The 121,896-nt window shown below is 40.7% G+C and overlaps 1 protein-coding gene across 1 annotated transcript; it reads left to right on the top strand.

Annotated features, from left to right (window-relative positions):
* The first annotated feature begins 419 nt into the window (after window positions 1–419).
* On the top strand, window positions 420–68,766 carry nxph1 (neurexophilin 1). The gene is made up of 2 exons (XM_085445624.1): window positions 420–889; window positions 66,762–68,766. Exons 1-2 carry the CDS (start codon window positions 836–838, stop codon window positions 67,515–67,517), a joined length of 810 nt encoding a protein of 269 aa, XP_085301750.1. The 5' UTR covers window positions 420–835; the 3' UTR covers window positions 67,518–68,766.
* The last annotated feature ends 53,130 nt before the right edge of the window (window positions 68,767–121,896 follow it).

Raw genomic sequence — 121,896 nt, 5'->3', positions numbered from 1 at the left:
CATGTTGATTTTTGTGTTGTTGCCATGCTTGAATTTAAATTGCATTTAAATAAACAGGATGGGTGTTGAACAGTGGTTGAAAATCTTTTTAAAGAAGACTGCTAACAGCAAATATACAGGAAAAGGGGAAATTATAAACAACAGCTACAGTGCTCTGTTTGTTTAGGTTTGAGGCTCCCTTGTTGAAGGGGGGCTGCCTAAAGTTATTGGCATCATAGTTCAGAATGTCAGCTCATTCATCTATATCAGACGCACAAACCACAACCAAGGTAACCAGCATTTTCTCCACAAGCCTCTGTTACAAAACACGAGAGAGGGAAACTTAATGTTTCCTCACTACATCTTGGAATTTACTCCCGTTATTTTCCCCCCTGCCTTTTTTGCTCCCCCTCATCTCGTCCCTCCCCCCTAGAGCGAGAGTCTCCCTGGTTGTGTTGTAGCAGCGCGTTATAAAGCAGAAAGCCTCGCCATTCCTTTCAGATCGGAACGCTCCAACCGCTGAGCGTGCTGTCCATTAGACAGTCAAGACCTGAACGTGCTCACAACTATGACCCTCCTGCTCCCTCTACCTGGATTAACTCTTAAGTAAGCGCTGGTTGTCGCTACCTGGTCCCTCTAACGTCAAGCCGCGGCAGCAGCCTCACCGGCCGATCGATCCTGTTCCCAATCTGCAACTCTCTGCTTTGTTCTCTTGCCATGGGGTTCGTTGTTTCCTTGTTGCCTGGGCAGCTGATGGGCTTGATTGTGCTGTGAAGTGGATACAAGGTGGATTTATGGTCGTCAAAGCCGAAACTACCATCCGAGGGAAATTAGTGGAAGTTTGAGCTCCGGGAGGATGCAGGTGACGTGTTGGTGCGCCGTGTTCCTTCTGACGCCTGCGCTTTACCTGGTGAGTTAGATTTTTCTTCTAGTTCAACTTTTCTGCACTTCGGTTTTATTCTGCCAGGAAGAAGAAAAGCCGTGTTTGTTGTTGTTTCCACACTGTGTGAGGTCTGTTACCCTTTCAAGCGTGCGTACTCCAAATGCATTTACATTGGCGGTGAGACTGGCGACTGTTCGGGGGATTCCACCTTATATTGCACTGCTTAAAGTATAGAAGTGGAATTCAAAGTTTAGATACACACTTTATTATAACTATGGAACAGTAGGACTTGTGACGGGTGTGCCTTACGCTCAAATTCGCTGTGCGTAATATGCGCAAAGGAAATTCCCTCAAATATATTACATGGTATGTTTTAAAATTATACTTTTCATTTTGAACAGGTACAAATTGTAACACCTACATGTTCGATTGCAGACAGACACAGCAGTAGAAATGTCTCATGAGGGCGCCCTAACAAACCAAAACTCCCGATCAGTCGGGTCGTCTTACGCAAACTGTGGAGCCTCTTAGGCTGGAAAGCAACGAGAGACGGAAGTTGGAGTTTGGGATCGGTTTTGAGAAATGTGACAAATGAGCTTTTCTGCATACTTTAGAATGATTTCTTTAGCTACTTAATAAATAAATAAATAAATAAATAAATCCTGTGAGCAGATTAAACAACTGAAACGTATTTCGCAAAAAACTAACAACGTGTTAGCTTGAAAAGACGCAATTCAGCTTCGGGTTAATATAATACAAGTCTAGTCATAAGTGGGGTTTTTATTTTGAGATAGCAAGAAAACAAAACAAAACAACAAACAATAAACAAACAAACAAACAAACAAACAAAACCAATACTGATTTAGGCTCATCTGGCCGCACAAACGTGATTTAACAAACTGTTGATGATTGTCTACTTGGAAAAGAGCGAGATATAAGCTTTATTCTCGGGCCTGATATTTCGTATAATTTGAGAAAACAAAAAGTAGAAACATAAATTTGATTCTATTTCATTTTTTTCTTCGTCTTCTATAACTCTTTAATTTAGCCGAGCAAATGCCATAACAGTGGAGTTACATATATATATTGCAGACAATATTCCGTTTCATTGAAGCAGAGCATTCACGGGGTAATTTCAGGTTCTCTGAAAACAGCTGTAGTCATTAAGAAATCATAATTCTTTTTGGTTTGTTTGTTTTAAATAAACAATGACCAACTAACTAAACACACAGCCGTATTTAAGTAACTTTCCCTTTCTTTGTCCCGGATAATATCTGTGTATCAGTTTTGCGGCGGTATTATGGGTCGTATCCACACACCCCCCTTCCCCCCCTTCCCCAAAATACACGACTCATTTATTTAAAATAAAATAAAATATAGGGGAAACATGTTTCGGAGGGGAGCTGGCCAAGGTGCTGAAATCATTGAGCGCACACTCTGAAGCATACACAGAAACACGGAGACTTCACAGGAAATATAACAGGCCTAAACACAAGATTATTTTAAAATTCAAATTGAAATGTTCACTGTGAACTAAACTTAGAAGCCTGTGTTGTGTGACCACTTTTTGACACCATTCTCTTCTTGACATTAATTTGCAAGTGGACTCCAATCTTTGGGGAGTACTCTCTGAAATCCCCCCTTAATATTTCCTTGTCCTGTTTCTGTTTCAAATTTTGAGGCATGGTATCAGTTATAGTAATTAAAAAAGATTGTGAATTTATTGTAGAATTGTCACACATTCCACAATATCCATTTTTAAATATTGTGGAATGGTAATGTCAATTCACAGTACAATAAATCCTGTTTGGCATGTTGAATTGAGTATGGAATGAACACACACACACACACACACACACACACACACACACACACACACACCGACAACTCGGCTAGGATAAGCAGAGCTTATAATAGAGCCCGTTAACTATCAGCCTTATCCACCGCAACGAGGATTAGAGCTGAACTTTGATGGTTTTATTTTGTGTTAAAGGCTCTTGTCTCTGCTTAAGCCTCTTGTCTGAGAGCTGTGCCTTGACCCTGATAACAACACAGTCTAGGTAAACCGCTGCACATATAAGACACAGCAGAACTTTTACTTAAAATGACCACTATTTAATTTTCACGCGTCTTATTTCCATCTTATTATTACAATTATTTATGTAAGTGTAGTGTTCACATTGATTTATTTAAACAGTTGTTATGGATAATATTTTGAAGCTTCATTCTGTCTTTCTTTGACACCTTATGAAACGGTAATCTAAAACTATATTTAATTACAGTGCATTCATTTCATTAAAGTGTCATAGTTTCTTCATTACTGTTTAAATATGTCTACACACCCATCCTTATTGTCCACTTATGCAATTCAGGGACCTCACCTATGCCCGTTATTATATTATATTATATTATATTATATTATATTATATTATATTATATTATATTATATTATATTATATTATATTATATTAATTACACAACCTTTCCTCTTGTGGTAATGATCTTATTATCTTGCCGGAACATTCTATTTATTTTAATTTTGTCTCATGTTGTATTATTATTTGATGCTGTAGTGACTCTTTTTTGTGGTTGGATGATCTCATCAGTTTGTCTTGTACTTATTTTTATAGTTAATAGATAGAAATTCTGACAACATGAGAGATTTAAGGATTTGAGTCACTGACAACAGCTTAAATACCAAACTGGCCTCGAGACAGGATACTGTCAGACAGTGAGGTCTTTCGGGTCTGTAACTCCCACTGTCACCACTGCTACTGCCCCCCAATCCCCTGCTCCCTTCCCTCTCACCCTTGGGACTAAAGGATGCAGTGGTCCCATTGGCACCAGTCGTCGTAGTCCTATTAAAGTGTTATTATAAACCAGTGCATTGGATCCTACAATGTCAAACTGTCTGTATGGGAGGCAGGAAAGAAAGTCCCACTGTGATGACTACAGCACACCTTACACAGTGTGACCAGCCTTTTATCACTACCTCCACCGTTCTCCTGACCCCCTTCTCAGCACAAACTTCACATCTACATTCCTCTATAATCCCCCCCCCCAAAAAAAACAAAAAAAAAACAAAACAACAACAACAACAAAAAACCCCAATATACTTTCGTTGAGCTGTTTGAAGCTTAAATCAAGAGCGGGCCAGCATTAATTGAATTATATAGCAAATGGATTCTTGTAAATGCCCACATGCTGTGCAACTGAAGATAAATACACACATACACACAAGTGGACAAGTGCATTGTGTGGTCATCAAGTAAGAGCTGCTGAATGTGTGAAGCTTTCCTTTTTCAGTCCAGATGTCGACTAAGTGAACATTTCTCTCAGTTCCTTCTTCAACCTTTGTGCTACTTAGCTTTTAAAGCAGCATGGAGGCGTCACTTTAGAGCTATGAGAGCTTGGCTGCTGGAAAGAGCCAAGTACAAAAGGGCTCAGAGTTCAGTCTCAGATAACAACAATGCAATTCCCCCACTGCTGCTGTTCCTGCCGCTGCCTTAGTGGTCTCAGCTCAGCCCAGCTACCCAGCTCTGTTACACTCACTGGTTTTCATTTAGTGACTCCACTGAGTCTTTAGTGACTAGTCACCAGCTGCTGTGAATTATTTCATCTACATCAGGGGTTTGCAATGTGAAGATTCACGAGGAGGTTTGGATTGTTCGGAAAAACGTTCCATTTGTTTTCGGAGAGGTTGAAGAGTGCTTCTGTAGGTTTTGTGGGAATTTAATCCTTTATTATTTAGTCCATTATAGTCCTTTTGTATTCTTACTGACCACTTGAAGGGCTTTAGTACAAGCCACATTCATGTAGCATTAATATACATCTATGGTCAGTTTAGAATCCTCAACAAGCCAACATGCAGGTCTTATTGGAGAGAACCCACGCGAGCACAGGGTGAGCACGCAAACTTCATACAAAAGAGGTCCCTGCTTGGATTTGAACCCAGGACTTTCTTTCTGTGAGTATTCATCCTATCACCATGCTGCCCCTAACCTTTTATTTTAAATGACAGAAATAAAACCTCGTGTTTTTCATGGCACCAGTCTCAAAGCACACACGTTTTGATAAGCCTTTGATATTTTGATCTTTAGCAGACAGGAAAATTTGATCAGTTTATCACAGTCGGTTTCATTCTTGTTTATAGTGTCTGTCCTTCCAACAATAACACAAATCAGAGATGATTAAAATAAAAATCAGCACTATTTCTTTTTGCTTAATAAATAACTGATTTGAGGAATTTTAAAACCTTTTCCCCACTCCCCACGTTGTTATTTAGAATTTCAATTGGCATCAAGAAAGATAATTATTATGGTAAAACTGTATTCATTAGAGAAGGTTTAAAAGAATTAGTAAAACTAGATATATCTACCCATTAAAATTTTGAAGTAATCTATGAGAAAAGCAAACAATAAAAATATTCTTCTGGGAAAAAGATAATCGAAGGATAGAATCAAACTGTGATTCAAATCCAGACTTTTTCTCTGTTGTTTAAAAATGAAAATAGAAATAAATAATACATAAAGAAAGCTCGCAAATAAATGACTCACTTTTTCATAATTATTTTCAAGCCTAAATATATCAAATTCTTTATGAATTACTTCATGAAATTTATGAATGACCAATCTAATACTTTTGCCTTACAAGTTTATTTTATTCTACGTTTGAGATATTAGGCTGCATCGGTTTATTAGTCAAACAGGACAGTATTTTCATTTTTATGTCTATCAACCATTAAAATGACATTCAGCAGTGGTAATGAAATGGTTATTGGAGAATTTAGTCTATTTTATATATTGGAGCCAGTTTTACATCTTTAAATGAATATCATACAAATCACAAGATCTTGTGATAAATCATTGTTGTTATATACATATATATATATATATATATATATATATATATATATATATATATATATATATATATACATATATATATATATATATATATATATATATATATATATATATATATATATATATATATATATATATATATATGTATGTATATGTAAGGCCCATGCTAAAACAACTAGAAAATAATCTTGGAACCTCATGTGTGGAGTTCACCTTTGACCTTCAATCAGGACACTGCTGTGCGTCTGGGCAGGCAGACTGATTGTGTAGAACTTTAAATTGATGCATCAAGGAGACTCAGTTTTCACACTGCATGAACTGTAACCTCTGTGATCCTGCCTGTGAGTTCCGGATTGTCTGAGCTCAGACAGTTTTCTCCCACAAACAGTCAAAACAGCACTTGACCTTGGTGTTTTACCATAAAGTCAGTGGTAATCGCACCTACTGTGGTGCGTGGAATCGGCACTTAAGTCCGTTGCTTATTTCTTTTCTCTGCATGCACCATCCAGGGATGATTATTCACATCCAGATGAGGGCAAATGAGGGATATGTGCCTTAGATTTGCATCTCTGTTGATGTTAAAGGAGAGAGGAATCAACCTTAAATATTCCCACAACAGCCCCGCAGACTTTGCAGCCATAGAAAATGGTAGTATTGTCAATGTGTGTGTGTGTGTGTGTTGCTAGTGCATTATGTTTGAAATGGTAAGAGTGTGTGATTAATGACTACAGCCTCTATTCTCTGCTCCTTGCATTGCTCCAGATTTTCAATCGTGTTCGCAGTTCAAAGGTTAAAGCTGGAGCTGATCGTTGAAGGGTGTTGTTCTGAAAAATCCAGCCCTGCTTACGACCTGGGTTTGATCCTGAGGGAAGCCTCAACCCACCCCCCACCCAGCACTTGCTCCCCTCTCCACATAGAGCAATCCTTTTATGGCGAAGTGTGTGACACCTTGATAGCAGCACTTTGAAGCAGCCCATGAAGCAAAGTGTTTCTAAAGGAAAGAAGGGACTAGATAACCTCATTCCACCTGCTTTACATTTCCAGGTATTCATGTAACTCTGGAGTCTGCCATGTGTTTGGTTCATTGCAGCTAAAGAGATAGCACAAACCTACAGCACTCAAACTGAAAACTGTTTCACTTGGGTTGATTCAGATTTGTTGATGGTTTTTTGGGCCCAGCATCCAGGAGCTCATGTCACAGAGCTATAAATGGTGAATACAGCATCATACCTGTTTGTTAGAGGCATCTCTTCTGCTGCCAGGTCATTCACAGTAGAAAAACAACAAAACAAGCTGTTAATGGTTTAATAAAATCAATGCGAAAACAAACAGCAGCCATGATGACCAGTGAAAGATCTGCATGTACAGAACTATCAATTATTTAAAATAAATGTTTCAGTTTCAATTTCAGTAGCAAACTGAAGTCAACATTATTCGTTACTTGTGTTATATATATGTATATATATACACATACATCCTTGAGCACAGGTCTTCTGCCAGAGGCCTGGCAGCTTGAGGGTCCTTGCTCTTCCAAGGACAGTGTTCTTCTAGACAGAAATCTCGGATGAAAGCAGGAGAATATGCAATTTGGTGTGTCATTTTTACTATTATTATTATTTATTATATTATTATAATAGATTAACTTTATCTATACAAATGATTTATAATGATTTATTTTATTATAATAAACACATTTCAAAGTATTCCAAGTTTAAAATGTATTAAGAGTTTAAAGTTTTATAGATTAGTTTTATAGTTTATAGTTTTATATATATATATATATATATATATTATAGTTATTATAGTTATTATAGTTTTATAGTTTAAAGTTTTATAAAGAGTTTTAAGTTTAAAATGTATTAAGACACTATTGAGACATCATGATCACAACATGTGACCTGATCACAGGTGGATATGGTACACACACCCACACACCCACACACGCACACACACACACACCACAATTTTGTCCATATATACTTTATTAAAGATATATATATATATATATATATATATATCTTTAATATATAGAAAATAAAAGGATAAAAGCAGAAGGAAGAGGAGAAGTGGTGGAATGACTGCGTGTGTGTGTTTGTGCTGGGGGGGGATGCTTCCCTCCACTGCCTCGGCAGTGATGGATCTGCCATCTGAGCTCTTGTCTGCTGCACAGTCGAGCAGTCACAGCATCCACTGATGGGAATTACGAGCCATGTCCGTTATCTTCTACTTTAGATCTTTCCATCCTGTTGGGATACAGTGCTCGAGTATGTGGGTGCTGTCACTTCACTGCAGACACATGTATAGATGACTTGTGAAAAAAGTGAGTGAGTGATGAATACCTATGTGTGCTCTCAAAACTTGGGATTAGCCCCATATATTGCTTGACATTATTGCACTATTTGTGTGAAATCATTACAGCAAAATCAGGGAGGATTTTACTTAACAGTGTAAAATCTAAGGAGCTGTTAAAGAATTGTGTTCATCTCAAAGTCAGTAGAGATTTTTATTTTTAAGCTGTTTTCTATATTACAACTTATTAAACCTCTAAGACACTCCTAAACTTATTAGAAAAACAGCAAAACAAATGTGTTAAGCAACCTTTGACACAACCACATTGTGAGTAAACCATTTGAATCAATTAACCCTTAATAATCCTAACTCACTCTTCTTCACAAAATAGTCCAATCAAATGGAAGTCTTCAAATTAAAAAAGTTGTTTTCCCATTTTTAAGTCTCCCATTTATCCAGTACAAAGCTCCACTGTCCACAGGGTACTCATCCACTGAACTATCAGATTAACTGGTCTCATAATGACAACTCGTACTTAACTTTGATATCATCGGTAATCAGTTATGGAAATCAAAACACCATGGTGTGCTAATTGTTTATATTTAGAGGTAAGTCCTTTAACCATATCAAGCTTCCAATTCTGCCAGCAACAAAGAGAAATAGATATAGATGCAGGCAGATATAATGTGATATAATGTGAATGTGTGAGTATCATATAAATTAATGAGCTAGCCAGTTTCCGTCAAAAGATGATATACCATGCTCTGACTGAAGGATAAATAAACAGCAAATAAAGAATACATAGATCTCTCAAATCACTTTGGATGTAAATAATGACAGAAACAACAGCAGGTTTCTTTTTAGGGTTATTGAAGTTGAGCTAGTTTATACATAATGGTGTGCTACCTGGTGGGTAGAAAGGGAAATGTAGTGGGAGTCACATAGCACAGACAGATTAATGAACAGTCAGCAAGCAAGAAAAAAGAGAAGAAGAGAAAAAAATTGAACATATAATACACAATATGTAAAACATGATATAATACTCAAGGGTTTTAATTACAACATATTTCATTTCTTAAGCTTAGATACTCTTTTCTGAACTTTGCCATTAAGGCTGCACACAGGGCAGCTGTGGCTACAATGTAGCTGCCATCACCAGTGTGTGAATGTGTGGATGACTGAATGTAGTGTAAAGCGCTTTGGGGTCCATAGGGACTAAGTAAAGCGCTATACAAATACAGGCCATTTACCATTTAGGAGGTGTTAAATTTAGTATTTTGGAGTGAGAATTTGCTGGTGTGGATAAGAACCTTTCCAAGAATTATAAATTAATTAGCAACAACTATCACTGTCCTTAAGAATACTTTTATCTATACCCAATAGTAGGGCTGCAACCAAAGATCATTTTGGTAGCTGACTAATCTGCCAATTTCTTGTTTTGATTAGATGATTATTTCAGTAACTCTTATCTCCGCTTCCGGAGTTTTTCCTGCAAAGAGGCTCATGCACCTCTCAAATGGCTGAAGTCATGACAGAGAGCATCTTTAGTGTGGTTATCAGCGGCTGGGAACATCATCTGGAAGATCAGAGCAAGCCTCACTCCTGAGCATGTCTACTGCAATCGTGAATTCATGAACCGAATCATCTGTAAACTTTGGAAACTTTACAACTTTGGAGCCAGCCTTCCACTGGTGGTTCGGAAACCACTTACTGCTAAAGAGACAGAGTGAAAGTGGACAGCATATCGTTGATTATTGGTTCTGTTATTAGTTAGCTAACATAAATTAATATATGCCTATTGACCGCAACCAACCAACCAACCAACCAACCAACCAACCAACGAGGTGTTGTAATGTTCCGTACTGACAGAAGATGGCACTAAACATGTTTTTAAACTTGAAGCACTCAAATGTAGCTTCACAGACAGAGTTACATCTGTGTCAGTTTCTGAGAGCTGTCGTGTAAATGGTGTAAATTAACCTTTATATGTGTAGTGTTTCAAGTCCTGTTCAAGGATATTTTAATCAATCACACTTAATCATCACAATTATTAAGAGGAGAAAAATCAAAAGTTCTTAAGGTTCAGTTAATGATTCTAAACGAGACTGCTTTTCATGGGATATTATATCTATATCTATTATTCTTCTCCAGTATTTATATTGAATCAAAGCAAAACCCTGGCATTTAATCTCCAATCACAACAGAACTGCTTTTGAAACCCTTGGTTCAGTTTCTGTAGTGTACAGATGAAACAAGAGAAATGTGAGTTATGGAGAAGAAGAGGAAAAGGATAAAGGGAAGAGGCTGCTTCATGAGTACATTATTCCAATTTGTCCTCAATACCACATGTCTATCAGAATGGACTGTTTGTGCTGTCACTGTCACTCTCAGCAAACAGGTTGAAATAATATGCATCTGAGGAAAAGCACACTACACAATTGTCAACAGATGACATAGATTTATTTATTTCTTTAGATGGAACAATAAATTATCAGTCTTTGTGTAAGGCACAAGAGAAAATGTTTTATTTATTGGTTTATTTTTTTTGTTTTGTAACAATATATTTAACAATATAACTCTGATTACTATGATGCTTAAAGGCTTCTTTTTATTCCTGAGAAAACCTGAGAAAGTTTAACTTTGATTTCAATTTGATTTATTATTTTCTGTCAAAAGTTAACCATAGAAAATGTGCTGTCAAATTATCATTGCTATATTCTATGTTATCTTTTATCTATAGTTTACATTTCATAGGTATGTATGATAAATGTAAATCCTTATTTTTAACATTTGAAAAACAGAAGTGTTATAGAAGAACACACAGAAAATGAAAAACTGAACTTATCTGGTCAGTTCCAAATAAATAATTTACATTAAAAATTTAGTAAATTAAAAACAAATTCTCTCTCTCTAAGTCTTCAACAAAATGCCGAACATACACTATATCATTTCTTCTGTATAGGTTCAACTACATTAAATCCTTGTGTAACAACCACACAAATAAACTGACAACAAATAAACATTCTGTATTCAAAAAAAATTCAAGAAACTTTTAAATGGAAACAAAAGAGAAGAAAAACAAAACTGACATATCAATTCAACTGTGGCCGGCTTCAAGGGAAGCAATAAATAAACTTTTTTTTTTAAAAGGCACAAGAAGTGTAGCACTGTCTCAATGAAGTGTGCAGAGAGGCTCATATATGGCTGGGTTGTGCAACTTGAACACAAATCCAATATGGCAGTGAAATATGACACAGCTGTCTCTCTACACTATTGTAGCTGGGAGGTGCCATCTGAAGGTAATGTTTACGGCCCACGAGGTAATTATGTTAATCATGCTCTCAAACTTGACATTTTTAACTGTGCTTTTACTGACATCATGGATTCCAGGATGTGCGTCTGGGTGAAATCACTGTGCCCTCTAGGCTGAATTTTATTGACACACTATTTCACCTATAAGTTACATTAGTTCAGTTTGGTAATGAAGAATTTAAACACCCATATCATTGACAAGTTTTTGCAGTGCAAACTCAGTTTAATCATTCAATTAACTGTAATTTAGTGTTTCTGGTAACCAGCATGACTGACGAGTACACTGAACAGATGAGCGTATGCAAGTCAGACTTTGGGAAGTAGCCCTCAATGTGTCTTTGAAACTAAAACGAGGTCATTCACCAGCTTGTGCAGCTAGTTTTAAAACATGATGCTACTTGTGAATTTCAAAACAAATGTAAATGTGTCGATAACATTCTGTGTCAGCAATCATTTATCTGCTTCTGTAACCAGAGAAAAGCTCTCTCCTGTTCGTCCAAGATTAAGTTTTAAAACATTTACATTTCTTCATGTACTACGCATGAGGGCTTGCAATTGCATGTTTGTGCCATAAAAGATATATATATATATATATATATATATATATATGTGTGTGTGTGTGTGTGTGTGTGTGTGTGTGTGCGTGTGTGTGTGTACCATCTCATCTATCTATCTATCATCCATGCAGGATCTCAAGATGCAAGATGTCCACCGTCACCAAGAATACAATTTGTAAAACAACACCAAATTGGATTGAAATCTTGCGGTGCCTACAAGTGTCCTGTGTTCAAAAAGGCGTATGTGCAGGCTCATTTTGCCAGTGAATATTGAAATGATTCAGAGAAGGCTTGGGAGAAAGCACTGTGGTCAGATGAAACCAAAATCAAACTTTATTGTATCAGCTCGACCCACCTGGTTTGGAGGAAGAATGCTGAATATAACCCAAAGAACACCATCCCCACATTAAGCACAGAGGAGGAAACATTATGCTTTGGGTTTGTTTTTCTGCTGAGGGTACATGACAACTTCGTCACATTGACGGGCCAATGAACCAGGCCGTGTACTATGAAAACTAGGATAAGAATCCGTCAATCAGAACACTGAAAATGGGTTTTCAAGTACAACGATGACTCAAAACATACCACTAAGGTAACAAAGGAGTGACAAAAAAGATGCATGTCAAGGTCATGCAGTTGCCTAGCTAGTGTGCAAAATACTAAGGGAAATCTGTGGAGGGAGCCAAAGCTTTGAGTTGCCAAGTGGCAGCCCAAAATCCTAATCCCTTTATGGAATTTCTGTAATGAGGAGTGCACCGAAATCCCCTCCTGAGATCTGTGCAAGTGGTGGATATCCTGTCTCTCTCCATTAATATGAAACTACACACACACACACACACACACACACACACACACACACACACACACACACACACACCCCAGGGTGGCACTGTTGCACAGTATAAAAAAATTATTCAGTGCAATGGAATGATAAAATCAATGTCACTGCACACTTAAAAGTTGTTTATACTGCTTCATTAATCAATACATTACAGGCAAAGACATTTGTGTCCCTTTTGCTATGTGGGGCAAAGGGCTGTTGTGATGGAATAGGCCAATGATTGTCCTTATCAGGTCCCCATTGCAGCAAATGACAGTGCTTCATTACTTACTGCAGCCCTGAAGATTGTGGCCATATTGATTTTTAGATTTGATTGCCTCTGAATGGCTTCCAGTCACAGCAGAGGGGAGAAAAAACAGGTATGAGGAGTGTTTTTCTGTGGCTGACAGCTGTCAGTCAGCACAATGATATTCATCCTTTAAAGGAAGTAGAGCAGGGGACCTTCTGTTCCTTGCTTATCTCTATTCCTTATTTATCGACTCTCAGACTCCTTGTCTTGTTATCTCCTCTTCTGACTTTCTATTCGCCACACTCTCAGAGCCACATGAATAACTTCTTATCAAGATGACCCCTGACTTCAAATATTCCTTTCCTGCAATCAGATGTATTTCCCCTCATTGTTTGCCATATAGCACAAAAACGCGACAAAATGTTTCACTCACTGAAAACGTTACATCCAGATGACTAGAATGTAACTAGAAACTAGAAACTTTCAAGAAAGTGGATCGAACATTGCTGGACTCGGACATGCTGTCAGCTGCCCAGACATGAGAAGGCCACGGTGAGGAAGATAAGGACGACGTGGAATGGTGGAAGAGAGGGACATGAAATGCAGAATGCAAGATGAAATGTTGATGTCCATCTTGGTCACTATTCAAGACGGCTTCCTCATCGGCTTTTATTGAGTTTCTTCAAAGTCGGCTTGTGTGCTGGACCTAATCACATGCTGTGTCACGTGCCTATGCTGGCCACAGAGGGGCTACATGGGCTGGTTCCTGGAAAAGTCACGGGCTGCTGTGTTAGCACGTGTGTTAGTATGAGTATGTGTGTATGTGTAATTTGTGTATTTTGTGCTTAAAGGAGATTCAAACTTAAAGTATAGTACACTAAAAATAATAAATACATCAAAAATAATGTTACACTCAGCAAAATAGTTTGATTACACTGCAATTACATCTTCCAACAAATTAGTTCATTCTCATAAATTTTCATTTCATTTCCTTTTCAATTCTCTTAGAATTCATCCATTAAAAATATGTAGGAATGGGTGGTTTGTGGAAGCTACCATGTGACCCCACCACATTGAACACAGTGGCCGAGACAGACATTGGCATTTTGCCTAATTGTGTTTTGTTGTGAGATACCAGCTACTGTTGTCGTATGTCTTATATGTTACTTTACTGTAAAGCTAAAAAAAAGCTCTTTCAAACCACACTGCTCACAATAAAATAAAAATATAATGAATTAAAGGAAGGTTGGACATCAGACTGGTCATAAGTGATATGATGATCCAGCTCTGGAAGGAGGGGCACTATTCATCATCTCATTTGGAGCATGCCCTGAGGTTGTTAGGTATGCAAACAAGCGCATGGGGGGCATACAAAATACTGAGTGCCATTTTAAATTTCTGCTATAAAATTTCAGCCAAATGGATTAGCCTGCCATGACAGTTTTTCACTTTGATTTTTGGGGTGTCTTTGAATTCAGCCCTTTGCAGCTTAATAATTTTCATTTCCATCAAAAAAGGGGCATTCCAACACATGCCCCCGTCGATACAAATATCCATTATCATTTTTTCACATGGAGAGCTACTTTTTTCCAGGGTTACTTAGTTGTTTTAGCAGCAACTTGAGAATATTCATTTGATTGATGCATTTTCGAAATCCATAATCAAAATATTTCAGTTAGCAATAGCAACAAACATAATACAAAGTAGAAAAAAACGTCTTAAAGTGTTGAACTAAAGATAAGCAAGTCCTCTTTAGCACATGTTCCTTGTATTGTAATGTTTCTCTGTAAGGTTTGGGAAACTTTACAGAGCAAAAAAGGGCAGTTTCTGGCACACAGCATTGTGCCGCTACCTTTATCTCTCATTCTGTGTATGCTACAGCATTTATAAAATCAATTACTGCTGATGGGAGTTCCTCTGAACAGGTAGTGAGGTGTCTCTGCACTAATTCATCCTGTCGCTTTGATGGATTTGCTCACCTCTCTAAGCGGTGTGTCCGAAGCGCCGAGAGAGCACGGCCGATCTGTCAGGCTTCACAAGTCATTACTTAAAACATGAACAGCTCAGGACGCAGAGAGCAGCCCCACCATGATGATCTGCTAAAGACATGTATGTTCTTGTCTGTGAGAGTGGACAGCAAGCAGACTGGTGCAGTAGTTGTGATGCGTTGGGAATATGTATGAACTGGGAGATTTGGGTTGGACCCTTAGGAATACATTCAGTTTTCCCAGTGGTAGTGAGAAACCTTTGTTGAAGCTGCATCAAATTAGAATGTCACAGCTGTTAGAACAGCCATGCTTATGAGCCAAGGAAAGCAGGAAAGTAAGCCATATAACTGTGTTTAAACATTAGTTTAAAACCAAACATTTTGACCTGATTCAGTATTTGCTCTTAAACTGATCATTTTGCTCTTTGAATTCCTCTGTCTGTGTATCAGTGTTGCAAGTCTGTTAATTTAATCCTTATATAAGGTTTTCTACAAACATTGGTACATATTAACAAAATACTACTAATACTCATAAATCTATTAGGGATAGTCCGATCCAACTTTTGGGATTCTGACCTAAAACTTTGGCTATGAGTATCTTCCAATACAAAGTATAGATCTAATATCAGTGTTAATAATAATCAATTAATTATCGGTTTCCTCACTGTGGGGAAGTGTTTATGTGTAAAGAAACCTTGAACTTGACTTAAACAGCTTTCCTTATACTTTTTAATATTTATTAAAGATTTAACAAATAAAAAGAGTCCTGTGATACATAATGAAAAAATAAATGAAGTCACAGTAGCTTCTCCTGTTACACATGCAGGTGTGGAGCTGACAGGGTCAGTATTGGACCAATATCAGATAGATATCCTGGACATACAAACACAGATAGATAGATGTGCAAAGCAGCCAGTTTTTGTATTTGTTGAGGGGGGAAAAGTATTTGTATTTGAGTAAAATTCAAAATAGGTGTAAAAATCCAGTTTTTTTGCGTTACACTTCTAATTAACATTACAGTGTGAGTATTCTTTAGTAGTGGTGCTGGTGGGTACCAGGATTACGATGCTTTAAGTGCATGTGATTATGCATAACAGATGTTGACAGATGTTTGATATAACATGTTTGATGTGGGGGGGCTGTAGCTTAGGTGGCAGAGCAGGTCAGCCACTAATCAGAAGGTCGGTGGTTCGATCCCAGGCTGCCTCCTGGCTGCATGCCAAATATCCTTGGGCAAGATACTAACCCCGTGTTTGCCTACTGGTGGTGGTCAGAGGGCCCGGTGGCGCCAGTGTCCGGCAGCCTCGCCTCTGTCAGTGTGCCCCAGGGCAGCTGTGGCTACAATGTAGCTTGCCATCGCCAGTGTGTGAATGTGTGTGTGAATGGGTGAATGACTGAATGTAGTGTGAAGCGCTTTGGGGTCCTTAGGGACTAGAAAAGCGCTATACAAATGCAGGCCATTTACCATAACTGCCTCTGCTTTTGCACACATTACATACCAGTTTGGTTTCATGTGCAGCACTGAGTGTAAAATGCTTCCACACAGAACTTGATCAAGTTGTTTGGGCTGGTGCAGGACCAAGAGGTGGCTCAGCAGCAGCAACACTCTTTTCTGTTTGGCCAAATCCATGTGGGAAGTTTCAGCTAAGTTAATGAGTGACGGGAAGCTATGCTAAGGTTAACTAGCCTGTAGCCTATATCTTGCTGTCTGCAAAAGACAGAGTAACTTAAATGTACCATATAACTCCCACAAGTGCATACAATTTGACACAACTACAGAAGCATTGTTTTATCCTTTTAAACTGAACTTTAACGTTACTCTGTCAACATCCTATTGTCCAATTACCAAGCTAACAGAGCTACGTAAACAGAGCGAACATGAGAGCACCCGACTGCAGACGTCATTAATGCAGCGTAATTGATTAATCTCCTGATCCTCGCTAAAGTTATAAACTGCCTCTGGAACCCAGTTAAGGTACAAAAAAATCTATTTAACAAAAATAGTGATGTAGTTCAGTCTTTTACCGCTCAGCCGAGTCTTCTCTGTTGCTGTGTGGAGCAGCCTGTGTCATTCACCTTTTACACGTCACTCACTCATCTGGGCATGCACTGCGGTCTAATAAAGAAACTCAGCTTTTTGATATAAAGTTTTTCTTGTAATTATTTGTTTGAAATAAGTATTCGTAAAAAAAAAACACGATATTCGTGCCTATCTGAATAATGTATTCGGGTTCAGCTCCACCCCTAATCGATAGATCAATGAAGTACATTTTTAATAGATTTACAAACCACTCCAAAGCCTTTATTTTCTTGTTTTGCGTACAGAAAATAGCTGTGTAACACAATGTCAAAGCATGAAAAAGTATTTTTAATTCAATTCAATTCAATTCAATTTTATTTATATAGCGCCAAATCACAACAAAAGTCGCCTCAAGGCGCTTCATAATAAATAATACAACCAATAACTAATGTACAAATATGCACAAAAGTGAGTGAAATCATATATTTATTATGTTTTACACAGTCTTTTAGCAGCTGGTATAAAGGACCTCCTGAGGTGCTCAGACTTGCACTTAGGCTACGTCCACACGTACACGGGTATTTTTGAAAATGCAGATTTTTCTATGCGTTTGAACCTTTCGTCCACACGTAAACTGCATTTTCGGTCACTGAAAATGGAGATTTCTGAAAACGCCTGCCAGGGTGGATATTTTCGAAAACTCCGTTTTTGCATTTATGTGTGGACGAGAAAAATGGAGAAAACGCAGCGTCAAAGGTGTGCGCCTTTTTTGACGTCATACTGTGCGCCACGTTATTGTTTCGGTGAAATGAAGTTCTACAATGCTGTTACTGTTACTCTCTGCAGTGTTTAAATGCTTACATATACACACAGTTACTGTCCCTCCACACATACGACTCGGTTCTGCTTCTATGCCCCATCATTGTTTACTATTTCCCACCGGGGCTTCTAGACTTCTGATTGGCCAACATTTCTACACGGTTAGGAATATATCGCCACCTGTTGCTTTGGCATGTTCATAGCAGCGTTTTTCTTCATTTCTGCGTTTACGTGTGGACGGGATTATTTTTAAAAACGAAAACGGAAAATCTCCGTTTTCAAAAATACCCGTGTACGTGTGGACGCAGCCTTAGGTGCAGCCAGTCTTTAACTGAAGGTGGTGCAGTTGATAACCTTCAGCTTTGAGAGCATTCTTTTCTCTGCAGCCTGCTGGGCTGTCTCAAGTTCAGACCTGACCACAGAGCTGGCTTTCTTAAAGTGTTTGTCTGCTCTATCCCAGTATGCTGCTGGGACATCTTCTCCACAGCAGATTGCTGTAAAAAAGAAAGCACTGGCCACCACCATGTAGAAGACACTGCATATGTTAGAATGTCCCTCTATACCTACAATGCTGTGAAGAAATATTTATCATCCTGATTCTAGTGTCATTGTTAAATTATGATTTCATTTATTATGGGAAAAAAAACTATCCAGAGCAACAGAATAATGGAATGCAGTGAAGTTCTCCTGGACAGTAAACTGTAGTAAAATTGCTTTCTGAGCGATGACCCAAACACTAAATAAAGCTGGGCTCTACTGAGTGTCTCCTGCAGTTTCACATTACCCAGTAAAACCTAATTTATTAACCTTAACCCAGCTAAAATTTAAAAAACCAACAACAACAAAAAACTATCTGGCTTAAAGTTTTAAGTTATTGGCGCATGCAATAAAGTTGTAACTTTCCCCCACTACAGAAAAAAAGGGTTGTGACATTATCTGAATGTGTTGGAGTTAGCAGACTTCTTTTAGGTGCTCTCGCTGGTTTTATAGGTTGAGTCCAATGTCTTTTTTCTTCCTCATCTTTTCTTTCAGGTTTAGGTGGCAGTAGAGCAAAAGGAGAGGATAGGATTGGAAATAATATTTTGATGCTTCTGTAATCATGAGAGGAGACCGATTTCCTTACAGTCCAACAATGTCCAATAATGAATGATGTTCTATCATTATTAAGACACGAGCAGACATTTTAAAAATTCTATACCCTGAAGGAGAATTTCTGTACTTGGCTGATATATATCCGTTATGGTTTCAGTTATCCCTCTCTCGCTCATCTCCGAGGTAGGCTTGGTTAGCTCGGACGTCGCCAGGATTAACAAGGTCCGCATCAGGTGTTGAGGAACTGGGACACACTGATGAAACAAGAAGGCAAAAGTGGGCAAGGAATGAGAAAAAGGCACTGTGGGAAAGCTAATACGCAAGTAACCCCAGTGAACGGTGTTATGCAAACAAGACTAGAGGCCAATAGCACAAATCATCATCATCATCAAGTGTGAGATTTACCAAGGAGATGTCCTGTCCCCACTGCTATTCTGCATAGGCCTGAAACCCCTCATTGAGATCATTGACAAGAGATGCCACGGACAAATAGAGCGATTGTAGCCCACCTCTTCACCATTAGCACATCGGAATGTCATTCGGACTGGAGAAGTGTAGTCGGATGGTATATAAGAGAGGGAAGGTAGTCAGAATACCTGCAGAGGGTCAGGCAAGTCCTGAAAAGTCAGTAGAATGGAAAGAACAAGTTCTCCTAAGAACATAATTCCTAACTCTCAAACCCACACCCTAAGGCAGATAACTCGAAAGCAGGAGTGGAATGGCATGTCACTAATTTAAAAGATCAATATTTAGCCTGAAAAGCCATTTCCTGCTCTATAAAAAAAAGCCCAATGTAAAGCTAGAACATCTTACTATTGAACATCTTACATTTTTGTAAGATATCCTACAAAAATGTAGGATATGTAGGACTGCTTCCATCTTCCATCTGTACAATATCTCCAAAACAATTAAAAACATCCTGTCTCAGAGCAACATTAAAAAGCTAGTTCAGTTCGTGCATTTATTACTTCTAGGCTGGACTAGATCTACTTTCGCTATTGTCAGGATGTCCTAAAGACTCCATCAAAAGTCTTCAGTTGATCCACAATGCTGGAGCATATTTCTCTTATATCATATTGCCAATATTCATTGGCAATTTAAATCCAGAGTTCAGAGTCAAAATTAAAATCCTACTTCAAATCCAGGCCCCATCTTATCGTAATGGCCTTATAGTACCATATTACCCCATTAGAGCTCTTTGCTCTCAGACTGTGGGCTTAGTTGTTTTTCCTAGAGTTTTTAAAAGTAGAATTGGAGGCAGAACGCTCAGATTTCAGGCCCCTCTTCTTCAGCTTGCAGTTTTCATCTCTAAATCCTCTGTTCTGTCTTCAACCACTCACCCCCAACCATTCGCGACAGATGGCTGCCCCTCCCTGATCCTGGTTCTGTTGGAGGTTTCTTTTTCTTAAAAGGGATTTTTTTTCTTTCCACTGTCGCCATATAATTGTTGGGATTTTCTCTGTTTTCCTTGCATTATTGTAGGGTTTTTACCTTACAATATAAGGTGACTTGAGGCAAATGTTCTTGTGATTTGGCGCTATGTAAATAAAACTGAATTGAATATTTATTTATAAAATTCTTGTGCAGGTATATGTAATATATACATGTCATATGCATATCTTGTAAAAAGCATCAGATACTTGTTTGAAAGGTTGTATTACAAATAAAGGAAATATCGGAAGCCCTTTTGTTGTTTTTGTTGACTAATAAGGGTATTTAACACATTTATTGTAAAAGCCTTCTGTTAAACCACTGCATTTGTCTCATTGTTGTGCTATTTTGTTTCACTTTCTGTGAGACATCCTGTCACAGGGTTAGCCTGTTTATGCTGTTGCAACTATTACATTCTTCCAGACACATCTACCAATCTGAAATGGATGGGTGACTTTTCTCAGGTATGGTACATGCCTTACCTCAATAGAGTGCTTTGATACAATGACATTACGTGACCATTCTGCCATTTTAAAGCCACTGAAGTGCTCTAAAATGACATGGAATTATAGAACCAATTAGCTGTCAGGTAATGGATAACAGTTCAGTTTTCTCTGCTGCTTGGCTTTGATGAGGTGGAGAGAGAAAAGCAGATGTGGAAGCATCCCTCACTTAACAGCCTACACCCTCTGGGTTCAAATGCAACACTCGCCTTTGATTTTCCCATTAGCAGCCAGAAAAGAGGAGCCATCACCTAAACCAACCTGGCTTGTGCTGTTGAAAAAAATGAGCAGTGGAAACAGCATTGACATAACCCTGCCTCCCTTCCTCCTTGCCGCTCACACAGGGGCTTCAGTTAGGGTGATAAGAGCTAATCGTAGCTAGCTGTTGTTCATTTACAGCTAAAGTCCACAAGAATTCAAATAATTGTTGTATGGCAGTGTCTTAGTCACTCATTTTATCCTCTGATGATGCTGCAGCTCTGAGAAGAAGACCAGCACTTATTTGGATACACTTAGTTGAAAATGAACTCTCAGTACAGTAGTGTGTTTTAAGCAGAGGTAGGAAGTAACGAACTACAAATAGTTTGTTACTGTACTTAAGTCGAATTTTCAGTTATCTGTACTTTACTTAAATAGCCATTTTTCTGACAACTTTTTAGTTTTTCTTCCTATGCGTTTAAACAAATATATGTACTTTCTAGTTTTTATATTTTCAAAATGCCCTTGTCACTTTTGGTTTAATGGATTTGAGCAGTGTTATTATTCGTCACTGCGGGCCTTCAAACATCAGAATGATTAGAGCCTAAACAGTAAAACATGACTATTTGTTAATTACCAGGGGATGTTCCATAAAAAGAGATGAAAGAGGCAAAACCATATGCTATAGTCAGGGTTTAAAGTGGGCCATTTTTGAAGAAGGCACTGCTCTCACAGCTAGAGATTGGTGAGGTACAACATAAATGCTACGGCAAGGGGGAGCCAGGACTCCAGGTCAGCCACCCGAGATTGGGTACCAAGCTCCAAGTGCGATTGAAGAAGGATCATTGAGTGTGAGAGGAACTGACCTGAAAGATATAATCACGGCATGTGAATGCAGCACTACGATACCTATCGCCACCATTACTGAAACTAACAATCTATACTACTACTCAGTGAGATGCTTGGCTATAAGTTGAACCTCCATGAAGAAGAAGGCTAGAGGGCAAGATCAAAGTAGCAAGGAGGGAGGTTAGCCAACTATCGGAGTTGCAGAAAGGTGCGACAAAGAAGGTGCATAACAAATACAGCAAGCTGTCCATACATGAGGCCGTGGAAACTGCCAAGCAAAGACTCACAGCCTTGGCCAACCGCTTGAGGAGAAATAGAAGACAGAAGAATAAACCAGCTGTTCTCCACAGAACCAGCCAAGGTGTACTCTCAGTGGCAAGGGAACAATACAAGAACGGCACCACCAAGGCTGGAGAGCAATACTGGAAGAGCATATGGGAGAAGGATGCAACCCATAACTGCAATGCTCAGTGGCTAGCGGATCTGAGGCACAAAACACCAGCTACTGGTAGACAGAACAGTCAGCCGAGACTGCAAGACCAGGCTGACCAACCTGTGCTCTGCCGGGATTGATTACAAGGAGGCCTATGACTCAATGCCCCACAGCTGGATACTGGAATGCCTAGAATTGTACAAGAACAACAGGACCTTATGAGCCTTCATCAGGAACTAAATGGGGATGTGGCGTACAACACTAGAGGCCAACTTCAAGCCCATAGCACAAGTCACCATCAAGTGCGGGATCTACCAAGGAGATGCTCTGTCCCCACTGCTGTTCTGCATAGGCCTGAACCCCCTCAGTGAGATCATTAACAAGACTGGCTACGGATACCGACTACGGAACAGAGCAGTTGTCAGCCACCTCCTGTACATGGATGACATCAAGTTGTATGCCAAGAGTGAACGAGACATCGATTCACTGATTCAAACTACCAGGATATACAGCAATGACATCGGGATGTCATTCGGACTGGAGAAGTGTAGTCGGATGGTAACAAAGAGAGGGAAGGTAGTCAGAACTGAGGGGATTGAACTACCAGAAGGCAACATTGCAGACATAGAGGACAGTTACAAGTACCTGGGGATCCCGCAGGCGAATGGGAACCATGAAGAGGCCGCTAGAAAAGCTGCAACCACCAAGTACCTGCAGAGGGTCAGGCAAGTCCTGAGGAGTCAGCTGAATGGTAAGAACAAGATCCGGGCCATCAACACGTACGCCCTACCCGTGATCAGGTACCCTGCTGGGATAATAAGCTGGCCAAAGGAGGAGATAGAAGCCACTGACATAAAGACAAGAAAGCTCCTTACCATGCATGGAGGGTTTCACCCCAAGTCCAGCACCCTGAGGCTGTACGCTAAGCGGAAGGAAGGGGGCCGGGGACTGGTGAGTGTTAGCACCACAGTCCAGGATGAGACAAGGAACATCCAAGAATACATTGGGAAGATGGCCCCAACTGACCGAATGCTCAGTGAATACCTCAGGCAGCAGAAACCCAAGAAAGAGGAGGGAGACGAGGAACCATCATGGAAGGACAGGCCCCTGCACGGTATGTACCACCGGCAGATAGAGGAGGTGGCTGATATCCAGAAATCCTACCAGTGGCTGGACAAAGCTGGACTGAAAGGCAGCACAGAGGCACTAATCATGGCAGCACAAGAACAAGCTCTGAGTACAAGATCCATAGAGGCTGGGGTCTATCACACCAGGCAAGACCCCAGGTACAGGCTGTGTAAAGATGCCCCAGAGACAATCCAGCACATAACAGCAGGGTGCAAGATGCTAGCAGGCAGGGCATACATGAAACGCCATAACCAAGTGGCCGGCATAGTATACAGAAACATCTGTGCCGAGTATAACCTGGAAGTTCCGAGGTCAAAATGGGAGACGCCCTCAAGGGTGGTGGAGAATGACCGAGCTTAGATCCTGTGGGACTTCCAGATACAAATGGTGGTGGCTAACCAACCAGACATAGTGGTGGTAGACAAACAGATGAAGACAGCTGTAGTGATAGACGTAGCGGTTCCGAATGACAGCAACATCAGAAAGAAGGAACACGAGAAGCTGGAGAAATACCAAGGGCTCAGCGAAGAGCTCGAGAGGATGTAGAGGGTGAAGGTAACGGTGGTAATTGGAGCACTAGGTGCGGTGACTCCCAAGCTAGGCGAGTGGCTCCAGCAGATCCCAGGAACAACATCGGAGATCTCTGTCCAGAAGAGTGCAGTCCTGGGAACAGCTAAGATACTGCACAGGACCCTCAAGCTCCCAGGCCTCTGGTAAAGGACCCGTGCTTGAAGGACAAACTGCTCGCAGGGGCGAGCTGGGTGTTTGTTGTTTAAATATATATATATATATATATATATATATATGATTAATTCGTGAGATTAGGGACAAAACTGGTTTTAATTTTTCGAAAAAATATTTTGTGATTTTTCAAAAACGTTTGTAGGGTTGCTGAAGTTGGGCTAGCTGGTATATAATGATGTGTTATGTGACCGCTAGCGACACAGATGTGTTAGCATAACATAAACACAGTGAAGCTGGAGGATGAACGCTAACTTTTTTCTACTTGATAAAAGTTAACACGAGGGTTTCTGATTGTTAGGCCAACAGTGATCACTGACTGTTTTTAGGGGCTTGTTAAGATTAAATAGAGCAAGATACAAAGCATTAAAACATGTTAAAAACACAACAGCTTTAATAAACACAGAGTAGTTTGGGCCCAAAAGCAGGATTTCACTTAAAAGACCAGATCTCAGGGCAGAGATAGCTCAGTAGATAGAGTGTTCACCCCATGATCAGAAGGTTGGGGGTTCAAATCCACCGAACAGCAGCTATCCTGATGTACCCTTGAGCAAGGTAGTGTCTCTATACCTCCCCAGGTGCTGGATTGGTAGCTGCCCACTGCATCACTGAGTGAATGGGTCAAATGCAGAGGACTAAGCAACAGGAAGTTGTAAAGGGGTCCTCAGAGTGTAAGCTACCCACAATAATTCCTGAATTTTTTGTACTTTTAAAAAAAATCTGATGGTGTTGACAAAAACTTTAATCACTTTAACTTTAATCACAATTTTAATCACTTAAAAAATATGTACAAATAAATTTTCAATTGCATATTTTGGTATATTATATAATATATTTTTCTGTATTTTAATATTATCACACCTACTTCTGGACAATGGACTTTTAAGGACATTTAAAATAAATCTATATCTATATAAAATGCAAAATCATACTTTTGTTGTATAAACATTGCCTTGGTTTGTCTTTTAGTCAGTTGGGTTAGTACTTGTATGCATATTTTTAACCCCCAAATTGGGTTTTATCTGGCGGACATGTTTTGTCCCTTATCTCAAGAATCACTGATATACATATATACTGAAATAAAATGAACTATAAATAAGTGCAATAGTATTGTATTTGAATAAAAATACAATAAGAAATAGAAAAGAATACATAGATACAATAGTACACAGAATAAATACAACAGTACACAGAGTGGAATACTGTAATACGGAATAGTGCTAGTATTGGAAGTGAGAGGAGAGGGTTATGTACAGTGTAGTCCAAAGAAGTGTGTGGAGAAGAGAGTCCAGTGTGGAGGAGGGCCGAATAGTGTTCAGGAGCCGGACTGCTTGAGGGAAAAAACTATTACACAGTCTCGCCGACTTGTTTCGTGGGTCTTTCAGGTCTTTCAGTGAGGAAGTCCAGGATACATTCCCAGGTGGAGGTGTTCTTGTGCTTTATGTAACTCAGGACTAGCCACTCAAAGCACTTCATGATGATTGGAGTAAGTAGTACTGGGTGCTAGTCATTGAGCTCCGAGGCTGTAGCTGTCTTTGGTACAATTGGTGGTTCAATTTAATTTTCAACAATTCAGAAATGCCGGTACCTGTGAGTGGTAACACTTAATGACAAGGGTATGAGTAACTGTTGTAGTGCAATATTATGCTTGTTTCTTTAGATTTGTTTTGTTTGATTTGTTTCTTTGTTTTTTGTAATGGCTATGAAGGTAATACACTGGTGTAACTGTCACTCAAGATCCCTGTTTTATTCTCTGAGTATATCCACCCTGTATCTTCACTGACTATTAACATTCATTAATAGATGTTAATTAGGAATTCCTGATTTAATGAAAGTATCTTAATTGGTTATGCATATGTATATCTGCATATGTTCATATGGATAGTAACAAACTGAAAAGCATTTTCAAATAAATGAAAACATCAGAATGACCCTCATACAGTGTGTGTTGGACTCAGCTAAGTTATTCATGCCTTCAGCTCCTATATCATATTGATTACACCCAGTCATAGGTTTGAGAAGGGGTCCTCTGGGGTCATGGAAGTATAAATGGTGGTTTATTGGATTATGGGATTAATTTCACTGAAGGATACAACTCTGCATAGTAATAAGATATGGCTGTGTTTGTGTGGCTTTTCTTTGCCTGACCGCTGCTTCCACCCAATCTTAAGACAGACTCCAGGTCAGCTCCAGCCACTAAATCCAGCTCTCTAAAACTCTGTACTTGAAAGAAAAACAAACAAATTGATGTTCATAAGAAAGGGTCAAATAAAACATTAGACTGGATCCTGTTGGTGAAGATCTCATTTGCAGATTGTGAAAGCAGGACGTACGAACAGAAGTTTGAGGTTTGACATGGACAATATACCGGGGCATTTTTTCAGTGCTGTAGTGCTGATGGAATCTACTTGATTTTTCTTTTGATAAATAAAAGACATTTTAAATTTGCAGTTCAGTTATGCTGTGGGTGATGCAGAACTTTGTCTTATAGAATACAATACAGCTTTATTTATATAGCACATTTAAAACCAAAAGTACACCAAAGTGGTTTATATCAAGACAACAGGTTAAAACATAACAGATATAAGACCATAACAGAGTACAAATAAACTAACATTAAGAAACACTATTAAGGCAAACAATAGAGGTAAAATACGAAATAAAACATCTGAGCGTAATAAGAAGAAAAAATCACTGAGTATTCATACGTATAAGGTGGGTGGGATTTATACAGTGTTACATCAATAGAAGGTAAATAACACAGAGATAAAATGTAGGAAATATGCACTAACTAACTGAAAATGCTCGGTCAAATAGGTAAGTTTTTAATCGTGATTTAAATGAATGAATCAGAGGCGCGAATAGCAGCAGGAAGATTGTTCCAGAGGTTAGGGGCTGCCAGGACAAAAGCACGATCACCTCTGGTCTTTAGCTGAGATCTAGGCTGCACTAAGAGTGATTGTCCTGGTGATCTTAGGGCTCTCCTCGGGATACACGGACTAAGGAGTTCAATGAGATAGCAAGGCGTAGTATTATTATGATTTTAAAGGTAAGCAACAAAATTCAATGCGGTATTTGATAGGGAGCCAGTGCAGGTCAGCAAGGACTGGGTTGATGGAGGCAAACCTTCTGGTTCCAGTCAAAAGGCGTGCCGCAGCATTCTGGACAAGCTGCAATCTATGAAGAAGGGCAGAGTGGAGACCAAAGTAAAGGGAATTACATTAGTCTAGCCCTCCTGCTGTGTGCACCCCCACCCCTTCCTTTAGTGTTCCAGTCACAATTGACCGGTCTGTTTTAACAGCTCATAAATTAACGTAAGAAACATTTTTCACCACCAAATTCAGTTCAGTGGGTGGTTTAGTAGGTCGTAAAGTGGGTCTTCATTTCATTCGGCGGGCCATTCAGTTGGTCAAAGACTGCGGGGGGGTTCTGACCAGGTACGCCACAGATGTAACAAAGTTGATTAAAACACTCAGGATTCTACTAAAGAGGTGCTCATCACTTTTATATGTTCAAGTGCATAATGTGAAGGATGTCATAAGGCCTCGAGGCAATCGCATGTAAAACACAATATTTATGAGTTTTTTTAATTTGTAAAACGGAACATGACAGGAAGCCTGGTGTCGAGGTCACAGAGGGATGGATAAGTATCTTGATTATATTCTTACTCTTTTCTCAAAAATATTGTAAGCTAGTCTTCAACACTATTAATTTATAGGTTTGCTGTGAAAGAAATGAGCAGTCTAATTTTTCTGGTAGTTTAATTTTAATGGAGAGAGACTGAATATGTCCAAAATAAATCCAGAAAAAAAACATCATATAAAAATTATAAATATATTTGCATGTCACTGAATGAAATAAGTATTTAATCACTAAGCAAAACATGACATTGTATTTGGTGGTGAAACCCTTGTTTGTGGTGATAAGAAGTTTATTGCAATTGGTCACTGGGTTTGCACATATCTCAGGAGTGGATTTTGGCCCACTCCTCTACTCAGAAATTCTTTAAATCCTTTCTTGGCTGCGATTTGACAACTCAAATCTTCAGCTCCATCCACAGATTTCTATGTGCTTGTGGTCTGGAGGCTGACAAGAACACTCCATGACCTTAATTTGCTACTTCTTTATTTATTGCTTATGTGGCTAAAGAGGATGTTCTGGTTGTTGCTTAGTAGTAACTGCCATGCTATAAGACCCATCTACAACCCAACTTCAGTTCAGAGTGAGGGAAGGAGATTCTCGGTCAGCATTTTACAGTATGTGGCCTGTATTGGGCCCTCACTGTCCTGTACCCTTAGCATACTCAGTCACCCTGTTGCAAAGAGCTCAATTTTGGTTTCATCTGACCACAGGATTTTCTCCCAAGGTTTCTCTGAATAATTTCAATGTTCACTGGTAAAATGAGCCTGTGCATGTGCCTTCATGAACAGAGGAACTTTATAGGCACTGCAAGGTTTCAGTCTATTACAGCATAGTGTGTTACCAGTGGTGTTCTTGGTGGCTGTGGACCCACCTGTCTTCAGATTATTAACGAGCTCCTCCTGTGTACTTAAGGGCTGATGCGCTACGTTTTTCATGAGGCAAGATCCAGCATTGAGCTCCAGACCAAGGGTGGCCAATGGTCATTTCATATTTCTTCCACTTCCAAATCACATCACCAGCGGTCATCTTCAATTTAATTTAATCTTATTTATATGGCGCCAAATCACAGTAACAGTCAACCCAAGGCCCTTCTCAGCATGCTTCTGTAATCTCATCCCTGATGTCCTTTTGAGGTCCTTGTTTTTGCCTATGGTGGTAGAGAAGTTGGAATGAAAGAAACTGATTCTATGGACAGGCTTATAGATATGATCAACTGTAATTAGAAGTATCTGTAATTGGCTGATTGATTGACTGTAATCTCCCAATCAGCCAATGTTTGGAAGCTAAAATTCAAATTCAAATTCAAATTTTATTTGTCACACACACAACCATACACAGTATGACATGGGGGTGAAATGCTTGTAGCTGTACAATGCCCGACCATTAAATGACAGAAGAAAAGTTTTACAATATTTACAATTTACAGTTTACTACAAAAATTTACAAATTAACTTAGGAATTTACAGTAAAGAATGTGCAAATAGCAGAAGAGATTATAAAGATAAGGATTATAAATTATAGGAATTTTAGGATTATAGGAAATGTGTGGTGGTGCGTGTGGTGACGTGTGTGAGAGTCCAGTCTTATAGTGACGTGTTTGGGAGAGTCCAGTCCTACACCTGGTTCAGGCCCCAAATAGCCTGGGCGAAGAAGCTCCTCCTCATTCTCTCTGTTTTGGCCTTAAGGGAGCGGAAGCGCTTCCCAGACCTCAACAGTGAGAAGAGTCCATTGTTGTGATGGGAGAGATCCATCATAATCTTCCTAGCTTTGGACTTGCACCGCTTGGTGTAGATGGACAGCAGGTCAGGGAGCTCTGATTGAATGATGCGTTCTGCCGAGCGCACCACCCTTTGCAGATCTCGTCTGTCCTGCTTGGTGCTGTTCCCAAACCAGGTGCAGATTTTTCCCTTCAGAACGCTCTCGATGGTGCAGGAGTAGAAGTTCTTGAGCACCTTCAGTGGCAGATGGAAGTCTCTAAGTCTTCTGAGGAAGAAGAGACGCTGATGGGCTTTCTTAACCAGGGTGTTGATGTGACAGGACTATGACAGGTCCTGAGTGATGTGGACACCCAGGTATCGGAAACTGTCCACTCTCTCCACTGGCGTGCCACTGATGATGAGGGGTTTGTAATTCCTCGCCTGCTTTGTAGTGAAGTCCACGATCAGCTCCTTAGTCTTGCTGATGTTTAGGAGGAGGTTATTCTCCTGGCACCAGGTCTCCAGGTTCCTAATCTCCTCCAGGTAGGCCGTCTCGATGTTGTCGGAGATCAGGCCCACAACAGCAGTGTCGTCAGCAAACTTGACAATGGAGGTGGTGTCGGATGTGGCTACACAGTCATAAGTGTACAGTGAGTACAGCAGGGGGCTTAAAACACAGCCCTGAGGCACTCCAGTGCTGAGTGAGATGGAGGGGGAGACTTGTTTTCCCACCCTCACTGATTGGGGTCTGTCTGTGATGAAGTTGAGGATCCACTGACACAGTGATGAGCTGAGTCCTAGATCCGTCAACTTGGTGAAAAGCTTAGAGGGAATTATTGTGTTGAATGCTGAACTGTAGTCCACGAACAGCATCCTAACATAATTCCCTCTGCCAGTGTCCAGGTGACTCAGGGATGTGTGGAGCAGGTGAGATATGGCATCGTCTGTGGAACAATTAGTCCGGTAAGCAAACTGAAGTGAGTCTATGGTGGCAGGAAGTGAAGAAGTGATGTGATCTCTCATCAGTCTTTCAAAGCACTTCATCACAATTGAAGTCAGTGCTACTGGACGGTAGTCATTGTGGCAAGCGGGCTGTTGTTTCTTTGGAACAGGGACAATAATGGACCGTTTGAAGCACGTGGGAACCACAGTTTGGGCCAGGGAGAGGTTGAAGATCTCCGTGAACACCGGTGCTAGTTGATCAGCGCAGGCTCTAAGGACCCGGCCAGGGATTGCATCTGGTCCTGCTGCCTTCCTGGTGTTCACCCTCCTGAAGGTGTTCCTCACGGCATGCTCTGTGATGACGAATGCATTTTCTTCACTGGTGCACTCCGAGCGCGCGCAGCCGTTTGTTGTTTTAATTGCTGCGGCGTCGAAGCGAGCATAAAACGTGTTCAGCTCATCAGCTAGTATTCTGGATGGGTTATGAGGGATTAAATACTTAAAGTATTTCACTCAGTGACATGCAAATCAATATATAACTTTTATGTAATGTGTTTTTTTCTGAATTTTTGGTTGGCACTCTTTAAATTTGTGAAATTACCACAAAAATTTTGAGATTAAGATTTAGATTGTCCCCAGAAATTGAGAAACCAGGTTGGCTGGTTGATAGTGAGGAAGAAGCATAGTCATAAACAGAAGCCCCCAGTACACTACCCAATTCACACTTCAAATAGTTTTCCCCCACTCATTAACATAACCTGCCGAGGAACAATTGACAATTCTGCAAACACATGAAGTTAGAGACAACAACGACTATACGTAATTGTCTTCCAGAGGCCAGAGCATGAGGTCACTAAAATTAATACTGATTTTTTTGTGTAACTTTGCCAAAATGATATTGTACTCTGTAGGTTTTTTTCTTTTTGGTCCCCTCATTTAACTATTTTATATAACCTATTCTTTAATAATTCACATTTAACTGTGTCTAGGTCCTCAGTCATCCACATCTTGGTAGTCTAAGGAGCTTAAGCAACTGGACCTCTGTAAGTTTTTTTGTTTTTTTTGAAGATGTTTGACATTTCATCTAAGAAAAGAAATGTCTTCAAAAACACTTGACTTACGTAGACTAAAGAAGTTGCTTTCTTTCCTTAAAAAAATACATCTCATCCTTAGGTAAATGATTTAGTAATTGATCAACAATTAGTTTAAATTAATTAACACCTTCAAGTCATATTAAATCTCAGAATCCTTGAAACACAGGCCATGGTTTATTAATCAACTTTAATAATCAAATCCATTCCAGTTAATGAAGTACAAATATGTTATTACTGTACTAAAGTAGAATTTTCAGGTATCTGTAGTTTACTTCAGTAGTTTTTTTCTGACAACATTTTGCTTTTAATCACTACATGTATAAAGAAATCTCTACTTGAGGGTCTCTACTTTCTAATCCTTAGCTTTTCAAAACAGGCTCATTACTTTTGTTTTGACACATTTGAGGGGCGTTATTATTTCATGTCACTGCGGGCCATCAAACATCAAACCGATTTGAGAATAAACAGAAACACATGAAATGAAATCCTACCATTTTCTTTCTCTTCTGTTTTTTGGTACAACACCGGATAGACTAAAGATGTCCATAAGTTGTGGTTGCAGTACAGGAAATTATTGTGCATTATGATTACTTTCCCCACGCAGAGCCATTTCAGTCGATTTTGGGTATCCCCCACGTGTTGAATCCCACTTAAACTCTTCTCTTCTCATTTTGTGGTTAGAGTCAAAGTCACCCTCTACGACATAAGCAACAGAAAACAGAGCTACATTTTCCTCCTTTTTCTCTGCTCATGTTCTGCTTATCTGATAACAATATTTATTAGAATTACAATTTAGACCAAAATAAAGTTTGTTTTCTCATCTACTAGTACTATTTATTATTACATTAATACAGCAAGGTTCAGTTAGGTTTGCATAAAAATAGCTGGTAGAAACGTCCACCAAAGAGCTTTCTTACTTTGAGTACATGTCAGAGTCTGTACTTTTTCACTTTTACTTGAGTTAAAAAGTTGAATCAGTACTTCAACTTTACTGGAGTACTTTTCAACACTAGTATCTACACTACGACTTAAGTACAGAACAACTACCTCAAGCTCTACTCCCACAGAGGTAGATTATCTTTTATAATGGCGTTGCACCTCTAAACAGCATCCTCATTGTGTACTACTCTGGATACTGTGGCTTCTATTGGAAAAAACCTCAAATCAGAAGTATTTGACTCCCTGGTATAACTCCCAAACATGTACCTAAAAGCACATGACCCATAAGTTGGAGAGGAAATGGCATCTTGCTATTAAAAGATGTTCAATTACTCTGGAAGAGTTTGTTGCTCTATAAAAAAAAAAGCACCTTGTGTAAAGCTCATTTCACAATTTTTTCACTGACTGAAAAAAAAAATAATATAAGAACAACCCCAAGTTTTTCTTCAGCCCTTTAGCCAGAAGGACAAAGAGTCAGAACTCTGTTGAGCCAAGGTTTCTTTTAACCTTAACTAGAAATGACTTCATGAATGTCTTCACAACTAAAATGAATGTAACCATTCATAAGTATCTCACCATTCCTATACAAAGGAATGGTTTATTTTCCGTTACGTTTCAGAACTCATCACAATATAGAAACAGTGTTATCCAGTGTTACAAATGATCTTGTTGTGGCCTGTGATAGTAGTCTCATCTTTAGACCTCACTGCAGCTTTGATAAAATTGACCATAATATTTTATTACAGAGATTAGAGCATGGCATAGGTTTAAAGGTACTGCACTGCAGTAGTTTGAATCATATCTATCTATCTATCTATCTATCTATCTATCTATCTATCTATCTATCTATCTATCTATCTATCTATCTATCTATCTATCTATCTATCTATCTATCTATCTATCTATCCTTAACCCTAACCTCTTTTTTCCTACTTTTAAATTTAGATAAAAATGTGGTTATTGTAAAATTCATCTAAAAATTCCAGTAACACTGTGAGGAATCTTGGAATTACTTTTAATGAGGGTATGTCCTTCAGTCGCACATCAAACTAATGCAGATGCACTGCATTTATATATCACTCTGCATTTAATCATTAGTTATTATTGATTTCTGGCTTTCTTCAACAGTGTTTCATGTTCTGTCTCCCTCCCCCTCAACTGCAGATGGCCCCGCCCCTCCCTGAGCCTGGTTCTGCTAGAGGTTTCTTCCTGTTAAAAGGGAGTTTTTCCTTCCCACTGTCAGCAGGTGCTTAGTCATAATGTGTTGTCTGATTGTTTTAGGATTATTTACCCCTATGTAAAAACAGTTACCTTTTAAATATTATATATGTAGCACCAAATCCTACTAACAATAATCTCTTACACTGCAATGCAGCCATTCACAAAATCAAAATTGCTGAACCCACTTAAAAAGCATAAGATCCAACCTAATCTTAAATCTTCACTTTACAAAGACGTAACTGTACACACTTTTTCAGATTGAATTTCTGTTATTACTACGGCCCACTAGTACCTTTTCAGCACACAAGGGGGCCCAGCCCCAGACTGAAAAGCACTGCTGTCAGATAAACGAGAGAAAGAGCAAGGTGAGGTTTTAGCAGTGCAGTGTTTTTGATCTCCTGCCTTCTTTATTTCACTTCAGTTCTGTCCTCAGTGCAGTTTCATGGTATGTTGTGCAAGTCACTTGATCAAATATCCCATGTTTAGCAGAGATTTAATTCACTAACATGAAAAATTTGAATAAATAAAATTTAATTTTTTAAATGTAATTATGAGACAGTGTTTTTCAGCTATTGAAACATGAAGGTAGTATAATGAATTACTTTCTCATTGGAGCAATTAAGTAATGTATTACTTTTAAGAAAAGTTTTCTGTGTAATGTGTGTAATAATTAGTTTGAGTACAGAAAAGAAGGAAAATACCTCCAACATGCAAAAAAATTTGACCCACTGCATGAACTTAATCTGCATGGATATAATGTCTTTGATATGCTGCTTAGCAATGGTGGAACCAAATGACAGTCGATAAGAGAATCGACAAGGAAACAAATCAATAAGTGATATTGAGAATGAAATTGAAATCACTATTACAATTTATTATCAATTCCTATCCCTAGCCATGATGTTAAGTAACTTTGAATATAACTTTTCACAAAACTTAGAACAAAAAGTACAGAGTGACAGAAACATACATGATACCTGTATGTTTCTGCTTGGCTCAGAAACATACAGGTATCAAGGCAGACTAGGAGATGTGCTAATAGCTTCCAAATTGCAAATTACCATGTTTATTCCATACAAAGGAACAGATTCAAAGCAATCTAAAAAAAACAGCATAAAATAACTTTAGACATTGTTGAAACTCGTTCGATTTGGGTAAGAGAAGAAAGCAGACTGAATCCAGGTAGGTGGCAAAAAATAGTGATCTTTATTTACACACTTGCGCAGAGTGTGGGAAGAAACTTTTCAACAACAATCTTCTTCGAGCAGACCGCTCCCCATCCTTATATTACCCTGATGACGTCACAGTTAGATCTTACTGGAAATGATAACGGTTCCCCACACTCAAAAAGTTCTCCTTATATAGACATCAGATGCCACTTTAGAGACAAACAAGTGTGTGATATGTTGTGCAGTTTTGTGAGACTGTGTGTCCAACAGAGAGACTGTCCTGAAACGACCTCCATGTCCTTAATAAGTGTGTGTGTGAACGTGCGTGTTTTACATAATTCTATGTGCATGTTGTTATAGGCCTGAATATGTGTGCAAGTGAATGTAGCAGGCCCTACTGGACCCACAGCTTCAAGAGGTGTGGATACAATGATGTGAATACCATTTGCAACAGCTTAAGCAGATAGAAAGAATGATACAGAACAACAATAGACTGATTAAAGTGATGATAATCTGTGTACATTAATATTTGCTCAGATTAACCTAGATATAATTCAAAGATTATTCTGTCAACTGATTCGACAATGATGAATGATTGATCAATGATAGTTCTGATTATAAACTGTCACCATAAGAATACAGAATAAAATATCTCTTGTCCACAACATGCATAAATTTAAAGAATTTGTTTATTTGCATTCTGTTGATATCGATATCAGAAATTAATTTTCTGGAGGCAGTTACAAATTAGTACCTTCAATTTTTTTTATACCTTTACCTGCCACACTCACCTTTAAGCAACATGAAGCCTCCGGTTTGTCTGGGCCTATGTCTGCGATGACAGACCTAAAGAGCACCAAAAAGACACAGAAAACCACACCAATACTCTTATAACCTCTCTGCAAATGTGATATTTACAGAATGGATCAGTCAGCAGACAACCACTAGGCCACGTCCCATCTAAAGTCCAAACATTACTACACTTTTGTTTCATGCTCTTACCAATGAGGCACTGATGACCTCCTAAGTCGATATGTTACTGTAATTACCTGAGAGGAAGAGAAGGTGAAATTCCACAGATGAAGGACTGGAAAACTATATTTTTGATCATAAGTTGTCATTTATGGTTGAGGAATGCTGGCATGAAAATTTCATGTAACAGCTGAGGAAAGCTTGCTAACAGGGTGCCGTCAGGACATCAAGATGTTACCATGTTAGCTTATGTAGCTGACTTTCCATCTTCTGTATCTTGTATTCTCAAATTACTGGCTTCAGGCAAAGTTCATGCTCTGTTGTCAAGAGACAATTAACAACTGAAAACTAACACACCTCAAATGATCTCCAAGCTACCTTATTGGTGCCTCCAGGATGGGGTTGCAAACAGAGAGAAAAAGCATCTGTGATGTTTCTTAAAAGCATTCAATGAGATGGTGAGGTAAATGATCTGATGTCTCACCAATGAGGAAACCACATAAACACTACTGAATCTACCTCTGGGTCATGTAGAGACCTGTGTAATGCAGGCAAAGCAGTAGACTAGGTTCCTCTGTAATGCTGATGCACAACGACAAAGGGTATTGTCTGGGTAGTTAAACTAAAAACTTTTGTGATCACGTAGTTCTTGTAATAAATTAAGTCTAAGGGTTACAGAGTGGGCACACTGATGTGCAATGTCAACAACAGTTAACTTGCAAAACAGCTCATGGAGAGGCCATTATGGGACAATGTTACAAGTGAACAGTGTGGAATTTTCAGTCTTTTGGAAGCAAAGGTTAAGACTTTTTGTTGTAAATAATCAGCAACAAGTCTCCAAAAGTTGATTCTGTTCATCTGGACGTAGCGTTTTGTGGGAGAAACGTTTCGTCACTCAAAATCAGCAACAAGGGAAAATTCCAGGGAGGCAAGTGTACCATTTATAGTTTGGACCAGAGATAAGATGGTAAATGGACCGTACAAGTTAACGTCTGGATAAGCGACACCCTGGACACAGGAAGTTGTTGTTGCAAAAACAATGCTAATTTTGTTGAAGGACAAAGGACCTTTCACAATCAGAAGGGGAAGAATGGAAAACACTGTATCTCCAAGGCAAGTATACTAAACTCAAGTTCATTAGCATTAGCATCCTAATATACGACACTGCCTTTGCTCCAGCACCAAATCTCTATGAATAGTTATAAAGTTAACAGAGGTGTCAGCTAACTATTATTAAACTATAAACCAACTCTTAGTGCTAGTGATTTTGAGAAGAAAATGGGATTGCTAGCAAAGCTAATTACTGAGGTGATGCTAGCATTTTTAGCTTTTCCACACTTGTTAGCATTCAGTACTTTTTTGGATTTAGTCTGATTTATCTATTCAAGTGTCCACTGCATTCCCAAAGGTTTGCTTTTCTTTCTTTCAGGGGATTCGTTATATGGGTTGTTGGTGTACAGGGGCGTTGTAAAAAGGTGGGTTTGCAGCATAAGCATTTTAAGGATGTTCAGAAATTACACTTGTCATAAATGTGGTTTTTCTGTGAAAACCCTAACAGGTTATCTATGTATCATAAAGTATGTGTGTTGTATAGCAGTTAACTTCAAAAGAACAATGCTTTCAAATGTCTTGTTGTCACTATCAGCTTTCATCTTCTGTGTCACAATGTGAGACTTTTCATGGGCACTTTATAGATACATATGAAAAGTTCTTCTCGTCGTGTTCCTTCTATGTGGCCCTTCAGTGTTAAGTATTGTGTAAACATCTCCATCGCTGTGACTTCCTGTCTCAAATGATTCATTTTCTGTTCTCCATATAGTCATCTGTCTCCTGTGTGTTGCATTTAGTTTTGCTCTGACTTGTTATATATAATATATACATTTCCCCTAACTCCCTTGTATGTTTTCATAGCTTTTCTTTTGTTCTTTTTCAGGTCATTCTTTAACTTCCTCTCGTGTGCTTGCTGTTCTCCAAAAACTTTATTTCCCCCCCTGTGGATTGCATACATACTAATTAAAGGTTAGTTTTTAGCTTAACCTGCTTGGTTCTAAATACTGCATTTTCATTTCTCTCATTCCACACCTCATGACAGATCATAAATGCATTTCTAAATGCAAGAAGCTTAACCTAACCTCTTTGGTGCCACACACTGCTCTGGTGCAGGAATAACATGCACTCACCACAAACATGCTCTTTGTAAACTCCCGCTGTTTTGCTGTTTTTATTGGTGATACATTAAAAATCTGTACATTACTAGGATCAGTCACTGATTACTAACTGTTTTGTTTTGAGGATTTTTGTATTTGATTTAACAGATTCCTCTTCGAGATAAATCCTAGCAAAAGATGATAAAGAGAAGAAGAATACTTTGAGCATTTGGCTGCTGGTGATCTTCTCTGAAAAATTATGCAAACCTGCTCTCATCTGTGAAGAGAAGAGGATGCCAGTGGCAGACCAGCCAGTTCCAGTATTCTCTGTGGAATGTCAGTTGATTTGCATGGTGCTGGGCTGTGAGCGCAAATCCCACTGAGGGACTGGTGGTGTTTGTTATGTTACTGCTTGCCCAAAGAAATATTGGTCCTGAGGCTCAGTTGATGCTTTTCTACGGCCCTGTCCGGTCCTGCTTTCCTAATGTAATAGGGCATCTCCTGGTATCTCTATCACACAATTGCGGACATACAACCGTGGTAGACTACCTGTGCAACCTGTATGGACTCTTTGGATCATCTTATCAGTATAAGGAAACACTTGACTCTTTTTTACATTTACTGGTGGGTGGGCAATTATTTCATTGTGTTTCACGACAAACCAAAAGTCTACCAGGTAAACTCAACATGTTCAGTGTGATTCCAAATTCAGAGTACACTTGGTTTAATCGGAAGATGTTTGTTATTTTAATTTTGTTTTGTTTTTATGGCTCATTAAAAACCATCAAATTGTTTTTACTTTTTTCATTACTGATTATTAGGAATGTTCTGTTGTATATTTGTTAATATAATTACATGTTGAGGCACAGTAAGTGAGTGTGTCCTAATTGTTTTCCAGTTGCGAAAGTAAAATCAAATCCCAGCATTGCTGATGAATGTCATTCAACCACAATGTAGTTTGGAGTAACTGGAAAAATTTACTAAGTAAGGAATTGGGCTTGCAGCAGCAATAGATCTATTTTTTTTTAAAGATGATTTAAGGACAAATATAGAAAAAGAAATGTAGTGATGTGATGTGGTAATATATGGTAAGGTATAAAGCAGTATTGTAGCATTACTGTACAAACCTAGTGTTTTATCATGTTAATATTAATATCAATCAGTAGGTACTCAAACTTCACAGCTTAATTGAATTATAATATATATTAGTAATGAGAAACAAAAAGTTATTATACTTTATCAGTATAAAACCACTTATTGAGGTGCACATGTCTCAAACTACAAACACAGTCAAGAAGATGGCCTTGTATTTATATACACATTCATACAGTAATCTGAAAAAGAAAGTTTGCACTGTCCCTGATTATTTTCCTGGCATGCAAGATACTGTATTTCTTTGGTCTCTTTCTGGTAAGCCTACGTGGATTTTGTCAAGTCATTTGGCAGAACAGAAACAAGACTTGATCAACCACCCTACAAGGAAAAAATATACATTTGTTTCAGAATCAAAGCTGGGACCGTATACAAGTACTAACGTTCTGTGGTGAAGTGCCTAAAGTTTACAATAACAGAAAAATAAATTTATTATATGTATTATTATTATTATTATTATTATTATAGGTGCCAGATTGACGATTGAGCTTATGTTTGGTTTATAATTCACAGATGAGCTACATAACTGATCTTTTCAGGATGAATAAATTTGAACATTAAGCTATGTTTACAGAAGGTAGTGATAGAATCTGAAAGAGCTGCCTACCACTTTAAGCATGTAAGTGCGATGGCAGCATAAAAACCTGTGTGGTTTAGGAAGAGGACGAGCACTGGCAAGGAAGTCTCATGGTTTTCTGCATAGGTTGTTCTGGAATTTTTTTTTCATTTTTTGGAATGTTCATGCTTATTTTGTAAGAATTTCATTGTTATGTTTTTAGTTTGTAAAAATAAACAATCTTCCAGTCATAATTAAACTGGAAACATTTCTGTTTGGAAACCAAGAACACCCATCAGCCATAGACTCCTTTTTTTTTTTTTAACTTGGTCTTTTGAAAATTTCCTTACAATTATTAACATCAGACTAAACAAAACAGTAATTACATGAAATAAAACACGCTTTGTTAATGGAAACAACTTTAACTGCATTTTTGTTATATTCTGCTCATGTTTATATGTATATTAATCTAATTTTCACTGTATTCTCCAGAACAAAGAGAAGCTGAAGAAATTACTCATTATAAAAAATGAAGTTAAAAAAAATGCTATCCATTCCACACAATCTGTGTCCAAGTATTTGGACAATGAATAATTCAATGTAATTTTTCATAAATAATAATCCTTCATAATGCATCCTTTAGTAAGAGGAGGAATAGAGAGAAAATGCAGAAGTAGTTGCTTAAAAGCATTCAAGGAGATGGTGGGAATGGTGATGCCAGTCTGGGCTGGGGGAGTTATTGCTCCACTTACTTTACAAACTGAAAATCTCATTAAGTGTGACACTGAAGATTAGTTGAGAGGGACCAAAGTGGAAAGAGAATGAACTCACACAGGGGCTGTGAGGAGGCTTTGGCTTTGTTTGCCATCATTAATTCAGCATTGAAACAGCTCTGGGGGAAGCTCAGAGCCACTGATCAGAAGAGCTCCAGATATGACAGGCGAACAGGTGCCCCTTTTCCTCTCCAAACACTTTTCCCTTTCAGCTTCCATTCTCAAGTCTTAATTGAGGTGAGCTGTGTATTTGAGCCATCTGTGTGCTGACAAAATAAAGCTGGCTTTGATTTATGGTACCACAGGACATATTAGCGTCTGCATTTCTCTAGGCAGAATCCCATCTCTGCCTGCAAACTTTCAGTAAGGAAGAGTAGCATTGTTATTGCTGAACTTCATCAATCGATGCTCATGTTATAATTTGTAAGACAAGTGAATGAAGGGAAAGGCTTAACATAAATCAAGAAAAATAGAAGGTTAGCAAATAACATTTGGACATGATATTTCCCATTTGTTAAATACCTTCATGTTGCACATGTGTCACGGTCCTGGGTCTGTTTTTCGTAGCTTCATTCGTTTTTGGACTTGGAATTGAATTATTTCAATATGAGATTCCTGGTTTGCTTTGTGTTAATGTTGTGTCTGATTTTTGGACTACTTAGTCTTGTTCTTAGTTCCCACTTTTAGTCCTCCCTTTGTGTTCCTCTTCCCCGGGTTTCTATATATATTGTGCCTTTGTCGTGTTTCCACTCTGCGTAGTTAATTTAGAGTTCCCAGTATTCCCAGATCATTTGTGTTGAGCAATAAAGCTGAAAGCGCAGACGACACACACTGTTAAAAAAACTAACCAAACAAATTAAAAGGTAGAACATTTTCTTCTTTTACAGTAAGAACGTATGGTTATTGTTGATGTTATGGTTAAAAATAGTGCTTGGGTCAATGTTTTACTGTAAACAAAAATGTTTTAACTTAAAAAATATGTTTTTCCCTTATATGAACATGAAAATAACCTATAAAATAAAGTTTGTGCCACAAAAAACATTTTTCCCTATAAAATTAACTGTCAAAATAATAAAATTCAATTTTATTCTGTAAAAATTACCATAATTTACTTGTGTTTAAAAATGTATTGCAATTAACTTTTTTAATGGTTAAAAAAATAATAGAAAGCTTCCCTGTAAATATTATAGTGAAATAATTGAATAAATTATTTTGCTATTTACAAACACCAATTTTACTTTATAAATTAACATGACATGACAAACTCTCATGAGCTTTATGAAAGGGTTTACCTCATGAAATATTCATAGTATGAATTATCAACTACTTCATTTCATGCATACAAATATTGTGTAAGTAAGTAAAATATTTAGCCAGCTGTTATTGGATGATAACCTTTTTTAGACTAGAGTGCTTTTAATCGTTCCACTCTGCAAGCTTAATAGACAAACTATGAATTTATTCAAATTCCTGAATGTAACACAAAAATGTCCACCTTAAATTTCCAAGACAGTATTTTATTTCACATATTTGATGTTGTAAACATCAAATGTTTACTTTTTTACTCAATAAATCGCAAATAGTAACATTGATGACAGCAAGAGTGTCATGTCTGTGTGTAGGCAGGCAGGAAGAGAGGACCCAAAATGCAGGACTCACTGAGGCAGAAGTAACTCAAAACACACAGCTTTATTGCTGGTAAGAAGCAGAACAGAAAAACACTAACTAAACTGGAAGAACAGAATAACTAGGCAGGTAGGCTGGCGGGCAAACGGAACACACAGAGGGTGAACAGACGTTAACGGCGCGACAGCAAGTAGGGGAAGACAGTGGCTGTGTCCCAATTCAGGGTCTGCACGCTTGAAGTATGCGCACTACGCATACTACGTACGGTGTGTACTATAAGTACAAGAAGTGCAGAAGTGAGAGGCTTGTGAAATGGGACGGTATACCCTTCGTCGCGCTGTTCAGGTTGCCTAGCAACCATGATACTAACCGCAAGAAATGTTTCATACAGCTTTGTGTGACAGAAATGAAGGAGAAAAAATGTTTTGTTGGTCATTCATTTTTGTCATGACATCACTTTGATTAGTTGAGTATCAACTAAGCAAAATTCTCCACACCCACCGCTGCGCTATGAATTGTGGGATATATGGGACCACGAAGCGTGCACCGAACCACGCTTGATATTTGGGGAAATCGACGGCGCATTTGGAGTACGCATTTGAAGTACACTTCGAATTGGGACAGCCATCGTAGCGTGGCGGTGACATAATCGCACTTAAAATGCGTACTTCAAGCGTGCAGACCCTGAGTTGGGACACAGCCACAGACACTAAATACAAGAGGTGAACGGAGCGAAGAGGAAACAGCTGGGAAACACGGCTGACGCTGATTACACTGACGAGACAGGGAGAGCACAAAGCTGAAACACTGACATCAGATAGGAACAAGAACTTCAAAGTAAAACAGGAAACAAAACACACATTACTTAGACAGAGAGAAAGACTTGACACTGACCAAAGCCTACTAAATAATAATCATAATCAAAACAGTATCACTGATTAATCAAATCATAAATCATAATCTAGAAAAACACTAAAGCATGAAAAACAGAAAGCTGGGTCAACATGACCCAGAACCGTGACAAAGAGTAAAGAATCACTGAATTTTTACAAGTTCTGTTCAAACTGTGTAAAACCAATGTTGTAAGTTCAGCATACATTATATTTTACACTACCTGGAGCAGACAAATCAGACACCTGTACCATAAATTTAAGTGTTACTGGTGCTGTTCTCACTACATAAATGTCAGTACACATAGAATGTTGTCTTTTCAAACTATCCAAATGCAGAGATAGAGAATGAAACATTTTTTTCTATAATTGAAAGAAAATCTGAATTTAAGAAATTCCACGAACAAGTTTACATCAACATATTTTACACACAGAACTCAGCAGTAACGCTGAAAATGTACATCTTAAAACTGCACCAGGTAATAAAACAAAAAAACTTCACACTTGTTTTGAGAACTTCATCTGCAATTTTTGGTTAACCACAAAATGTTAGCAATGTACATGCACCATACCTTTTTTATACCATTGGAATACAAATATTTTTAAAACTGTAGGAAAATTCAAATCCAAGTCACTCCTGGAACAAGCAGGTTTACCACATTTTCCAGATATAAAACAGTGATGCAAAAGTAGTACTTTTAGTTCTTTCTTAGTACTTTTACAAACTGCGCCTAGTAAAACTTCACATTGTTAAAAACTTCCCACTCAAAATCAGAAATGTAACAATTGTTTCATCAACAGAACATCTGTTGAGTATGTAACAGAGTATACCTTTATCACTTTGTCTCAAAAAAGAAGGGCAGAACTAGATCCACTCATGGTCAACAATGTCTGAGATGAGAATGAAGACTGGGATTGACCGAGAACACAGTTTTCTTCTTGGACTCAACCTTTGTGCGTTCTCAGGATTTATGGAAAACAAACACCTTTATGGAAAAAAAGGGCGAGAGAGAGATTGAGGAAATTAACAACCTGAGGCAGGATATTAAATGGCTAAGTTTGATAAACACAAAAATACAGTGGGGCAAAAAAGTATTTAGTCAGCCACCGATTGTGCAAGTTCCCCCACCTAAAATGATGACAGAGGTCAGTAATTTGCACCAGAGGTACACTTCAACTGTGAGAGACAGAATGTGAAAAAAAAAATCCATGAATCCACATCCACAAACAGCTTCTTCATTTCTTCTTTTTTTCAAGCAGACTCTCCACGGTCTCAGAGAGTGGCAAATGCATGGCTACCAGCTAATACAGTCATATGTGTCTTGAACACTTGCTTTTTCTTCAGAAGGCATTTCATCTGTGTCATTGCCATCATCTGATGCCGCTTTGCATTTTCTTACTTTTGGTGTGTCAGGTCGCTTGATGTTTTCAACTCCTGCCTGAAGCTGCTTTACCAGGGAATGATATCCAGGTCCAATAACATCACCATCAATCACGTCTTGAAGAGACTTGGGATACTTGGCCACCATCCTTTTTGCTATCTCTGTAGTGTTGCGTTTGGTTGGATTCTGACAAATCTTCATCATTTCAGAGACCACAATCCTTACCTTTTCTCATCTTTGTCTTGCACTTGGTCTTTTCTGTCTTTCCAAGTTCTGTACCAACTCCTTGGGGAGCCTTGGTATCTCAAATCTCTCTATCCAGTTTAGCATTAATGGTGTACAGATTCCTGAAGGTGATGAAAAAGTCATGGATGATGCTGGTGAAGAAGAAATTGAGGTCGGAGAGGGAAGGACATCCACAGGAGAGGAATGCACAGAGTTTGGTGTCAAAGCGCTTGAGATGAAATGATATGAAAGCATTAAACATTGAGCCATCCTATATTTGCAATGTTGGGGGAATCGCTGACCCAGCAGAAAGAAAGGCCTGAAACATCTGATGTCTCTCTGAAAGAGTCAAGCACATATTTTTGAAATTTTTCAAATGCCTTGTACATTTTTTGAAGTAACTATGTTTGCTCTCAAAGCACATTGTCCACAGCCTGAGGAGAGGGCCACATTTTAGGATCAGTCCTGGATGATGTCGTACGTAATGATGTATAGGTCTTAAGTTGATATTAGGTAACAGCTCCTCTCTGGTTTCCAAATACAATATAGCATCCAGATGAGTAACCTGAGCACAAGTTAGGTCAACGATCTTCTTGAGCTGCCAAGTTAACTTCCACACATTATCTTAAGGTTTCTGCATTCCGTCTCCAATTATGAGAGGTAAAGGTCTCGAGAAGTTGCAATTTTGAACAGCTTGTCCACTAAATTTCAATGTTTTTGGACTGACCTCACAAGGTTTGGATGAAGCATCTGGTTTTTTTTGCATTTAAGTACACTTGATGTACTCTTTTCGAACTGTGTTGATGAAGTACTTGAGGTAAAGAGCAAGATCGTATGAGCAGACACCCTTAAGATGACATGACCGAAACATGGGGGCATGCCAGGTGTGCAAACATCAAAGCTTTGTAAAGAATTAAATGCAAACCTAAATTTTATCCCCTGTACTTCTGACAGGTCTTCTCTTTCCAGTTGTTCAGTGGCAGATCTATACGTTTCTGGGGTCCATTGAGGTCCACAGACTGCTGGATCAGCACCCTGAAATTCAGTTCAAGTTAACAGACAATACCTTTTTTTCCATAAATAGCTTCTCTCCAAACGTAACTTAGAAACTGTAATTCATGCTTTTATTACATCATGCCTGGATTATTATAATTCCATTTTAATAGGGAGTGGGCTGGGCACTTTGTCACGCTTACAATTAGTGCAAAATGCTGCGGCTCAATTTTTAACTGGTAGAAGGAAATTCGACCACATCACTCCGGTTTTGGCCTCCCTACATTGGCTTCCAATCAAATTTAGGATCCATTTTTAAAGTTCTTTTATTGTTTTTTAAATATTTAAATGGTTTGGCACCCATTTATTTGTCCGATTTGTTGAAGCCTTATGTTCCCACTCGTTCCCTCTGGTCAGCTGAGCAACTGCTGCTTTCAGTCCCTAAGTTATGGCTGAAACTCAGGGGAGACCGGGCGTTCTCCCCTGTGGCCCCGTTGCTTTGGAGCAATCTTCCTCTTCATATTAGACAAGCTACATCAGTACCGGTTTTAAGTCCAGATTAAAAACCTATTTTTATTCTCTGGCTTTTTACTCTGTGGGTGACTGACATTTTTATACATTTTTATTAATTTTATTGTTTTGTTCAGTTCTTATATTATTATCATTTATAGTTGTATTGTTCAGCACTTTGGTCTACCAGGTGTGTTTTTAAAGTGCTATATAAATAAACAATGATGATGATGACTAATCTCGTATTGTGAATGGATTATCTGTTTACAGCATCCTGCCATGTGATTGCGTTTGTCCCTAACCTTCGGGAACCCTCACGTTAACTTTTACGGAGTGGAAAAAAGTTAGCGTTCATTTTCCAGCTTGTATAGTATGCTAACATAGCTGTGTAGCACATCATTGTATACCAGCTGGCCAAACTTCAGTAATCCTGAGCATTGTCCGACAGATGTTGAAGGACCTCAGCCACCTCAGAAAATACAGACAACTCTGGCATTTCCTGTAAAGTGCAGTGGTGTGTTTAACCCAGTCCAGTTGTCTATGTATACCAAGGCTGGACTGGGACAAAAAATCGGCCCGGGCATTTTGACTAGAGACCGGCCCACCAGGATAAATGTGACGTCATTCAGGGGTAAAACCGCAAAGGATTCTGGGAACTTGTGGCAAGAGGTACTAGCGCACGCAGGCTTTCAATTGAAATCAGTTACACAGCGATAAAAAGAAACACAAAAAATGGCAAGAAGCTGTTGTATTATTAACTGCAATAGCCGGTCGCATGACAGCCACGGGAAGCCGACGGGTAAAGAGATCGTTTTTTTTTTTATCGGATTACGTCGTTGAAGAGAAATGTTTTAAGCCATGTTTCCGAAGTAAGAGCCGACGGATGGTCTGGATATACCAAATATAACGTCTCAGAGCACTCCAGCTCACATGTTAGTCTGCTCCAAGCATTCCCACAAAGGTCGGTCTGCTGTTGTAGTTAATACGTCATTTTTCATAACATAATTGGTGATATAGGTTACAAGCAAGTCTGGCGCTGAACAGAAATTGTCGCGCTATGCTCCTTTATTTATTGTGCATAAATAGTGAATTGTCCTGACACAATATTGTGTTTCGCTTCTGTTATTACCATGGTACATTGACAAAAACATATACTTTTATTCACAGGATAAAACAGTTGTTTTGTATCACTAATTGCCCAGTACGATTACAGCATACAATATTATTGTCACTGCTACATTTCTGTGATGCTACCAGAAATTATTTCCACTACTAATTAATTACCGTTGAGCTCAAAGGTTATATTAATAAACGGTTAACGAATGTGTATTTATGATGACGATTTGTGAAACTGGTAAACTTACCTTTGTTCGTACGATGGTCTTTCGTTCTACGCGGTGCATTTCAAGGTCCTGTACCAATCCGTCGGTAAACTGTACCTGGGCTTGTTGCAGTGACCTGAAGTTACTAAACTTCATGAGTGTATGCACTCACTTCAAGAACCGTATAATTATAAATATGAGCGTGGTGAAAGTTGGGCAGCACGCTAACGTCTTTTGTCCACTCGTAAGGGTCTGACCCTTTCACTCCTTTGATTTTTTTCCTCGTATCTTTTCTTTGTCTTTTCGTCGAGTCTGTCTTTGTACGGACCGGCATTGTTCTCCTTTTGTTTTGTACATTCCTTTTTTGTGCGGCAAAGAAAAAACAAGAAGGTATTGGAACCGGAGAATGAACGTTTTGCGGTGCTGCAAATGCTTGCATTTGATGCGGTACTTGGATTGTTTTGCCACGAGTTCCCGGCATGCAATGCGCGAAAATCACGTGATTGCTAAACAAGGGGGAGGGTGCATCCGGCCTCCTCGGCTGTAATTGGTCCAGCCCAGAGTCGATCATGACCAATTGGCCAATCCAACACCTTTCATTATATATACCCTTCCTAAAAAAAAAAAAAAAAAATCCATCGGCCCATAAAAACAAAAAATCGCCAGCGGCCCACCGGGCAAATGCCCGGTACGCCCGATGGCCAGTCCAGCTATGATGTATACTCCAAGATATTTATAGTCCTCCACAATGTCCACGTTGACCTCCTGGATTGAAACAGTTTTCGTTTGAAAACGCATCTTTTTCTCTCCGTTTTGGCCTTCCGTCCACCTTGAGATGGCGTTTTCCTTCAAGGAAAATGCAGCGTTTTGAAAATGCTCTCCAAAGCGGAATCATTTGAAAACACCATTTTCGCATCGCAGTGTGGACAGTGAACCCGGAGCCTTTTCGAAAATGATGACAAATTTTAGTCATGTGATGCAGTCATGTGACCAATTAAACTAAGATAGTGGAGGGCATTACACAGCAGTTGTCAATTTTTTGACAGCCCTATTAAAACCCTTTAACGTTCTGGTCAACCAATTGCTAGAGCACATTTTCAGACCCTATATCTAACTGAGGCTTTCACTGAAATTGACCTACCTTGTTGAGTCTTTTCTACCAATTGGTTTACATCTGTAATGCCAAAAAAATCCACCAGAAGGCACTGTGAATGGAAACTGTTGGCTCTTCTTATCCTTCTCCCAACCAGGAACACGGAAACAAAAAACCATCCAACATATTTTGAGTGTTTTTGATTAAACTAAGACAGGAAGATATAATTTTTTGATATATGATAGTGTTAGAGGACTTACTGAACAGATGTATGTCACTTGACAGTAGGGGTGGGTTTTAATTATCGACTTATCAATTAAAACCGATTCTGGCTTGGATAATATGATATCAATTCATTAAAATTCATTTAAAAATAAATTTATTTTGAGATTCTGGCCGATTTTGCCCGAAACGCCAGAATCTCAGGTTAAACCTCACAAAATTTCTACAACCACCAAACAGCTAAAACAGTAAATGAGAGCAGGTACACTGATTCTGCACAAAGACATAAACACAAAACGTGGACCCAGCGCATCCGAATCAGTGAGATGTCACCTTTCTCACCCGACGGCACATACACGGACACGGACACGGCGTCTGAAAGCCGACAGCTCACTGATTTTGAAGCGTCGGCGGGCGCTTTGTGTTTACGTCCTTTTTGCACTAGATTCTGAAGCTGTGGTTGTATCTCTCTCCAAACAATTTTGACTGAACCAGCAGCCAAAGACGATCCAAACTATGCTTCACATTCGCTTCACATAAACATCGTCACGAATTTCCTTTTACTTTTGCTGTTTTGCTTCCACCAAGATAAAATCACACTTCATGTAGAGCTCTCTCTCTCTTTCTCTCTAAATAGGGTTAGGATAATCAAAACCCACCCCTACTTATTACCAGTGTTGCTCAAGTTACTTGAAAAAAGTAATCAGTAACTAATTACTGATTACTTCCCCAAAAAAGTAATCCCGTTACTTTACTGATTACTTATTTTCAAAAGTAAATAATTACTTAGTTACTTTTTAAAAACACGATTTACAACCCGAATAGGTGATAAAGCGATAGATCTTTCAGCCCAATTCTACTTTTTCTGCATAATCCATCATACAAAATGTAATCCAATGGAAAAGTATCTTTTTTAACTTGTTTTATCAGTTTTAATCTTTTAACTTTATGCATCAAGCAAAAATTTTATTATATGCAACATTCTCTGACTTGAATAAATTAGTTTAACATTTAAACCTATTTTCTACACATTCCAGCACATAAAATAAAATATTTTTTGTGTTTACACTCACTCTTTCAAATAGATGCAAGTAAAACACAGCAGAAAATAAATAAAGTCAAAGACTAGCGGTCCTGTTGCTCTATTTTCACCTGTAAAGCAGGACTGAGGTAGGCGGAGGTTTACCCTGCTCCATCTTCAATGGAAGAATCCGCGAGTTTCTCTGTGAATTTCCCATTACGTCGTAGCTACTCGGTGCTCGTTTGGAAGTTTAGGGGTTTTTTCGCTGTAAAAAGAAGTTTTTTTCCCACGCACGATGGACGCTAATTTTTTTGTTTTGCACATTCTGCAAATTCTGTGCGTCGATCTGGGTCATCCTCGTTGAGATGCTGCAGTAGCTGGAGTTTGTAAGGGTGCCATTTGTGAGTAGCTAATATCCGCCGAAGGGATGTTCAACTAATGCCACTCTCCAGTGACATGACTTTAATACCTGGTCTATAAGAGGGACAGTGCCCTACTGGACCAGAAACCGATGGCTCTCAAAAAGTTAACAAGCCAGCATCTAGAGTTGGACAACCATGATTCAGCTCTCCAAGACCACAGAATCAATGCTACACCATAAGACCCCAACGACCAAAACCACATGCAGATGTGCTTCATTTGCACTGTTTTTATTTATTTATTTTTTAAAAAGAAAAATGATTTTGCACAGTACCGTTCAATCAGAAGTGGCCTGAATGTGAGTATTTTGTGCTGTAGCACATTTTTCACATTTGCAGATTAAAAAACTATGTATTTTGTAGTTTGATATAATCCTGTCCTTTGATGGAATGAAAACAGCAATGTTCACTGGCATGCTACTAGAAATAAACTGTATCCAATGCGCTGGATAGTTTTTGTTATTAATTAAATTATAATTATAAATACAATTTCAACTGTATTATATAATGCACTTGTATTTGCATGACATTTCATACTTTTACCATTAAGTGACATCTCAACCATTTGGTAGAGATCAATATTTTAAAAACTACAGGGTCTATTGAAAAAAAATTATTGATTGTGGTTATTACTGGGAGGGATGTGAGGTGGGCAAATGAATTGAATCATTTCTTCAACAGATTTGATTCAGCCATGAGGCAGTCTGCAACATCGGCTGCAGACTCACCCACCCCCACTGCTGCTGTTCCACCTCAGACACTTCACACCTCCTCTATTCACCCTGCTCACTCCCCCCCACCCCCAACTGCAGCATCCAATACACACTCAACACAAGGCTCCAGCCTGTCTCTCTCAACCACCCAGGTTAGGAGGGAACTGAGGAGGATTAATGGCAAGAAGGCAGCGGGTCCAGATGGCATCAGCTCGAGGGTCGTCAGGTCCTGCGCGGACCAACTGTGTGGGGTGATGGAGCACCTCTTCAACCTGAGCCTGAGGTTGGGAAGAGTCCCACAGGTCTGGAAAACCTCCTGTGTTGTACCAGTGCCAAAGACTTCACGCCCCAAGGACCTCAACAGCTACAGGCCGGTGGCTCTGACATCCCACCTGATGAAGACCCTGGAGCGGTTGGTCCTGGCTCAGCTTCGGCACCTAATAAGCTCATCACTGGACCCACTTCAGTTTGCCTACCAGCCTGGCATTGGAGCGGATGATGCCGTCATTCACCTCCTCCATCGTTCCCTCGCTCACCTGGAGACCGCTGGAAGCACTGTGAGAATCATGTTCTTTGATTTCTCCAGTGCCTTCAACACCATTCTTCCCTCGGTTCTAAAGGACAAGCTGGTGAACTCTGGAGTGGACCATCACCTCACTACCTGGATCCTGGACTACCTCACCGACCGACCACAGTATGTGAGGACTCAGGGCTGTGTGTCGGACAGGGTCGTCTGCAGTACGGGGGCCCCACAGGGAACAGTTCTGGCTCCGTTCCTCTTCACCATCTACACTGCAGACTTCTCCCACAATTCCACCCAGTGCTTCCTGAAGAAGTTCTCTGATGACTCTGCAATAGTCGGCCTCATCACTGATGGGGACGACAAGGAGTACAGAGGTCTGACCCAAGACTTTGTGGACTGGTGCCAGCTGAACTACCTCCAGATCAACGCCAGTAAAACCAAGGAGCTGGTGGTAGACTTCCGCAGGCACAAGCATTCTCCACTGCAACCACTGAACATCCAAGGTATGGACATTGAGGCTGTGGACAGCTACAGGTACCTTGGTGTTCATCTGAACAATAGACTGGACTGGACTCATAACTCAGACGCCCTCTACAGGAAAGGGCAGAGCAGGTTGTACCTGCTGCGGAGACTCAGGTCGTTTGGAGTGGAGGGCCCACTCCTGAAGACCTTCTATGACTCTGTTGTGGCTTCTGCTATCTTTTATGGTGTGGTCTGCTGGGGCGGCAGCATCTCTGCTGGGGACAGGAAGAGACTGAACAGGGTGATCCGAAGGGCCAGCTCTGTTCTAGGATGCCCTCTGGACCCAGTGGAGGTGGTGAGTGACAGGAGAACGGCGGCTAAGCTGTCATCCCTGATGGACAACATCTCCCACCCCATGCAGCAGACTGTGACAGCACTGAGCAGCTCCTTCAGTGGGAGACTGCGGCACCCACGGTGTGGGATGGAGAGATTTCGCAGGTCTTTCCTCCCCACTGCTGTCAGACTCCATAATAAAGACTTTAACTGATCAAGCACACACATCCATACATATGCAATAATACTAAGTGCAATAATCCTTTCTGTCATCGTTGTATTTTTACTCAGTTGTATATAGTATTTGTATTTGTATTCTATTTTTATCTTATTGTATATTTATTTTATTTTATTCTACTGTATATAGTATTTTATTCTATTCTGTACAGTTGTGTACTGTATTTATTCTTATTGTATTCTAATTTTTGCCTCATAACTTTTGCACTGTCCACTTCCTGCTGTGACAAAACAAATTTCCCACGTGTGGGACTAATAAAGGTTATCTTATCTTATCTTATCTTACTCACCCAAATCAATAAGAAATGCAAACAAAAAATCTTTCCATTGTTTTTTTCTTGGTGTGGACCTCAAAGGGTTAAAGATTAATATCAGTTTGTACATGCTTTAGATAGCTTTTCTTCAAATTCTTTAATTCTCACTCGCTTTTACAACTTTGTACTTTTGTGTTACTCGCAGCAACAACTCCACCTCATTGTTAGTCCATTTAAAAAACTTTTCCTTGACACTTCAAAGAGCCGGAAAGTAAATAAACGGCAGACAGAAACGAGGCAGGTCGAATCGTCTTGCGTTTCACGCATGCGCAGTACTGGAAGGTAAGCGTTTTCGGCCGTTTCAATATGGACGCACAACTCTGTGAAAAAGACTGAAAATGATAGTGTGGACGCGGAGCATTTTGAGACGAAAACGCTGTTTTCAAATTTATTTGGGCTAGTGTGGACGTAGCCTCTGAAAGCCCTCTTCTTGTCACTGAGGAGGGCTTTGATGCCCTTAGTCACCCACAGCTTGGTATTTGGGAAACGATTGGACAGTCTGAGCTGGAACAATGGGGTTGGTGCAGAAAGTTATGTAGTCGGTGATACACTCAGTAAGCCCATTGATGTCCTAGGCGTAGTCTAATGGGGGACTTAAAGCGCATTATACAACATGTCTTATTAACCAGTACAAAAGATTCATACAAGCACTTTTTCTATATTTTTTCTTTTTTCTACATGTTTTCTAATTAGTGTTCAAACTGATGAAAATATTGGAAAAACAACTTGGGGTTCAATATCTTGCCCAAGAATACTTGCAAAATATTCCTGGCCAAGATACTGGTGCAAACAGGGCTTGAACCACCAACCTTCTGATTAGTACCTTAGACCTTGGGCTGCTGGTGATGTAATGTTGTGTGCATATTATCTTTACACACCATGAGCCCCTACTACTACCTGAGGATCATTTAATTTTTAATTCAATTCAATTTTTTTTATACAGTGGGTAAAATAAGTATTGAACATGTGACCAGTTTTCTAAATGTAAATGTATTTCTAAAAATGCTATTGACATGAAATTCTCAGCAGATGTCTGTAGCAACCCATTCAATCCACACATGCAAAGAAATTAAATCATAGATGTCCATAAATTAAGTTATGTGTAATCTAAATTTTAATTCAATTAAATGTAGTTGTTATAGCACCAAATCAAAGCAATAATTTCCTCAATGAGCTTTATATTGTAAGATAAAGACCCTAAAATATAATGAGAATTGACACGGAGAAAAAAGTGTTGAACACGCTTACAGAAAATTATTTAATAGTTTGTACAAAAGCGTTTGTTGGTGATGACAGCTTCGAGACGGCAACACAAGACAACCACAATTAATGAAGGAGAGGGACAACGGCTTGGTTACAGTCAGGCAGTTTTTATTGATGGTTTACTGTGCCTTGACAATCATAAACTCAAACAAATCAAAATTAAGAAATTAAATTAAGAAAACAAAAAGAGGCTGACTTCTTTCCTAAGGTCTAAATAAAACAATACACAAAACAAAAGGTCTGTCTAGCTGCTTGACAAAAAAAGGTCAGTCAAAACATACAAAAGTGGCATCAAGCGTATAACCTAGTGTTTTTAACAATAAATGCCCAGTTGCAAGTGTATGGGGTACCCCAATCTTACCTGTCCAGCCTCCCACCAAAACACTCACATACACATAAGCCTACAAACAAACGTTTAGAGAACATCAGAAGCTGGCCAGGAAGCTGCTCTTTTGTAATGATCCCTGGCAAGCGATTGGTCTGCAGCCGTCCCCAACCCCTGGGCCACGGACCGGTACTGGTCGTTTGGTACCAACAAGAGTTGAGGTTCGGGCGTGAAATGTGTAGTTTTCAAGGGTTTTATTGATTTTTATCATTATTTTTAATAGTTTTTATTGTTAACTCAGTTTCCCTGGGTCTTTTCCTGTGTGTTATGAATAAATCTTACTTTTTTTGGTACCTTTACAGGTTTTATTTGTTGTATTTTTCCGCGACAACTTAAAGGCCGGTCGTGAAAGTATTGTCGGACATAAACCGGTCCATGGCAAAAAAAGGTTGGGGACCGCTGGGCTACTGTGCCCAGATTAGCCAATAGGCATATGCCAATTATCTTTGAATGGGCCAATAGGTGGAGGCTTGACACCTGAAAGACAAGAGCAACAGAAAAACAAAGTGCTGTGTATCATGGCATGTGACAGTCTTGCTGAAACATCCATCCTAATTTCATCTTCATCATCCTGTTAGATGGCGGCAGGTTTTGAGACAGGAATGTCTCGATACATTTTTCCATACATTCTTCCTTATATGAAGTGTGCCATTTGCAGAAAAATCGCCTAATATGTGTGTGTTTAGTTAGTTTGTTTGTTTGCTTGTTTTAATCAATTTTAAATCATGCTTTTTATTTGTTTTTGTTTCTAATGTCTCTGTAAAGCACTTTGAATCACCTTGTTGTTGAATTGTGCTATACAAATAAATTTGCCTTGCCTTGCCTTGCCTAATACCATGATGTTTCCACCTCCAAACTTCACAGTTCTTATGGTGTTTTTGGGTTGATGTGCAGTGACTTTTAAAATCCAAACACGGTGTGTATTAAGGCATCAAAACAGTTCAATTCTGGCCTCATCTGAACAGACTATATTGTCCCAGTATTTCACAAGCTTGTCTAAATGTTGATCAGCCAGCTTTAAATGCACCCCCTTTTCACTTCATGTGTTCAATATTTTATTCCTTGCTCACGCCTTATTATTACTTATAATTTATGGACATCAGTGCTTTGACTTCTTGGCATGTGTGGGTTGGATGGGTTGTTACATCTAGTGAGAATTTTATCGCACCTTTAGAAATATATTTACTTATAAAATTGGTGACATGTTCTTTTAGTGATGTGTTCAATACCTATTTTTCCCGCAGTATAGCACTAAATCAATACAACTGTTGCCTTAAGGCTGTCATAATGCTGTCTAATACAGACCCAGGAAGCAGGCTCAGGCGAATGAATAAAGACTGAGTGTTTGGGGAGGTGGAGCCAAGTGGGGAGGAAGTGGTGACTTGTGGAGAAAATCATGAAAACTGTAGACTCCACATGACAAAGGTGCTTTAGATTGTAAGTTAAATCAATACATTTTCTCCTATGAGAAAATGCTTTAGCAAACTCGGGAAAGAAAAAATCCCTTTTAACAAAAACAGCTAGACTCAGGGAGGGGTGGTCATCTGCTGTGACTGGTTGGAGTAAGGGGGAGGAAGATATGACAAACAAAGGAAGAGTGGAAGAGAACTAGAGATTAATAATAACTAGTGATTAAATGCAGAGTGGCGTATAAACAGTGTGTGAAAAAAAAGGTGAATGAAGAAGAAATCATCATCATGGGAAGCCCCCAGCTACCTTGACCTATTACAGTGTAACTAAGGGGGAATTCAGTGACACCTGATCCAACCCTAACTATATTCTTTGTCAAAAAGGAAATTATGGGTAATTCACATTATACTGGGGCAACTTATTTTCAAAAGTAATTAGTTACTTAGTTACTTAGTCACTTTTCAAAAACATGATACACAACCTGAATCCGTCACAAACCAATAGACCTTTTGGCCCAATTCTATTTTTTTGCATAATCCAACATATAAAAGTGAATCAAATTGAAAAGTGTCTTTTTAAAAATTAGTTTATTACTTTTAATCTTAACTTAATAAACATTGCGTCCAAAAAAAAAAATTAAATTCAACAATCTTTGACTTTAATAAATTTGCTTAACATTTAAACATATTTCTGCACATTACACCATATTTTAAGAAAATAAAGGCTTAAACTGTATTTCTGCATATTCCAGTATATAACATAAAATTATTTTTTGTGTATACACACACATCCTTTCACATAAATACAACAAAATAAATAAATAAATAAAATAAATAAAATTAACAATAACATCTTTTAACAGTTGGTAAAGTGCAGAGAGGAGTAATAATGAGATTACCAAAACAGAAAATGCTATTGCATGCTACATATAGGCTGTTAATCCAGTCTCATTTTGTGGCAACCCTGAAAAAGACCGATGTTTTATTGTTTTCTTTTGGACTGAAACAGTGGTTATATCGCATCAGCAGAAGCTTCTCAAACCTTCTATCAGACAGTCTGTTCCTTTTGGGGAAAGCACCAATCCACCTAAACTGAACAGCCGTTCCACTGGTGCACTGGATGGAGTTGGCCTGTTGTATTTCATGTACATCTTTTTGAGATTTGGAAACTGATTCAGAATCTCAAGCTCATAGTCTGACCTTAAATAGTCGGTTACTTCTTTTTCTGCTGAGAAAAAGCATTTGGCTGGCTGGCATTTGGGACACATTAGTGTTGTCAGTTGCAGGAGCAGCTTTACGACACTCTGTTATCAGGAGCTCCTTCACATACTCTCCTACACTCATCTCTCAACCAACAAAGTTTAAACTTGGGACAAGTGGCCGCTGCGAGAAGTCCTTCTTGGCTGTCCAGAACAGCATCAAGTCTTGAGGGCCTGTAACATACACTATGATGCATCTAAGAATAAAATTATTTTACTATATAATTACCTATTGTCATTATTTTGTGGGCTTTACTGCCCTAAACCATCTATATTTTCTATTATCAATACTGTATGAGATTTAATTTTGGTTTTGTTGATATTATGATTAATATTCATAATCAATGATGATCAATATCCCTGATATTTAACAAGGGGTGAATACTTGGTCTTTTATTCTATCATTTTAATAATTGTACACGCTGCTTAAAGCTACGTATAACATCCACCCACTGTGAAGCGTATAATAAGTTTAACAAATCCACCCAAAGCAATTATCCAATAATAATCTTACCTTTACAGAGGTCTTTCTAGAGAGGTCATCTAGAGAGGTCATCTTTCAGGGCAAGCGTCTTTGACATCAGGCTTGTGAGTGTTGGTAGTAAAGCCCCATAGGTGCACTCATCCCTTTGTAAGATGTCCAGAGCCACTGTCAGGGGCTTCATCACAGCACAGTACTCTTTCAAGAACTGGTACTCCCTTTCATTAAGGCACTTGATTCCCAGTTTTACACAGAGGGGATTAAGTTCATTTAAGGGAATTGTGATGATTCTAGAAATGGCCTCATACAGGTAATTCCACCTTGTGGATGTCAGTACCATTAGGTTTCCTCTGGCTGACTTCCTCCACCTGTTCAGAGGCTAATGTTGATTGACTTCCTTTAGTCCAAAGAGCAGAACATTTTGCAATGCTACTCCTATATGCAGCCTTGGTGTCTGCACAGGAATTTAGATGTTTGTCAACATTGCTTGTTGAAATCAAGTTAATTGTGTGCGATGCACATCTGTAGTGTTGAGGGTGGCTAAACTGTGCATCACCAGATGTGGTTGAAAGAGCTTCTATGACATCAGTAAAGGTCGGTTCCTCGTCATCACCTTCTTCATTTTCAGATTCAGACTCCAAATGACAGGGCTGATATACTCTGAATGCTTTAGGAAAATTAGATGCATTATCCATTACAGTGGCAACAACTTTGTCTTGTAGTCCATATGATGAATGGATTTCTTCAATCTCTGCTCCGATTACATCATAGATATGGCTGCCTTTAATTCTCTTGCATGCTAGGGCGGCCTTGTTGCATTGTAATGTGGAATTAATCCAGTGAACTGTTACACCCATAAAGCTTTTATTATTTACCGTCCAGATGTCAGCAGTAGTGGAAACAAACTCTGCCTCTTCGAGTGTAGCCTTTAAGTTAGAGGCAAGGCAAGGCAAGGCAAGTTTATTTGTATAGCACAATTCAACAACAAGGTGATTCAAAGTGCTTTACAGAGACATTAGAAACAAGAACAAATAAAAAGCATGATTTAAAATTGAATAAAACAAGCAACTAAACTAACTAACTAATTAACAAACAAACAAACAAACAACAGTATATAAAATCAAAACAGATAAAATCAGAACAGTAGATAAAATCAGTAGTTAAATGTAAGTTTTGAAATTTAAGCTTAAAGTGTGGATTTGGTGCTTTATTCAAATGCAGCTGAGAACAGGTGAGTCTTCAACCTGGATTTAAATAAACTGAGTGTTTCAGCTGATCTGAGGCTTTCTGGGAGTTTGTTCCAGATATAAGGAGCATAAAAGCTGAATGCAGCTTCTCCGTGTCTGGTTCTGACTCTGGGAACTGATAAAAGACCGGATCCAGATGACCTGAGGGATCTGGATGGTTCATACTGGGTCAGGAGGTCACTGATGTATTTTGGTCCTAAACCATTCAGAGCTTTATAGGCCAGCATCAGAACTTTAAAGTCTATCCTCTGACGGACAGGCAGCCAGTGTAAAGACCTCAGAGCTGGACTGATGTGGTCCACTTTTTTGGTCTTAGTGAGGACTCGAGCAGCAGAGTTCTGAATGAGCTGTAGTTGTCTGACTGATTTTTTAGGTAGACCTGTAAAGATGCTGTTACAGTAATCAAGCCTACTAAAGATGAATGCATGGACTAGTTTTTCCAGGTCCTGTTGAGACATCAGATCTTTTATCCTAGATATATTCTTGAGGTGATAGTAAGCTGACTTTGTTATTGTCTTAATGTGTTTTTCTAAGTTTAGGTCTGCATCCATCACTACACCCAAATTTCTCGCCTGGTTTGTGGTTTTTAGATGTATAGATTGAAGTTCTCTGGTGACCTGTAATCGTTTTTCTTTGGCGCCAAAGACTATTACCTCAGTTTTGTTTTTGTTTAGCTGGAGAAAATTGTGGCACAACCAGTCATTGATTTCCTCAATGCATTTACCAAGAGCCTGTACAGGGCCTCGGTCTCCTGGTGACATTGTGATATATATTTGTGTGTCATCTGCATAGCTGTGATAGTTTATTTTGTTGTTGTTTATAATCTGTGCCAGTGGGAGCATGTAGATGTTAAACAGAAGGGGTCCCAAGATGGAACCTTGGGGAACTCCACATGTGATACTTGTCTGCTCAGATGTGAAGTTACCTATTGATACAAAGTATTTCCTGTTTTCTACATATGTTTTGAACCAGTTTAGTACAGTTCCTGAAAGACCTGTCCAGTTCTCCAGTCGTTTGAGTAATATGTTGCGGTCAACTGTATCAAATGCTGCACTGAGATCCAGTAAAACTAGGACTGACATTTTTCCACTGTCTGTATTCAGACATATGTCATTAAACACTTTGGTCAGAGCGGTTTCAGTGCTGTGGTTCTGTCTAAAACCTGACTGGAAGGCATCGTAGCAATTATTCTGTTTTAAGAAGTAACTGAGCTGTTGAGAAACTGCTTTTTCAATGATCTTACTTAAAAACGGGAGATTTGAGATCGGCTTGTAGAGTTCATTTTGTCATATTCTCTCTCAAGGTATCCTACAAATGACTTTCTCTGGGGCAGCTTGACACCACTTTTAGTTGGTATTTTTCCTACAATGCTTCGGAATGATTCAGAGTCTACAGTGGAAATAGGCAACATATTCTCGACGATATAGGCAGCGACGAGCTTCTTCAGTTCAGCGGCACTAAGTCCTGTCGCTCTTATGTCTAGTTTAATCTGTTTAGCAGGAGTGGGTCCATCTGAGCCACAGCGGTCATTTCAGTGGGGGGATCCTGGGGGTTTTCTGTCAATTTAACATTCTTGTGCTAGGTGCTTGCTCAAGTTTGAAGCGGAATTTTTTTATGTGGAAGTTTTCTTCCTATGCAGAGTGTACAACGTATGCTTATGTTTTTGTCGCTTTTGAAAAAGTCAAATTCAAAGTAATGTCGGTATTTCCAAGTATTAAATGATGCACGATCGTACTCCATCCCTCGCTCCATGTTTTCTATTGTTGATTTACATACGTGCTTCCACAGCCGTCGCACACGCTTGCGTCATTGTCATGAGACACTCTCTCAAACAAAATCACAGTTTAGTAACGCAGTAATGCAGCGTGCTTAAGGGGAAAGTAAGTGTAATCTAATTACTTTTTTTTGCAATCGTAATCCCTTAGTTTACTCGTTACTTGAAAAAAGTAATCAGATTACAGCAATACAGTAATTGTAACATGTTACTGCCCATCTCTGAATATTAATAAAATATGTTTGTTTGTTTGTTTGTTTTTGACAATTCTTGTAATCACACAACATCCACTTCACATACAAAATGTTACATATATTAAAAAAAATTCCCTCTTGCGCCCCTCTGTATCTGTAAGTCCAACAGGGTCTTAGCCTCAGTCATTCTCGACCGCCCTAGGGAGCTTTCCCTATTTTGCCCTCGGTATTTCCATACTCACACAGATGTTTCTGTATACTATGCCACTTGGTTCTGGCGTTCCATGTATGCCCTGCCTGCTAGCGTCTTGGGAATCTTTACACATCCTGTACCTGGGTTCTTGCCTGGTGTGATAGACCCCAGCCTCTATGGATCTTGTGCTCAGAGCTTGTTCCTGTGCTGCCATGATTAGTGCCTCTGTGCTGTCTTTCAGACCAACCTAGTCAAACCACTGGTAGGATTTCTAGATGTCAGCTGCTTCCTCTATCTACTGGATATATACACAGTACCGGGCCTGTCCTTTAGTGATGGTTCTTCCTCTTGCCCTCTTTCTTGGGCTTCTGCTACCTGAGGCATTCACTAAGTACACAATCAGTTCTGGCATTCTTCCTGATGTACTCGAGAGTGTTCATTGTGTCATCCTGGTCTGTGGTTCTGACACTCACCAGTCCCCAGCCTCCTTCCTTCCGCTTAGCGTACAGTCTCAGGGTGCTGGACTTGGGGTGAAACCCTCTATGTATAGTCAGGAGTTTCCTTGTCTTGATGTCAGAGGCTTCCATCTTCTCCTTTGGCCAGCTTATTATTATTATAATTATTATAATGCTCAAGGGTTTTAATTACAACATATTTAATTTCTTAAGCTTAGATACTCTTTTCTGAACTTTGCCATTAGGGTTAGGGTTAGGGTTAGCTGTGGCTACAATGTAGCTTGACATCACCAGTGTGTGAATGGGTGGATGACTGAATGTAGTGTAAAGCGCTTTGGGGTCCATATGACTAAAGCGCTATACAAATACAGGCCATTTACCATTTACCATCGCTCTGGCAGAAATGGCGCTAGAGCCAGAGTAGGGGAGAGGCGAGCTGGAACAAACCATTTTGGGAGGGGGGTATCTATGCTTTTGTTGTTAAAATGTTATGTCTCAATTAAGTACTGTATGTTTTTTATATTTTTAGTAGTGTTTACACAAACAGCAAATATTGTCAAAAAAGTGAGAACTCTTTGATTAATTTTGATTCATTGGGCTAAAATCGCCCCTGGTGAGATGGTATTTAGATTTGATTTGATATACCTTTATTAGTCCCACAAAGGGAAATTTCATAAGGCTGCCGACCTATTGTACGCAATGGCGGCGCCATCTTACCCTCCGACCATACATACATTACACAAAACATCACATGGGGAAGACAGGTCAGAGAGGTATAACAATGAAAAATTTGGAGGAAAGATAAGGAGAAAAAATAACTCCCCCCAGACTGAGCTCCAACAGGGAGATCAGTTTGAGAACAGAAAAAAACACCTCTGCACATGAAAAAACTCTTAATACACCAAAGAAACACATGACAAGCAACAGGGGTGGGTAAAGGGTGAGAGACAGCCGAATTAGACAGTACATCCGGGGCTGCGTGCACTGGTCTCCTTGATCCACCGTCAGGATCGGAAGGGAATAAGCGTCGAAGGCGTTTGGAAAGGGAGGGGGGATGAGTGTGTGCATATCAGTGTATATGTATGTGTGTGTGTGTCCAGAGTTCAGCTGAGACAGTGTCCTTCGCCCTGCTAGGCTAAGTAAACAGTTTTCCAGCCAACCCAGGTGGCCTTGCATGGAATGGGAAGGAACAGACTAAACACAGTCGTTATCAGGGTGTTGTTGTTCAGCTCCAGCCTTGAGACCGCAGCTGGCGCCGAAAGGGTATCCGCATGAAGTGATGGTGCTTTTTACTTTAGTGCGAACAGCTCATATGAATTTCAAAGCAGTTCTACAGTCCAACACTGGTCTCTCAATCTCCCGTTGGAGAGCCGTGAGCTTCGCCATACTAGCGTTCTGTGATGTTGTCATTTCTTGTGCTCGAGGAGCCGATTCTGAGAACTCACGGCAGTGTGCCTCCCCGAGATGTCATCCAATTTGCACCCAGCGATGTTATTCTGAGCGAGCCCTTCCGAGATGTAATCCAGTCTGCAGTCAGAGATCTTATTCTGAGTATTCACAGCAGCCGTAGCCTCTCCAAGATCTTATCCGTGCTGCACTCAATGAGCCCATTTTGAGAAGCTCACGCCTCTCCCATCGTTTCAATCCCAGTGGGCAGCCTTGTGGGGGTTTGAACAGCCGGTTCCGCTTTCTAAATTCTTCGATAAGTCAGGGCCAAGCCAGCTCCGATCAGCCAGAACCCTGTTATCATGGTTCCGAATAGGTAGATATCTTCAGCACTCAGGCTCACCCGAGCCCAAACTTCTCATTGAGAAAGGGGTGTCAATTGCATTTAGGGACCAGTTGATCCAATCCATAATTCCTCTTTTAGGTTTTAGAGAACAGACTGTGAGAGAGTGTTCCAGGGAAAAGTAATACAAAAAACACAAGACTAGACAAGGACATAAGAAGCTAAGGGAGAGGAGGAGAGGAGAAAAGTGTGACCGCCTTCGTCAAGAGCAAGAGCAGGATTTACTAAGTTAGATCTGGAAACAATGAATGTCTTTTCAAAGCTAGGACTTTTTGGGTCTCTTTTTATTCCAAGCTTTGCTTTTATCTTGATTATTTTCAATTTGGTATGATACGCAACAATTTTCATCTTGTAAGCAGGCAGAAAAAAACAAACAAAGAGAGGAGGACAATCTCTTCATGTTTTTAAGTTTGCATTAACTATTCATTTTTTGTTGGTAAAAATTAATTAATGACTATTATTTTTGTATCTTATAAGAATTCAATGATGATCATTGCTTTTTTTAACTGCCGTTAATTCAAGGTAACATTAGGGTTACAATTAAACAACATGCACATTTACACTAAGATACCTTTCTGTAAAAGTATCTAAACTCTTCAGGATATTTTCTGGGCACTTATTTATTTTTAATGTTTGCATATTTGTCAAACTTACATGTTTCAGATCATCAAACAAACCTGAAATCTGAAGTAAATACAAACCTCTGGTTTTTAATCATGATTTCACTAATTGAGTGGAAAAAACCTTCCAAACCTACCTGGCCCTATGTCAAATGTAACTGTTCCCTAAACTTAACCATTGGTTATCCAACACTTTGAAGCTAAAACTACAATCAACTGCTTGATGAAGAAGATGATTGTGATTGTGATCGTTGATAATGAAGCTTTTGCATTGCTGTGGAGGAATTTTGGCCAAATCGTTGCAGAATTGCTTTAATTCAGCCACATTGTAGGATTTTAAACAAACATTATTGGCATAACCATAACTTTCTTCAATAGCAAGGTCCTGAATATTATTTATTAATTACTTACTACTTATTTTGTGGGGTCTTTACCTTACAGCATAAAGCACCATGAAGTGACTGTTGCTTTGATTTGGCATTAATTAAATAAAATTCAATTAAATTGTTATTGCGTTAAAGAGAGTTGAATTGAATGAATACTATATCAACTTGTGAAATGTGTTCTACATTTTAAAATGTTTGATTTTCAACAAAGAATATAAGTTTAAAAAAATTAAATAAATACAGACTTCCTGTGTGCAACTTGCATATTATTTCTGTCCCCATAGGTTCACTGTGGGTACTCTAGCATTCTCCATGGTTCACATTTATGTTGGGGTAGCTGGATGAATCTAAACTTGCTATAGTGCAGATCTCCCTGTTCGCCGACAGCATGTTTGCAAAAGCCAACATCTCACAGATTCTGAAGCTGCAGTTTTCATCACCCTCTGACCAAAATTCACTGAACAAGCATAAATAAAATCTGTTCTCTGCATTATTTGCTTGCTTATTACGCACCAGTCTACCGTTGTGTGCAGTGTAATTTAAACTTTTACAAATTATACCAAATTACAAAAGCTATGTCTCTAATAAAACCTTTCTTCAGTTTTTGATCTACCGCAGGGTTCTAATGCAAAATCGAATCCAATCAAATCGGGATCTTGTGAATCGGAATCGAATCAGTTATAGGAATCAGTGACGATACCCAGCCCTAGCTGTCACCCTGTCCAGTCTTCCTGTGGCTTTAATTGGATATGTGGTCAAGAAAATGGATGGATGGAATAAAAGTTTCTTCCATTTGAAAAAAAGTGTCACTTTAATCATAAGCACACTTACATACACAAGTGGGTTCTAGTATGACAGCTCATTTTAAAGCAGAAGGGTTGAACAGTGTTTTCATTGTCAGTTTTTAATGAATTTGGTGTTACAATTTGGCAAATGTAACATCAGTACCACAATCTACAAAACAGTTTTAATAAAATATACAAATGTCAACCTCAAGTCATTAGAGAAGAGAGAGGATCACCACATTATTTACCCGGAGTGACTTGGCTGATTAAAGACAGACTTTGTACCTCAATTTCTCAGTGTAATTTATTTAGTACTATGTTAGATGTGATCTCTGTATATAGTACATGTCAGTCATGGAAAGGCTTGAAAGGGAAGAAAAATTACTCACATTTGTCAAAAACAAAAGATAAATCATATAAAAAAAGGATTGCTAGATGTTTACTTTAAAATTAATATATAATACAGATTTAAATCTCCATCCTTCTGGCAGTCGAGGACATCTTTACGGTGCAGATGCATTCTTATTTTAACAGTGTGTGTAAAACCTTCTAGATGGTTTTGTGTGATGATGAGAATACATATGCATGTAGCATCCACGCTTTATCTATAGGCTGTTGTGTCACGGGTGTAAAAAATGAAATGTGTAGCCTACTTTTAGGTTTGACAATTTAGGATTTTTTTGTTTGTTTATTTGTTTTTTAACAGTGCCAAGTTGTAAAAAGTTGCCTCAAGAAACATCATTTTGCATATTTTAAAAAACAGGAGGCATAGAAAGTATTTGCCAGTGGGACACAATCCTTGTGGTGAACTTTACACTGGGTTTTTGGGGAGTTTCAAATCTATAGAGACGCTGTGTTTAGAGAAACTGCATCTCAGCTGTTCTGATACACCAGACACATAAGCGATCAATAAAGGGTTTTGGCTGGGCAGCCGTTGACCTTCTCTCCTGGATCGCTTGGAGCACCCTTAGGTGTCTTACCAGTTTTGACAAATGTCCAGCTGGGATAACCACATTTACTCATAGCCTTTTTCATATGATGTTCTTCTGCTTCCCTGGTCTGTAAGGATCTTACAATGCTGTGACTGCAGCCATTCGCCAACTCTATGTGAATGGTATTCTTGGTCATTGATCAATAGCCATGACAATTTGCATATGATCATGAAACTGACCCCACAGTCCTCTGTTAATCAGTGGTGCCATTTTCAGTCATTAAGCAAATGTACAGTTTATCCAGGGGAACAGAAACAATTTTTTGGGGATTTCCTTACCCACATGATGGAGCATGCATCAAAACCTTCCATGTAAACACTGCATGTCATTCCATACAGTACCATGAAGATCGATCAGCCATAAAATTAAAACATCCTGCCAAATATTTTGTATATCCCCTGAGTACTGCCAGAACAGCTCGCTGACACATCAGGCATTACAAGCCAGGACCAAGGTGCAGGGACAGGGTGTTGTGTGGTAGAAGATCCTCTGGGTGTTGTGTTATGATGCGTATGGACTCTCTGGATGGTATGTGTCAAAGTAACATCCACATTAATACCAGGGTCCAAGGTTTTAATACAAAACATTAAATTTGAATATTTTCTTCACGTTTTCAATTTTCAAACTTTTAACGTTGTGACTAACTGGTGTAGATATGCACCTGGTGAAAGGAATGTTTTCTCATTTGCAATTTGCTCATTTCATAGATATCTAGATCCTAACGTAGCATCCTCATATTGATGTAAACTCTCAGCTAATAGATGTTTTTTACTCTCTTCCCCAGGTTACAAGTGCTCATCCTTCAAAGTCAGACATTGTCAAATCAGGAAATCTGAAATCCACACTTAAGCATATATGGACACAAAGTAATAAGGAAATGTCCATCAGTAGGCTGCTATCACAGACTCTACAAGGCAAGGAGAACAGCACAGCTTTGGATCTTCACTATGACACTCCAGAGCCCTATTTGGAGCAGGATCTTTGGGATTGGCTGAGAAATTCCACGGACCTGCAGGACTCACGACCACGGGCTAAACGGCGGCCTATGGTCAAGACAGGAAAGTTTAAGAAGATGTTTGGCTGGGGGGACTTCCATTCAAACATTAAGACAGTTAAACTTAACCTGCTAATCACTGGTAAGATTGTAGATCATGGAAATGGCACCTTCAGTGTCTACTTTCGCCACAACTCCACAGGGCAGGGCAATGTGTCTGTTAGCTTGGTCCCTCCAACAAAGATAGTTGAGTTTGATGTGGCAGCACAGCAGTCCGTCATTGATGCCAAGGACTCAAAGTCCTTCAACTGTCGCATAGAATATGAGAAGGTTGAGAAGGGTGCCAAGAACACACTCTGCAACTTTGACCCATCCAAGACATGCTACCAAGAGCAAACTCAGAGCCATGTCTCCTGGCTTTGCTCCAAACCATTCAAAGTCATCTGCATCTTCATTTCCTTCTACAGCACCGACTACAAACTGGTGCAGAAAGTGTGTCCAGACTACAACTACCACAGTGACACTCCCTACTTTCCCTCTGGCTGACATTTCCATACACTCACAAACTACATAGTGGTCGAGTGGAGAACAGACTAGGACTTCTATCCAGGCCAGAGACATTTGTATGTTAGCCCTTCTGTCCCTTAACATGTCCATATCAGAGTGTCAACTATGCCCAAATGATTCCCCAAATGATTCCCCTGTTCAATCTTCTGAAAGAGCAAAGAGCAACTTTCAATTCTTACAAAATGTGCTAATTGTAAACTGCTTAAAAGTAACCTTGGATTACCAGTTAGAATTTTATCCCTTAATTATGATTTATTCCAGCTGAATTTTGTCGAAAGCAATGGCCTTTGGGTCATCTTGGGTTAGTACTAGTATGAATTGTTCATTATTGAACTCTGCTCTTTCTTGTTGTTATTTTTACATCACACTTGTAGTCCAACTGAATGTTAATAACCTTGTTTTCTTTCAGCATATTTCAATATACAGTGTATTAACTCTTGATAGTATATGGACTGTTTGCCCCTGCTGTACCAGTTTCACTCTGCATTTTATTCTGAATAATGGAAAAAAAATTAGCTCCTTGTTTAAAAAGAATGAAAACTATCCTTCAAATGTTATTAGAAAAAGAGGCTGAGGATGACAACAAAGATTCAAATGTGAGTGTGATGCTGTTAGAAATGTGAGGTAGTTTAATAAGTGAGGTTACCAGGCTGGCTTCTTCTACAGTCAGTTGAGAAAACCTGTTAACAACAGACTTTCAGATAGTGTAAGATGATCAGTCCTCGGTCATCATCAGAGAGCTTTTTGCGATAACGAACTTAACCAGCTACTGAGTCAGTTAGATGACTGGCCTATATTTTGAACTGACAAAATTCCGGATTAACTGACTGATCAGTGGGTTCTTGGGGATAAGACTTGTTCATTGTCAATTAATATAGCAAATGTAATGTATTGAATTCTATATATTAGAGCTTAATTTGTATGAATGGTTTGTATTGTACATAGTTTATCCAAATTATGCTGCTTCTGTATATGCCCCATGAGCTGTGTTTTTGACCACCTCTGCTAAGTCCTCTTGAAAGTCCATTTATGCTTGTTCTTGGTTCCTCTAACACAGAAAATGATGTTGCAGCCCTAGGTGTGGATGTCATGAAAACAGAAATCATGTACAGAAGATTTAGAACTGACTAAATATAATAAAAGTATTGACTTAAATTTTCTTTACTGGGTTGGGGGAAGGTTTGGGGATGAAGATGGATTAAAGAAATCAGAAATTTTATCAATTGAATTCTGGTATGTGTGAGTTAATTAAATCAGTAATGATTTGTTCAAGGTTTGTGGCAAACCATCATACCCATCTTTGTAGGACAATGGGCTACAATGGCAAAGGAAAATTTATTATAATAAACTGAACTGCAACAAAGTACAGGAAAAGACTCAGGTTTCACTCAAAATTCAAGCTTTCACAACATTAAGGAGATGTTATATGTTTCTCCATTATCTTGGATATCTGTGTGATGAGTCCTACCCCATCTAACACAAGATTTGTTGCCTAAAACATGAGCAACAGTGAGAGGCACAAAAAATGTAATTTTAAATGAATTGGTGGTATCTCATAAATACATATGTGTGTGCTTATTGAGGTTTGGTCACACATATATTAAACACCTCTAGAATAACTAATAGGACTATGTCATGGCTGCTGCGTGAGTCCCAAATGCAGGACTCTGGAGATCAGCGGCACAGATGGTGCAACTCTGAAGGCCGACCGGGAGTCCATTGGTGCAAATCTCAAGGAAGCCTGTGAAGGTGAGGGAGCAGGTTCACAGGTTTGTGATCACTTGGTAGGTGGCCAGTGATGGCAACAGCAACCCTTTGTCAGAGGCCGTTGACGAAAGAACGTCGATGGAAGTGATGGAATACCTCTGGTAGCATGGCTGATGGCTGATCTTGATGGCAATTCCAGTTTTTCCTCTGGCTCAAGTGGAGCAAGACCCACTGTCACTGGATGCTCAGGTGCTGGTTCAGATCAGATGTGGGACCCACAGGCTCAGGCTCCGGTTAAACGCCCAATGGATTCATTGGGTGTTTTGGCCATTATCACTATACACCCTCATCCAAGGAGGCCTTGCCAGGGTTGATCAGGCCCCGGAGTGTGTCACTGGTTTATGTTAAATTATTATTTCTCTTTCTTCTGTTTAGTTTCTATAGTTTATTTTCTTCTATCTATTCACTGCAACTGAGAAATAATACTTACATCTTTAACATTTATGTAGCCTTATGATGCCTGGAGCCTTCTCTCTTATGATAGAGAGGAGTAAGACAAAAGGGACAAGATAGGAGAGAGCAGAGAGGAGAGCTGGAAGTGGGGCGCCCGATCTGGCTTCCCACACCGCCGCGCTGGGTTGTAAGCTCTACCCCCCACTGCCTCCCAGAAAAGGGCCTATTATCAGGCTTGGAAATTAAACAAGTAGTGGCCGGTTCAGAAACTGAAAACAAAGTCTGGCATGGAGACAGAAGAGAATGTGTTATAATCAGCCATCTCAGGAATAAAACTATCATTCTTAGTCTCTACAGATTTTGTGGCACAGCATAGTCTTTTTTTTCCCCCAGACTTGAAGAGAGCAGGAGGCAACAAGTCCTTCTCACTCAGCATTGGATTTTGCTTGGTTGGTGTAGAGTGATGGAGAGAACCTATGTTTATCTGGGCTGCGTTGCTGGGACAGCTGCTGTATCCAAGGGGACAGCCACAGAGACAGGGCACAAATGATAATTAAATATTCCAAAACCTTGATTAAGTTGAATATAAATTGACAACGAATAGAATATAATTTAAAGGAAACCTACAAAATGTTAATTTAAAAATGAAGAATCACAAAACCTTACAGAAATGCATTGTCCTGGTTCCAAGACCCAGAGACCCTGACAGACTGTAAATTATCGACATACATATGATACATATCTGTTATAATAGAGTTAGTTGGTGGATGTAGATCTGAAAACAGAAACCAGATTATACTGAATGACAGGTTATACTGACAGTTTTCTAGAATGTGTGACAAATGTGTCACAATCAGCGAATGCAGATAATTTGTTATGAATTTGACATTAAAATGGAAACTACAGAGATTATCATGTTAAAATGTAACAAGAAACTGCAGAGATTCTTATTACACTTTAGCGTGACACTCTGCAATAAGACAGTTTTTATGTATTATAATGCAATGAAGTAGTTAACGGTAATAATCTTTAGTAGCAATTAATTATCTTTATGGGTTTACTAATATTTTTTTGAGCAGTATACAATATTGTGTTTTTCCTGAGGCTAAAGAAATGACTGATTAAGCACTTAGTGTGCACTGTGCTAAATTAAACAGCTTTGGATTTTCACATTTGTGCAGTGTACAAACAGTGCATGTGTAAACAGTCTGTCTCGACATTTCCTTCACACTAACAGGGACAACATAAGAACACATAAGCAGCGTGCCTGACTATAATTAATCTAGTGCCATGTGTGATCAAGCAGATTTGAATGATCAGACATGGCAGAAATTTGGACACACAGAGGCAAGCTTGTAATTCAGTCCCCGGGAGATGTGGAGATTGGGATGCAAGACTGATAGCGTCTGTTGTGGGACTTCACAGTGGCACCTGCTATCAAATCCTCCAACTCGGCAGTTAGGATCAGTACTCAGCTTTAAACAGATTAGAGCCTCTAGGGAAGGGAAATCCATTGCCTTTTGCTGGCTCACAATTTATCAGTAATTAAAGTGGATGCCAGGTTTGTGTTTTCATTGGAGGTCTGTGGGGTACTTTTATAGCTGTCCTCATTAAGAAGCTGCCTCCCAAAACTTTACCCTCAATCCTCAGTTTTAACAAGCAAGGGAGAGTATAAACGAAATACCATCAGTGTAGAAGCAAATATATAAAAAAGCAGAACTTCTTAATTCCAACTGACACTAGACACTAATCAGTTTTTTAATGAAGCACAATTGCTTAAGGAAAAAAAACAAAAAACAGTATAAGCTGTTTAATACAATTGTTATAATTGTTCTCAGAATTAACAGGCATTATAATGATATGGAGGCCTTTAAAAAAATAAAACTAAAAACCCACCTAATGGCCTGATCTCTTACATACAAATGCACCTAAAGTGATCGTCATAAGTCACTCTTATATCTCACAAGTTTGCCACTACTTCAGTTTTGTCATGCAACACCTTGTTTTTCTTTTAAAATTATTTAAAAGAAAAATTACTAGCTGTGCTTCCATTTTTGTTGTTAGGTTGTTACGTCTTTCAGTTTCTGTGGTACTATGCTACTGTTACTTTATTGTAAATGTACAGGTACTTATATACAAATTCAAAGCTCTTTCTATCATAATCCTTATTCACCCACACATTCACATAACCATTTATTCTATGTCCGTTAAGCACTCTGTAACTATATCCTGGGGCAATTTAGGACACTATCTCGCTCACTGACATTTGACCTTTCCATAAACACACAATTCATGCTAATTCCTGAGCCCCAGCTTTCCTTTGAGAGCCATTTTCTACTCCGTTTTTCTTTGCATTTGATACCATAAAATATTTGTTAGTTGTTTTAAATTCTTTTATTACATTTTAGGTTATATATAATTTATTTTGACCCATGGTAAAAAGGAATTTTCCCTGTGGGGATTAGTTACATTTCCTGATTTTATTTTCATTAATTCTGACTATTAATAAAGCACATAAGCACATGTCATACCAACTGCGAAGCAGGAATCACAGTATATACAACCACAGTCTATGTACACAGAGCATTAGTATACCTGAATTACAAGAAGAAAGATTCTCAGAGCTAATAAATCTCTGGATTTGTATTGTTGAAAACAGTATAATCATTACCCTCTTACAGTTTCATAGCCAAGAACTCACCACACTCTTATGGCAAAGAATAGAACTGTACATGGTGTTGTTGGCACTGTTTACACATACATTGTGTATCTTATCAGATGCTTGAAATGAGAAATATGTTAGTGCAACAAAAGAAAGCAAATTTGTATGTCTGATCTTTTTTATTACACTGACATTTGGTAACTGCAGTTTAATGATGACATGAAAAGGCAGCCATGCAACATACAGAACAGTATCGTCATGTGCTTGCTTGTTTTGCTCTTTATTTTGTCAACATCTAAATTCTGTCTATTGGTTACATTTATTTGTCTTGGTTGGTTTTATTTGTCTGGATTGTCAGAGCCTTCCCTTCTCTCCAGTGTCAGCATTTTAAACTAGAAAACCAACCACTTCACTTTTGATCAGTTAGTTTAAGATAAGAAATGGACTCTTTAGTAAGAGGTCACCATTTTCAGTCTACTTAACAGCGTATTCAATTTTTTAAAATTACTTTTTTACTTGCCTCACAAGATAGAATGTTCAGTTAGTATAATTTTGTTGTAGTCAATTTAGGAATAAATTCAAACAATGCTTCTAAAGAAAACTTCCCCTTGTTAGAATCAGAATCAAAATACTTTATCAATCCCCAAGAAAATTATGTCTTTACAGTTGTTCCAAGACAATAAGAACAGTTGTGATAGTCTAAGAGTGATTATAACTCTTTCTAGGACTCTGGTTGATCACAAGCTTGGATATACTCCGCTATCCAAGGTATTGAGCTGCAGCCTTAGTTACCAACTCCTCAGCTCTGCCATTGTGTCCATATCTAATGAAAAAAAAGAAAGAAAGGAAAAAAAATGGTAACATTTGAAATTCCAGACTTGAGGCTTCACAGTGACACTCGCACATTTGCATTCCCTGGGGACCTTTTTCTCTAAATAAAAGATAAGGTGCCAATCTTTTTTGAGATAGTAGTGTACCAATTAATAACATTTACTCACTGTACCCCACAAGGCAAAAAGAAAATATCATCATTTATTGCAAAATACAATACATTTGACAGAAGCTTAATGTATGGATCTATTTTATACAATTGCGGTCCATCAAACACAATAAATTGAGTTCAGTTGCAGTTCTGATTGTGTTAAGGCTTTGTGATTATAATCCAGACAAAGTAAAAAAAAAGTATATGATTGATGTATTATAATAATATGAATGCTAAAATATATTGTTTTTTAACTATGCAGGTAGGTTGACTATGCTATGTCCCGTATTCTTTGATGTTGGGCTGAGAACAAACAACTAATACTTAGAGCAGGTCCAGTCAATCAACAATCATTTATTTAGCACATGCATGTGGAGATGTACATAATACCACCTTCCGTGTCTATCTCAAAGAGTAAGCACTTAGATACACAGTTTTATATGTCAGGGTTCACGCCCCTTCATGAGTAGGCAGATAACATAACATGCATCAGTTACACACACTTAGTGACAGTTAGATATAATTCCTTTTTTGGTAATCTTCTATAACCCTTAGAAAGCTATCTCAACTGTCTCTCACCCCAGCTGTTTCCTGTTGTTCTCACTATGGGGCCCATGATGTATATAGCACATCCTGAGCACATCCTGTTCTGTGCAGGCACGTATGCTGTTACAAGCAGATCACTTATAATAATAACCTATGATTGTGCACGTTTTATTAGCTGCTGGATTAATATGACATTTGCTAATATACTTTTACAGAATATATTTTCCACAGCTACTATATAATATCACTTGTGTAATATGCCTATTTATTTGCCTAATCTTTAAAACCAACAACTTTCACTTTTCTGGCTTTATAATCACAATTACAAAAAAAAAAAAATTACTGGTCTTTGGACTAAAAAAATCCTTACCGTTATGTATTTATCAATACATAACGTTATTTCATGTCAGTGTTTTTTTTTAGAACAGGTTGGGTCCTTTTCAGCTGTATGAAAAATGCTGGTAATAACTGCAGATCTGATATAAATCCTGGTATTGTGTCATGTTCGTGACAAGAGTTCTTCCCTTGAGAAGAAACACGTTTCTGTGAAATAGGGGCTTCAGAACAATGAATTTGGGTTCCTGCCCACATTAAGCCATCTTTGCCAATCCCATCCTGACCTAAACTGTGCTTTTCCCTGAAGAGAATTTCTGCTTTAATCAAAAGCGGAATGGAAAAGGACCTTGCGTGCCTCTGGGATATTTTTCCATTAACCATTTTGACACATGACTGACTGTAGGGGATTATTGGTTTTTGAAGAACTATTAACAGATGTACATTTGCATTTTAATACAGTTCTCCTCAACTTACTAATGCAGTTTGCTTCTCATCTTCTTTGCCACCTCATTCCTGGTGCAATTCAGACTAACAGCAAAAAACCTTCCAGCTTTAATCATTTTAATTGCCATAAAATATTACTTTTCATTAATCACTTTGAATCTCCATTCTTTAACAACAGCCATGATAATTCCTCTCCAAACTGTTGATTGTTGCTTCCCATAAGGTTTTGGTAAAGAAGACAGTAATGGAATTCTACATGACAAGAAAACCTTTATCTTAAGCCGGAAACAGTGATTACTGTGATGAAATATTTGTTTTCACTGTGTCTGTTTTTTTTTTTCAGAGAAATTCTGTAACAGGGATACTCTAAATGTAAGATTGATTTATAAACTCTTCTTCTGAGAATCAATTAAAATTCTACAATGTAAAAATAAACCTGAAATAACCAATATAATTACATGCATTTTAGAAAAATAATAGCTCGTATTTCCAATTTCTGTTTTTCATTCCTTGCTGGCCTTGCTGGATTGTGAAATGAAAAGGTTTCTGGAACCTGTTTGATAGATCTCCCTGAAATTGTGTATGCCACAAATAAGTAATGTGGGGATTAGAGAAATTTTTGCTGCTATTGTTAATAATCATCATCATTACCATTGCATTAATAATTAATATTGATATTGCATTCAGATGTTTAAGCATATTGGTACCCAATTAGCCTTTATTACAGGTGCAGTTACAACAATTTTAAACTGTTGAGTTAAATCAATAATCTTAAATGCTTTTGAATGCTTGTTATAATCTTAAATGTGTATGTGCTAATTCTGTTGGGTTATAAAAGAAGGGCCTAACTCTGAGTACACTCTGTGCAAAGTAGACACGAAACTGCAGGCTTTTGAGCGTGTTTGTGAAAGTGAAACTAAAGCACTAGTGTAAGTTACTTTGAGGAGCTGTTGGGAGGATGCTATTTGAATAACCAGGTTATTCATTATTGTCCTTTATTCATTTAAATCTTTTGATTAAGCTTTTAGTAGTGGTTCTTGATTAAAACATTTATTCAACATATTACAGATATAGTTTCAGTTAGGTTATTATACACATGAGAATTGGCCTCTCTTCTCATAAGACAAAATTCGTGTGAGGTCGAGCCACACACACACACACACATACACACACGTACACATACACACACTTACACAGCAGTTAGACTCAGGGGTAGGTGAAGGTTCAAATAATATTTTGTAAAAGCTTGCAACTGCAAAATTGTGCCTGCAAAAGAACAGTTTGTTGCAGAATGTGTGCCTGATGTTCCAGATGATAAGCGAGCGTCCGGGAGCGACAGGAAGACACCTGGCATGGAGGCGAGGCGATGTTGCTTTTTCAAACTGTGTTAAAAGTCATTGTGGTTTTGGTTTGACGTATGCATATATTGTATCTGCTTAACGCATGAGGGGGCGTTATAAATTTCCCTGATGGTATAAAAACAACTTATTGTCTATTGTTCGAGTGAGATCGATGCTGTCTGCGTACAGTGTTCATCTCCCACGCGTGTTCATTAAAATCAATTGTTTGACCAAGCTCTTCTGGACCATGGTTGTTTTTACTCTCATCCTCAATATTGAACCCTTAACATTTGGGGGCTCGTCCGGTGTTTGAGGAAGGAGAGAGTTGGAGGTGTAGACGGAGAAATTTGGTGGTCCGTGGTGGTCAGACGGGCAGGCGTGACCTGGCAATCGAACTGAGTGGACAGGCGCCTTTATAAAAGAGGTAGGCACAGGCCTGTTGATTTTATCCGAAGTGTGCTGAATTAAATGATAAAATTAAAAATCTTATCAGTAAAAATTGCTGGTAAATGTCTGTTTTGATTTTGGTGAAAATCTCATGAGGTTTGACAGTTGAAGTAATGATAATGGAAGTTTGTAAGTTACAGTACTGGGTTGGAGTCCCAAGGAAAAGGAAAACAGTGAAATTGGGTTGGAGTCCCAAGTAGGAAAGTTAGGGAATTGGTCATTTTGTGGGTTGAAGTCCCCATTGGTCATCAGGTCAGACCTGTGTTGTAAATATATACACACATTCATACATAAATACACAAATAAATAGATCATATCATTAAAATTCTTGCAGCTTTCAGCCTTCATGATAGAGACACAAACTGTACATCAGTACATCAGATGACACAAGTATTGCATGACATTTTTAAAGGGCAACAGTAAACTGAAAGTGTATTTTTATCACTACTTTTTGGCATTTTGTAAATTGTTAGAAAGAGACATTTTATCAAAAAAATAATTTCAGTTGAGAATCTCTGCAGAAGGGCAGTACAGTGATGTAGTGGTGAATCGTCACAGCAAAAACATTCTTGGTCTGAATCCAATGGCTGACTGGGCCTATTAATGTTGTCCTTGTGCCTCTCCATCCTGCGCTTTGCAGATGGGTTCTCTCCCCTGCCCGATAGCGCCACTTTTGTAGAGCACCATTTGGAGATCCGCCCTGGGGTGAGGTCACAGCCCAAAATATTGCCTGAACACAGGCAAGGAAGGAATTGGCTGATATGCTAGAGATGGTAGTAATAGATGAATCACACAGTGTTTGGTGTAGCCCCATAGTTCTTGTGGTAAACAAAGATGGGTCAGTATGGTTCTATGTGGACTATGGAAAAGTAACTGATGTGTCACAGTTTGACGCTCACCTCATACCTCAGGTCGACGAGCTCCTGGACTGGTTAGGCACTGCTAGTTTTTCCTGGACACTGTGTTTGACTAAGTGCTACTGGGAAATTCCCTTCTCTCCAGGGGAGGGATGAGCAGTGTTGGGGAGTAACAGAATACATGTACCTGTAGCTCCCGTCAACCACCATGTGGACAAGTTCTTGTTTACAGATGATTTATTCAACATTCAGCGACAAGATCACTCAGCGTTGTCATCATCATCATCGTGAGAACTACCCAAACAAAACAATTACAATCAGCAACATGTTTACAATAACACTCTTATCACAGTGAACCCAAACAAACAAAGGTATATGCCTATTTATGGCACTTTCATTGAAACTCAAATTAACAGAGGCACCCTGAACACACCTCATTGCCTGCTGTAGCCAAACAGGAGAAACTCCGAGGAATGATAGTCGAATCCAGTTACTTTGTTGAAATAAATTACATGGCAGTCTTTTTCTGTTTCATATGTTAGGCTATCCCCTCTCCCTCTACTCTGTAATTTTGGTAATTCCACGCATTGCTGGAAACCCAAACAAACATGGAATAAGAGGTTCTAATGTAAGCGTCCTGCTAATGCTGGTGGAGTTTGCTGCACAATGGACCCGAAGCCAGCACAACAGAGCCAGCAGGGCACGGGCAAGAATGCGTTTCTTACTTGGAAATTCCAACACCACTTCATATTTAAAGGGATGGGCGAAATCTAACTGTTCAATGCAAACTCTCTTTGCCAGCAACCAAGCTGCTCTCAGTCTCAAAAGATTCCAACCCTAAAGAAATATCTGGAAGTAATTTCTTTTTTAAAAACTAACGTTAGCCTACTGCAACTACCTTGTTTTAGTTGTGGTAGCTACCAGGGTTATATGTCACTTCAGTATCTTCAATGTTCTATTGTTGTGTGATTTATTGCTATTACTCACCACCGAGCTAACATTGTTAGCTGGCATTAGCTGAGGTTAGGTCATAGGCTGCAGACTTGATGGATAGCATTAGCAATCTGCTTGCTGCAAATAATCATGTGTAGTTCTGAAAGCAGTCAATGATAAATCACACAGCAATAGTACAAAAACTAAAATTGCAAAAAACTAAAAACAAAGACATCTATCACTACAACCATTTCCCTCTGCTTGCCCATCTCTACTATGTCCAGTTGGTTACCCATCACCAGTTTGTCCATCTGTATCTGGAAGTCCCACAGGATCTTAGCTTCTATTTCCTCCTTTGCTGCTTGACAGGAGTTTCTATGTTGTTCTGAGGCAGACTTTTTGTCCAGTAGTTGAACAAATCTCTTCTGGAGAGCCTTGGAGATCAGGATTGTCCCGTATTCGGCAAGCCATGCTGGGTGTGTCTCATCCATTAGTAGCTTAGTAGAAGCTAATTTGTGCTGCCAGATGCTTATGAAGTGTAGTTAGTTTCTTAAGCCCTGAGGTGTGAATAATGTCAGGGCCTGGCACTATCCAAGTCTTCATGCTTACAACTCTTCTTTTGGATGTTTGCAACTGTACTGATTACTGGATCCAGTATTTCTCCATCTCAAGCCTTGGTGGGGCTATTCTCACTGAGCATGCACCTTAAATGGTTCATATACACTACTGGTAAAATGTTTTAGAACACCCCAGTTTTTCCAGTTTTTTATTGAAAATTTTAAGTTTAATGTTTCATTGCGCTCTGAAATGAAAGCATAGTAGAAATAAGTAATTGGAGTTTAAAAAAGAAATCATGGAATCAGTTTATAGACCAAAACGTATTCTAAACTTTTGACTCATCAAAGGAGCCACCTTTGGCAGATATAACAACTGAACACATCCGTGGCATTACTTCTACAATAGAAATCAAAAAGTCTTCAGAAAGTTATTCCCATATCTCTTGCAGAAGTTCTCATAAATGTGGCACTTGTAGGTTGCTTTGCCTGCCTAAGTTCCACTTTCCAGTTCATCCCAAATCAGCTCGATGGGGTTTTAGTCTGGAGACTGTGCTGGCCGCTCATATTTTCATGTTTACCGTCTTGTTCTTTTTTCCTGAGGTAGTTCTGGCATAGCTTGGACCTTTGGGTCTTTGTCTTGCTGTGCTTGAAGCTGTTGTCCTTTGAGCTGTTTATCCTCCAAGCTATCCACTGATTCAGTTGTGGCTTTGGGTCTGCCAGACCTTTTCCTGTCAGTTTTTTTTTAAATGTACATTATTTTTCAGTTTTGGGTGGCCACATGGATGACATCAAGCTGTATGCCAAGACTGAATGAGACATTGATTCACTGACCTTCACCACCAGGATATACAGCAAGGACATTGGAATGTCGTTCATATTGGAGAAGTGTAGTCAGATGGTAACAAAGAGACATGAAGACAAGGAAGGAAGAATAAAGACCGCCCGTGTGTGTATATGTGAGAACCACAAGAAGGCAGTGAAAATATTCCACAGATTTTGCTGCAGATTTCTCAGCTGCTCATCCAAATTCCCCATTCAAGCACATCCCGTTGATGTTTTATTGGACTGAGATCTGCTTACTGTGGAGGCTAATGGAGTACAGTCTTTTTCTTCCATTGTCCATTTTTGGTGAGTCGTGAAATGTGAAATGTCGCCTCAGTTTCCTTACCTTCTTTCTTCACCTGAATTTTGAATGTGTGGGATTCAATTCTACTCGAGATTTTTTGGGTGTTATTTCTACCATTGTCTAAGATTAAATACAATTTCTCTAATACTCAGCATCTGATGCTGGTTAATGTAGATATAAGTTCTGGGAATTGGGATAAGTTAAAAAAAAAATTTTGTGATTCATATAATCTTACTGTCACATATGGTTCCCATATAAATGGTAAATGGCCTGCATTTGTATAGCGCTTTACTTAGTCCCTACGGACCCCAAAGCGCTTTACACTACATTCAGTCATTCACCCATTCACACACACATTCACACACTGGCAATGGCAAGCTACATTGTAGCCACAGCTGCACTGGGGCGCACTGACAGAGGACAGGGACACATAGGTATGAATAGAGCTGGGCGATAGAACGATAACGATATGTATTGCGAAATAACTTTTTCTCCATAGAAAAATTAAACTATTGCGATAGACCTCACCGCTCTTGTCCTCTTAAAAAACAAACAAACAGCCAATCCAAATTAAGTAGTGCAGAGCCGAAGCAATCACAGCCGCAGCGTCACGTCACATGACTTATTACGTACAGCACAAGTGCCAAGCTGCACATGTGTATTTGTTTTGGGAAGCAGCCAGCCACTTTGCCGCCTGGGTAACGGAGGAAATGAGTGTGCCGACTAGAGAAAAATCAACCGAGAGCGTGACCGAAGGTTACCGAAGAGAAAACAGATGATGGTTCCAATGCCGGAGAGATTGTCGAACGGAAGAGCCATAGAAGTTCCGTAGTGTGAAGGTATTTCGGCTATTTCAAGTCTGACAAAAAGAGTAGCGCGCACTGTAAATTGTGCCGAAAGCAAGTCTGGAAATGCAATAAACCGGTGCATGCTCAATCTCTGACTGGAAGCGCTAATTCATCATTCGGCTTTTGTCAGACTAAAGTAACTGTTAAAACTGTTTGAAAAGCTAAGCTATACAACAAGGAGAGATTGAGAATTTCCTTTTAGTTCTCAGTTTATTTGATATTGACAAAAGTTAGTCAATTTTTTCTGTTCTTCTGTAAAACAAACTAAGATTTATTTTTAGAATTAATATTTTGTTTCTAAGTGGAACTGACAATGTAGTAGTCTGTTTTGTTTGTTCTATTTTGAAACTTAAATGGTTTAGCGGCTGCCTTTTGTGTAGTTTGCAAAATTTGCCTTTATTTATCTGAAAAAGTCTCATGTTTCTTTAGTACATCTACCCTGTTGAACTTATTATGGGAAATAAATATTTAAATCAAAACAAACTGCTGATTATTTCACATTTTACTTGTGAGCAACGGCACATCTTACAAATATAGTTATTTGGCTTATATCGTGATATATATCGTTATCGCCTGAAATGAAAAAAACATATCGTGATATGAAAAAATCTCATATCGCCCAGCTCTAGATTTGAATCACGAGAATTAATGTCATTTTACTAACTTTATCAAAATTTTAACACTTACTCCTCCCATGCTCAAACTCCATTAGACCTATATCAGTGAATATGGACTGAACCAGAGATAAAGGCTTACTCTCATATTTAATTTCACACATTTCTCAAGGGACTGAGACAGCTATAAGGGCCTCTCAAAGGATGTTTGTTATCCTTGTAAAAAAGTTCAAGAACACTATGGAAAACAATTTAATTAATACTGAATGTGTCTAAACGAGCACTGCCCCAGGGCACTGGAAAATGTCTGATAAAACAGAGCGCTTTAATTTATGAGAATTAATTACCTGCTAAAGTACACACCCCTCTATCCATATCCCTTCCAGGCCTTGTCTTTGTAACCTCCAACACCTCTTCTTATATCTAAGTGCATATTTTGATTTAAGTTTATTAAATAGAAAGTTTTTTTAAAGAAAAGTTTAAAGCAGGTGACAATAAGGGAGGTATAAGACTACTGACTGGGTCAAATGCAGGTCACTTTCTCCACCTCTGGGGTCAAGCTAAAGTGTATGGTAATGTCCTACAGTGATAAATGCATTTCAGGCAATAACAAGTAACATTTCATTTTTGTTTTACTTGCATAGCAAATCTATTTTACTATGAGTTAAAACTAAGTTCATGATCTGATAGAGCCATAAAAAGATAAATGATGTCACAGCCTTCCTTCACACTCTCTATAAAATATTTGCCTTTAGACATACCTGCAGCTTAAGTCAAATTTAAACAACAACAACAACAAAAAATAAAGCATTTAAAAATAAACATATATTAATTTTAAACATCAACAGAATCTTTGCTAAATTAGGTTATACTTTAGTACAGTGACTGTAAATTAATTCTATTTTCACTAGAAGATAGCATTTTCACACTCTTTAACACACTGCAAATATAGGGCTAACACTAAATATACAACAGTGGACACTCATTGTTTAAAAACTGTGTTTAATATCAGTAGTTGCTTTTATATGATAAATCTGGCATAAATATAATTTTCTTATGTCAGAAAATGTCACATCTACTGCTTTATATTCTGCACATTTCTTCTCCTCAGTATGAGTAAATTTTTTCCCGTCAAGTTGTCCATTATGCACAGAATTCTGGAACTTCTGGAATGCCTGATGAGGTCTCTGATGAGCCAACTAAAGTAAGGGCAAGTGGGTGTTCATCTCTCTGATTAGACACTAGACATCCACTCAAGCAGATACTCAATCAAGTGAAGAGTAAGAAAGACTGAAAAAACTCAACTTCTCAGCTTCAACCTTATTTCTAAATATCATTTAATGTCAGAGGTTTCCATAAACTCAAGCTAAAAATGTATTGTTTCTGATAACTGGATCAATAGTAAATTTTATTTTATTCACGAGAAAACAAAATCTTAAAGTAAATCTTAAATAGACAACTAGATTTTCTAGACTGAAATCTATTTGTCACAATATATTGTGCAGAAATTTAAGTTTCCTGTAATTTTGTGAGACGAGAACAAATACTAGGGCAAATATACAATGTAGCAGGTGAGCTGGCTTCAGGGAGGGGGTACTTTGCCTCCCCCAATCCTTTCCTCCCCATCCCCAATTGCCTCCCTCCTCACGCTCCATCACACCCCTACACATGCAGGGCTTTGAGTTCTCGGGAGGGGCCGTGCTGACACCAGCTGCTATCTAGAAGAGAGTCGTTGGTACCATGACCCTCCCATGTTTTAAATGCAATTTAGAACAGCACATATGAGTGGGCAGAGTGAGGGATGGGGTCTTCACACCCCCATTCTCTGTTCGCCATCTGGGGCGGGGGGGGGGGGGGGGGGGCAGTAGGAGGGTCTGGGATGTTGGGCTTCCCTGATGCTGTAGGACCGCGGGCAGTCTGCTTGTCTCCACCCCAGGGCAAAGGGCAACATCTTCTGCGTCTGGGGGTGATGGTACCTGGACCTGGGAGTATAGAGTATGTTTGGGGAGTGTGAGTGTGTGTGATGTATTCATTTCTGTGTGTCTCCATGTTGGACGAGTGCTGAGTATTTGCATATGTGCACATGAGGTTGGGAATGCATGTTTGTTTCTTTGTGTGCCTGTTTGTCTATGTTTATGTGTCAGATTGCATCTTGGACTGCACCTCTCTTGGAACATCTCAGTGTAGGTGCTTTGGTGGTTCTCGCTGGCTGGACTCAGGTGTTCACACATCTTGGTTGGCTGCTGCCTCTAAACATATCTTTCCACACTCCAGTGTTATATATTGCTCCTCTGGACTAGTCTATACAGGGGTGCACATAGGTGGTCCGCAGGTGCGCATGCGCTGTCAAAATAAAAGACGCGCACCAGATAAGAAGTTGCAACACACATTTGCGTACATAAGATTTTCTGGAGGAGGACAGACATTTGTTTAGAAATCTTAAAGATGTCAAAGAAGCTCCTTTAAGCAGTTACTTTGGTTTTCCTCCACCTCCAAAGAAATGTCAGAAGGAGTCCGAACCGCAAAAGAAGCGCGTATTCTCGGAAAAGTGGTTGCAGGAGTTGAGCGGGCTTCAAACAAATGCCAGCTCACCTCCTGCAACTACTTATGTACGTGGTTGTGTACGCGCGTTTGGGTACAACTTAAACTCATGTACGCAAACGCGCGTTGCAACTTCTTATCTGGTGCGCACCTTTTACTTTGACAGCGCACGCGCACCTGCGGACCACTTGTGTGCGCCCCTGTATATATATATGTATGTGTGTTTATATATATATATATATATATATATAAAGAGACATTTCTCTGTAATAAACTCTCTTTTCCAAAGATGAGTGATTCCTCAATCAGATACAGGGCTTGCAAAATCGCTAGCCCGACATCCTGGGGCTAGCGATTTTTCCAGTCGGGCTACCAAAATCTATCTCTGCCCTGCCCGTCCGGCTATTGTAGGAAGGAAAAATATATGTCAATGCTTTTGCATTCTTTCGGAAATGTAGCTGGGTAATTATGTCATTGGCATCGGTGAGCCACTGTCAATATGTGACATATTGAAATCGCGTTTGAATTTGCGCTTGTTTTTTTGCTTTCACTTTGCAATCGTGTGAACTGTGTATAGAGAGCGACAGCACTGATCTGTGAGTGATGATAATTTGTGCACCAATTCCTCTGACATTGTCTTATTAATCGTTAGCTTACTACGCATACATGACAAGTGAAATCTCCCGCAGCTTAAGCATGTGAGAGGTTGATCGTGCAGAGAATCGCTGAGCTTATGTGAGTGCGTGTGTAAAAGCAGCAGGATATATATTTCAGTTCTGCTGAGCCAAATAAGACAGGTCAGGGTGAAGAAGTGACAGCCAAAGAAAAGCTTACCGCAAAACAGAAAAGTTATGACAAATCAGACTATAAGGCAAAAAGAAAGTGCAGCTTTATGGTTTCATGGACAAAATAATTTCTGTGGCTGCGATATGATGAGCTAAATAACCAGGGCTGCACATAAGTGGTCCGCAGGTGCGCATTCGCTGTCAAAATAAAAAACACGCACAAGGGTTAGGGTTAAATTTAAAAACTGTACTTTTGAGTTAAAATATATATTTATAATTTTAATAAATGACAAATTAAAAAGGCATGAACATTTTATTTTGTATCGAAAAAATATCGAACCGTGACACCAAAGTATCGAACCGAACCGAATCGTGAATTTTGTGTATCGTTGCACCCCTAATATATATATATATATATATATATATATATATATCACACCAGGCAAGACCCCAGGTGCAGGCTGTGTAAAGATGCCCCAGAGACAATCCAGCACATAACAGCAGGGTGCAAGATGCTAGCAGGCAAGGCATACATGGAACGCCATAACCAAGTGGCCGGCATAGTGTACAGGAACATCTGTGCCGAGTATAACCTGGAAGTCCCGAGGTCAAAATGGGAGATGCCCCCAAGGGTGGTGGAGAATGACCAAGCTAAGATCCTGTGGGACTTCCAGATACAGACGGACAAAATGGTGGTGGCTAACCAACCGGACATAGTGGTGGTAGACAAACAGAAGAAGACGGCCGTAGTGATCGATGTAGCGGTTCCGAATGACAGCAATATCAGGAAGAAGGAACACGAGAAGCTGGAGAAATACCAAGGGCTCAGAGAAGAGCTCGAGAGGATGTGGAGGGTGAAGGTAACGGTGGTCCCCGTGGTAATCGGAGCACTAGGTGCGGTGACTCCCAAGCTAGGCGAGTGGCTCCAGCAGATCCCGAGAACAACATCGGAGATCTCTGTCCAGAAGAGCGCAGTCCTGAGAACAGCTAAGATACTGCGCAGGACCCTCAAGCTCCCAGGCCTCTGGTAGAGGACCCGAGCTTGAAGGATAAACCGCCCGCAGGGGCATGCTGGGTGTTTTATATATATATATATATATATATATATATATATATATATATATATATATATATATATATATATATATATATACACATAAATACAGTGTAAATGGCAATTATAATTTATGCTATTATACATTATGGCAGACTTAGTGGGAAGTAAGTTCCTATTGCAGCTAAAAAAAAAAAAAAAGAGGCTTGTTTTATGTTCCTTTTGGTTCATTGATGGAGATATCAATTACAGACAATTGCAAGGGAGCAGATGGGTGGGGAGTGAGGTGACAACGGTAAAAGAGCTATTTGGATTTCTAGAGCCACACTCCAGTCTTTCAATAACAGGATTAATGTAGCCTCTGGTGCTGCTGTTCCGGTTGGAAAAGGATCAATTGGGAAAAGGCAAAAGTATATTAAAAAGATTATAGATTAGCAATTACATGTATTCTGACTGCATGTTAGAGTGCACTCTCACACAGCATTTAGGTCTGAAGGTGAGGTTTTTGATGACTGGTGCTGTGATCTGTTTCTCACACGTTTTCTGCTCTTCAGCATTCATAAGCCCACAGATCAGATCAGTATTTCTACATGTCTGTCTTTGTTTAACTCAGTCACATTTCTTCAATAAATGTATTTTAAAATTTCTTATAACTTATTTTATATGTGTTCACTTTGATTTCTCTGTGTGTATATAAATAATACATTTTAATAATATAATGAGAGATCTTTGCTAATCTTAATGGAGTCCTGAAGGCTAAAAAGAGAAGGAAGAAATCTTCTTTTTGCTTATGAGATCAGAGAATAGTCACCCAGTTAATAACAGTTACTGACAGTTAATGACAGTTACCATTAACTAATCCTTCAGTCTTTAAATATGATGAATCGATCTTTATTACTGGGCAACATACCACAAGCCTTTAAGCTGGCAGTAATTAATTACTTAAACCTCACTAGACCCAGCTGTCTTAACTAATTATAGCCTGATTGCCAACCTTCCATTTACCTGAAAAATTCTTGAAAGAGTAGTTGTGAAACCGTTAATTGATTAATTTAACGGTTCAGTTTAACCTTCATTTAGTTTTCAGAACTCCTAGTTCTGTATCCAGAGGTACCACCCCTGATCTCGACGCAACATGTCAACCAAGACACACCTGTATTATTGTAGGGTCTACGTTACAATATAAGGTGCCTTGTTTCGACTGTTATAAATAAAATTGAATTGATTTGAATTGAATTGAAGACAGCCCTACAACATCCAGAGCCTTCAAGAAGTCAGGGAAAACCTCATCCATCCCAGGGCCCTGCCAAAGAGTTGTTTAACTACCTCGGTGACCTCATCCCCAGAGATAGATGAGTTGTCCCCCTCATCCCCAGACTCTGCTTCCTCCACAGAAGATAAGCTAGTGGGATTAAGGAGGTCCTCGAAGTATTCCTTCCACAGCCCGACAATGTTCTCAGCTGACGTAAGCAGCTCTCCACAAGCAATATACACAGTGCAGGAAGAGCACTGCTTTCCCCTCCTGAGTCACCTGATGGTTTGCCACAATGTGTTTGAGGCAGTCTGAAAGTTTTTGCTTCCTCTCCTGCTTGAGCTGCATTCTGCTCGGCCTGTCGATACCTATTTGCTGCCTCCAAAGACCCACAGGCTAACCAAGCCTGATAGCAGTCCTTCTACAGCCTGTTGGCTCCCTTCACCTTGGTGTCCACCATTTGGTTCGGGGGTTATCACCACTGTGCTGTTTCAACAGAAGAACGGAGACGGGGCTTGGTTTATAATGGAACGTGTATTCAGCAATAGTTCGCCATCCAAAACATATCACAATACTCTTTTCTTCTTCTATCCTTCTATCACTATTAGTCACAGAGCCCCCTACTGGTAACTGAGTATATGTTCGTATTCAGTCCCCCCTGTAAAGCAACCCTTCACCATCTAAGCAGTGTATGTAAACATAACAACCACGACAGGCACCAACCACCTTGTGGCTGCAGCTCAGTGCAGCAACGGCAATGGAGGTGCTGAACATGGTCCATTCAGGTTCAGTGTCCCCCAGTCTCCTTGGAATGCTGTTGAAGCTCTGCCAGACGTGTAAGTTGAAGATCTTGTGGACCAGGGCCTCTGCCAGGTTTTCCCAGCGCAGGGGAAAAGTGTCACACAGTCACTTTTTCTAGTGCTCTTTTTCACAAGATTCTTCTTGTGATAGTGTGTCTTGAGGGAGGCTCATATATGCCGTAATGTTTTGCAATCCTTAAAACATTCCTCAGACCGACATCTTTGACATCTAAGTGGCTTGCAGTTTGTAACCATCCATTTTGCTATGGTGCCTTTTAAACTTTCTTGCTATGGTTTTTCTAAACTTCTGTCATGGTTCTGTGTCATTTTGACCCAGTATTTTGTGTTTCCATTTGTGTCCTCTGTGTGTGTCTGTGTTTATGTGAGTCCTTTTGTCTTGTTTCTCTCTACTATTCCCATGTTTCCCTCCCTATGTGTCATGTTCTCCTGAGTGCCGTGTCTTCCAAGTGGTGTCATTATTGTGTTGTGCTTCACGTGTTCTTTCTCATGTCCTCTCAGCTCCTGTGTCAAGTTATGCCATGCGTTAGTCTATGTCTCAGTGTTTCCCGTTTCATTGTGACAGTCTCGTGTTTCTTGTTCGGTGTATCTAGTTTTGCTTCCCCGGTGGCGTCTTGTTCATTTGTGTCAGCTGTGTTCCCTGCCTTCTGTGTATTTAAGTCCTCTGTCTCTTCAAGTATTTCTAAGTTTTGTGTATTTTAGGTTTTCCTGGTTCAGATGTTATGTTAGTCTCTCCTCTAGTTGTTTCCCTCATTTGGTTTACGTTTGTGTATCCACCGCAATAAAGGCTTACCTTTTGTTAATTTCAGTTCCACATCTTATTGTCTGCTTTTGGGTCGACACCTCATTCACTGCACGCAACCTGCCACTGCAGATCATGACAACTTCTCCCACATGCTGCATGCAGCGTAGTCTGCTGAAGGGTAGGTGATTTGGGCATCAATTGTGTGTGATGTATTTAAGTGAAACTTCAGACTTGAAATAGACAAAAAAACCTCTTTGCAGTGCTTACAAACAACTTTAGTTCAACACTGCCGTCTGGAACAGTTTTAAAATGAAAATATCTATGTTAATGACCTGCACCTTTCTCCATTTTTCTATCCTAGCCACTTTTTTCTTTTCAGGTTCATGTCAGCATTAATTAATTAATGTGTTAAAACAATAATAACGAAATCATACGGAGCACTTTTCATCAAATTAATTCTTGTTTTTATAAATTCAACAAAGTGCTGGAAACCTTCCTCAGAGACTTTGGTCCACATTGGCATTATAATACCACACAATAGCTGCAGGTTTATCAGCTGCTTATCCTAATTTTGCCTTCCACCACATCCAAAATGTGTTCTACTGATCTCAGATCTATGACTGTGGAAATTGTTGGGTTACAGCAATCCAATCTTGTATCGTCCAATTTTGATGAATTTGTGAGAAATCTAGCCTCAATTTCACATTCTTAGCTGAAAGGAGTGACCCCCTGGCATGGCCTTCTGCTGCTGTAACCCATAAGCTTCAAGGAGCATATGGGTTAGAGTGTTGGTTGTTCGTGAGAGCTGGATGTGTGGGAAAATACTAGTAGATCAGCAGTTTCTGAAATACAGAGACAAGCCTGTTTGGCATCAACAACCGCATGCATTTGTGCGTCTGAATCAGTTCAATCTTTTAAATCACGGTTTAAAACCCATTTATTCAATCTAGCCTTCCCTAGTTAGTGTCTGTATCCTGCAAATGTTCTTTTATGTAGTTTTAATCATTTTATTTTATTTTATTGTTGAATAATCTCCTAGTCGAGTTGTGTTTGTATTTTCTTTTACATATTTTCACTGTGCTGCAGCTAATTAGTACTCTCCACCTGTTGGTGTATTTATTCCCTGTTAATCTTTCTATAAATCATTGTATTACTGTAAAGCACTGCGGTGTACCGCTGGTTTTAAATGTGCTATGCAACCGTGGCGCAGGAGGTTGGGAAGCACAAACTCAAACTCAAAAACAAATTAAAATGAGACTTTCATAGTAAATCAAATATATCAACATGTCAAGCTGTAAGTCAGAAGTGAGTGAGATACTGACTCACTGATTTACCTCACCGGGATCTATAGGGAAGATACTTAGATGTTAGTCAGACTGTATAAGTGTAGATGAATTGTTGCAAAGAGAGTGTAGGGGGAACTGGACTGAAGGGGTGGAGCTAAAAACGTATAATAAAATAAAATTACAAATAACATTTAAATACATTTCATTTAATGTAACTGAATTACAGTATCTTGGAGCCTTATCAGCAATGGAAAGTGGGAGGGAGAAGATTAATGAGTGTGAGAGCCACAATCAAGGATGAAACACATCTGCCAATGCACCAAGAAGATGGCCTCCAGACATGAGCTGCTCCAAGAATTCCTTAGACACCTAAAGAGAGACGGTGATATGGAACAGCAAGAACTAATCGCAGGAACGAACTAGGTAAATCTAAACACATGGGAAAAAATGTACCAAAATAAAACAGTAAATAACTAAACTGGGGAACAACACAGACAGAGAGTTGATATTAGACAAACATGGAAACAGACACAAAAGCTTTAGAGGTCTCAGCTCAATAGGCTTTTTCTCCCAGCATGCTTTTCTGCCTAAAAGGAGAACTGAGGGTGAAACTGAACTGTGTCCAACCTTTATTGACTTTTTGGGTTATCTTGCCCACTGTTCTGGTATTAGTATGAGTGCACAGGGTGGAAATGTCTAGAAACAAATGGGCTCCTTCATTGGTTGTGACAGCTGCGTTTGATTTGATGGACAAGAACTAATTTTTCCATCATACGCAAATGAAAACAAAGGCAGAACAATGAGTAAGTGGCTTATTTGAGGCAGGTGTTGAGTACACCCTATAAATGCAAATATCAGTCAGTATTGATTTTTTCCATTTGAAAAGATTTTTTTTGATTATTCTGAATAAATCCTATATGCATTTTTTTAAAACTTTTTTTAATCAAACCACTTTGTTGTAGTTCCTAATTAAATCAACAAATGCTATAATTATTTAATTGTAAAATATGAATGATTGTCACTTTTCTGTATTAATAGGGAAGAACCAGAACCCTTCCTCAGGATAGAGACTTCAGGTCTCATGCATACTGCTTTTTCAAGGTTCGCCATGCTGTATAATCAACAACAGGAACAGAACATGTAATTGAGGAAGAGTTTATTTAGAAGCAGAAATGAGGTGATAGCAGTATGAAATTTCCATTTCCATAAAATCTCCATTTCATCAAAATAAGAAGCTCTAGGAATTCTATTAGAACAAGGTATTTTTTAAAAAAAACTTATACAGAACAATTTGTGGAGATATATATATATATATATATATTATATATATATATATATATATATATATATTTAAAAATCACCACTTACACTGCTGGCAGTCATTTTTCAGTATCTTTGCTGTTCCTAGGACTGCGCTCTTCTGGACAGAGATCTCGGATGTTGTTCCTGGGATCTTACGAAGCCACTCACCCAGTTTTGGGGTCACTGCCCTGAGTACTCTGATTAGCACAGGGACTACTGTTGCCTTCACTTGAGGCAACAGTAGTCTTCCTGAGCTTCTCTCTCAGCCCTTGGTATTTGTTGAACTTCTTACTTTCCTTCTTACTGATGTTCCTTGTCACTTTACATCACTCTACATCAGCGGTCCCCATCTTTTTTTGTGCCACGGACCGGTTTAATGTCAGACAATATTTTCACGGACCAGCCTTTAAAGTGTCGTGGATAAATACAACAAAATAAGTAATTACACAGTGAATTTGCCTTTATTATTATATTTTCAAAATACCACAGTTTTTTCTATCATTTTAACTTTATTACCTCCTGAAATGCGGCAACAACATTGAGAGTATTATCCTCCTCTCTCCCCCTTAATGCTCTCCGGTTGCTATGGTAACATGTAAATATTTCTTTCAAAATAAGACACACAACTACAACACGGGAAAAGACCCAGGAAAACCGAGTTAACGATAAAAACCCTAAAAACCATAAATTTCACACTCGAGCCTCAACTCACGGCCCGGTACCAAACGACTCACAGACCGGTACCTGTCCGTGGCCCGGGAGTTGGGGACCGCTGCTCTACATCTATCAAACAACCATCTTACTCTGCTTTTCCACCACTTCTATGTCTGGTTGGTTACCCATCTCCACCTTGTCAGTGGACATAGTCCTGGAGTCCCCGAGGCACACTGTAAAAAAAACAAAATGTAATATAAAAGTATTTTACTGTGTATTTTACAGTTTTTTCCTGCTTTTTTAGAATATCATTAAATTTACATAAATAGACTGTGATTTTACATGTCAACTGTAAAATAACATAAAATCACTGTGAATGTAATAAAATGTAATAAAAAAATTGATCATAATTTCACAAATATTCGTCTGTTATTTGAGAGATTGAACTGTTAAATACAAATTTAATACTATGAAAGAATATATAAAATGATCTAAAATTAATTAGAACAATTAATAATCAAAGGAGTATTTGGATTATAATTTTGCTGAAAATGTTATGTCATCTATGTCTGTGAAGATTCTCAGTCATCCAGGTCATAGTCTAAGGAGCTTGGAAAGAAAAGCGTCTGGAATTCTTTAAGTTGCTTGACGTTTCACCTCTCATCCGAGGAGCTTCTTCAGTTCTAGGGTCAAGTCTGGGACTCTCCACCATTTGACCCTAGAACTGAAGAAGCTTCTCGGATGAGAGGTGAAACGTCTTCAAGCAAATTAAAGAAGTCCAGACCCTTTTCTTTCCAAGCTCCTTAGACAGTTATGTCATCTAGGTCTGTTTCAATAATCCAGAAGTAAAGAGTGAAAATATAATTAATAGGAATAAAAACTAAAAAAAAACATATAAAGCATTGTATGGCCACGCTGTGCTAATTATATATTTTAAAAAAATAAATGCAGCTGTAGGAACTGCAATAAATATAAATCTCAAAGTATTCACAGCATTCCTGAACAGAAATAGGCCTAGTTTTATCAGGAGACATTTGGCTAAAACTCTCCGCACCTGGGGTGAGGGCGCGGTCATGAAAACAACGTGACACGCCATTGGATGTTGGGACACATAACAACATGACACTGACACATGACATCGGCCAATGAATTTTAACTAACAACCACTAGGTTGCGGGTATGGCTGTGGAAAGCGCGGTGGAAGAGAGAGGTTGATGAAAGATCATCCAAGCAGTGCTGCAAGGCAAGTGTATCAAACTCAGCTTAGTAGAATTAACTTGGTATTGCTTGACCACTATGGCTCGGAGTTTACTGAGACGGTAAGGCATGGAATCCCTAGCTAGGGAAGGCAAAGCACGTTGTCTGTCAGTATAAGGTGCAGTTAGTGTACAGCTAGCTTGCTGGCTAGCATTGTTGTTGTTCGCTAATTTGTTAGCTGCCAGCTTTCTGTGACCGTGTAAACACAGCAGCTGCTACGTGGATAGTTTCTACACCGCTAATACCCGTTACGGTGCGTACACACTGAACGCGATAGACGCGACCAGAGCATCAGGTTTACATGTAAAGTCAATAGAGGAGCGCGATGACGCACGACTGGGGGTCCTGCTAAAATTCAGAAGCAGATTTGCATGGCGAAAACGTGACTGACGCGTTTGAAGCGCAAATAAAAATACGTGCGGCAGTTTGTGTGGTGCATTTTGTGCATTCGCACGTATTGCATCTACCACTCGAGTTGGAAAAATCTGAACTCCAGCTTCAAGTCGCACCGCGACAACCAATCAGGAGCCTGGTGACGTGATGCTCTGACCTAGTTCAAAGGGGCAGGTCCAGCCAAAGCTCCTTCTCTTCCACTTTAAGCTGGGTCCTTTATATTCCTTTCTCTCTGTAAATAGTTATATTTTATATATTTAAGTGTAATGTTTTTCTGTTTGAGAATTTTTATATAATTTCAAATAAATTTTTGTAATGACTAATGTCTCAGTTCTACTACACAGCAAATATTGGCACACAACTTGACACATGAAGAATTTATTTCATATTATACTATTGAAAAAATATACTACTATATAGGAACATAGTGAAGACCAATTATTTAAGAGCTTCATTTATTAAGAAAATTTTAAAAAGGCAGGAGCGTTCTTTAGAGGTTTGTGGGTGGCTCTTAAAAGAGCCGTTGTGGGGAAGTCACTGGGACTTCAAATAGGCTATTCTTTTGTTTGCCAAGACACTGCTCCCTCCACCGAGAAGTGGGCCATGAACTTCTCCCTCACCAGGACAGCCTCTCTGGAGGAGCTGTTGGCTGCTACATGACCCAGGCCTCGCAACCGCCAGAATTAAACCAGGTCTAAATAAAACAAAATAAGGACTTTATAAGATAGACCTTCTGAGTATCAGTACAAAGATTACCAACAGTGGCCCTCATACCACAGTTTGATATCAGCAAACACCGAGAGCATACATTGATATGACACCACAGCCACGCTATCATTGCAAACACTGATAACAGCATAAATCGAATTAAATCAGGACTTGATGAGACCTTTATAATATTTCTAGTGATACTCGAAACAGTTGTCTCCATACCACAGTTTGCTATCAGTAAACACAGACGGCATTCACTGACAGCATACCACATCCATGTTATCAGTGTATAAATGGATAGTTTAGCATATATTAGCACAGGTATCAATAAAGGACTACTGTATTAAACACTTTTACTAACCGCAGGCAGACGGACAGGTGCTCTGCAGGTGGGATTGAGCACCTGTAGTTGGTGTCTAGGCGGGCAATGCTTGGACTGACGCACGACAGCAGCTCCTCAAACTGGGCGAAGGAAAGACAGTGGTACCGCTGAACGCGGCCATCATCCAGACACAGCTCCTGGAGCAAGTGGTGAAACTCACCAAACTGCTCGCGCTTCTGGAGGACCTGTTGGACCCAGGTACGGCGAGGACGTCCTTTACACCGCTGCTCTGCTCTCCACAGTAAATAGAGAAGGAAGACTTTCTCTTCAAACGCTAGCTCGACAGCTGCCATCTTGCAAACATACCGTCTGACACCACTTTCTCCCACATTTCCACTTCACGCGCGTGAAACGTGCATATTTTGAAGTATGACCAATGCGAGGTGCGAATGTGCAAGCGACCAGCTAGGGGCGTCTGGCGCCTTTTGGTCGCGTCTGTCGCGTTTGGTGTGAATGCACCGTTAGGCGGCCGCGATGACCAGCTGCCACTGATGCATTTGTCTTAATGTGATTTTAAGTATGGAACATAAGAACTGTTCCACTCTAGCAACACACCTGCACATCTTGGCGCAATCAGAGCTCATGTGCGCCAAGATGTGCTGCGTGATTAAGTGAGAGAAATAGGAAATAGAAGTAGCCCACTGTGCTAGCTTTGCCCTGTAAAATGTAATGGACATGTAAAGGATAAGCTAACTATTTTATTTTGTGGAGAGGAAGTAGGCTGAAGCAGCTGAGGTGAATTATTTGACAATATATAAACAGACATTAAGATGTACATTAAGATGGCGCCGGTGAGGTCGGCTGCCGTCACGACTGCTCCGACCACTTTTTCTTTGTCTTTGTTTTTTAAGTTAGTTTTCAGCGTTTCTAAATCGACAAAATCATCACCATTGGGTACATTAGGTATGACAGTGACACTCTTGTTTCTATTGGTTTACAATGTACTCACAATTCGAAGTTTTTAACTCCGGATCCGAGCTGGCCGAGTGAGATCTTGAGGGAGAACAAAGGGAAGCGGCGGCGGCCTAGAGGGAAGCGAGCCGGCGTCAAGAACAGGCTGAGAGCTCGTGCACACCGCACACCTCTGCCTAGCATCCTGCTCGCCAACGTCCAGTCACTGGAGAACAAGCTTGACGACCTCAGGGCCAGGGTAAAGTTCCAGAGAGACATTCGGGACTGCAATCTCCTCTGCTTCACCGAGACATGGCTGAACCCAGCGGTGCCGGACCACGCCATCCAACCGGCCGAGTTCTTCTCGGTTCACCGCATGGACAGGACACGGGACTCGGGGAAGTCAAGGGGAGGCGGTGTGTGTTTAATGGTGAACAACAACTGGTGCAACAGTGCGAATGTTGTTCCTCTCACACGCTCCTGCACACCAAATCTGGAACTACTGTCCATCATGTGTCGTCCTTTTTATCTACCTCGGGAATTTACATCGGTCATTATAAGTGCCGTTTATATTCCACCACAAGCGGACACGGTCACCGCCTTATGCGAGCTGCATGAGGCACTCACACAGCACCAGACACAACACCGGGACGCTGTGCTTATTGTGACGGGGGACTTTAATAGCGCCAACCTCAAACGCGCAGCGCCGAACTTTTATCAACACATCACCTGCCCCACCAGAGGTGAAAGGACACTGGACCACTGCTACACTACGGTCAAGGACGGCTACAAGGCACAATCCCGCCCTCCGTTTGGCAAATCTGATCACGCCGCCATCTTCCTCATGCCAAAATACAAACAAAGGCTGAAACAGGAAGTTCCGGTTCAGAGGAAGGTTGCGCGCTGGACGGATCAATCGGTGGCCGCGTTACAGGACGCACTCGATGACGCAGACTGGGGCATGTTCAGAAACAGCTCCGACGATGATGTCAACGTGTTTACGGAAGCGGTTGTGGGATTCATCGGGAAACTAGCGGATGATACCGTGGAGACAAAGACTATCACAACGTTTCCCAACCAGAAGCCGTGGGTGGATAAAACCATCCGCGACGCTCTGAGATCCCGCACCGCTGCCTACAACACGGGACTCACGACGGGGGACATGGACCCGTACAAAGCCGCGTCATATAACGTGCGGAGGGCGGTGAAAGAGGCGAAGCAGCGCTACGGGAGGAAACTAGAGTCACAACTCCAACAGAGTGACTCTAGGAGCCTGTGGCGGGGACTAAGGACAATAACGGACTATAAAGCACCAACAACCGGTATGACGAATGCGGCCGTGACTCTGGCAGACGAGCTGAACACTTTCTATGCTCGCTTCGAGGCTGCAGCTAAGGACTCCAACGATGCTAGTGCTAGCGGCGCTAACGGCTGCAGACAGGAAGATACTGCCAGCACCGGAAACGTGCTCGTCATCTCCGAGCATGAAGTAAGGAGAGCCTTCAAGAGAGTGAACACCAGGAAAGCAGCAGGACCAGACGGCATCCCAGGTCGTATCCTAAGAGACTGCGCATACCAGCTAGCTCCTGTGTTCACTGAGATATTCAACATCTCTTTATCTCAGTCGGTGATCCCCACATGCTTCAAAGAGTCCATCATTGTTCCTGTCCCGAAGAAACCCCACCCTGCTTCTCTCAATGACTATCGCCCTGTAGCCCTCACCTCAGTAGTGATGAAGTGCTTTGAACGCCTGGTCAGAGACTTCATCATTTCTTCACTACCAGACACACTGGACCCACTACAGTTCGCTTACCGTCCAAATCGTTCCACAGACGATGCCATCTCTCATCTCCTCCACACATCACTCACTCACTTGGACACTAGAAGGGGGAATTATGTTAAAATGCTCTTCATAGACTACAGCTCTGCATTTAACATCATAATTCCCTCCACACTCACCACCAAGCTGGAGCATCTGGGACTCAGCTCATCTATGTGTCAGTGGATCTCCAACTTCCTAACTGGCAGACCACAGGCAGTAAGGATGGGCGGACATGTCTCAGCCTCCACCACTCTCAGCACTGGAGCCCCCCAGGGGTGTGTTTTGAGCCCCCTGCTGTACTCTCTGTACACATATGACTGTGTGGCCACTACCAGCTCCACCACCATCATCAAGTTTGCTGACGACACCGTCGTGGTGGGCCTGATCTCTGATAACAACGAGACGGCCTACCTGAAGGAGATTAGGAATCTGGAGAACTGGTGCCAGAGGAACAACCTCCTTCTAAACGTCAGTAAGACAAAGGAGCTGATAGTGGACTTCAGCACTAAGCAGGAGAGGAACTACCGGACCCCTGTCATCAACGAGTGCCCAGTGGAGAGAGTGGACAGCTTCAAATACCTCGGAGTTCACATCACGCAGGACCTGTCATGGTCCTGTCACATCAACACCGTGGTGAAAAAGGCCTGTCAGTGTCTCTACCACCTCAGACGCTTGAGAGACTTCTAACTGCCCTCCAAGGTGCTCAGGAACTTTTACTCGTGCACCATAGAGAGCATCCTGACGGGAAACATCTTAACCTGGTTCGGGAACAGCACCATGCAGGACAGACGAGCTCTACAGAGGGTTGTGCGATCAGCTGAGCGCACCATCCGCTCCGAGCTCCCTGACCTGCACTCAATCTACAGCAGGCGGTGCTGGACCAAGGCCAGGAAGATCGTGAAGGACCTCAGCCATCCCAACAACAGACTGTTCTCTCTGTTGAGGTCAGGAAAGCGATTCCGCTCCCTGAAGACCAACACAGAGAGACTGAGGAGGAGCTTCTTCCCGCAGGCGATATGGTCTCTCAATCACACCACCACACAGTACTGACCCACACATATAGTTCTTACACACACACTGGACATTCTGGACTTTGTTTTCACTTCATCACTTAAATCACTTTAAGCATATTTGCACTGCACTAGACATAATGTGGATTGCACAACACTGGTCACTACATTCTTCACTTCCAGTTAATACATGTACAGCTGCTGTTATTGTGTATATATTTATTTATATTTCTTCATACATTCTTATATAGTTCTATATTGTGTATTTTGTTGTACAGTTATTTTATTTTCAACTTTAACTTATATATTTTATCTTATTCTTTCCCAGTTAAATTTACCCTTCATTCTAATTTGTGTTGTACAGTTATTTCATTTTTAACCTTAATATATATTTTATTCCTTCCTAGTTAAATTTACCCTTTTTGATTTTTCATATTTATTTCCTATCTTATTCATAGCCTTTTCCTTTTTTGTTTTCTTTAGGTCACGAGCAGTTGTCCAAGCATTTCACTACATATCGTACTGTGTATGACTGTGTACGTGACAAATAAAATTTGAATTTGAATTTGAATTTGACACTGCATACATTTATTTGGATTTTGGCAGGTTTCATGATTCAAAGATTTTTTTTTCTTTCTCTGCAGATTAGTGGCGTGAGTTTTCGAGTTTATTCAGTAAGCTGTAAAGGTGAGTATTGTGCTGCATTTAAGGATGTCAAAAGATTGCTTTAATGAGAAAAGGGTATGTTCAGCATCAAGGACTTCATAAAAATAAGCCACATTATCAGTTTGTGTGTTGCAAGTTTCAGTTCAGAAATTATAATGCTTTTAAATGTCATTTTTACCACCATCATCAACGGTCATCTGCTGTGTTACAGTATCCGACTTTGCAAGCACGCTTTATATGTGAACAACCTCATTGTCAGAAACAGTTGATTGTTCTGAAAGACCTATTCTGTCATCTAAAATCTCACATTTCCAGAAGAAAGGAAGTGCATTGCCCATTTAAAAACTGTGATAAAACTTTTTTGGTGGTGTCGTCTTTCATAGCCCACTTATCTAGAAAGCACAAACACTCTACAGCTGTCCATGTCTCTGGTTCAGACTGTCTTCCTTCAGTTCCTAGTGAGGTTCAGTCCCCTGTTGCTGAAAGCCAGTCAGACGAAGGGTCACGGGATGATGTCCCTGAGGAGGATGTACTAGACATTGCACAAATGAAAAGTTTGTACATGAAGAATCTGCATGTTTTACATAAAATTGCTTATCATAGAAGAAAGGAATAGTCTTAATGGAATGTGCCTGCAATACACACAGAATCAAAACATTGTTACAAACAAAAACCGAACTATCTGAGGCAGAAATTAAAGATGTGTTGAAGACCCTAGATGAGGTAGATATCCATGCATGCTGCAGCTCAGCCCTTTCCACAGAGTACAAAAGATTTTGAGGAGAATTTTCCTTATGTACATCCGCAGCCGATTTTTTTTTTTTTTGGGGGGGGGGGAGAGTCTGACGAAAACAGAAAGGAGCAATATGCTCAATATTTACCCATAAAACATACATTGAAAGCTCTGCTAAAAGATGCTGGTATACTGGAACAGGGTTCTACATCAGGGAATGAAAGTGCACCTCATATTTTAAATGATGCGTGCAATAGATCTGTATTTAAATCCAATCTTCTTTTTATTCTGAGTCAGGTCTCACTTTAAAAGTGATACTGTATCAAGATGCTTTCGAGGTGGTTAATCCCCTTGGATCGGCAAAGAAAACAAAAGAAAACAAAAAAACAAAAAAAAAACAAAACACAAAATGCTTGGTGTCTGCTTCACTTTAGCAAAATTTGATGCTTTTCATCGATCCACTGTTGACAACTTGCAGCTTTTGCGCCGAGAAGCTGATTTCATACATTTTGGCCATGAGAAAGTTTTTTTCTCAATTGATAGCAGATCTTAGAGAACTGGAGAGAAATGGACTGAATGTTCATGGAAACATTGCTAAGGCAACTGTCTTTTGTATTGCTGGTGACAATTTGGGGTGACATAATGTTGGTGGATTCACAGAAGTGAGCTAGAAAATTTTGAACACCATGCTCCAATTCGTACAGTACAAGAGTACAATGACAGTGTTCAAGAACTGCAAAATGGTGATGCAAGTATAGTCTGAGGTTGGAAATTTAACTGTCTTTAATTCACTGGCATTTTTTCATGTTTGCCAGCCAGGCCTCCACCCTGTATTGGCCATGATGTATTTGAGGGTGTAGTGTCATCTGAGCTTTCCATTTACCAGAACGTTGCAGGTGGTGACGCTGCAGGCGACGGTGTGGACGTTGCAGGTGGTGGAGCAGGTGGTGGCTGAACGGACTCCCCAGAGCTGTCAGCAGACATGAGGATGTGCTGGCTGGGTCCTCCAGGACCCCCAGCTGACGAGGCCTGATGCTGGACAGGCTCTTCGGACCCTCCAGCTGAAGAGGCGTGATGCTGGCTGGGTTCTTCAGAACCCCCAGCTGACATGGCTTGATGCTGGCCGGGTTCTCCTGAACCTCCTTAAGGGAGGATCGAGCAATTTGGCAATAAATAATGACGGGAAAGGCCGCTGATGCTGAGAATACCAAGTGGCGAGGGATTCCAGGAGGGCAGCTAAATTGTCCTTACCCGGACCGCCCATGCCAAACAGTTCAAAGCTGAGCCTCGTTCTCAGATCAATTATTATTTATTTTAATATTTTTATGTCCATAAAACTAACAGTGGAGGTAGTGGACGACAAATAGTTATCAAAAACCACTACCTCCAGTTGCCTCTTGAAGTGATCCACAGAGTGAAGTATGCGCCGGCAATAATCCCTCAGCTGCGCGAGATACTCCTCTGAGGCAAAACGTGAGATCCATTACTGGTCACGTTGTTCTGTCAGGGCTCTGTGTCCGGGTAGGCGGAGGTGAGGATCTAAAAGCAGGACTCGCGGAGACCAAATTGCAACTGAAAACCATAGCTTTATTGCTGGTGATAAACAAAACATGAACTGAACACTGACTGCAGAAAACAGAAATCAAATCGGGGGAAAAAACACAAACTAGAACACACAGGCAAAATGTGATGGTACGACGCAACATTGAGCAAAGGCAAACACAGGGCTAAAATACACAGGGGAGTAATCAGGGAATGGAAAACAGGAGGGAGACACAGCTGGGAGGGATTAGGGCTAACGAGACAGGGGAGAAGTAAAACTGAACACACTGACATCACACATGAACATGAACCTTCAAAGTAAAACAGGAAACAAGACACACTTTACTAAGACACGGACTAGACAGAGAGAGACAGACCTGACACTGAACTAAAGCTGCAATAATAACAATAAACAAAACAATATCACTAAATAATCAGAACATAAATCATAATCCAGAAAAACACCAAAACATAAGAAACAGAAAAAGCTGGGTCAAAATGACCCAGAACTGTGACAGTGGGGAGGCAGATGAACATTCGAGGTGGCAGTGTCCCCTTCTTTTGTGCTCAAATGTGTGTTTGAATTAGATTTTTTTTTCTATGTGTCTTTGTTCATGCATAAGTGTTAGTTGTTCTTGGGTTGTTCCAGGAAGGGTTATCTTTTTGTCAATAAAACCCATGTTTATGGTTGAAACCATGTGTCATGTCTTATAAGCAGTGTTGGGAAGGTTACTTTTAAAATGTATTTCATTACAGAATACAGAATACATGCCCCAAAATGTATTCTGTAATGTATTCCGTTACGTTACTCAATGACAGTAACGTATTCTGACTACTTTGGATTACTTAATATATTATCATGCTTTTTACAACAACGTGAATGTACTATTGCTGTGTGATTTATTACTGTTACTGAAGGTCCGCGACTCCGAACTGTAGTAAAGGGACCTCTGACTAATACGGCGGGGTCCCTGTCAGCTCGTAGCCGAAAAATAGCTTTACTTTGTTGTCTGGGTCAACTTTTCTTGCGAGAGACAGAGAGAGGCGTTGAAAGGCTGCTCCAACGGAACTTATTGTTTTTGGAGGAAAACACGAACACGGTGTACAGTCGAGTCTTAATAGCTTACTTACAACTGGGCTCGTCAGGCTCTCTTCTTGGCTGCAGTGGTTATTATTATATTTACATGCTTCCAGCTCCCGTTTTTCCTTGATGACAACTCGTACCTTTCCACTCCCCTTTTTCTCCCTCCTCGCGCTCACAGACCCATAACGTGTATGGCAGTCCATTCTCCCTGCAACACGGACTACACTGCCCACGATGCTACATTCTTTAGAGCTATGCTTGTAGCATTCTGCCTGTTAGCTTAGCACAACAACAACAACAACAACGAAAAGGCGCTCTCTCACCCAGGAAACACACAGTCGCAGAGAGAGAGAGCGTCGCCCTGTAACCATGGCAACCATAACGCTTCCACCTGGAACAACAGAGCGTAGCTGTCAAACAAAACCAAACAGTCCTGACCTGCGACAAAATGAAATGGGAAAGTACCGCAGTGTAATCCATTTATTTCAACAAAGTAACTGTATTCTAAACACCACCTTTTTAAACGGTAACTGTAACGGAATACAGTTACTCATATTTTGTATTTTAAATACGTAATGGCGGTACATGTATTCCGTTACTCCCCAACACTGCTTATAAGTAAAATAAACATGTAAAAACTGCTCATACACAACATGTGATCAAGAATTAACATAATCTTGATGTAATTATAATCAGGGGTTCTTTGGATGCTTTGTTACAGATAAAACCAACAGTCTCTTACAGTAAGTTGTAATTTCAAACCCAATATATAGTTTTTTGAAAAGTTTTTGACACATTTTGAAAGTGGAATGAAATTATTTTGTGTTGTATACTGTAGTATTACATCAAATATAATTGAATATACACCTTTTTTACATCAAATAATGTTATTTAAACCAACTTTTAACTGTATATTTCTGTAAATTTAAGCATTATTATTCATATTGCCGCATTCATTTACCTTGTTTATAGGTAATGTCATTGTTTAATCACGTTAAAATGTTCCTAATTTAATGTTTAAAAGCACTTGAAAAGGCAAAATTCCATGCAAAATTAGGGCAACAACCTGTATTTTAATTACTGAAAATACCCTTATTTTTATGAGAAAGTTATTTTCTGTTATTTTACGGTATTATTTTAGCGCCCCAGCTGCTGGAATATTAGGTTTTTCGGTTTCTTTTAGGTTTTTTTTTTTTTTTGTACAGTGCAGACGGGGCTCACGGTCAACCCGAAGAAGTGTGCAATTTGGACGGAGAGAGGTACAGTATGTCATGAATTTAATATATATTCTTAATGCTTATTTGCTGATTATATCGTTTTATGTACTCTAATAATGAAGGTTTGTAAAGCAAGGCCGGTGTCATGGTCCTGGGACGTGCGACCCAGTGTTTTGTGTTTAACCTATTTTGATGATTATCATTTATTGTTTGTTTAGGTTCACTAGGTAGTCCAGCCAGTTGTATGTGTTACCCTCGTATCAAGCCTCCCTTGCCCTTCGTGTGTTTATGTCTGTGTGTCTTGTATTGTCAAGTTCATGCTGTCAGTTATGTCATCTCCCCTGTACTAAGTTTCCCTGGGTCGTGAGTCATGTCTGCGTGGTTATGTTTAGTTCTTGTCATGTCTAATTTCCATGTTTCCTGTTTTACTTTGTAAATCTGTATTCATGTCAGTGTATTCAGTTGCACCCTCCTGTCCTGTCGTTAGGTTCATGTGTGTCAGCTGTGATCCCATGTGTGGCCACTTCCCCTGATCATCCCTCATGTGTATTTAGTCTCTGTGTTTCATGTAGTCTGCGTTGCGTCGTCTGTGTTCCCACCCTCCGTGTCTCCATGCCCGGTCTGTCGTATTCCAAGCCATAGCCTTCCTTAGTTTGTTCCCAGTTTAGGTTTCTGTTTAGTTACTGCTTTTGTGCTGCCCTTATTCTTGTTTGTTTCTCTTGTGTCACCAGCCACAATAAAAGGCTCGCTTTTGTTTAAGTTCACTCTCGTGTCACTTGTGTCTGCGCCTGAGTCCTCCACGCACTCTCCACACGGTCTGCCACAGCGGACTGTGACAGCCACTTTTGACTCACAAACTAAGTGCTCAGCCAGACTGAAAAACAGGAAGTTAGTGTAGAGCTATACAAGCATATTAATAAATACAGGAAGCCAGACAGAAAAGAGGAACTTGTACCATATAAGGAGTTGTTGAAACTATGTGTGACATGTGAAGTACCAAAATAACACCATATGAGACACATCTTGAGCTTCTAACGTTAGAGATTCTGCAACTTGCTTTGGGCTGTGCAGGGCGCTCTCTCTTCCGGAAGATGATTGAATAAATATATAAATGTTTTGACACTCTGAGTCAGTTTTCTCTGTTCTATCATGGGGATCAAAGAATCGGGTTTAATAAGTATCTGGGGTACCACTTGGAAGGCAGGTAGGTGTGCCCCCAAACAGATAAAACACAAATATACGGATCCCCTGTGCTGTTCTCACTATCCAGGTCAAGTTCTGTCCTATTTGGTGCAGTTACCATACCATATTGTTAGAGTGAGACAGAATATAAAAGGAAAGATGGCGCGGCCACGTCCAGACGCCTTCCTGACCGCTCCGCTCCGACTATCCACTTTTCTTGTTTTTTACTTATTTTTTGCTCTGGTTTTCATCCCAAAATCCTCTAGTCTTATAGTTTACGACAGCGGATCACTTGTAAACATCGGTGCCAAGGTTGCACATCTAATCTTGGACACTTTTAAACCTGACCCTTCCTGGCCGCCAGAGATTCTACGCGGCGCGGAGAACAACAAAGGACGGGCCGCTCATCCGAGGCGCAGAACAAAGAAGCGCCGGGGAAAACGCGCTGGTATTAGGAACAGACTGAGACAGCAGGCGCATCGCGCACCACTGCCCAGTATCCTACTGGCCAATGTACAATCCATGGAGAACAAGCTCGATGACCTAAGAGCAAGGGTCACCTTCCAACGTGACATGAGGGACTGCAACATTCTGTGCTTCACGGAGACATGGCTGTCCCCCACCATGCCGGACCAGGCCGTAACTCCGTCGGATTCATTCTTTGTGCTCCGCGCGGACAGAACGGCAGAGTCGAACAAAACCAAAGGTGGAGGAGTGTGTTTCATGGTAAACAGAAAGTGGTGTGATGCCAGGAGCATTTCTACTCTCTCCAGCGGCTGCTCACCACATCTGGAGTTCCTGAGCATTAAGTGCCGCCCTTTCTATCTGCCCCGTGAGTTCACCTCAGTCATCGCCACGGCGGTCTACATCCCACCCCAAACGGACACAGGTATGGCTTTGTCCGAATTACATGATGTGCTGAGCTCGCTTCAAAACAAGGACCCGGGCGCAGCCCTCATTGTAGCAGGAGACTTTAACAAAGCGAACCTCAGACAAGTCATGCCAAACTTTTACCAGCATGTCTCGTGTCCAACGAGAGGGGATCGGATTTTGGATCACTGCTACATGCCATACAAGCAGGGCTACAAAGCTGTCTCACACCCGGCTTTTGGGAAGTCTGACCACAACGCCATCTTCCTCATTCCCCAGTATAAACAAAGCATACGGAGGGAAGACGTGACCACGAAGGAAGTAAAACGGTGGACTGCCCAATCAGAAGCTACGCTGCAGGACGCACTCAACGACGTAGACTGGGACATGTTCAGAGCATGCAAAGTCGACATCAACGAGTTTACGGAAGTAGCAGCATGCTTCGTCAATATGCTAGCGGAGGAGATTATCCCCACTGCGAGAGTCACCACATTCCCAAACCAGAAACCGTGGATGGACAGATCGATCCGCACTGCAGTAAACGCCAGGACCGCCTCCTACAACGCGGGTCTCGCCACTGGCGATATGAGCGCCTACAAAGCGGCCTCATACGGCGTGCGGCGCGCGGTGAGAGATGCCAAACGCAGGTACCGGGAACGTGTGGAGTCCCGCTTCCACCAGGGCGACACACGGAGTATGTGGCACGGACTACGCACCATTACGGACTACAAAGCCAGGGACACTGCGCCGATCAACGCCAACTCTGCATTCACCAACGAGCTGAATCGGTTCTACGCCCGTTTCGAGGTTAGCCAGGCGGCTAATGCTATCTACCGCCTGACTACCGAGGACAGTGACGTCATCAGCGAGAGACCGGTGACCAGCATCGCGGAGCATGACGTCCGAGCAGCACTGAGGAGAGTGAACACAAGGAAAGTGGCGGGGCCAGGCGGCATCACCGGCCGTCTGCTGCGCTGCTGTGCTGACCAGCTAGCAGGTGTGTTCACTTACATCTTCAACGAGTCCCTGGCGAAGTCTGTGGTCCCCACATGCTTCAAAAGATCCACCATCATCCCTGTGCCCAAGAACAGCAAACCCTCATCCCTGAACGATTACCGGCCAGTTGCACTGACCTCGGTAGTAATGAAGGTGTTTGAGAGGCTGCTGAAGAACATCATCTCCTCCTCCATCCCAGACACCACAGATCCGCTGCAGTTCGCCTACAGATCCAACAGATCCACAGAGGATGCCATCGCCCACGTCTTACACACCACTCTCAGCCACGTGGACAAGAAACAGGGTAACTATGTGCGAATGCTGTTTGTTGATTACAGTTCAGCGTTTAACACAATAGTGCCCTGCAGACTGTTCACAAAGCTGAGGGATCTGGGACTTAACAGCCGTCTGTGTGCATGGGTGTTGGACTTCCTCACTGGCAGAACTCACCTCAGGGATGTGTCCTCTCGCCACTGCTCTACTCCCTCTACACTTCAGACTGTGTGGCCACCCATGGCTCCAACACCATTGTGAAGTTTGCTGACGACACAGTGGTGTTGGGTGCCATCTCCAACAACGATGAGGCAGCCTACATGGATGAAGTGAAGAATCTGGCATCGTGGTGCCAGGACAACCACCTCCAGCTGAACGTCAGCAAGACCAAGGAGCTGGTGGTGGACTTCAGAAGGGGTCAGCACAGAGACTACAAGCCCATTATCATCAATGGAGCTCCAGTGGAGAGGGTGCAGTCCTTCAAGTATCTTGGTGTCCAAATCTCCTCAGACCTGACATGGGCTGCCCACAGCGCCTGTATCACCTACGACAACTGAGGAAGTTCAGGGTCTCTCCAAAGATCCTCAGGATTTTCTATACAGGCGCTGTGGAGAGCATCCTCACACAGGACATGACATCGTGGTTCGGGAACAGCTGTGTGAAGGACCAAAAAGCTCTCCAGAGAGTGATCCGTACAGCAGAACGCTGCTGCAGGATTGCTCTCCCCCCGCTTCAGGACACCTACACCAGGAGATGCCGGACTAGAGCAGCGCAGATACTGAAGGACCCGTCCCATCCTGGCAACAAACTGTTCCAACTTCTGCAATCTGGTAGAAGGTTCCGCATCTTCCGGGCAAGGACAGAGAGACTCAAGAGGAGCTTCTATCCCCAAGCCATCCGTGCCCTAAACACACACACCCGCCCTCTCACATCATCTATAATTGACTGAGATAGGACTCTTCCAGACACTAAACCAAGGCACAATGTACATTTCAATTCATTTAATTTTAAATATGTTTATATGTTTATATTGTCTATCCTGTAAAATAGTCAGATATCTATTCATATTAATGTACAGAATTCACCTGCTTGCTGCTACTACTGCACATTCACCCAGTGTATATACTATATGTGTGTGTATATATATATATATATATATATATATATATATATATATATGAACAGATGAACAGGCACATGGGTCAATACATGAGCGGGACACAGAAAGGAATTGGCAAGAATACCAGAGGCGCAAAACACCAGCTACTGGTAGACAGAACAATCAGCCGAGACTGCAAGACCAGACTGACCAACCTGTGCACTGCCTGGATTGATTACAAGAAGGCCTATGACTCAATGCCCCACAGCTGGATACTGGAATGCCTAGAATTGTACAAGATCAATGGGACCCTAAGAGCCTTCATCAGGAACTCAATGGGGATGTGGCGTACAACACTAGAGGCCAACTCCAAGCCCATAGCACAAGTCACCATCAAGTGCGGGATCTACCAAGGAGATGCTCTGTCCCCACTGCTGTTCTGCATAGGCCTGAACCCCCTCAGTGAGATCATTAACAAGACTGGCTACGGATACCGACTACGGAACGGAGCAGTTGTCAGCCACCTCCTGTACATGGATGACATCAAGCTGTATGCCAAGAGTGAACGAGACATCGATTCACTGATCCACACTACCAGGCTATACAGCAATGACATTGGAATGTCGTTCGGACTGGAGAAGTGTAGTCGAATGGTATCAAAGAGAGGGAAGGTAGTCAGAACTGAGGGGATTGAACTACCAGTAGGCAACATTGCAGACATAGAGGACAGTTACAAGTACTTGGGGATCCCGCAGGCGAATGGGAACCATGAAGAGGCCGCTAGAAAAGCTGCAACCACCAAGTAACTGCAGAGGGTCAGGCAAGTCCTGAGGAGTCAGCTGAATGGTAAGAACAAAATCCGGGCCATCAACACGTACGCCCTGCCCGTGATCAGGTACCCTGCTGGGGTAATAGGCTGGCCAAAGGAGGAGATAGAAGCCACTGACATAAAGACAAGAAAGCTCCTTACCATGCATGGAGGGTTTCACCCCAAGTCCAGCACCCTGAGGCTGTACGCTAAGCGGAAGGAAGGGGGCCGGGGACTGGTGAGTGTCAGCACCACAGTCCAGGATGAGACAAGGAACATCCAAGAATACATTGGGAAGATGGCCCCAACTGACCGAGTGCTCAGTGAATACCTCAGGCAGCAGAAACCCAAGAAAGAGGAGGGAGACGAGGAACCATCATGGAAGGACAGGCCCCTGCACGGTATGTACCACCGGCAGATAGAGGAGGTGGCTGATATCCAGAAATCCTACCAGTGGCTGGACAAAGCTGGACTGAAAGACAGCACAGAGGCACTAATCATGGCAGCACAAGAACAAGCTCTGGCAGTGGGCCAATGTTCTCCGCCAGCTCCATGGCGTTTGAATACACGCTTGCTGTCAGACGATAAGTTTACCACATTTCTGAATTCCAAGATAGACTTATTCATAGAGACAAATATTACACCTGGAATATCACCCTCTATTTTGTGGGAAACGTTTAAGGCTTTTATCAGGGGACATATTATATCTTATGCTGGTTTTGAGGCAAACCAAAGGAAAGCAAAATTGTCCGAGCTCATAATACGCATATCGCAATTAGACGAGTTGTATGCTGTTTGCCCGGCACCAGAGGTCTATAATGATAGGCTGTCTTTGCAGACTGAGTTTGATCACCTGTCCTCTGCTCGGGCTGAAGAGATGTTGCTGAAATGTCAGTACTCCCAGTATGAATATGGGGATAAGGCCAGTAAACTGCTCTCTCATCAGCTCCGTAGTGCAGCAGCTGCACACTCCATTCCTCGGATTCAGACATTAAGTGGTGTCTCTACGGATCCTAGAATAATTAATGACCAATTTCGAGACTTTTATTCATCTCTCTATGCGTCTGAGTGTGCATTTAGTACGGAGGCTTTGGACTCATTTTTCAATCATCTTAAGCTCCCATCAATCGATCAGACACACAGCCTCCAGCTGGAGGGACCAGTAACTGTAGAAGAGATCATGCAAGCTATCAGCAAACTGCAGTGTTCTAAGTGCCCCAGACAGGACGGGTTTCCGGTTGAGTTCTACCGTAAATTTATGCCTAAACTGGCTCCGCTCATGATAAATATGTATAAGCACTCACTGGAAGTTGGATCCCTCCCACCCTCTCTACTGCAGGCATCTATATCCCTGATCTTAAAAAAGGATAAGGATCCACTACAATGTGGCTCATACCGTCCCATTTCTTTGTTAAATGTGGATTATAAAATCCTTGCTAAACTTCTAGCGATGCGTGTAGAAGCAGTCTTACCATCTGTAATCAACCCGGACCAAACAGGCTTTATTAAAGGGAGATACGCCTTCTCTAACCTTAGACGTTTGTTTAATGTTCTTTACAATCCCTCAGACTCCAACAGCCCGGAGTTTGGGATCAGTCTAGATGCTGAGAAGGCTTTTGACAGGGTAGAGTGGGGATACCTCTTTTATGTCTTAGATAAATTCGGCTTTGGTAAAATATTCATCTCCTGGTTGAAACTTCTTTATACCTCCCCGCTTGCCGCTGTCAAAACAAATGGCACATGCTCTGACTTCTTTCCTCTGTTTAGGGGGACCAGGCAGGGCTGTCCTATGTCGCCGTTGCTATTTGCAATTGTAATTGAGCCCTTAGCCATATCGCTAAGATCAAACCCAGGTATCACCGGGGTTTCTAGAAATGGTATAGAACAAAGAGTCTCCTTATATGCAGATGACTTGCTTCTTTATATCTCAGAGCCAGCATCCTCATTCCCTTTGGTACTTTCAATACTTGAACAGTTTAGCCTTATTTCTGGCTATAAACTGAATCTTGTCAAGAGTGAACTGTTTCCCCTGAATGCTGCTGCACAGAAATATCAGTGCACAGCACTACCTTTTCGAGTTGTATCAGACAACTTCACATATTTAGGGGTTAAAATTACAAGTCATTTTCATGCTCTTTTCAAGCTTAATTTCGACCCACTTGTGGAGAAAGTTAGGCAGGATTTGGACAGATGGTCTCTACTCCATCTGTCTGTAGCAGGGCGCATAAATACAATTAAAATGAATATCCTCCCCAGATTTTCTTTTCTTTTTCAGTGTGTCCCTGTATTTATTCCAATTTCCTTTTTTGTTAAATTAGACAAGATTCTGTCTGGGTTTATCTGGAACAAAAAAACACCCAGAATACGCAAGACATATCTTCAAAGACCGAAAAAGATGGGGGGGATGGCTTTACCAAACTTTATGTTCTATTATTGGGCATGTAATATTCGTATTCTCAGGTATTGGCTACAGGGGGAAGACACGAATAATGCCCCGGCCTGGCTCAGTTTGGAGACTTCTTCCTGTGTCTCAGCCTCTTTACCAGCCCTGATTTATGCCCAAAAGCAGCCTTCGAGTACAGGCTCTTATAATAACTCTATTGTCAAAGTTACCTTGAAAATATGGTATCAATTTCGTCGTTATTTTAAGTTGACCTTTTTTCCCCTTCAATCACCCATCTTGAAAAATCCCTCTTTTCAGCCTTCGTTAGCTGATGGTGCTTTTTATTTGTGGGCCTCTTTGGGTATCAGGTCTTTTTCTGATCTGTACATTCAGAATACATTTGCCTCCTTTGAACAGCTCTCATTGAAATTTGGCCTTCCAAAAAGTCACTTTTTTCGCTATTTACAAATCCGGAGTTTTGTTAAGGAGAAATCCTCTCAGTTCCCATCTAGACCTTCTTATTATGACTTTGATAACCTTCTATTGCCTCCGCCCTCATTACAGGGCCTGATCTCCTGTTTGTATGGGAGAATATGTTCCTTTGGCAACTCTTCAATCTCGGCTATTAAATTGGCATGGGAGCAGGATCTGGGGTGTGTGATTCAGGATGACTCTTGGGATAAAATTCTTTACCGGGTCCATAGCTCCTCATTCTGTGCCAAACATGGGCTGATTCAATGTAAGATTCTGCACCGTGTACATTGGACTAAGGCCAGACTAGCTCAAATATACCCCAATCTTAGCCCTGACTGCGACCGTTGTCATCAAACACCTGCCTCTTTAATGCATATGTTTTGGTCATGTTCATCCCTCAAACAATACTGGATTAATATTTTCTTGATTTTATCTAAGATCATCCAGCTAACCCTCCAACCTGTGCCCTTAACTGCTTTGTTTGGGGTTCTTCCTGATTCAGTTGCCTTGCCGACGCCTCAAGCGGATCTGGTCGCATTTCTCACCTTATTGGCAAGACGCAGAATATTGCTATGTTGGAAGTCCCCTTCTGCCCCATCCTGGGAAATCTGGATCAGAGACGTTCTGCATTTTAGCAAACTCGAAAAGATTAAATTCACCCTGCGCGGGTCTACGGCCAAATTTTTTAAGACCTGGCAACCCTTTTTTGATCATGTTCAGACTTTGCGGTCTCGCAATGCTCCCAATTAGCCAGCTCAGACTCTATCATATTTTATTTTTTCTTATCTTATGTTCAAGTAAGAGGCCTAAGTTTAAGTATATGGATTCTATTGTGCCTGCGTTCTATGATGGTATTTATTTAACTACTTTATACATATTTCTTTTCTCTAACAGAATTGATTTATCCCTATAACTAAGTTGACCATTTATCATGTGTGGGTTTTTTTTTTTTGTTTTTTTTTTTGTTTGTGTGTTTTGGTTTTTATGTGTCTGTGTGGAGGTGGGGGTTTTGGATACTCTCCACATCTCCCTTGTACACTCAGGAACTGTTGTCTTGTACCCTAGGGTTTGTTACTAGTATTATTAGATTGGATTTTTTCCTTTTTCTGTTTGTACACCCACTGGTACTGCTATAATTATGAGGTGGGAGTGTATGTCTTATATTGCTTTATGTTCTTTAAAAAGAAAACGGCATATTGTTCAATTTGTCTTTTGTAAAAGTCGATGCAAAAACTTTAATAAAAATATCAGGCGGTATAAAATTTAAAAAAAAAAGAGAAAAAAAAAAAAAACAAGAACAAGCTCTGAGCTCAAGATCCATAGAGGCTGGGGTCTATGGAGACCCCAGGTGCAGGCTGTGTAAAGATGCCCCAGAGACAATCCAGCACATAACAGCAGGGTGCAAGATGCTAGCAGGCAAGGCATACATGGAACGCCATAACCAAGTGGCCGGCATAGTGTACAGGAACATCTGTGCCGAGTATAACCTGGAAGTCCCGAGGTCAAAATGGGAGATGCCCCCAAGGGTGGTGGAGAATGACCGAGCTAAGATCCTGTGGGACTTCCAGATACAGACGGACAAAATGGTGGTGGCTAACCATAGTGGTGGTAGACAAACAGAAGAAGACGGCCGTAGTGATCGATGTAGCGGTTCCGAATGACAGCAATATCAGGAAGAAGGAACACGAGAAGCTGGAGAAATACCAAGGGCTCAGAGAAGAGCTCGAGAGGATGTGGAGGGTGAAGGTAACGGTGGTCCCCGTGGTAATCGGAGCACTAGGTGCGGTGACTCCCAAGCTAGGCGAGTGGCTCCAGCAGATTCCGGGAACAACATCGGAGATCTCTGTCCAGAAGAGCGCAGTCCTGGGAACAGCTAAGATACTGCGCAGGACCCTCAAGCTCCCAGGCCTCTGGTAGAGGACCCGAGCTTGAAGGATAAACCGCCCGCAGGGGCGTGCTGGGTGTTTTTATATATAATGTTCTTCCTCTACACCCCCCCCCCCAATTTTTGCACATGTCGAGGAGCGTGTCAGGCTACATTTCACTGTGTTTTATACTTGTATAACTATGCATGTGACAAATAATAAAGAACCTTGAGAATATGCTTTCTATTATGATCCAATAGCACCAGAAGGCCAAGATGGGATCCGCAGCCTCATCTTGTCTTCCTTGTTGACCTGAAGTTTGTGATAAAGACACTTGTAAACGCCATTTTATGTGGGTTAGCATGAAGCCTTGCACACCCCACCCCTAACTCTTGCCATCCTTTTGCCTTTGCTCGCTCCTCTGCTTGCAACAACACAAAGGTGGAATGATAGTTTCTGGTACTCTGGTACTATAAAGTGCAGTTCTGGGGTCATATGAAGTTCATACTGTCCCCAAAAATCCAAGAATTCAGCCTTTCCATATTGATTTGGAGTTTGAAGTAATTAAACTGACAGAAGAAAAGGCAAAAAATAAAAAACTGAGAGCACTATGTCACATATAACATGACCTGAGATCTGTTATGATGGCCTGAGATCTCGTAATTATGTGATAATCTTACATAATTACTAGTGAATAATATAGGGCACAGGCTATAATACCACACCCCACAATTCCTGTGACAATGAGGACGTACAACTAGAAACTATATGCTAGTATGCTATAATACTACTACCTTGTGTAGTAGTGCCATGGTGACTGGTCAACACTGCTTCTGTTACCTTTCAAATTGTCTTTGAAGGTTCTCAGTCATCCAGGTCATCGTAGTCTAAGGAGCTTGGAAAGAAAAGCGTCTGGACTTCTTTAAATTGCTTGAAGACGTTTCACGTCTCATCCGAGAAGCTTCTTCAGTTCTAAGGTCAAATGGTGGAGAGTCCCAGATTTAAACCCTGTGCGAGTATCCCCCAAAGAGGGACAGAAGGACCCCCTGATGATCCTCTACCTAATCACATGAGCCAAGGTGTGAAAACGGTTGTTGGACACAATCAGCCAGGATTTCGGGTGAGCTCCTTGTGAAACCTAGACTCACCCTATTAACAGAGGCAGTGGCTTACGACACCAACTGTCTGCCATCTATAATCCAGTTTTGAGATCCTTTCCCAGACACCTTAATGACCACTCACAGCCTGGGCCACCTGACCTCAGGAAATCACATGATAGAGTGGGGCTAGGTTTCACAAGGACCCCTCTTTGGGGGGATACTCCCACAGGGACTGAAGAAGCTTCTTGGATGAGAGGTGAAACATCTTCAGGCAACTTAAAGAAGTCCAGACGCTTTTCTTTCCAAGTTCCTTAGATTACCTTTCAAAGAAGAGGTTTTGGCAGCAGTGATGGAGATAGTTGGTGAAGAGTGACTGAGAGGAATAACCAGCCTCTAAACCAGAGTGATTTTTTTGTTATTTGACTTCTTTGCTAGGCATGCTCTGGCCATAAGCTGGCTAGTGGGGATGAACTGCGGATGTCTGGTAGAAGTGCATGGCCTTAGACCTCCATAGCCAAAGGGATTTCACTTGCATCCCAAGGAAGACTGTGATCATAAAGTAACCTGTACTTATAGTTATGACAACCTAAGGTCTTGCTGCAGGACATTAGCAGAAAGTGAAGCCACCACACTAAAATAAAAAAGTTTTCAATGGCTTGGCTAGCCACGGTTGCTCCTGATCCAGCACCTGTGTAACCTTGAGCTAAAGGGGGATACACTTTTGGCAGTTCCAAAAACAAACTTGGTGTGGGAACAGACTTTCGACTGCCCTCAAGGAAGTTCCAGCAAGCCATTTGACTTCAAGGGCTTGGCTCATGCCATGTTTTGTTGGGGATGAGAACTGCTGACCAGGATTAGGACTAGTTTGCATCAGGTTCCCTAGGTTGTTTACCCAGACTTTTTACTTTTTTGTAGATTTATGGTTCTTTTGGTTTTGAGAATAGAACAGAGTAGAATAGAATTCAACTTTATTGCCTTTGCACATGTCACAAGTACAAGGCAACGAAATGCAGTTTGCATCCATCCAGAATTCAATTCAATTCAATTCTTTATTTATTTGTCACATGTAGTTATAGCTGGTACAACATACAGTGAAATGTTTTTTCTGGCTAAAAAAGTACTCCCCCCGACTGTGCAAACATGCTAAAAAGGATTTTACATAAGCTAAGAAAAAAAAGGAAAAGAAACAAAAGTTAAAAGTAAAAAAAAATATATAAAAAAACAATGTAAAAGTCCATATGTTTGTGCTTATAAATATATATCCATGACGTGCAAGATATTGCACTGTAATGATTTGAATGAGAAAACTATAAAAATATACATATTTACATAGTACAGATGTATATAATAAGGTACGGATAAGGTTCAGAGAAGAAAGGTAAAGTGCAAATTATGTACTGTGTGTGAGATTGTCCATCATGTTGTCCGGTTTGTGTTTTGGTTGAGGAGTCTCACAGTTTGTGGGTAAAAACTCCTCCTGAACCTTTCTGTTCTTGTTTTCAGGCTACAGAGGCGCTTCCCTGACCTCAGTGGCCTGAACAGTTTGTGGGCGGGATGATCCTGATGGCCCTGGATCTGCACCTTTCAGCATAGATGTCCTGCAGTGCTGGTAGAGATGTTCCCATAGTGCGTTCAGCTGTGCGCACAACCCTCTGCAGGGCTTTCTGTTGCTGTACTGTGCAGTTCCCGTACCACACCATGATGTTGTTGCACAGGATGCTCTCAATGACACCAGTGTAGAATCTCCTCTGTATATTCTTGGAGATCTTAAACCTCTTTAGACGCCTCAGGTGATAGAGGCGCTGTCTGCCTTTACTAATGAGGAAGTCCGTGTGTGTACTCCAAGTGAGGTCCTCGTTGATGTGGACACCGAGGTATTTGAAGTTGGAGACTCTCTCCACAGGGGTTCCATAGATCTGAATTGGGGTGTGAGTTTTCTCACCTCTCTGTTTTCTGAAGTCAATCACCATCTCCTTTGTTTTACTGATGTTCATGGAGAGGTGATTTGCCTCACACCACTTTGCTAGTCCATCCACCTCACTCTGGTAGGCCGTCTCGTCGTTCCCAGAGATGAGTCCCACCACCACTGTGTCGTCAGCAAACTTCACAATGGAATTAGTGGGGTGTCTGGCCGTGCAGTCCGCGGTGTAGAGGGAGTAGAGAAGGGGGCTCAGTACACATCCCTGGGGGGCCCCTATGTTCAATGAGAGTGTATGGGAGTACACATCCCCTATTCTCACTGACTGTGGTCTCGTGGTCAGGAAGCTATAAATCCACCTGCACAAAGATGTACTGAATCCCAGATCTTGGAGCTTACCCGAGAGGGTGTGGGGCACTATGGTGTTGAATGCTGAGCTGTAATCTATAAACAGCATTCTCACATAGTTCCCACATCCCTCATCTAGATGGCTCAGTGTGGTATGCAGGACCTGTGCTACAGCATCTCCGGTAGATCTGTTTGTCCGGTATGCAAACTGCAGTGAGTCGAAGTCGGGAGGAAGGAGGGAACTGATGAAGGGTTTCATGAGCCTCTCAAAACACTTCATCACTACAGATGTTAGGGCTACTGGGCGATAATCATTTAGGCTGGCTGGGCGGGTGTTCTTCGGGATCGGGACAATCACTGATGTTTTAAAGCAGGTGGGGACTACCTGCTGAGCCAGAGAGGCATTGAAGATGCTAGTGAAAACTGTGGTCAGCTGATCTGCACATACTCTTAGCACACGTCCCGGTATGCTATCTGGTCCCGCTGCCTTCCTGCAGTTTGTTGCCCTCAGAGCTCTCCTCACATCATGCTCAGAGAGTATCAATGGTGCTGGTTCAGCAGCGGGGGCAGGTGCGGAGCTCTGAATTGCTGCCACAGCAGGCACCTCGAAACGCGCAAAAAAGGCATTGAGGTCGTCAGCTAATTCTGGTTTCATACATCTCACAGTGCTGGGTTTATAATCTGTGATTTTTCGTAGCCCGTCCCATATACGTCGGGAGTCACCGTGTTGGAAATGCGACTCCACATTGTCCTTATAGCGCCTCTTAGCCGCTTTCACAGTCTTCCTTAAACCATAAGAAGCTGCTTTGTAGCTGGTCATATCACCCAATGTGAGCCCATTTTTATAGGCAGTGGTCCGTGAAAGTGCGTTAGCAATAATATAGATATATTACAGAATATGGATCTATCTATAAAGAATATGTATTATTCTTCTAAAATAGTTAATTGTATTTTCATGTGTTCATGAATTTTGACTATCACGCGCACCTCTGATATGAATTTTTCTATGGTTTATTTATTTGTGCCTTTAATCTTTAGTTATTGATGACCTTGGCTTTTTAGTCCTCCTAGCATTTCATTTCTGTGGCTTCATTTGCAGCTCTGTGTCAGTCCCCATGGTTGTCCTTCTGTCAACCAATTTCTCATATTATTGTAGGGTCTACCTCACAATATAAAGCACCTTGAGGTGACTGTTGTTGTGATTTTTCGCTGTATAAGTAAAATCGAACGCCAGCTGGAGGCTCAGCCGAGCCCGCCCAACATTCCTCTGTGCCAGCTGGAGGATTTGAAAAGGCCAGCCAGGAACTTCATGTTCCAGCATGCAGCCTCCTGTGCCAGCTGGAGGCTCAGGCGAGGTAGTCCAGCTCCCTATTCCATCAGCTGGAGGATCAGCTGAAACCATTCAGCCACCACCAAAAGTCTGCCCCGCCACCTTCTGGTCCTGCCTTGTGCGAGCCATTATGTTCATTTCAGTCAGCTGCTTCCCCATGTGTTTCAACATCCCCTGATCACCTCCTGTGTATACTTTTTTTTTTTTTGTCCCGTTTGGATCTTTAGCCATCAGAATTGTTGTCTTAAGGCCAAGAAAGATGCCAAGCGGACTTATTTTACCAAGTGGATCATCATGGCCTTGCCATATTGGTCCATTTGATTGACCTTTATTATAATTATGAATTTATTTTATTTTCAGTTGCTACAAACGGGACAGACATGACTGGGTGATAGGACAGGGAGAAAGAATGAAAGAAAGAGAGGGAGAGAAAGAAAACCAAAGGGGAGAAGAGACGGTGAGAAGGGGGGGAAGAAAGAAAAAAACAAACAAAAAAAAAAAAAAAAACACCTGGGTCACCTGTATGGAGAAAAAAAAACAGAAGAGAAAGCAAACAACAAAGAGCAACATAATAATAATAAAAAAAAGAACAGCACCATCACAATAAACTAGCTAGCAGTAGATATCAGTAGATACTAAATAATAAACGATATTGTGCAGCACGCAAGACAGACAGCGCACAATGTGCTTTGAGGCAGCAGCCAAGAAAGCTGTAGTCCGCGTCTGTGAATACCCGTGTGTACACCTGTGTGCATACCTGTGTGGATCAGCATGCTTGCATTCCAAAGGTTTCTCCATGTAACGATCTGCTAGGGAGTGTGGGGAGCCACAGCCCCGTCCTCCAGGGCAGGTATGGAGGAGATAAAAACTCCAGACATCCAGAGGCCCCCAGAACACAAGAGACCAAGGAAGACCAACAGAGGGGCAGCCGCGCCACTGTCCCAGTAAGAGCTGAGGAGAGTTCCAGATGAGGGCTCACTCAGCAGCCGCGGAGCAGAAGCCAGGGGGAGTTGCAGTGACGCGCCCGTGAGCTCCGCCGGCCGCCAGCTGTGCCTGAGTGACCGAGCCCCAGGCCGAGAGGCCGGGGGCACCCCACCTCCGAAGTGGCCCGAGCGAGCCCCAGGCTCCAGGCCTCGATAAGCGGCCGCCAAGGAGTGAGCCAGTGTGTACCTGGACGTCCACCCCCAGACACAAAGAACCACCAACGCACCGACACCTGAGGGAGTCCGCCACTGGCAGGGGAAGTGGTGGTGGGTGGAGATAGGCCTCCATACCTTGGAGCGCCTGAGATGTCCCCAGAGAGGTGGCGTCTGATACCCAACCTGACATATAGACACAGACATACAGGCACACACAGATACAAACATCCATTCCCACCCTCACGCTCTCATATGCACTTACTCCACACTCAACCAACGTGGAGACAGACATAAAGAGGCGCTGTACATACGATCACACTCCCCAAGCGTACTCTACGATCCGGGTCTAGGTACCCTTGCCCCTGGAGGGGGGAACTGCACCCAGACCCAGGTGGTGTTACCCTTTTCCCTGCGGTGGGGAGAGGCAGACCGTCCCGACTCCGCAGCAGCAGGGAGGCCCCACACTCCAGACCGCAGTCGGACGGCCAACTCCTCCTCCTAGCCCCCCCGCTCCAGCAGGCCGCAGAGAATGGGGGTGAGAGAAGACTCCAAACCTCCCTCCACCCGCTCATTGTAGTGTTGATGCATGTGTGTTCTAAGGTGCAATTAAAACCCAGGAGGGCATGGAGCTACCTGCCAGAGAGCAGCAGGTAAGCACCCTCCTGCTAGTCCTCAATGTCTACGTGTATTGAGAGGTGGGCAACGACGCCAGGGGTGGGGTGTACACCCTGATGGTAATTTGGACTCCGTGTATCGTGCCCACCCCCAAGATCCTATATGTATGTGTAATGAGAGTGTGAGTAATGTGAATGTCTAAGTTGTGAGATACAATTGAGGCAGAGGCAGCCAGAAGGGGACAGAGGGGGGGGGGGGGGGGGGGTAGCCTCCTCTGCACCCTGGTGACATACCCCTACTCCAAGGCCCTGCATGTGTGGGTGGTTGTGGTGGAGCGGGAAGAGGGAGGCAGCTGGAGATGGGGAGGGAAGGAAGGGAGGGGCAGGTGACCCCTCCCTGGGGCCAGCTCCCCCGCTGACCCCAGTAGGCACTCCCATACTCCGTGACCCGCCAGGGAAAGGGGCCCCAGGCCCATCCAGACCGGGGCCCAGCGCAGCAGCGCCCCCCGGCCCCACAGAGCCCGGGACAGTCCACACAACCCCACCACAGAGAAAACTGCACCCACCCCACCATCCACTCATCTCCCAGACTACATGAGACAATAGACGCCCAGGCTGAGATCTTCCTCCACCTCTCCTGTATCTCCCCCTCCTGCAGAGAGTTCCTGAGGAGAGGAAAGCTCCTGCAAGGTGTGACAATCTTCCCCACCAGTTGAAGAACCCCCCAGGTGGCTCGACGCACCGGCGGCACCCTGCTCCAGGGATGGGCCCCCATGCACCCACCCGCCCACAACCCCGGCAACACACAAACCAGGACCCAAGGCTCCGAGGCCCGGCCAGGGCCCTGGCCCAGAGACGGAGCGCCCCCAGAACCTCACGCCCATCCCGGACCCACCCAGGGGCAGCCAGGCTACCAGGTCAGTAACCCACGTCCGTCAGCACAGACCCTCCCCTAGCCCCGCTGCACGCAGTCGCGAGGAAACAGTCACCTGAGAGCCAACAGAGCCCCCAACCGGACATGACCGCTACCCCGGGTTGAGCCCCCCAAGGAAGATGCCTCCGGGGAACCCCCGACGCCCTAAGCCTGTCCCTACCCCCACACCAATCACAACAGTGAAGGCGGGACCAAACTATGACCCCCCACCCCCACTAGGTGATGGAGCTGATCAAAGGAGCCCAGAGCAATTGATCTGATGTGGTGGCAGAGGCTGTATCAAGACTAATGTAATCTAATAGATAATTTCTATATTGGTTAGAATTAAGATTGTTTTTATTTTTCCAGTTCATGAGGACAGTCTTCTTGGCTATGCATAGGGCAGTGAAAACCATATGGGCTATATTCTTTTCTGAAGTGACATTATCTAAGCTGCCCAACAAACACACTAAGGGGGAAGTTGGAATGTTACATTTCAGACACTTTGATAAGTCTTCACATATCTCGCGCCAAAACTTCTGCACTGGTGGACAGAACCAAAGAGCGTGAATGTAATTGTCTGGTGTATTGCCTTGACAGTGTGAGCAGTTGTTGGAAGATGTAAAGCCCATCTTGAACATCCGATGACCTGTATAGTGCACTCTATGTAGTATTTTGTATTGTATTAATTGCAGACTGGGATTTTTAATCAATTTAAAGGTTTTTAGGCATACCTGAGACCAGAAGTTTTGGTCTAAACTGACTGATAAATCTGCTTCCCACTTTGCAATAGGAAGGGATATTGATTCATCTAATTTAGAAAGTGTTCTGTATATTTTAGATAATAATTTGGGGGATTTAAGAGTAAGGAAATGTGCCGCACTTGGTGGTGTTTGTAATTCAACTTGACTGAGGTTAAATTTCTTTTTTACTATGGATTTAATTTGTTGATATTCTAAAAATCTTTTCTTGTTGATCCCATATTGTGCAACTAGTCTGTCAAATGGAATAAATTCTGTTCCCTCTAATATATGTTCTAAGTATTTAAT

This window comes from Copadichromis virginalis, linkage group LG22 (assembly GCF_057382275.1).
Source record: "Copadichromis virginalis isolate Kocher_CV1m ecotype Utaka linkage group LG22, C_Virginalis_male_GT1.1, whole genome shotgun sequence".
Lineage (NCBI taxonomy): Eukaryota > Metazoa > Chordata > Actinopteri > Cichliformes > Cichlidae > Copadichromis > Copadichromis virginalis.
Note: the sequence above shows the minus strand (reverse complement) of the source record. Positions and strands in the feature narration are given on the sequence as shown.

What these genes read in the sequence shown, in the direction of transcription:
- nxph1 (XM_085445624.1), top strand. Translation starts at nt 836, where the DNA reads ATGCAGGTGACGTGTTGGTGCGCCGTGTTCCTTCTGACGCCTGCGCTT. An exon ending in TGACGCCTGCGCTTTACCTG is followed by an intron (nt 890 to 66,761) that starts GTGAGTTAGATT and finishes TCTCTTCCCCAG; the next exon opens with GTTACAAGTGCTCATCCTTC.